The sequence below is a fragment of the Phyllobates terribilis genome, unplaced genomic scaffold (genome assembly GCF_046119375.1).
Source record: "Phyllobates terribilis strain yellow unplaced genomic scaffold, ASM4611937v1 Scaffold_5__5_contigs__length_657084704, whole genome shotgun sequence".
In the NCBI taxonomy this organism is placed as follows: domain Eukaryota; kingdom Metazoa; phylum Chordata; class Amphibia; order Anura; family Dendrobatidae; genus Phyllobates; species Phyllobates terribilis.
This window is the reverse complement of record NW_027362765.1, coordinates 293,680,776-293,824,954: the sequence shown is the minus strand read 5'-3', so window position 1 is coordinate 293,824,954 and position 144,179 is coordinate 293,680,776. Positions and strand designations below refer to the sequence as shown.

The 144,179-nt window shown below is 48.3% G+C and overlaps 3 protein-coding genes across 6 annotated transcripts; all 3 read left to right on the top strand.

Annotated features, from left to right (window-relative positions):
- The first annotated feature begins 6,984 nt into the window (after positions 1-6,984).
- On the top strand, positions 6,985-14,391 carry LOC141271138 (glutathione S-transferase P 1-like). The gene is made up of 6 exons (XM_073681241.1): positions 6,985-7,067; positions 10,418-10,530; positions 12,853-12,940; positions 13,051-13,154; positions 13,598-13,705; positions 14,168-14,391. Exons 2-6 carry the CDS (start codon positions 10,480-10,482, stop codon positions 14,351-14,353), a joined length of 537 nt encoding a protein of 178 aa, XP_073537342.1. The 5' UTR covers positions 6,985-7,067; positions 10,418-10,479; the 3' UTR covers positions 14,354-14,391.
- A 19,099-nt stretch (positions 14,392-33,490) lies between these two features.
- On the top strand, positions 33,491-38,338 carry LOC141271137 (glutathione S-transferase P 1-like). Its single transcript, XM_073681240.1, has 7 exons — positions 33,491-33,600; positions 34,270-34,305; positions 36,120-36,232; positions 36,809-36,896; positions 37,009-37,112; positions 37,543-37,650; positions 38,113-38,338. Coding segments are annotated over exons 1-7 (636 nt in total). The 5' UTR covers positions 33,491-33,599; the 3' UTR covers positions 38,299-38,338.
- Positions 38,339-55,212: 16,874 nt separating this feature from the next.
- On the top strand, positions 55,213-140,498 carry LOC141273015 (glutathione S-transferase P 1-like). Of its 4 annotated transcripts, none has more exons than XM_073684316.1 (7): positions 55,213-55,375; positions 56,048-56,083; positions 63,201-63,313; positions 126,053-126,140; positions 126,251-126,354; positions 126,788-126,895; positions 140,272-140,498. In XM_073684316.1, coding segments are annotated over exons 1-7 (675 nt in total). In that variant the 5' UTR covers positions 55,213-55,374; the 3' UTR covers positions 140,497-140,498. The 4 variants fall into 4 exon arrangements, with proteins under 4 accessions (XP_073540417.1, XP_073540414.1, XP_073540418.1 ...); XM_073684317.1 differs by lacking the exons at positions 55,213-55,375; positions 56,048-56,083; positions 63,201-63,313 and adding exons at positions 65,264-65,322; positions 100,451-100,486; positions 102,135-102,247; XM_073684315.1 differs by lacking the exons at positions 55,213-55,375; positions 56,048-56,083; positions 63,201-63,313 and adding exons at positions 99,469-99,667; positions 100,451-100,486; positions 102,135-102,247.
- Positions 140,499-144,179: the final 3,681 nt, after the last annotated feature.

Genomic DNA, 144,179 nt, shown 5'->3' with positions numbered 1-144,179 from the left:
ACGCTACTGGAGCTGGAATTACCGCGGCTGCTGGCATGAGACTTGCCCTCCAATAGATCCTTGTAAATGGATTTAAAGTGTATTCATTCAAATTAGAGAGACAATTTAAATTAAAAAGCTTAGAGCTGCCTCCACCACAGGGGGGCTCGCTCGACCCACCAGCGGACAGGCACCAGTATTGGGAGAGGGGGGCTGGCCGTCAGGGTTCACCGCGGCTCTGGCACAAACCCGGCGACACGGAGGTGGCACGGGCAGGAGCGGACTGGCCGTGTCGGCTTCTCACTTTTTGGATTTTAGAAGGGCATGACATGCCTATATCTGTGTCTCCCCCTCCTTTTACTCCTCCACCTCTTTTATTTTCGCATGACTATATGTACTTGTCACTTTTCCATGTGTTAGTTATGTCTTCTGAGCAGTTTGTCAGCTTTTGGACACCTTTGAAGGTGTTTTCTATGTGTTTCTATGTGTTTTTGTTTGCCTGCCATTGGTTTTAACGGTGTTTGAAGGTGTTCGACGAACAGTTCGACGAACAGTTCGGCGAACACACGGGTGTTCGACGAACCGAACCGAACTCGAACACTACGGGGGTGGCTCAACACTAGAATTCAGCTCTGCTTGCAGGTTCCAGCCACTTAACTCGTATGCGAATTTCATACTTAGGGCCACGTGACAACGAGCTTCTCTCCCTGCTTCTCTCAGTTTTTCACTGAACATTGAGAGAATTAGGGAGACCAGCTTGTCGGCACGTGACTAAGTGTGCAAACCGCATATGTGCTTTGGGCGGAGATAGGGGGTGGGTGTTTGGGCACCAATCTGAATTCTTGCTCGACCCGGGTGCCAGAAAACCTAGGTACACCTCTAGCTGCATGCACACCAATTTATATTCCAGTTCATCTCTTTAGGTTTAACAAAACTTTATTGAAATATTCATGTTTGGATTACAAGTGTTCTTAGTGGGTTTCCACAGTGGAAACATACTAAATCTACATACTGTATTAGATTTTTACCTGCAGATTTTCCATATCTAAGTCAAGTCTACAGGTCAGGTTGCGCGGAGTGCAAAAAAAAAAAATCACAGTAGGCTTGAGATTTCTATAAATCCAATCCACTTTGCTAGAACTGTAAGACAATGCATTTTTTTGAGCAGTCAACTCCGCAGCGTCAAAAACGCACCAAAAACTTATCGTGGGAATTTATCCTAAAATGGACAGTATAGACCAAAATGTGTACGGCTGTGTTGGCTTTACCATTGTTCCCATTGTTCATTAAATAATCTTTCAATATGTTATTTGAATGTAAAAAGTTTGTTAAATGGCCACAGTGTGAATGTATACCTACACATTGCACTTATACCACCAGGCATGCTGGCTCATTTCTTTGGTTTTGCTAATGTAAATAGTGTAAATTTCACTAAGTGGCATTTACATTTACCAATTGTGACACAGATAATATTTATTTTTAAGACATTACAAATTAAAATTGCTGATCAATGAAAACTGATAGCTTTATTGCTGATCTTCTGCTTTGTTAACAATGATCAATTATTACAATGGCTCAGAAATAAGTGAACAATAATTAGCAAGTGTAAATGGATCTCTAATAAGGGCAATATTCAGGCCATGTGTCTAGGGCGGTGTGCGATGTAAATACGGTCCTGTTGGTTACATGGGCCCTCAAGAATGTCCTGTTTCCCTGGAATGCTCAAACTTCCAGATTTTCTTGCTGAAGCGGTAATTATAGCAATATTACAAGCTCCAAGCTCTGTTACTGATAATATATCTAGACACCAGAGGTGTATCTAGGAGAAGGCAGCCGGGGCATATATGGCGGTCTGAAGTGTCTCCCCTGGCGGCTGCATTCTGCCGCCCCTCGAACTGGGAGTCGGTAGTTCTCTGAGCTGGCTGTCAACCTGACAGCTGACTCACAGAACATGCAGCGCGCAGACTCCCAGTGAGGATTTGTACTCTAGTCTCGCGAGTACAATTGAAGCTCTTACCACCGGGTCAGTGCAACATCAGCAGCGTGATCGGCTCATGTGATCACGCTGCTGACGTCACTCGCCGGCGCGGAGAGCATTTGTGCTAAGTGCTCCACGTTAATGGAGCTGAAGACACCGAAGATGGGGGGGGGGTTAGTGTAAGGGAGCTGGGGGTATTTACTGTGTGTGAGGGGGTATTTACTGTTTGGGGGGTGCATTTACTGTGTGTGGGGGGGATTTCCTGTAACGGGGCTGGGGGAGAGTTACTGTGGTGGGGGTATTTAGTGTAATGGGGGGATGACTTGAGGACACAAGTTTAGAGAGCAAAGAAGGGACCAGAGCAGATGTAATATGGGGAGCGGGAGAAATTTGAAGACATAATATGAGGGGAAAGGGGTGAGTTGGGTGGCATGTATGGGGAAGATGGGTACAGACACAGTATGGTGAGTGGGGGGGTGGGTGTGGACACAGTATGGAGGAGCAAGGGGAAAATGTATGGGGATCAAGGGTGATGGGATTGGTGTGGACACAGTATAGGGGATCGGAGGGATGTGTGAGGAGGCAGTATGGAAAGTGAGAGGGTAAATGTTTGAGGAGGGAGTTGTAAACGTGTGAGGAGACTATTGAGGCGAATAGTTCAAGGAGAGAAAAGTGGGCACAGAATAGAGATTGAGTAGTGTGGCGGGTAGCATAGGGGAACAGTGTACGGGCACAGCCAGGAGGGGACAGTATACCAAGGAGGGGGGAGTGTGGTGAGGGGGCATAGTATAGAAACTGGGCCCTATAGGAGGGACCCAGTGTGAGAGGACAGTGTGAAGAGGGGGCCCAGTATGGAAAGGACGGGGCAGTGTGGAGAGCATGTACCATAGGAGGGCCAGTGTGTGGGTCATATGTTGGCATGGAATATAGTGAGGGGCAACTATTTATTCAGTGGATCAGTGTTGGGCAGATATTTTTTATTCATGAGCATTAAAATGACACTGCTAGCTTTAAGGGCACCGTATGGGCATGATCTGCAGAAGACCGGAGAAGATGGAAGTCTGCAGAGATGAGCTGTGGATAAGAAAGCTCATCATGGAGTCTGGACAAGATGAAGAAGAAAAGAAAGAGAACGACTGCTGAGACAACGTCATCTATCAGGTACCGGGATGTAAAAATTTTTTGTGATACTGACTAATTCTCATATTTTTATTTACGTTAGGAGCATTAAAGGAGTTGTCCACTTTTGTGATGAGTCTGCAGTCATTCTATGAGACTGCAGGCTTCTGACTTCTCACAGTGCGCACTGCACACTGTCAGGATTTTCTGGAGCCGTTGATTTGCGTACATGTGGTCATGTTCCGACTAGACATGCGTGGCCGCACTCAATGAAAATGAATTGAATGAGACCGGACACGTCTAGTCGGAATGTGGCAATAAGTATACAAATTGTATACTTGTGCAAGGGAGAATCCTAAAAATGTGCAATGCATGCACTATGAGAATTCAGAAACTTGTGGTCACAGAGTGACTGCAGACTTTCATCTCAAACCTGGATGAGCCCTTTAATTAAAAAATGAAGCCCTGTAGCATGCCAATCCTAACAGCGTGTAATATCCTCACTGTCAGGATTCAGCTCTGCTTGCAGGTTCTAGCAGTCATCACATGGCCACTTCACTCATATGCGATTTTCATATTTACGGTCACATGACAACTAGCAGCTTCTCTTCCAGCTTCTCTGTTTTTCACTAAACATTGGGCGATTTAGGATGAGCAGCTCATTGGCATGTGTCTAAGGCCACGGCCCCACTATCAGTATTTGGTCAGTATTCGGTCAGTATTTTTTTCTCAGGAGTGGGAGCCAAAACCAGGTGAGGAACAATCCGAGAAAAGGTATAATAGAAACAAGTCACCAATTCTGCATTTTTCACCAACTCCTGGTCTTGGCTCCCACTCCTGAGAAAAAATACTGACCGAATACTGACCAAATACTGATAGTGGGGCCATGGCATTAGTGTGCAAATTGGCTATGTGCTGGGGTGGGGTGGGGGCAGCCAACTGAATTCTTGCCCCGGGTGCCAGAAAACCTAAATACACCTCTTCTAGACACACTATGCCTTCTTCTAAAGATGGATAACCTAGAAGCAATGCTAGACAATGAAGAAATGGTAAAACATTTTTCTGAAACATGAGAGGGCTTTTTTGTGATTTTTCACAAAGGATCAAATGATGTAGTCTTGGGTAACCTCCCATTATAAGTATACCTCACTTGGGAATTTGAAGTGACGAGGGTTCAATCTAACGATCTTTTCTTTTTTTCTGCTCTTGTTCTGAAGTTATTCTTCTTCTGGCATGGTGCCATCACGGTAGTAGTAGTCTTATGGGCCGAAAGAGGATATCTATCTTTGATGCCTCCTGCTCAGATACATGCCATGTGGATGAAGGAGTTAGAAATACAGTAGACTACATGTTTTATGGTATTGCACAAAGCTTAATATACAGTTAATGGTCGTTTTATCGTTTTCCTGCATGGGGATATCAAATAACCTCATTTTCTTCCTAGGTACATGAACTTTGCGGACTATAACAGATGATTATATAGGACAATAGGACTTGTTACCTGTCTCTCATACCTACAGCTGGAATGCCCCCTCCCCTATATGTTATGTTGCTATCAATTTGACTCAGCAGACCTCCCTTCCTATATAAACCAGCAGCTCCGGGGGACAGAGCAGACAGTTCAAGAAGCTCTGTGAGAAGATACACTCACCATAACAAGTGAGAGCAGAAATGGTCTTTATGTTGTCAACGCCTTTTTATTCTCTAGCATTTCTGAGTACAGATCCAGTAGAAACACAGTGCACATTGGCATGCAATGTTCTGCATGCAGATGGGAAACCAGGATCTGAAAAAAGGGTCTGAATTTTCCCAGGAACAGTGCCACTTACCTTTTAAAGGCTGTGTCTGGTATTGCAGATTAGTCCTACTCACTGTAGCTGCAATGCAATGTACAGAGCATGGCTTTGGAAAACTAATTTCTAGAGCTGTGATCATTGCCTATATTGCTTCTATGATATGGTTTCCATTGGAGACAGATTTTTAATATCTTCCTCTACGCCCAGTTTTCAGCTGGCATCCTAGTCAATTAATTAATTGATACTGATATCAATTGTATGATGCTAGGAAGGTGACATAGTATAGCTCACACTGATCACTAGAAGTTGTTCCTTCGGTTTCTGTATATACAGTACAGACAAAGTTTGGACACACCTTCTCATTTAAAGATTTTTCAGTATTTTCGTGACTATGAAAATTGTACATTCACACTGAAGGCATCAAAACTATGAATTAACACATGTGGAATTATATACTTAACAAAAAAGTGTGAAACAACTGAAAATATGTCTTATATTCTAGGTTCTTCAAAGTAGCCACCTTTTGCTTTGATGACTGCTTTGCACACTCTTGGCACTCTCTTGATGAGCTTCAAGAGGTAGTCATCGGAAATGGTCTTCCAACAATTTTGAAGGAGTTCCCAGAGATGCTTAGCACTTGTTGGCCCTTTTGCCTTCACTCTGCGGTCCAGCTCACCCCAAACCATCTCGATTGGGTTCAGGTCTGGTGACTGTGGAGGCCAGGTCATCTGGCGTAGCACCCCATCACTCTCCTTCTTGGTCAAATAGCCCTTACACAGCCTGGAGGTGTGTTTGGGGTCATTGTCCTGTTAAAAAATTAATGATGATCCAACTAAACGCAAACCGGATGGAATAGCATGCCGCTGCAAGATGCTGTGATAGCTATGCTGGTTCAGTATGCCTTAAATTTTGAATAAATCCCCAACAGTGTCACCAGCAAAGCACCCCCACACCATCACACCTCCTCCTCCATGCTTCTCGGTGGGAACCAGGCATGTAGAGTCCATCCGTTCACCTTTTCTGCATCGCACAAAGACACGGTGGTTGGAACCAAAGATCTCAAATTTGGACTCATCAGACCAAAGCACAGATTTCCACTGGTCTAATGTCCATTCCTTGTGTTCTTTAGCCCAAACAAGTCTCTTCTGCTTGTTGCCTGTCCTTAGCTGTGGTTTCCTAGCAGCTATTTTACCATGAAGGCCTGCTGCACAAAGTCTCCTCTTAACAGTTGTTGTAAAGATGTGTCTGCTGCTAGAACTCTGTGTGGCATTGATCTGGTCTCTAATCTGAGCTGCTGTTAACCTGCGATTTCTGAGGCTGGTGACTCGGATAAACTTATCCTCAGAAGCAGACGTGACTAATGGTCTTCCTTTTCTGGGGCGGTCCTCATGTGAGCCAGTTTCTTTGTAGCGCTTGATGGTTTTTGCAACTGCACTTGGGGACACTTTCAAAGTTTTTCCAATTTTTCGCACTGACTGACCTTCATTTCTTAAAGTAATGATGGCCACTTGTTTTTCTTTACTTAGAATTTGTATTATGGCAAGAAAAAAGCAGCTAACAGTCTATTCAGTAGGACTATCAGCTGTGTATCCACCAGACTTCTGCACAACACAACTGATGGTCCCAACCCCATTTATAAGGCAAGAAATCCCACTTATTAAACCTGACAGGGCACACCTGTGAAGTGAAAACCATTTCCGGTGACTACCTCTTGAAGCTCATCAAGAGAATGCCAAGAGTGTGCAAAGCAGTCATCAAAGCAAAATGTGGCTACTTTGAAGAACCTAGAATATAAGACATATTTTCAGTTGTTTCACACTTTTTTGTTAAGTATATAATTCCACATGTGTTAATTCATAGTTTTGATGCCTTCAGTGTGAATGTACAATTTTCATAGTCATGAAAATACATTAAAATCTTTAAATGAGAAGGTGTGTCCAAACTTTTGGTCTGTACTGTATATTTTTTCTTCATTTGTATTTTGTATTTGTTATTTGATGTAAGATTAATTTCTATAAAGTCTGATAATCTAAGATATAAAGGAATCTCCACATGGGCAGTGTTTGGTATTATGACTCATGCTTGTCTGCAAATCCTGCACAATAAATGTCATGCTTTGATAGCAATATAACTTATTTTCTTATTTTTTTTCCTTGTAGTGTCTGGATATACACTGACCTATTTCCCTGTTAGAGGTGAGTACAACTTTAATGTTATAATTAAAAAAAAAACAATTTAACAAACTTCTAATAGGAACATTTTCAATCATGGACAAGGGAGATTCCATAATAATTATACATGATGTTCTAATCTTCCAAGGGGTGGGCTCTGACTATCTCTGACTGCACCATTGATTGACAGCTTTCTATCTACAATAAATAGACAGAAATGTGACAAGCCATGGTGGGTTTGCTGGAATAGACCGAGGTCATGGAAACCAAGGACTGTATAGCAGGAGCTCATACTTGAAAGAAATAGAACTGCAGTAGAAAAAAAGTCATATTATCAAAACTACAGCAAAAAGTCTAATAAGTGACTCAGCCCTGTAATCAGATGTCCTAACTTTCCATTGCTCTCAGAGCAACCTGGTAACCACAAATGTTTGATCATAAGGCGTTATACTCCTAGCACCCCATGAACTAAAAGGAACAAGGCAGGAGTGTTGGCCTTCATTATTTAATCAGTCACAGGTGATTGTGACTGTTTCATAATGCAGCTTGGTCCCATTGAGTTTCTTGTCAGGGATGCGGGGAGTTAGACCGTCACTGGTCAAATTGATACTCATCATCAAAGTACCTCCATAAAGTCGTCCCATTATTTGTGGAAAGTTAGGGAGGTCAAGCCACTACTCTCTGGATATCTGAGGCATGAACATTAAATGCTACCATATTGTGTCATGCCTCATAGGCAGATTATAATGAGGGCAATATGGGCTACCGCCCGGGGCCCTGAGGCTCCAGGGGGCCCATGAATTGCTCCCATTATAATGCGCATTTTTTTCGGTCACCGCCGCGCTGGCCGAAGGTTTAGATGATCACCGCTGCGGGCCCGCAGCTGTAGGCGGTTTGAATCATACTGTGTCGCCCCGCCCTGCCAGTGCCACATGACGCTTCCATCTGGCCGCCGCGGCTGTATATTCACTAGCACGGGCGTGCAGTTTAAATGCTGTTGATACCGCCCTGTCTGACTTCATGTGGCAGGGCGGTCCCAACATATTTAAATTTCCCGCCGGCGCTAGTGCATATACAGGGCTGCGTCATGCAGCCAGCGTGTCTGTGAGTGGCTGCTTTGAACTTTGGGACCGCCCTGCCACATGACATCAAGCAGGGCGGTCCCAGTGTTCAAAGCAGCCACTCACAGACACGCTGCATCACGCAGCCGCTCCCATCCGGCCAGCTGCAGATCCACCGGGGCGGGCAGTTTGAATGATGCTGGCACCGCCCTGCCGCATGACGTCAGGCAGGGCCCAGCATACACAGGGGCGCAGCATACAGGCAGACAGTGGCAGGGGGCCCCCGGACCGCTCCCCCAGCAGCGGCGCACGGCCGCTACTTCTTATTCGACCGGGCCAGCACTGCAGCTGTTAACTTCCTAGCTGTGACATCACGCAGTGCACGCCCGGCCTGCACTGCTGCAGCCTGCATCGGAGAGGAGCAGGAGGACTGGAGCCGAGCCGGGGGATTGTGTGTGTGTGTGTGTGTGTGCAGGCAGACATAATTGTGTGATGTCTGTTTATATGTATTTTTGTGTTTCAAATGTGTTTATGCGTGTATGTATATGTCTGTATATGTTTGTGTGTGTGTGCGTGACTGCGTGCAGCCTCCTGCTGAGTATAGATGGCGCCGTGCGGCCTCCTGCTGTCTCTGGGGGGGGCGCCGTGCGGCCTCCCGCTGTGTATAGTTGGCGCCGTGCGGCCTCCCGCTGTGTATAGATGGCGCCGTGCGGCTTCCCGCTGTGTATAGATGGCGCCGTGCGGCCTCCCGCTGTGTATAGATGGCGCCGTGCGGCCTCCCGCTGTGTATAGATGGCACCGTGCGGCCTCCTGCTGTGTATAGATGGCACCGTGCGGCCTCCCGCTGTGTATAGATGGCTATATGTGCTCCATATTGAGTCATACAATTAATGTAAAGCTATGTGCCCACGATGCAGAAATGCTCCGGATTTTTTTTGAGCGTTTCTGCATCTCCCTGGCAGAAAAAAACGCATGCGGATTGTACATGCGTTTTTCCTGCCAGGGACAAGCGGAAGTGAAGCGTTCTTCACATGCATTTCCGCATGCGGGTTGATAAGCGCTTTCCAAGCGATTTTAGCATCACTTGGAAAGTGCTTGACAACTTGGTCACACTATATAAATCCATGCAACCAGCATGGATTTATATAGTGTGACCGTAAAAGAATGTTAAAAAATATATACTTACCTTCTGATGGCCTGCCGACGTCGGCGGTCGCGTGACCCGTCACATGACTAAATGGCGTCACGGCAGGTCCTTTTCAGACCATCGCGAGCTGCCGGCAAGCCAGGACACATCGGATAAAGACACCGGGGGCCATCAGAAGGTAAGTATAATATTTATTTTTTATTTTATTCTTTTTTTATAGGTTCTATGGTACCCGGGTCCGGAGGAGAGTCTCCTCTTCTCCAAACCCGGGTACCATCCGCACATTGAAACGCATGGATTCTGCATGTACAGATGCAGTGATGCGGATTCCATGCGTTCCAATGCAAGTCAATGGCGGCGAAAACGCTGCGCTTCCGCAATATAATTGGTAATGCTGCGGATTTTTCCGCAATGATGATCCGCAGCGGAAATTTCCGCAGCATGTGCACAGCACATGCGGATTATCATTGGGGAACATGGCAGACCTTTTACCAAGCGTTTTTTAAGTGTTTCTGCAGCGGAATTGCCGCTGCGGAAGCGCTTAAAAAAAACGCATAATGGGGACACAGCCTAAAAAAACTTATTATTAATATTGTGCCAAATTAATTTCACGTGAACTATCACAGGGGATCATGTGACATGTGATACATCAGGTGTGTGTGTTTGGGCCCGCACCTTCTAAACTGCCCAGGGCCCTTGCTACTCTTAATCCACCCCTGTGTCATGGTCTGTATGGCGTTTTATTATGGGGGAAGTGGTTCTAAGGAACAACACTGTCAAAACTGTGCAATTTGATTTTATTTATGTCCTGTGTCTATATGAAATCACAGGCATATGAAAAATAGTACGGACTCTGCTTTCACCTCATTACAGTCCAGTGGAGGACTTGACAAGTGGCTATAGATGGCCAGCCTGTTTCAATAAGCTCCATGTAATGCTTCATTTACCATCTTGTGGCACTGTAGAAACTTGAGCTTATTCAGAAATCATGGCTGATCTGAGATCCCAGAATGAAAAACCCTCTGTGAACAGTTTATTTAGTTGGTCTCTTTTAATAGAATGGGATTGCAAAGACTGGAGAACATGTCCTTACTCAGATACTTTACTAATGAATGGACTAAGTATGGCTGAGCACAATTATCATTTAATGCTTTGCTTTTTTCCAGGAAGGGTTGAGCCTATCAGACTCTTGCTAGCTGATCAGGGGGCTTCATGGACTGACGATGAAATGCAGATCGCAGACTGGTTCTCTAGAAAAAGTGACATAAAGAAGAAAGCGGTGAGATTCTCTCTTATCACCTGTCAAACTGTTTCTTTCATATGTTGTAGTTTAATTCTTGGGACTGAGTCAACATTTTCAATTGGTTATAAGACTAATCTAATTGGATTTAAAATGCATAAACATATTAGTACATTTTGTTCTGTCCAGATGGTATGTATAGAACTGAGTTTCAATCGCATTTAAAGAGGACCTTTTATTGGATTTTTTATTTTCAACAGAGTACTACCTCCACCAATTCATGCTGTGCCACTGATTCTGGAACAGTTTCTCTTTTTCTTCTGTGCCCCTCCGTTACAGAGTTATACATCCCAGAAATTATGTACATTTTCCACTACAAACTGGGCGTATACCCCAGAACTTCTCTGTGGGTATTTGCTTGTTCTTCTGTGATGTTACGTAGGTTGAATAAAGACCTAGGTCCATCAAGTTCAACTTTCCACCACGAACTGTACATTTAGTCACAAATTTAACTATAACCCACAATGTTATGTGTATCGACAAAATCATCGAGGCCTTTTTTTGACAGCTGTTATAGTGTCTGCCATTACTACCTCTTGAGGTAGGGCATTCCACAGTCTGACTGCTCTGACTGTAAAGAACCCTTTCTTATTTAGCTGCTGGAATCGCTTTTCTTTCACTTCTAATGAGTGCCCCCTGGTCCTTAGTATGGTCTTTGGAAGGAATAAGTCATGAGCTAGTCCTTTGTACTGACCACACATATATTTATATATGTAAATGAGATCTCCTCTGAGGTGTCAATGCTCCTCATTGCGGCTTAAAGTCTCCTTACCTTGACATGCTTAACATGTCTCTCTCCGCAAGGAGAAACATTACCCCTTGGATACTGGTCTGACGCCTCTCACCCAGCCAACCCAGAACTCACACTTTGCACTGATAAGGAGCAGTACCCAGAAACACAGTGTCAGCAAATTGAGTTTCTGGTTCTGCCTTTTATCCTAAGTCATGTGACAAGGCTCGTTAAAGGTCGCTGTTGACTTTTAGGATTGCTACTTCCTATAGGTGGCCCTAGAGTTCTAGTTCTCTTCCTCTCTGAAGAGACAATTTGCATATTTCCCAGAGGAGCATTGCGTCTTAGTCTCCTCACCTTGACATGCTTAACCTGTCACTCTCCGCAAGGAGAAACGTTACCTCTTTGTTTCCTATCATTTAGCCAATTCCTTACCCATATGCATATAGTTCCCCCAAGTCCATGCTTCTGTAGCTTCAGCATAAGGCTGTTATGTGGTACAGTATCAAATGCCTTTGCAAAGTCCAGATAAATCAAATCAGCTGCATAACCAACATCCAGATTTGCACTTACCTCTTCATAGAACCCCAACATGTTGGTTAGACACGACCTATCTTTCATGAATCCGTGCTGGTTATCATTTATTATATTATTCTCTGTGATATAACTCTGCAGGTCATCTCTTATGATGCTCTCAAAAACTTTGCACACTACCGATATCAGAACTGGAAGGTGGATCCAGGTAGCTACCGTCTAAGTTACCTGGATCCACCTTCTTACCTTTCTTAAATATAGGTACCAAATCAGCCATCCTCCAATCCTGTGGCACCACCCCTATTACCAGGTAGTCTAATAATATGAGATACAGCGGTCAGTCAATTACTGAGCTCAATTCCCTCAGTGTCCGTGGATGAATGCCACCTGGTCCTGGGGATTTGTCAATGTTTAATTTGCTCAGACGCAGGTGTACTTCTTTTTGTGTTAAACTAGTTATATCAGGTGGTGAACTTTGATTTTTGTCTTGTTGAAAGAAAAGTGCCTTTTTAATATCTCAGACTTTTCTTTGTCCTCTATAATTATCTTGTTTTTATCATCCTTTAAGGGGCTGATACCTTCTGTTTTTTTTTCTTTTTGGCATTGATGTATTTATACATTTTTTTGGGATTTATTTTAACGTTGCTGGTGGTTTGTTTCTGTGTAGATAGCTTGATTTCTTTTTTACATTTCTTATGTAGGAATTTATACTCCTGAAATGCTATTTCTGTATTCTCGCATTCAAGATTTTGAATGCCCAAAACACAGACCTGCCCACAAAGTACTGTGTTATACGCTTACACCTAACTGGTTTGAAAGAAACATTTACACCTGTTTTACTTTAGGGCATAACTTTGGAACAGAAGGGCACAGAGGAAAAATACAAACGGTTTCAGAATCAGTAGAAGGTTCACTTTAAGTGAATGATGAGGAGTTGTACTGGTAGTATAAAGGATACTTTAGGTTGTTATTTCTATTGTAGCTGTGGTTACTTACCCTGTTTAGTTTATTTATAAAATGCTCAATGTGCCCTTCAGGTTTTTGGACAGCTACCTCAATTTCAACATGGAGACTTTGTTCTGTATCAGAGCAATGCCATCCTGAGATATCTTGGCCGCTTATATGGTGAGACTTCAGTGCCGTACTTTGGGTTCTTTACACATTGTATTTCAGTATTATATCTGTTATATGATGCTGGATGTAAATTATCTAACATGCTCTTATTGTTCACAAAGACATCAGCGGCAGCAGCAATCAGGAGAGTGCACTTATCGACATGGTGAATGATGGCGTGGGGGACTTGAGACTTAAATACTTCCGTCTGATATTCTTTGAATATGTACGTGCAACATAGGATTTATGTAAAATTAAATGTCTGTCCTAGCAATCAGCAGGGTTTCCAGCAGCCAAGCCTTCTCCCACCTAACATTGGTGGCATATTGCTAGGGTAATAAGCAATGTCTATCCCAAGACAACATCTGAAAAAAGTAGAAACCTAAAATATTATCTCACTGGCTACAAGAGTCTCCATAACGGTGATACTTGTTTAGTTGCAGACTTTACACTCAGGATTGTCACATTGACAAAATCACAAGGGAGATTACGCTGAATGCCGCATACTGCTACCGTTGTCATGTTCTGGTACTTCTCTTGGGGCTGTATATGGCTATGGGACCCCCAATAGTGCATGTACTGCAGCGGCTATAAAGTCCTCATATCCTGCTGAACACGTATTCATGTATTTCATATGTACAAAAACCAATGATCTTTACTTTACAGGAGACGACGGGTAAGGAGAAATACATATGTGATCTGCCCAATCATCTGTCAGCTTTCGAAAGGATACTTTCTAACAATTCCAATGGAACCAAATTTGTGGTTGGAGATAAAGTAAATACATTAAAAGGAGGTGATGAACTTGGCAAGGTTCCAATAAGAAGCTGTATTTACTGGGGAACAAGGATTTATTGAAGGGAAAATTAAATAGATAAGGAATAAAATGGTGTCAGTCACAAGGATAGCAATGCTGGACAGTCAGAGGGGGATTAGTGAAGGTGCAATAGTTGGTATTGGTGGAATAATTAGGCTTTCAGTGATTGGAGGGTCTCAGTAGAGATAATGTTTAGGGTCAGTGTGAAACCAGATTCTTACCTACCCACTGTTTTTCTGTTTGTGCATGTAAAGTGACCCTGCCTTATAAACATAGTGAAGACAGGAGGGTATGCGGGGTATAAGTTTACTAATGTTACCTTATAGCTTAGCAGTCAAGGTGTAAAGACTAAGATAGCTAAGAAGCTAAAGGTCTCAGCCTGTAACAACCAGAATTAATGTTACCACTCCTTTTTATTACAGATCTCGTATGCTGACTACAACTTGTTAGACACGCTTCACTGTCATCTTGACCTTGACCCAAAATGTTTAGCCTCATTCCCTCTGCTCTCCGCCTATGTAGAGCGAGTTGCTGCCCGGCCAAAACTCAGCCAGTACTTGAAATCTGAGAAGCGCAATAAGCGACCCATCACCCCGAAACACAAATAGACCTCACTTATTAGTGCTGTAAAATACACATTCCTGTAAACGTGGCTGTAATGTTTTTGTATTAATAAACCTAAATTAAAATGTTTTATGTTTTCAAGTTGAAAAAAGTGTTGTCTGTTCTTTAACGAGAAATCAACCAATCTTCCAACATTAAGTAATCATATGCAGGCACCTATGATGCAAAACTCAGAAGTGGTGCAGGACAAAAAGTATTGATAATAATTAGTGATGACTTGAGCGAGCATGCTCCGCACTGCTTGTTACTCGATCGAGCATTAGGGTACTCGGGCACGTTTGGTACTCCGCCAAGTATAGGGGGTGTTCGAGCTTAATGCTCAAGTCTCTGTCTCGCATGTTTTGTGGCTGTTAGACAGCCAGGCAATATGCGGGGATTGCCTGCCATGCACCGTAATGCAGTAGCCATGTTGGCTACTGGTATTACTGGGACTGGCGGCCGGCCGCATTTTGTCATTGAGTCTATCTGAGACTCGGAGACCCGATGCTCAGCTCACTGACCTCTGAAATCAGAGGATAAAATTAATATTCACTGCTTCCTCCGGCCATCTCTTGGCGCCGAAAGCTGAGCGAGGGGAAGCAGTGAATATTCATTAAGCATTTACATCAGCTTAACTGGCAGATGAGTTATTTAAAAACAAATAAACACACATAAGTCCTTTAAGAAACACATTCACACAATTCCCCTCATTTACCCATTTATTAGAAAGTAAAGGTCCTGCACATATCTGACATAGACCACGGCACCACGATTACAACTCCGACGTCTGCAGCATATGAAGCATCGTTCACAGAACAAAGCTTGATATACTGTAGCAGCCGCTGCTGGTTCTCATGCTGAGGGTAGCGCGAGAGCTGTCCGCTGTGACGAGCGGTGACATCAGGAAGGTCACTGCCGGTCACAGACACTGTGTGACCGCATGGGAAACAACATCTGTGACCAGCGGTAACCTTACTGACGTCGATTACAGACCATGCTGGCTATCGCGGAGCATTGCGATATCCAGCAATGTGTGGTGGTGTGACAGTCTATGAAGCCCTGTTCTCTGAACGGGGATCCATATACTGCAATTTTAGATTGGGCTTATCGTGGGACATCGATGTGGATTAGGGCGGATCCATTGGACTACAGCAGAGTGGCCTGGGATTTTTTGGGGGGAAATAAATTGGTGAAAGAAGGTATCCTAGGATTTTTTTTATTAAAATAAAAGACTTTTTGTGTGTTTATTGATTTTTACTTACAGGGTTAGTAATGGAGGTGTCTGAATGACACCTCTCCATTACTAACCCCAGGGCATTGTGTCAGCGCCAGCTGCTGACATCAACCCCTAATCTCATTTCTTGTGCGCTGGCAATAGGAGTAATGAGACAGGGAATTAGAGTTGGCACATCTAATGTAATATGCCAGTTCTGGGGCGGCTGAGGACTGGTATTTTTAGGCTGGGAAGGGGCCAATAACCATGCCCTTCCCAGCCTGATAATATCAGCCAGCATCTGTCTGCTTTGCCTTAGGTGGTCATTAAAAATAGGGGGACCCCACGCCATTTTTTTATTTATTTATTCCTAGAAAGCTGCTGGATATTTCTCTATATATCTAAAAATAAGAAAAGCAGGCAGCAATCCAAATAATTAAAGGTGAAAAAAGTGGACTTTTATTAGCCCATATGGTGTGGTAACATTTCGCCTGTGACCAGCCTTTATCAAGCTTGATCAATGGCTTGATAAAGGCTGTTCACAGCCGAAATGTTGCCACACGATATGGGCTAATAAAAGTTCATATTTTCACCTTTAATTATTTGGAGTGCTGCCTGCTTTTCTTATTTTTCCCTACTTTACAAATCGGATATTTGTTTCGGAGGCTTGCCCCCACAATCTCTTTAACAGTGCTGTTCCAGTTTTTCCTATCTATCCCTCTATCTATACATCCCTCTATTTATTTATCTATCTCTTTAACTAAACCTTTTCTCCTTTCATTGCAGTACAAAAACGCAATGAAAAATGCAGTAAAATTGCGAAGTGTGCACATACAACCCCTGGCAAAAATTATGTAATCGCTGGGCTCGGAGGATGTTCATTCAGTTGTTTAATGTTGTTGAAGAAAAGCAGATCACAGACATGGCACAAAACTAAAGTCATTTCAAATGGCAACTTTAGGGCTTTAAGAAACACTAAAAGAAATCAAGATTAAAAATGTGGTACTCAGTAAGGGTAATTTTTTTCAGACCAAGCAGAGGGAAAAAATTGTAATCACTCAATTCTGAGGAAAAAAATATGAAATCACCCTGTAAATTTTCATTTCCAAAACTAACACCTGCCTCAAATTAGATCTGCTCGTTAGTCTGCATCTAAAAAGGAGTGATCACACCTTGGAGAGCTGTTGCACCAAATGGACTGACATGAATTATGGCTCCAACACAAGAGATGTCAATTGAAACAAAGGAGAGGATTATCAAACTCTTAAAAGAAGGTACTCATCACGCAATGTTGCGAAAGATGTTAGTTGTTCACAGTCAGCTGTGTCTAAAATCTGGACCAAATACAAACAACATGGGAAGGTTATTAAAGGCAAACATACTGGTAGACCAAGGAAGACATCAAAGCGTCAAGACCGGAAACTTAAAGCAATATGTCTCCAAAACAGGAAATGCACAACAAAACAAATGAGGAACGAATGGGAGGAAACTGGAGTCAATGTCTGTGACCGAACTGTAAGAAACCGCCTAAAGGAAATGGGATTTCCATACAGAAAAGCTAAACATAAGCCATCATTAACACGTAAATAGAAAAAAACAAGGTTACAATGGGCTAAGGAAAAGCAATCGTGGACTGTGGATGACTGGATGAAAGTCATATTCAGTGATGAATCGCGAATCTGCATTGGGCAAGGTGATGATGCTGGAACTTTTGTTTGGTGCCGTTCCAATGAGATTTATAAAGAGGACTGCATGAAGAGAACATGCAAATTTCCACAGTCATTGATGATATGAGGCTGCATGTCAGGTAAAGGCACTGGGGAGATGGCTGTCATTACATCTTCAATAAATGCCCAAGTTTACATTGATATTTTGGACAGTTTTCTTATCCCATCAATTGAAAGGATGTTTGGGGATGATGACATAATTTTTCAAGATGATAATGCATCCTGCCATAGAGCAAAAACTGTGCAAACATTCCTTGAAAGAAGACACATAAGGTCAATGTCATGGCCTGCAAATAGTCCGGATCTCAATCCAATTGAAAATCTTTGGTGGAAGTTGAAGAAAATGGTCCATGACAAGGCTCCAACCTGCAAAGCTGATCTGGCAACAGCAATCAGAGAAAGTTGGAGCCAGATTGATGAAGAGTACTGTTTGTCACTCATTAAGTCCATGCCTCCGAGACTGCAAGCTGTTATTAAAGCCAGAGGCGGTGCAACAAAATACTAGTGATGTATTGGAGTATTCTTTTGTGTGTTTGTTTTTCATGATTCCAGATTTTTTTCCTCAGAATTGAGTGATTCCATAATTTTTTCCCTCTGCTTGGTCTGAAAAAAAATTACCCTTACGGAGTACCACATTTTTAATCTTGATTTCTTTTAGTGTTTCTTAAAGCCGTAAAGTTGCTATTTGAAATGACTTTAGTTTTGTGCCATGTCTGTGATCTGTTTTTTTTTTCATAAACATTAAACAACTGAATGAACATCCTCTGAGCCCGGTGATCCCATAATTTTTGCCAGGGGTTGCAGTTGGGAGACTTTAATGTTACTGGAGTGACCAGCTGCTGGGACACCTGAAGGCAGTGAACTAAGGTTACAAGAGGATGTGCGTGCGATCGCCACCCGGTGTAAGCTGATTTTGACAGCTGACACCCAGCACTAATTGCCAGGACTTTAACCTGCTAAATGCTGTGATCGCAACATTTAGCGTACAGGCAGAGGGAAGAAAGCCCCTATGCCTTTGGATCGGGGACCCCACAACGTCATCGTGGGGTACCAATCGTTGCCATGATGACCATGGTGACAGTGCATGATCTGTCAACTTTCTGTCAGGGCTTCCGTGTAAATCTCTGAAATATGTGATTCAGACAGAACTCCCGGAGGAAGATTCCCTATAATGAGGCAGATGGAGGCACTGTGGACACCGTCTGGCTTATGATCTGTCGGCGTTCGTCTTTTTATTAGGCGTGCATAAAAGTGCTGTTGCCAACAGTTTTGTGCACTTCTGAAAAGGACAACGCTGAACAGAGGCCAGACGGAGTCCAGAGTAATTCTGCTGCCTCACTATAGTAAATGGATCCCTCGGGGATTAATCTGAATCATGTCCCTCTGAGATTTCGATGGAAACCCCAATATAAGTTCTCAGTGTAAAGCGCAGGATAAATATGATCCTAAATGTTATGTAAAATGTTCCCAACAAAAGCAAGTCCCCACTCAGGTCTGTATCAGAATTTCTGTTGCCCTTCTACAGTTTGACCACTAGAGGCCGCTATTGTTCACTTTAATAATTGTGCTGCCGTTTCACTCCTTACTACTGGAGGCTGCTGTTGTGTCCTGCAGTTGCCCTTTACCAAGATGGTGGATTCTGAATCTATGGAATCCATCTTGTTTCCTGTTTGGGCCTACTTAAAGCAACATGGAACTCTCACATTGCTTGAGTATTGTGTCTAGCTATTTGCCTAGTTTCAGTCTCCAGCTCCTGGACATTCTTACCCAGGCTGCTCTAATTCATCTACGGATTGCTTCCTACAACTCGTTGCAAACTTCAAGAACTTCTACTACCACTTGCTGTTCCTGGTTGTGCTCCTTTGGCCACTGTTTCCAGCAGTACTATGCCAGTATCGTAACAGTCCATCATCTGTTATCAGAAATATAGGGGCTTCCACATTACTGGTAGCACACAGGCACTGGAAAAGCACCATGGCTTATCCCCCCCCAAAAGAAATTGAGCAAATTCTGCACTACCAAATCCAACTGCCCCCCTCCCTTCTGAGCACCACTGTGTGCCTAAACGACAGTTATCATCCACATGTTTGGCATTTCTGTAGTGATGAGAGCCTGCCTAATTTATTTACAGGTGTGTGTCTCCAGAAGCATGAGCTGGGCACAACATACTGGTCACTACAATGTACTGTTCACTACAATGTACTGGTCCCTATAATGGCAGTTTGCAATTTTTATTGAGCAACATCCGCTGCTGCTTGTTTCTGGAAAAGGCCCATGGAGTCAAAATCGTCACTACACCGGTAGTTAAATTCCCAAAGGGGTATAATTTCCATAATGGGGTCATTTGAGGGGGAATTCTGCTATTCTAACACTTAGGTCTGTATATGGAGTGTGCAAAATCTGCACTCTAGGTGGCAAATAGCTCTTCATCCCTCCTGAGTCTAGCCATATGGCTAACTAATACTGTACAGCCACATATGGGGTATTTCTACATTCAGCAGAAATTGGGGAACAAATTTTGGTGCCATTTTTACCCATTTCCCAGTGTGAAAATGTAAAATCTGGGGCTAAAACAAAATTTTGGTGGTAAAAATGTAATTATTTTTTTCTTTACTGCCCAATGGTATAAAATTCTGTGATCCACCTGTGGTGTCAATATGCTCAGTGCACCCCTAGATGAATTCATTGAGAGGTGTAGTTTGTAAAATGGGGTCTCTTATGGGTGGTCTGCTGTTCTGGAACCTCAGGGGCCCTCAAACCTGTCCAGCAAAATCTGAACTCCAATATGGTGCTTCTTCACTTCTGAGCTTTGAAATGTGCATCAAAAGTAGTTTTTGACCACATATGGAGTGTTGACGTACTCAGGAGAAATTGCACAACAAATTGTATTGTCCATTTTCTCCTGCTATCCTTGTGAAGATTAAAAAATTTGGGGCTAATACAACATTTTTGTGGGAAAAATATATATGTTTCATTTTTACAGATCCACGTTGTAAAATTCTGTGAAGCACCTGTCGGTTCAAGGCGCTCAGCACATTTCTAAATAAATTCCTTGAGGGGTCTAGTTTTGAAAATGGGGTCACTTGTGGGGGTTTTCCACTGTATACGCACATCAGGGGCTCTCCAAATGCGGCATGGCGTCCACTAATTATTCAAGCAAATTTTACATTCAGAAAGTTAAATGGCGCTCCTTCCCTTCTGAGCCCTGCCGTGCGCCCAAACAGTAGTTTTCCCCCACATATGGGGTATCGGCTTACTCAGGAGAAATTGCACAACAAATGGTATGGTGCAATTTCTCCTGTGACCTGTCACGTACAGTGTAGGAAAGTCAAAGTGTGTCATTAAGGGATGAAGGGAAGGGAGCCCAGACACTAGGGAAAGGGGGAAGTGGAGACCTCCTAGGCTGATCTGCAATCACCCTGTCTACCCCTACCGTCCCTATATTGTTTTCTCACCAATTGCTGCACAGGAACCTATCCCTGTATTTCCTTAGCGCTTGGTCCTAGATAGGGAAGGGGGGTGAGCGATAGTCGATCCTCACTGACAACAACAGCAAGGGGAGACAGACACAGGGAAGTAGCTTAACTTGAGTTGACGTCAGAGAGATGGCACACATGTCCTCTTTGCACCAGAGAGGAAGTAAGAACTGCACTTGCTCAAAGCCTTCACAAGGGGTCATGTGAATATCACCGGCGTCTCCCTATTGCAAAGTGAAAGTATTTATACACCCAGACCAGTGAGTTAATTAGCAAGAGGAAGGTAGCCGCTGGGTCCTAGAGTGAGACAGATCTAAGAAGGTGTCTGCAATGCCAAACAAAGAGATCTTCTGCAACCAACTGCAGGACGACTGTCACATCTGACACACCCGTGACATTACCCTTATGAAAATACAAAATTTGGGGCTGAAAAACATTTTTTGGGGAAAAATGTGAAAATGTTATTTTTACAGCTCAATGTTATAAACTTCTGTGAAGCACTTGGGGGTTCAAGGTGCTCACCACTTATCTAAATAAGTTCCCTGAGGGGGTCTAGTTTCCAAAATGGTATCACTTGTTTCCACTGTTTAGGCACATCAGGGGCTCTCCAAACACGACATGGCGTCTGCTAATTATTCAAGCAAATTTTACATTAAAAAAGTCAAATGGCACTCCTTCCCTTCCGAGCCATGCCATGCACTCAAACAGTGGTTTTCCCCCACATATGGGGTATCGACGTGTTCAGAAGAAATTGCACAACAAATTTTGGGGTCTATTTTTTCCTGTTACCTTTGGGAAAATAAAAAATTTGGGTCTAACTTAAAATTTTTGTAAAAAAAAGTTAAATGTTCATTGTTTTCTTCCACATTCCAAAAATTCCTGTGAAGAATCTGAAGGGTTAATAAACTTCTTGAATGTGGTTTTGAGCACCTTGAGGGGTGCAGTTTTTTGAATGGTATCACTTTTGGGTATTTTCTGTCATAAAGGCCCCTCAAAGTAACTTCAAATGTTATGTGGTCCCTAAAAAATTGGTTTTGTAAATTTTGTTGGAAAAATTAGAAATCGTCAAATTTTAACCCTTTTAACTTCCATACAAAAAAAAATTCTGGTTCCAAAATTGTGGTGATGTAAAGTAGACATGTGGGAAATGTTATTTGTTAACTATATTGTGTGACATATCTCTCTGATTTAAGGGCATGAAAAGTCAAAGTTTGAAAATTGCAAAATTTTCTACATTTTCACCAAATTTTAGATTTTTTCACAAATAAGCGCCAGTCATATCAAATACATTTTACCACTATCATGAAGTACAATATGTCACAAAAAGACAATCTCTGAATCAGTGAAATTCAGTGGGATCCGTTGAAGAGTTCCAGAGTTATTACATCATAAAGTGACACTGATCAGAATTGTAAAAATTCGGGGGTTAAGGGGTTAAAGGCTCACTTAAGTTTTCCGGGCCTCATAGCTGCCGGGAGACCGAGTGGCTGTGAACTCTGTTAACCTTAAGATTAAAAGAGTTCACAGCCACTGGGTCTCCCGGCAGCTGTGAGGCTTGGAAACCTTAAGGGAGACTTTAAGATTACTGGTGTTCCAGCAGCTGGGAACTCTAGTAACCTTAAAGTCTCTCTTAAGGTTACGGGCCTCTCAGTCTTTGGGTCACGCAGAGTGCACTTTGGCAGTCCGAGTGATCCAGTGGAATTGCTGTAGTATGTCGGACTTCCGGACTGCGCTCTGCATGACACGGCAGCGCAGTCCAGCAGTCCAACATACTACAGCAATTCCGCCAGGTCACGTGAATTGCCGGACTGCCAGTCACAGTGCTCCATGAGACCAAGGCAGTTGTGAACTGATGTAACCTCACTGACGTCACTGAGGCTACATCAGTTCATAGCCGACCAGTCTTGTGGAGCAGCATGCCCAGCAGTGGCGGCTACGAAAGTCTATGGAGCGCCGTCAGGACGCTTCAGACGACATGGGATCGTTGGACTAGTTCGGAACGCCAGGGGATATGTTTTTTTTTAATAAATGGGAAAATAAGGGCATTTGTCAGGGACTGTTTTGAGTTTTTTTTCTTTTTCATGAAACATCAAACTGCACTCGAATTTTATCAGAGTTCAGTCCAATATACGGAGACAATGGAGAAATTAAGTTTTCCGTCTTCTCTGCACCTGTGATGTGATTCTCGGCCCGATTCTCTTGCATGAGAGAATTAACACCAGTGTGAGCGTACCCTTAGAATGAAGAAATCACAGCAGGATTTCTGGAGCCAAGTGCTGCACTCAGCTATGTCCAGCAGTGCCATAGACAATGTATGGAGCAGGTACTTGGGCTTTGTATGCTTTAGATGTGGACAAGCAAAACTGGAGGTGACATGGTTTTAAGTATGTACATATTGCAGAGCTGGATTTATGGACAGCAAGAAGTGTCACCAGATCATAAAGCCAAACTACTGGGCACAAATTGCAACCAAAAATAATTACTCCCAAAGTACCAGTCTGGTGGCATAGTATAAGGGCTGAACTCCACACCCATGCATTGCTTGAAAAAAGATGACAGTGTTATCAGGTGGTGTTTAGCAGTCATGTTATAATTATATTATGTATAGTGCTATTGTAGCGTCGGCGTCCCTGCCCTCTGCTAGGCAGGGACGCTGTTCCCCTCACCTCTCTGCTCCGAGCCCGGCGTCCTCCTCCCGCTCTGCTGGCAGCGCGCGCTCCTTCCCGGCCACTGTGCTTAGGGCGCGCGCGCGCGCGCTCCCTCCCTCTTAAAGGGGCCGCGCGCGCCGTCCTAAGGAGTCCCCGGCCAATGGCCGGAGGACTTCACCATATATAAGGCACCTCCTCCAAAATGGAGGTGCCCGAGCAATGTTGTTGCACTGTTCACTACTCTGCTTCAGCCCTCAGGTCCCGTTGCCAGTTACCTGTCAGTTACCTGCCTGATTCCTGCCAGAGTCCTGCCAGTTTGCTGTCTGTTTCCTGCCTGATATTCCTGCTACCTGCTTGCTAGCCTGAGGTCCGACGGTCTGCCTTCCTACTCCTGTCAGTCTGTCTATGGACCAGCTTGGCCGCTCACCTGGGAGCGCACATCTGCTACCTGCCTGCTAGCCTACCTGGAGGCTCCGCCGTCACGTGCTGTGACCACCTGCTATTCCAGAGACTCCTGCCCGCTAACCTGGGAGCGCTCCCCCACTACCTGCCTGCTTGCCTACCTGGAGGCTCCGCCGTCACGTGCTGTGACCACCTGCTATTCCAGAGACTCTTGTCCGCTCACCTGGGAGCGCTCCTCTGCTACCTGCCTGTTTGCCTACCTGGAAGATCCGCCGTCACATGCTGTGACCACCCGTTCATCCAGAGACTCTCGCTTGCTCACCTGGGAGCATACATCTTCCATCTGCCTGCTAGCCTACCTGGAGGTTCAGCCATCACAGGTCGTACCTACCCTTTACCCAGAGACTGCCCCGGTCACTTGCCGTGACCTCCAGCCCGTTCATCCAGAGACTGCCCCGGTCACTTGCCGTGACCTCCAGCCCGTTCTTCCAGAGACTGCCCCGGTCACTTGCCGTGACCTCCAGCCCGTTCATCCAGAGACTGCCCCGGTCATTTGCCGTGACCTCCTGCCCGTTCACCCAGAGACTGTCCCGGTCACCTGCTGTGACTGCCTGCCCGTCTTCCCTGGTCGCCACCCGCTCCCTTACAAGGACCGCCCCCTTGTATAGTAGCTCTGAGGTTCCGCCTCCCAGACCCGTTACAGTTTGCTCGGGCCATGGAACCCGGTGGCACCCAAGCTCCCTCGCTCTCGGACCTCTGTCATGAACTGTCCCGTCAGAGGTCCCAACAGGAGTCCATCCTGGGTCATCTGCGGAATGTCAATTCTCGCCTGGACACTCTGACTGCTCCACCAGCAACCACCGCCAGTGCCATGACTCGCAACCCGGCAGCTCCGCTGCCCACCAATACCATGGTATCCTACCCCGGCTTTCTGCACCTCCTCGCTTCGGAGGCGACTCCGCTCAGGCTCGGGGCTTCATAAATCAGTGCACTCTGCACTTTGAACTCCTGTCCCACCAGTTTAACTCCGACCGGGCCAAAATTGCCTTCATCATGTCCCATCTCACCGGGGAGGCCCTGGCCTGGCTAAATCCTCTATGGGAGAGAGGAGACCCCCTGGTGTCCGACTTGCCTGCCTTTCTCACGGCTTTCCGGAAAGTCTTCGACGAACCCGGACGGAAGACCTCATCCGCATCATCTCTGCTACGCCTCCACCAGGGAAATCTCACCGTGGGCCAATATGCCATACGGTTCCGTACCCTTGCCTCGGAGCTGGCTTGGGATAACGACGCTCTGGTGTCTGTCTTCTGGGAGGGTCTGTCCGGCCGTATTAAAGATGAACTTGCCGGTCGAGACATTCCTACCACTCTCGATGACCTAATAACTCTTGCCACCCGGATTGACCTACGGTTCCAGGAGCGTGCCAAAGAGGTCACCCGTGAGAGGAGGTTTCCACGTCTAGCTCCTACTTTTCAGAAACCCGTCACTCCCTCCGTTTCTCCCCAGGTACACTCTCCTGAGCCTATGCAGGTCGACCAGACCAAGATGGTCAAAACCCGTAAGGACTTACGCTGTGCCGAAGGGAGCCGCTTCTACTGTGGCAGTAAGGAGCACCGGATCCGTACCTGCCCGGAGAGGTCGGGAAACGCCTGTGTCTAGGTTCGCTCAGAGAGGTCGACCTAGACAAGAATAAATCCTCTCCATCTCTGCTACTGTCAGTCTCTATTATCTGCGGGGAGAATCGTTATTTCGAACTAGCCCAACTTGACTCTGGAGCGGCCGGGAATCTTATTTCACAGTCCCTGGTAGAAAAATACCGCATTCCCACCAAACCTCTGGCTGTACCATTATCTGTCGCTGCTGTGGATGGGGGCCTCTTACCACGTCCCATCCAACTCATCACTGAATCCATAACTCTGCAGGTGGGAATGCTGCATTCTGAGAGCATCTCCTTTCATGTTCTGCCTGGACTCTCTCACGCCCTCTTACTAGGTCTACCTTGGCTCCAGAGACATGCACCCGTGCTTGACTGGCAGACCGGAGAAGTCCTTCGCTGGGGACAGGACTGTCATAAGACTTGTTTGGTTCCTGTTCATCCCGTCCGTCCTTCTCCTACCCCATCTAATCTACCTGGACTTCCGATTCCCTATTGGTCATTTGCTGATGTCTTTAATAAAAAGGAGGCAGAGACATTACCCCCTCATAGACCATACGACTGTCCTATCGACCTGTTAACTGGTACTACTCCTCCCCGTGGGCGTATTTACCCATTGTCCGCTGCTGAGACCCGGTCGATGTCCGAATATATTGAGGAGAATTTGGCCAGGGGATTCATCCGGAAATCTACCTCCCCGGCGGGAGCAGGCTTCTTCTTCGTAAAAAAGAAGGACGGCTCTCTCCGTCCCTGTATAGACTATAGAGGTCTTAACCAGATCACGGTGAAGAATAAGTACCCCCTTCCGCTCATTCCAGAATTATTTGATCGCCTGAGGGGGGCTAGAGTCTTCACCAAACTGGACCTCCGTGGGGCGTACAACCTGGTCCGTATCCGTCAAGGGGATGAATGGAAGACTGCATTCAACACCCGGGACGGCCACTATGAATATCTGGTAATGCCCTTTGGTCTCTGTAACGCTCCTGCCGTCTTTCAAGAGTTGGTCAATGACATCTTCCGGGACCTTCTCTACTCCTGCGTTGTGGTGTACCTGGACGACATCTTGGTCTTCTCTCCGGATCTCCAGACTCACCGGAGGGACGTTCGTCAGGTCCTGCTCAGGCTCAGGCAGAACCACCTCTTCGCTAAATATGAGAAGTGCCTCTTTGAGCAGACCTCGCTTCCGTTTTTGGGCTACATTATTTCTCAGACCGGCCTACGAATGGATCCAGAGAAACTGTCTGCCATCGAGAAATGGCCCCGACCGGAGGGGTTGAAGGCCATTCAGCGGTTCCTGGGCTTCGCCAACTACTACCGCCTCTTCATACCACACTTCTCTTCCCGGACTGCCCCAATTTCCGCGCTCACCCGTAAGGGTACTAATCCCAAGGAGTGGCCGTCCGAAGCAGAGGAGGCCTTTCTTTCCTTAAAACAGGCCTTCTCTTCCGCCCCGGTGCTGCATCGTCCGGACGGCAACAAGCAGTTCTTTCTGGAGGTTGACGCCTCCTCCTCTGGAGCCGGAGCTGTACTTACTCAAAAATCTTCTTCTGGGAGGATGGTAACTTGCGGCTTCTTCTCCAAACTCTTCTCCTCTTCTGAGCGCAATTATTCCATAGGAGACCGAGAGTTATTGGCCATCAAGCTGGCATTGGAGGAGTGGCGTTACCTACTCGAGGGGGCTCTTCATCCGGTAATAATTTACACTGACCACAAGAACTTGGCTTATCTCCAGCATGCCCAGAGACTTAATCCGCGCCAAGCCCGGTGGTCCTTGTTTTTTGCTCGCTTTGATTTTGTTCTACATTTTCGCCCGGCTGACAAGAACATCAAAGCGGACGCCTTGTCCCGATCCTTTCTGGTATCTGACCTCGAGGAAGAACCTAAACATATCATCGATCCCGCCAGAGTAATGCAGGTGGCTCCCGTGAGTCTAAATAGTCTCCCTCCCGGTAAGACGTTCGTATCGGTACCTGATCGGGAGAAGGTCCTACACTGGGGTCATTCGTCTAAACTAGCTGGCCACGCCGGTCAGAAAAAGACCCTCCAGCTTATTACCCGGCACTACTGGTGGCCTAACCTGCACAAGGATGTAATAGACTTTGTTTCTGCCTGTGTGTCCTGCGCCCGCAACAAAGTTCCGAGACACCTGCCAGCCGGTCGCCTCCTTCCTCTGCCAGTACCTGCTGCCCCCTGGCAGCATATAGCGATGGACTTCATAACTGATCTTCCCGTCTCTGCCGGTTGTACGGTCATTTGGGTGGTCGCTGACCGCTTTTCCAAGATGGCTCACTTCATTCCCCTGCCAGGCCTCCCGTCTGCACCCGAGCTGGCTAAAGACTTTATCCGCCACATCTTCCGTCTTCATGGCCTGCCCCGTCACATCGTGTCGGATCGTGGGGTACAGTTCACTTCTCGTTTCTGGGGAGCCACTTGTAAATTGCTAGACGTCACCCTGGACTTCTCCTCCGCTTACCACCCACAGTCTAATGGTCAAGTGGAGCGGATCAATCAGATCCTGACCAGTTACCTCCGGCACTTCGTTAATGCCCACCATTCTGACTGAGTGGATTTCCTGCCACGGGCCGAATTCTCGTACAACAATCACGAGAGCGAATCTTCCTCCAAATCCCCGTTTTTTGTAGTCTTCGGTCAGCATCCTCGGATCCCGTTTCCCGTCTCCACCTCGGTGGACAATCCGGCTGCAGAATCTCTTGTTAACAAATTTTCCTCCATATGGGAGAGTACCCGGTCCGCACTCCTTCTGTCATCCGAGCGTATGAAAAGACATGCTGACAAAAAACGTCTGGATCCTCCTCAATTCCGTCCAGGGGATAAGGTCTGGCTCTCGTCCAAGTATGTCCGGCTCAAGATTCCTTCCTATAAGTTAGGGCCTCGGTTCATCGGTCCTCTGGAGGTCATCAGTCAGATCAACCCGGTGGCCTATAAATTGAAACTCCCGGCCAACTTGCGGATCCCTAACTCCTTCCATGTATCTCTCCTCAAACCTGTGGTACTTAACTCTTTTTCCAAGTCTACAGGCACGCCTCCTGCTCCGGTTTCCGCTGAAAACGAATTTGAGGTAGAGAACATTCTGGCCACCAAAAGGGTAAGAGGGAAGACCTTTTTTCTAGTAGATTGGAAGGGGTTTGGTCCTGAAGAGAGAACGTGGGAGCCCCGGGAGAACATCCATGCCCCTCTCATCCTTGCTAAATTTCTGTCTGGCCTAAAAAAGGGGGGGCCTAAAGGGGGGGTACTGTAGCGTCGGCGTCCCTGCCCTCTGCTAGGCAGGGACGCTGTTCCCCTCACCTCTCTGCTCCGAGCCCGGCGTCCTCCTCCCGCTCTGCTGGCAGCGCGCGCTCCTTTCTGGCCACTGTGCTTAGGGCGCGCGTGCGCGCGCTCCCTCCCTCTTAAAGGGGCCGCGCGCGCCGTCCTAAGGAGTCCCCGGCCAATGGCCGGAGGACTTCACGATATATAAGGCACCTCCTCCAAAATTGAGGTGCCCGAGCAATGTTGTTGCACTGTTCACTACTCTGCTTCAGCCCTCAGGTCCCGTTGCCAGTTACCTGTCAGTTACCTGCCTGATTCCTGCCAGAGTCCTGCCAGTTTGCTGTCTGTTTCCTGCCTGATATTCCTGCTACCTGCTTGCTAGCCTGAGGTCCGACGGTCTGCCTTCCTACTCCTGTCAGTCTGTCTATGGACCAGCTTGGCCGCTCACCTGGGAGCGCACATCTGCTACCTGCCTGCTAGCCTACCTGGAGGCTCCGCCGTCACGTGCTGTGACCACCTGCTATTCCAGAGACTCCTGCCCGCTCACCTGGGAGCGCTACCCCGCTACCTGCCTGCTTGCCTACCTGGAGGCTCCGCCGTCACGTGCTGTGACCACCTGCTATTCCAGAGACTCTTGCCCGCTCACCTGGGAGCGCTCCTCCGCTACCTGCCTGTTTGCCTACCTGGAAGATCCGCCGTCACATGCTGTGACCACCCGTTCATCCAGAGACTCTCGCTTGCTCACCTGGGAGCATACATCTTCCATCTGCCTGCTAGCCTACCTGGAGGTTCAGCCATCACAGGTCGTACCTACCCTTTACCCAGAGACTGCCCCGGTCACTTGCCGTGACCTCCAGCCCGTTCATCCAGAGACTGCCCCGGTCACTTGCCGTGACCTCCAGCCCGTTCATCCAGAGACTGCCCCGGTCACTTGCCGTGACCTCCAGCCCGTTCATCCAGAGACTGCCCCGGTCATTTGCCGTGACCTCCTGCCCGTTCACCCAGAGACTGTCCCGGTCACCTGCTGTGACTGCCTGCCCGTCTTCCCTGGTCGCCACCCGCTCCCTTACAAGGACCGCCCCCTTGTATAGTAGCTCTGAGGTTCCGCCTCCCAGACCCGTTACAGCTATTATCGAGTCTCAGTAAGTGATATTATTCAGTCACGGTATGGTGGTATTATTCGGTTATGGTCGTATTTTTCAGTTATGATACGATAGGAGGGGGCTGGAAACAGCAGAGCTAGGTGGAAGCCACCCATGACCGGGGTTGGCCTGGAGGTTTCATTCCCCTCCCAGGTCTGGTAGTTTAAATAGAGCAGGTTGGGGATTGGGTAATGTGAAGCGGGGGGGGCGAGAAGTGGAAAAGGGGGTATATATAAAGAAAAGTGCGGGAAAACCGCCATTCCCTTAGGAACAACGGAGAGAGTTACCCACCCTCCCTCCCTCTTGTTGAATATGGGTTTTTTTAGGGGAGTCAAAAAAAAAAAAAAAATGGGGCGTATGCATACGTTTTTCCATTTTGTTTCCATTTGTCACAGTGGTGGTGGGGGTGGGGTTCTTTGAGTTGGTTAAAATTGAGTGGGGGTGATCTCGCAGTCGGTTATGGGCTCTGGACGGGGTTTTTACCTCGGGAGCAATTTGTTGGTTGGGCTTCCACGGAATGTGGAAGTTTTGGTGCCCTCGAGCTGGTGCTGAACGGCTGAGGGTAAAATGGCGGGTTAATTTTGAGTTATTTAAAGCCAGATTTATTAGCTCCAAGAACCCTCCCTCCATTTATTCATATATATACATATATATATATATATATATATATATATATATATATATATATATATTTATGTTATTGTTATTTGTTGTTTGTTAATAAACGGCCGCTGTGGCCAAAATATTTCCAACAGATAACTTGTGGTGGAGTTTTTATTTCAGGGAAGGGATCAGGGGGATCTCTGGTTACGTTGGATTGAGAAAAAAAGGTATCAGTTAAGAAACCGTATTGGCCGTAACAGGTCAAGTATTATTCAGTTATGTTATGGTGGTATTTTTCAGTTAGTTATAATGATAGTGTTATTCAGTCACAGAATATGGTATTATTAACTTATAGTATGGTGATATTATTCAGTTACAGGAGGATGAAGGAGGGAATCTGGCACAACCATCCAATGTAAAATCCAGTTTATTCACAAACCATTAAAAACAGAGGCCCAAGGAAACCATATTAAAACCTAGGGTTTAGTATGGCTTCCTTGGACCTCTGTTCTTAATGGTTTGTGAATAAACTGGATTTTACGTTGGATGGTTGTGCCGGATTCCTTCCTTCTTCCTTCTCCTACGGCTGTGCGTCACCAGCAGAAGCAGCATCCTCCACGTACATTTCCATGTCGGACATCAATTACTTTGTATCGTGGTGAGTTCCATCCATTTCCCTTGTCCATTTCTATTATTCAGTTACACTATTGCAGCATTTTTCAGCTATGATATGATGGTGTTTTCCAGTAATTGTATGGGGGTGTTACAAACCATCTGTATGATGCTATTTTGTAGGTGGCATATTTATTATTATTTGAGGGTAAGCTTAACCTACTGTATGTATACAGATTCTGGTGCTGTATAGTGTACCTTCTATTTTCCATTAGAGCACATGAGTCTTGAGGAGCACAGTCCACACCGCTGAACTCCAAAATCAGACACTGAGCTAGGCAGCAAAGTCTTAAAGCCCCATACACATTACATTCACCAGATTCCGGACCGCCAATAGACTTTAAACGTCAGAGCAGTCCGCAATTTATTTTGCACTGACGTTTTGAAGCGTAAGCTGCTTGCACGAGATTGCACAGCTACCTTAGTGAGGAGCCAGCTGTCAGACACAGCCAGACTTCCCATAGAAGTTTAACACCTTTATTATGTTAGGCGTAATAGTACGCTTCACATCGTAACCCCCAGTTTAGCGCGGGCTTCGGTGCCGAGCACACATTTTTCTGGGCACATGTCAGCTGATCTATACAGCTGACATGTGCCCGCAACAGCCTCGGGTGGAATCGCAATCCATCCGCAGCTGTTAACTAGTTAACTGCCACTGTCAATCTCTGACAGTGGCATTTAACTAGCGCAAACCAGATGCGCGTCATTGGCCCCGTCTATCGGTGACCCTGTCACATGATCGCGGGTCACCGTTGGGTTGGCATGACAACCCGGGGTCTGCAGGAGACCCCTGTGATTGTCACTGCCAGATTGCTGCAAGCGCCACCCAGTGGTCAACGCTCATAGCAAGTGAGCAAATCTGCTACACACTTATGATCTGCTCATCGCCTGTGTGTAGCACAGGGGATCAGACAGCTGCTGCTTCTGGTTTCCTATGGAGACCATGGAAGCAAGCAAAAAGTGTAAAAAAAAAAGTTTTTTTTTAAAAAATATAAAAGTTTAAATCACCCCCCTTTTGCCCCATTCAAAATAAAACAATGATAAAAAAAATGCACATACACATATCTGGTATTGCCACGTTCAGAATCGCCCGATCTATCAACATAAAAAAAGAATCCGATCGGTAAACAGCGTAACGAGAAAAAAATTCTAAATGCCAGAATTACGTAATGCAATAACGGACGATCAAAACATTGTATCTACCCCAAAATGGTATCAATAAAAACGTCCAGATCATGAAAAGTGGAGACACTACGGGTCTTGGAAAATGGCGCAATTTTTTATTTTTTTTAGAAAACTTTGGCTTTTTTTCACCACTTAAATAAAAAAGAACCTATACATGTTTGGTGTCTATGAACTCGTAATGACCTGGAGAATAATAACGCAAGGTCAGTTTTAGCATTCAGTGAACGTGGTAAAAAAACAAACAAAAAACAACTGTGGAATTGCACTTTATTTGCAATTTCACCATACTTGGAATTTTTTTCCCATTTTCTAGTACACGATATAGTAAAACCAGTGATGACATTCAAAATTACAACTTGTCCCGCAAAAAATAAGCCTTGTCACGGCCACATTGACAGAAAACTAAAAAAGTTATGGCTCTGGGAAGAAAGGGAGCAAAAAAAGAAAAAGAAAATGCAAAAATAGAAAATGCTCCAGTCATGAAGGGGTTAATACCATCTCTGCCATCCTGATTGCTATATACATAGTGATGAACAGGAACTGAACATGAAATGAAACTCTAGTATATGAAAATCAGCCGCACTCGTGGATATTACGCAAAGTGAAAAAAAATGTATTCCAATTTATATGTATATTCACCACATGGTGGATTAATATACATGATGGCGTATAAAGCGATATGTCGTGACGTTTCGACATACTTCGAAGGTCTTTTTCAAACATCACTATGGAGGCTCCTCAGTGGGGGTTTTGTTTAGGGTGAAGGGCAAACCCTTCCTTCAAATGGTAAGGCCTTTCTGGGCAATGGTGTGAGGATCCTGGTCCATTTTAACACTCTGGGCGCTCAGTTGTACTTCTTCTGGCATGGTGCCATCATGGTAGTAGTAGTCTGATGGGCTGAGAGGCGGATGTCTATCTTTGATGCCTCCTGCTCAGACACATGCCATGTACAGTAGACTACGTTTGATGGTAAGGCACAAAGCTTAATACACAGTTAATGGTGTTTTTTTTTGTTGGGGATATCATATAACCTAATTTTCTTTCGAGCTCTGCAGACTATAACAGACGATTATATAGGACAATAGGACTTGTTACCTGTCTCTCATACCTACAGCTGGAATGCCCCCTCCCCTATATGTTGTGTTGCTATCATGGTGACTCAGCAGACCTCCCTTCCTATATAAACCAGCAGCTCAAGGGCACAGAGCAGACAGTTCAAGTGATTCAAGAAGCCCTGTGAGAAGAAGACACTCACCATAACAAGTAAGAGCAGATTTGGTTTTCTAACATTTCTGAGTACAGATCCAGAAGAAGCACAAAACAGCTAAGTGCACATTGGCATGTAATTTTCTGCATGCAGATGGGAAAACAGGTTCTGAAAAAAGGGTCTGAATTTTCCCAGGAACAGTGCCCCTTGCCTTTTAAAGGCTCTGTCTGGTATTGCAGATTAGTCCTACTCACTGTCGCTGCAATGCAATTTACAGAGCATGGACAAAAGTAGCGCTGTCTTTGGAAAAACTAATTTCTAGAGCTGTGATCATTGCCTATATTGCTTCTATGATATGGTTTCCATTGGAGACAGATTTTTAATATATTCTCCTCCACGCCTGGTTTTCAGCTGGCATCCTAGTCAATTAATTGGTGCTGATATCAATTGAATGGTGCTAGGAAGGTGACATAGTATAGCTCACACTGATCACCGGAAGTTCTTCCTTCGGTTTCTGTGTATATATATTTTTTCATTTGTATTTTGTATTTGTTATTTGATGTAAGATTAATCTCTATAAAGTCTGATAATCTAAGATATAAAGGAATCTCCACATGGGCAGTGTTTGGTATTATGGCTCATGCTTGTCTGCAAATCCTGCACAATAAATGTCTTGCTTTGATAACAATATAACTAACTTATTTTCTTATTTTTTTCCCTTGTAGTGTCTGGATACACACTGACCTATTTCCCTGTTAGAGGTAAGTACCGTTTTAATTGAGGCTTGTTTTTTTGTTTCATAATAATGTTACAGATTTGTAATAGAATAATATTCAATCATTATATTACACCCTATTCATCTTGTCAATGCTTTCACTACCATACAAAGTTGTGTTGTAGGAAATCCAAATATTGCTGCTCTATTTCCATGGGCTGTGCTTAGTACTGCAGATCAGCCCTATTTAAGTTAAAACTAAAGTACTAGAACCAGACCATGGACGAGAGATTCCATAGTAATTATACATGAGGTTCTAGTCTTCCGAGGGGTGGGCTCTGACTGCACCATTGGTTGACCGCTTTCTATCTACAATAAATAGACAGAAAGCCGACATTCCATGGTCATGGTCATGGTCGTGGTGGGGGTGGGGCTGGAATAGACTGAAGTATTGGAAATCATGGACTATTCCGCGGGAGGTCATGATTGAGAGAAATATGACTCTTTCTACTGCAGTTCTATTACCAAAACTACAGCAAAAAGCCTAATAAGTGACCCAGCCCTGTAATCAGATGTCCTAACTTTCCATTGCTCTCAGAGCAACCTGGTAACATGGTCTCTTACTGATAGTGATCCGAATAGACCACAAATGTTTGATCATAAGGAGTTCTACTCCTAGCACCCCATATGATGAACTAAAGGAACAGGGCAGGAGTGTTGGCCTTCATTATTTACTCAGGCGATTGTGAGTGTGACTCCTAGTCAGCTTGGTCCCATTGAGTTTCTTGTCAGGGATGCGGGGAGTTAGACCGTCACTGGTCAAATTGATACTCCTCAACAAAGTACCTCCATAAGTCCCATTATTTGTGGAAAGTTAGGGAGGTCTAGCCACTACTCTCTCGATATCTGAGGCATGAACATTAAATGCTACCATATTGTGTCATGGTCTGTATGGCGTTTTATTATGGAGGAAGTGGTTCTAAGGAAGAACACTGTCAAAACTGTGCAATTTGGTTTTATTTACGTCCTGTGTCTCTATATGAAATTACAGGCATATGGAAAAATAGTACGGACTCTGCTTTCACCTCATTACAGTCCAGTGGAGGACTAGTCAAGTGGCTTTAGATGGCCAGCCTGCTGGTTTCAACAAGCTCCATGTATCTAAGGGGTAACATTTCTCCTTGCAGAGAGTGACATGTTAAGCATGTCACGGAGAGGAGACTGTTAAAGCTGCAATGCTCCTCTGGGAAATATGCAAATTATCTCTTCAGTGGCACTAGAGTTCTGGTCCTCTTCCTCTCTGAAGAGACAATTTGCATATTTCCCAGAGGAGCATTGCGGTTTTCAGTCTCCTCACCGTGACATACTTAACCTGTTGCTTTCTGCAAGGAGAAATCCTACCCCTTAGATACCGTCTGACTCCTCACACCCAGCCAAACCAGCATCACACATTGCACTGACAAGGGGCGGAAACCTGAAACAGTGTCTGCAAATTGAGTTTCTGGTTCTGGCTTATATCCTAAGTCATGTGATAAGGCCACTATTGACTTTTAGGATTGCTACTTCCTGTAGGTGGCACTAGAGTTCTGGTCATCTTTCTCTCTGAAGAAACCATTTGCATTAAGCTCCATGTAATACTTCATTTGCCCTCTTGTGGCACTGTAGGAACTTGAACTTTTCAGAAATTCTGGCTGATCTCCTGAGATCCGAACAACAAGACCCCTCTGTGAACAGTTTATTTAGTTGGTCTCTTTTAATAGAATGGCATTGTAAAGCGCGGAGAACATGTCTTTGCTCAGATAATACTTCACTAATGAATATACTAAGTATGGCTGAAAAATTATCATTTGTTTTTTCCAGGAAGGGCTGAGCCTATCAGACTCTTGCTAGCTGATCAGGGGGCTTCATGGACTGATGATGAAATACAGATGGCAGACTGGTTCTCTGGAAAAAGTGACATAAAGAAGAAAGCGGTAACATGCTTTCTATCAGCTGTCAAACAGTTTTTCATATGTTGTAGTTTAATTCTTGGGACAGAGTCAACATTTTTAATTGGTTATAAGACTAATCTAATTGGATTTAAAATGCATAAACATATTAGTACATTTTGTTCTGTCCAGATGGCAGGTATAGAACTGAATTTCAATCGCATTTAAAGTGGACCTTTTACTGAATTTTTTTTATATTCAACAGAGTACTACCTCCACCAATTCATGCTGTGCCACTGATTCTGGAACAGTTTCTCTTTTTCTTCTGTGCCCCTCCGTTCCAAAGTTAGACATCCCAGAAATTTAAGATTTTCCACTCGACCGACTGGGCGTATACTGTTCTGTGGGCATTCACTTGTTCTTCTGCGATGCTAACAATCCAAAACACAGACCCGCCCACAAGGTACTGTGCTATATCAGAATCAGTAGAAGGTCCACTTTAAGTGAATGATGATGAGTTGTACTAGTAGTATAAAGGATACTTTAGGTTGTTATTTCTATTGTAGCTGTGGTTACTTACCCTGTTTAGTTTATTTATAAAATGCTCAATGTGCCCTTCAGGTTTTTGGACAGCTACCTCAATTTCAACATGGAGACTTTGTTCTGTATCAGAGCAATGCCATCCTGAGATATCTTGGCCGCTTATATGGTGAGACTTCAGTGCCGTACTCTGGGATTTTTACAAATTGTATTTCAGAGCATTATATCTGTTATATGATGCTGGATGTAAATTATCTAACATGCTCTTATTGTTCACAAAGACATCAGCGGCAGCAGCAATCAGGAGAGTGCACTTATCGACATGGTGAATGATGGCGTGGGGGACTTGAGACTTAAATACGGCCGTCTGATATTCTTTGAATATGTACGTGCAACATAGGATTTATGTAAAATGAAATGTCTGTTCTAGCAATCAGCAGGGTTTCCAGCAGCCAAGCCTTCTCCCACCTAACATTGCTTATTACCCTAGCAATATGCCACCAATGTCTATCCAAGACAACATCTGAAAAAAGTAGAATAAAATATTATCTCGCTGGCTACTAGAGTCTCCATAACGGTGATACCTGTTTAGACTTAATACTCGTGATTTTGTCAATATGGCAATCCGAAGGGAGATTACGCTGAATGCCGCATACTGCTACCGTTGTCATGTTCTGGTACTTCTCTTGGGGCTGTATACAGCAATGGGACTCCCAATAGTGCTTGTTCTGCAGCTGCTATAAAGTCCTCATATCCTGCTGAACACATATTCATGTATTTCATATGTACAAAACTGATTGCTTTTTACTTTACAGGAGACGGGTAAGGAGAAATACATAGGTGATCTGCCCAATCATCTGTCAGCTTTCGAAAGGATACTTTCTAACAATTCCAATGGAACCAAATTTGTGGTTGGAGATAAGGTAAATACATTAAAAGGAGGTGATTAACTTGGCAAGGTTCCAATAAGAAGCTGTATTTACTGGGGAACAAGGATTTATTGAAGAGAAAATGAAGTAGATAAGGAGTAAAATGGTGTCAGTCACAAGGATAGCAATGCTGGACAGTCAGAGGGGGATTAGTGAAGGAGCAATAGTTGGTATTGGTGGAATAATTAGGCTTTCAGTGATTGGAGGGTCTCAGTAGAGATAATGTTTAGGGTCAGTGTGAATCCAGATTCTTACCTACCCACTGTTTTTCTGTTTGTGCATGTAAAGTGACCCTGCCTTATAAACATAGTGAAGACAGGAGGGTCTGCGGGGTATAAGTTTACTAAGGTTACCTTATAGCTTAGCAGTCAAGGTGTGAAGACTAAGATAGCTAAGAAGCTAAAGGTCTCAGCCTGTAACAACCAGAATTAATGTTACCACTCCTTTTTATTACAGATCTCGTATGCTGACTACAACCTGTTTGATACCCTTCAGTGTCATCTTGACCTTGACCCAAAATGTTTAGCCTCATTCCCTCTGCTCTCCGCCTATGTAGAGCGAGTTGCTGCCCGGCCAAAACTCAGCCAGTACTTGAAATCTGAGAAGCGCAATAAGCGACCCATCACCCCGAAACACAAATAGACCTCACTTATTAGTGCTGTAAAATACACATTCCTGTAAACGTGACTGTAACGTTTTGTATTAATAAAACTAAATTAAAATGTTTTCAAGTTGAAAAAGTGTTGCCTGTTCTTTATAATAAGACATCAACCCATCCAACATTAATCATATGCACTTATGCAAAACTCAGAAGTGGTGCAGGACAAAAATATTGATAATAAACTGCATCAAGATTTATTGTATATAAATAAAGTAAAAAAGAGAGAATTGTAGAAAAGGGGTAAAAATGGGAAACCAGGAAAAAGGGAGGCTACCTAGACTCAGATTCAAGTACAATGTAATAAATAGTAAAGGCTATAGTATGATATATATAATTTAGTAATAATTTGACGTAAGCCATATTTGCGGAAAGGAAAATGGGATCGCCATTAGTTATTTTGTTAAAGATCTATACTAATAACGGGGAAACCTCTTCCCTTAAGGATTTAAAGAAATCAGAAGTGTATCCATCAGGTCCAGGGGCTTTGTTTGGTTTCTAATTGTATTAGAAATCTCTTCCAATGAGATAGGTTTATTTAATATCGATTTGTGTTCTTCTGAAAATAAAGGTAATTTGAGTGTATCAGAGAGGGGCAAGGCTTGTTTTGGATTTTTATGTAATTCCTTATAAAATGAGCCTAGGATCTCATTAATTGATTTAGGATTCGTGTGAATTACTCCGTTGGTATTTCTTTTTCAGACCAATTGGCCATCATCCTCCCTGATTTGTTGCCAAACCTATAAAAATATGCTTCTGTTTGGGATAAGTGGAACTTTTCTCTCATATCTGCGTATTGGTTGAATTCAGACTGTTTTTGAGACCATTGTGTTTTATTTAAAGGGGAAGGGTCCAGAATGAATGTAGTGTAGACTTGCTTCAGTTCAGAGGATAGTTCACTATATCTTCTCATAACTTTTTTTTTTTTGTGAGAAAACGTATACGCCAAAATTTTCCCCCTAAGTACCGCCTTGGCCGATTCCCATAGTAATGTGGGATCGTTTTGGTGTGCCCAGTTGTCCGACAAGAATTCCTGCCACCATAATTTGAGAGAGGAAATAAATGAATCGTCTTTGCAAAAATAATCTGGAAATCTCCATAAGAAATCAGAGCCCCGAGGGAATTTCTTTGATAGTTTCAAATTTACTGGAGCATGGTCTGAAATAACAATATTATCAATGTGTACAGTTATCAATTTAGCCAACAGAGAAGGAGAGACAAGAATATAGTCGATTCGAGACCAAGAGTCGTTGGTGTGTGAGAAATGCGTGAATTCTCTATTACTAGCGTTCAGGAACCTCCACAAGTCGATTAAATGGCAGGTAGACATAAGAGGTGCTAGTACTTTGTCATGCGAGGTTGTTGATTGCGGAGTATCAGAAGTGTTTTTCCTATCCTCGTGTACTAAAACCACCAAATTAAAATCTCCACCTACTATTTTGTTAGGATTGGAGTCGAGCAAAAGTCTAGTGTCCAATTGTTTGAAAAAAGGATTTGTTTCCTATATTAGAGGCATATACATTATAGATGGAGAAGGTTCCACAAAATGTGGTTAATGTTAATTGTACCAATCTCCCCTCTCCATCTTGTTGCTGGCTTATGATCTGGTGTATAAATTGTTTATTGATAAGGATTAAGACCCCAGCTTTTCTATCTACGGACGATGAGCAATAGACACCACCCACCCATCATATTTTCATCCGGGGGAAATCTGCCGCCGGTAAATGTGTTTCTTGTAGGAGGGCTATATCGGGCTTTAAACGTTTTAAATGTCTAAGGACTTTCATTCGTTTTTGGGGAGACCTCAAACCTTTAACATTCCATGACACGATAAATGTTACGGATCCGGGTGGTGGAACCTCTGTGCTGCGGTGCAAGGAGGGACCAGAGGGGCGTAACTAGGTATCAACTCGGACCGACCAAGGTCGTACGGCGGCTCAATCGACTCCGTGACCAGGGAGGGACCAGGTGCTACTCTGGGGACTGACTTTGTATGAGAGCAGGTAACTCCCACGGGTCAGAAGGCAGGGACTGACCGCTACAGCAGATGAGCACGGCAGGTAACAGGCAGGAGCCTCCAGGTAGGCTGGCTGTTAGGCACGGCAGGTAACAGGCAGGAGCCTCCAGGTAGGCTGGCTGGTAGGCACGGCAGGTAACAGGCAGGTGCTTCTAGGTAAGCAGGCTGGCAAAGCCCATAGACAGACTGGCGGACTGGCAGTAGGCATACTGTCGGGCTGGAGAATAGTCAAGCAGACGGACTGGACTAGTAGTCCGGATGGCGGACTGGACTTGTAGTCTGGCTGGTGGGCTGGACTTGTAGTCAGGCTAGCAGCGGGACCTGAGGGCTGAAGCAGAGTATCACACACAAAGCTACAACCTTGCACGGGCACCTCCATATTGGAGGAGGTGCCTATTATAGGGGAAGTCCTCCGGCCATTGGCTGGGGACTTTTTAGGATGGCGCGCGTGGCCCTTTTTAGAGGGCGGGAGCGCGCGCCCTAAGCATGGGGCCAGGGAAGCTGCGTGCACCAGCAGCAGCTGCAGGGAGGCCAGAAGACGCCGGAGCAGAATGTTCTCTACCTCATAGACGTCCTCAGCGGAGACCGGGGTTGGGGAGGTACCTGGATAGTTGGAAAAAGAATTAAGCACAACTGGTTTGAGGAGAGATACGTGGAAGGAGTTGGGAATCCGTAAGATGGCCAGGAGTTTTAACTTGTAGGCTACTGGGTTGATTTGCTTGAGAACTTCAAATGGGCCGATGAACCGTGGACCCAAATTATAGGAGGGTATTTTGAGACGAACATGTTTGGAGGAGAGCCAAACCTTGTCTCCCGGATGGAATTGAGGTGGATCCAGACATCTCTTATCAGCATGCTTCTTCATCCGCTCGGAGGATTGGAGAAGTGCGGATCTAGTGTCCTCCCAAATAGTGGAAAATTCGCTGACCAGAGATTCTGCGGCCGGATTGTTCACCGAAGCGGAAACGGGAAATGGAATCCGGGGATGTTGACCGTAGAGCACAAAGAACGGGGACTTGGAAGAAGATTCTCTCTCATGGTTGTTGTAGGAGAACTCGGCCCAAGGTAGGAGCTCCACCCAATCGGTATGGTGAGCGTTGACGAAGTGCCGAAGGTAGCTGGTAAGGATCTGGTTGATACACTCCACTTGGCCATTGGATTGCGGATGGTAAGCGGAAGAGAAATCCAGGGTGACATCCAGCAGCTTACACGTAGCTCTCCAGAAGCAGCATACACGTAGCTCTCCAGACACAATGTGGAGGAGTAGGCCGTGGAGACGAAAGATGTGATAGATGAAGTCCTTAGCCAGCACAGATGCAGATGGGAGACCAAGCAGAGGAATGAAGTGGGCCATTTTAGAAAAGCGGTCAGCGACCACCCAAATGATCGTACAACTGGCAGAAACGGAGATCCGTAATAAAGTCCATAGCAATGTGTTGCCATGGGGCAGCAGGTACGGGAAGAGGCAGGAGACGGCCGGCAGGAAGATGTCTGGGAACCTTGTTGCGGGCACAGGACGAACAGGCCGTGACGAAGTCTACCACATCCTGGCGCAGGGTAGGCCACCAGTAATGCCGGGTAATGAGCAGGAAGGTCTTCTTCTGGCCAGCATGGCCGGCTAGTTTGGATGAATGACCCCAGTGAAGAACCTTCTTACGATCCGGGACCGCTACAAACGTCTTACCGGGTGGGAGACGAGATAGATCCAAGGGGGCCACATTCATCACTTTGGAGGGATCGATGATATGCATAGGCTCCTCCTCTTGATCGGAAGACAGGAGGGATCGAGACAAGGCGTCTGCTTTAACGTTCTTGTCCACCGGGCGGTAATGTAGGGTAAAGTTAAAGCGGGCGAAGAACAAAGACTACTGGGCCTGACGCGGATTGAGTCTTTGGGCGTTCTGAAGATAAGCCAAGTTTTTGTGGTCAGTATAGATGACCACCGGGTGCAGAGTCCCCTCGAGCAGATAACACCACTCCTCCAGCGCCAATTTGATGGCTAGCCGTTCTCGGTCTCCTATGGAGTAGTTGCGCTCAGACGAGGAGAAGAGCTTGGAGAAGAAACCGCAGGTTACCATTCTCCCGGATGGAGCTTTCTGGGTGAGCACCGCTCCGGCTCCGTAAGAGGAAGCATCAACCTCCAGAAAGAATTGTTTGTTGTTATTCGGACGGTGCAGCACAGGGGCAGAAGACAAGGCTTGTTTTAAAGAGAGGAAGGCCTCTTCCGCTTCGGACGGCCATTCCTTAGGATTTGCTCTCTTTCAGGTGAGCGCAGAGATGGGAGCAGTCCGGGAAGAGTAATGTGGGATGAAGAGACGGTAATAGTTGGCAAAGCCCAGGAATCGCTGAATCGCCTTCAACCCCTCCGGACGGGGCCACTTTAAGACGGCAGAGACCTTCTCGGGGTCCATCCGTAGACCGGTCTTAGAGATAATATAGCCCAGGAACGGAAGAGAGGACTGCTCGAAGAGGCATTTCTCAAATTTTGCATATAGGTGATTCTGCCTGAGCCTAAGCAGGACCTGACGAACATCCCTCCGATGTGAGGGAAGATCCGGAGAGAAGACCAAGATGTCGTCCAGGTACACCACCACGCAAGAATATAAGCGGTTACGGAAGATGTCATTAATTCTTGGAAGATGTCGGGAGCATTACAGAGACCGAAGGGCATCAAACGGTATTCATAGTGACCGTCCCGGGTATTGAATGCCATCTTCCACTCGTCTCCTCCGCGGATCCGGACCAGGTTATACGCCCCACGAAGATCGAGCTTGGTGAAGAGCTTCGCGCCTTTAAGGCGGTCGAACAGCTCAGAGATGAGCGGCAGGGGGTATTTATTTTTGACAGTGATTTGGTTGAGTCCTCTATAGTCGATACATGGGCGTAGTGAACCGTCTTTCTTTTTAACGAAGAAGAATCCGGCTCCAGCCGGGGAGGAAGATTTCCGGATGAATCCACTAGCCAGATTTTCTTCGATGTACTCAGACATGGCCCGGGTTTTGGCCAACGACAACGGGTAGATTCGCCCACGGGGTGGAGTGGCACCGGGTATCAGGTCGATAGGGCAGTCATATGGCCTATGGGGTGGTAGAGTCTCTGCCTCCTTATCAAAGACATCAGCATAGGACCAGATAGGGTGCCGGTAGACCTGGTAAATTAGTCGGAGTATATGGGGGTCGAGCCGGGCAAATCGGAACCAGGCAGGTCTCATGGCAATCCTGCCCCCAACGGAGCACCTCACCGGATTGCCAATTCAGAACGGGTTCATGTTTCTATAGCCAGGGCAGACCTAGCAAAAGGGGGTGAGAGAGACCGGAAAGCACATGGAAGGAGATCCTCTCTGAGTGCAGCATTCCCACCTGCAGGATTACGGGCTCTGTGACGAGCAAGATGGTCACCGGAAGGAGTCTTCCATCCACGGAAGCGACTGCCAATGGTTCGGCTAGAGGTTTGGTAGGAATCTGATACTTCTCTACAAGGGACTGGGATATGAGATTCCCAGTGGCTCCGGAATCCAGATGTGCGGTTTCAAAGAAGCGGTTCTCTCCACAGGAAATAGAGACGGATAAAGTCAAGGACGGAGAGGATTTACTTTTGCCTAGGACGACCTCTCCGAGCGGTCCTAGACACTGGAGTTTCTCGGCTTCACCGGGCAGGAACTAATCAGGTGCTCCTTACTGCCGCAGTAGAAACAGCTCCCCTCTGCTCGGCGTATCTCTTGGCGAGATTTGACCATCTTGGTCTGGTCGATCTGCATAGGTTCGGGCGAGTGTGCCCGGGGAGTTGCAGGTTGGGAAGCAGGTCTCTGGAAAGCAGGAGCAAGACGAGGAAATCTTCTCTCCCAGGTAGTCTCCTTAGCATGTTCCAGGAAACGGATGTCAATCCGGGTTGCTAGTGATACCACGTCATCCAGGGTGGTAGGAACGTCCCGGCTGGCTAACTCGTCCTTAATCCGACCGGAAAGGCCCTCCCAGAAGGTGGACACCAGGGACTCATTGTCCCAGGCAAGCTCAGAAGCGAGGGTACGAAACCGTATGGCATACTGTGCCACGGTGAGACTCCCTTGGCGGAGACGGAGCAATGAGGAGGCAGTAGAAATCCTTCGACCGGGTTCATCGAAGACCTTCCGGAAGGCAGTGAGGAAAGCCGGAAGATCGGACACCAGGGAATCCCCTTTCTCCCATAGAGGGTTAAGCCATGCCAATGCCTCCCCAGTGAGGTGAGACATGACGAACGCCACCTTGGCCCGATCGGAAGGAAACAGATGTGGCAGAAGTTCAAAGTGCAGCGTGCACTGGTTCATAAAGCCCTGACATAGGACGGGGTCACATCCAGGGGGCCTAGGCTGGATGCCGTGGTGCTGGTAGGCAGCGGCGCTGCCGGAGCGGGTGTCGCTCGACTTGGGGCGGACACAGGTGGAACAGACAGCGTGTCCAGGCGAGAGTTCACAGACCGCAGGTAGGTCTGGATGGTTTCCTGTTGGGATTTCTGACGAGAAACCTCCTGGTACAGGTCAGCAAGCGAAGGGGGCTGGGAGCTACCGGGTTCCATGGCCGGTGCAAACTGTTACGGATCCGGGTGGTGGAACCTCTGTGCTGCGGTGCAAGGAGGGACCAGAGGGGTGTAACTAGGTATCAACTCGGACTGACCAAGGTTGTACGGCGGCTCAATCGACTCCGTGACCAGGGAGGGACCGAGCAGAGGGACCAGGTGCTTCTCTGGGGACCGACCTTGTATGAGAGTTGGTGACTCCCATAGGTCAGAAGGCTGGGACTGACCGGTACAGCAGATGAGCACGGCAGGTAACAGGCAGGAGCCTCCAGGTAGGCTGGCTGGTAGGCACGGCAGGTAACAGGCAGGTGCTTCTAGGTAAGTGGTCTGGTAGGCACGGCAGGTAACAGGCAGGAGCCTCCAGGTAGGCTGGCTGGTAGGCACGGCAGGTAACAGGCAGGTGCTTCTAGGTAAGCTGGCTGGTAGGCACGGCAGGTAACAGGCAGGAGCCTCCAGGTAGGCTGGCTGGTAGGCACGGCAGGTAACAGGCAGGTGCTTCTAGGTAAGCGGGCTGGTAGGCACGGCGGGTAACAGGCAGGAGCCTCCAGGTAGGCTGGCTGGTAGGCACGGCAGGTAACAGGCAGGTGCTTTTAGGTAAGCAGGCGGGCAGAGCCCATAGACAGACTGGCGGACTGGCAGTAGGCAGACTGTCGGGCTGGAGAGTAGTCAAGCAGACGGACTGGACTTGTAGTCTGGCTGGCGGGCTGGACTTGTAGTCTGGCTGGCGGGCTGGACTTGTAGTCTGGCTGGCGGGCTGGACTTGTAGTCTGGCTGGCGGGCTGGACTTGTAGTCTGGCTAGCAGCGGGACCTGAGGGCTGAAGCAGAGTATCACACACAAAACTACAACCTTGCACGTTCACCTCCATATTGGAGGAGGTGCCTTTTATAGGGGAAGTCCTCCGGCCATTGGTCGGGGACTTTTTAGGACAGCGCGCGTGGCCCCTTTAAGAGGGCGGGAGCGCGCGCGCTTCCTAAGCACAGGGCCAGGGAAGCTGCGTGCACCAGCAGCAGCTGCAGGGAGGCCAGAGGACGCCGGAGCAGGACAGCGGCGGTAAGGGGGACGGCGTCTCTGAGGGGCAGGAGGCAGAGACGCCGATGCTACAATAAACATATTCAGGGACTGTAAGAATAAACATGACTGGTGAAATACTTACAAGACAATGATGACATGTAACTGGATTATATAATAAGGAGCAATTCTCGAACATGTGTAACAAATTTAAGCAACAATAAACCAAAATTTTAGAAAACTGACCTAGCAAGAGCATAGACACTTTGTATCTGCTCGCTAGGAAAAAACTTCCCCTGGGCTTCACTTCTGCCCGACCATGTGTGTAACATTACAAATTACAATTTAACCCCCTTTTACTATGTTGTTTTTCATCAAAATTTTCTTCCATTTTGATCCCTTATTGATTCCATTCCCCCCCCCCCACAACAATTATGTAAAAAAATAACTTTAGTCAAAGTTGTAAAAGTCTGAGAGGGGAGACAGTCGGAAGCAATTGCCTCCATAATACCTTTACTCCGGAGTCTCCAGGTGTATAAAAGGAGAAACTCATTGAATCAACGGTTGTTATAGCTCTGGTCTCCTATGTCTCCTCGCCTCGTAGATCCCTTAGGGGACCGTGAGCTAGAAGGAGTTACCTCTTGGTGGATCTGTTCAGGGCTGGCCCTTGGGCACAGGAGTCTGCTGACAAATGTATCTGCTTTAACAGGTGAAATAAACTCCCAGAAAGAGGCATCTGTGTCCTTCAAGCGTAGAGTAGCCGGGTAGCGGAGTTGAAAGCAAATTTTTTCTTTGTGCAGTCTGGTGCATATAGAGCTGAAGGACTTCCTTTTCCTGGTTACTTCAATGGAGTAGTCTTCGAAAAGCAAGATTTTATGGCCTTGAATGATCAATGGGTGGTTTAGTTGTTTGTATGCTCGGATAATGTCCGCTTTATCATTGAAGTCCAGAAATTTCATGATGACCTGTCTTAGCCTGATTGTACTTTGGGCCCCAGAGATAGCAGGTGGAGAACCGATTCTGTGAACCCTTTCCATCTTTTTAACTTCAGGTAGTTTTAGGGCTTTTGGGACTTCATTTTCGCATATGGGTTTCAGGTGTTCTGAAGATACGATTCAGGTAGACCCACCAAACGCAGACTGCGATTCTCAAGGTCATCTATACGGTCTCTCAAAATTATGTTTTCACGAACGATAGCAGATATTTTGGAATGGTCCTCTTTTAAATCATCCTCGATGTTTGATATTCGTGATTCTAATTCGGTAAGCTGTTCGGCTTGTTCATCCTGTCTGGTTTGTAGATCCAGCAGGGCATAGTTTAGTGTGGATTGTATTATGGTTTTGATTTCAGATAATAGCCTAGAAGTGACCTCAGCCGCTAGTTCTAAAGGGTCCATTTGTGTCTTCCCTTTCCTTGAAGTAGAATTGCGGAGCATTTTGGGGGGTTGATGCAAATCCTCTCCACCCTCAGATTGGGCAGGATGTTTCTCCTGGTCAAAAGTAGGAGCCATATTATGAAGATTGGAGAAGTCAGAGTGGTCGACATCTTGGTCTTCTCTCCGGATCTTCCCACACACCGGAGGGACAGGTTCGTCAGGTCCTGCTCAGGCTCAAGCAGAACCAACTCTACGCAAAATTTGAGAAGTGCCTCTTTGAGCAGTCCTCGCTTCCATTTCTGGGCTACGTCATCTACCAGACCGGCCTACGAATGGATCCTGAGAAACTTTCTGCCATCCTGAAGTGGCCCTGACCGGAGGGGTTGAAGGCTATTCAGCGGTTCCTGGGCTTCGCCAATTACTACCGCCTCTTCATTCCGCACTTCTCTTCCCGGACTGCCCCTATCTCCGCGGTCACCCGTAAGGGCGCTAGTCCCAAAGAATGGCCGCCCGAGGCTGAAGAGGCCTTCCTTTCTTTGAAACAAGCTTTCTCCTCCGCTTCTGTGCTGCACCGTCCGGACTGCAACAAACAATTCTTCTTAGAAGTAGAAGCTTCCTCCTCCGGAGCCGGAGCGGTGCTCACCCAAAAGTCGCCATCCTGGAGAATGGTAACCTGCGGCTTCTTCTCTAAACTCTTCTCCTCGTCTGAGCGCAATTATTCTATAGGAGACCGAGAATTGTTAGCCGTTAAATTGGCACTGGAGGAGTGGCGTTACCTGCTCGAGGGGGCTCTTCACCCGGTAATAATTTATACGGACCACAAAAACTTGGCTTACCTCCAGAGTGCCCAAAGACTTAACCCGCGCCAGGCCCGGTGGTCCTTGTTCTTCGCCCGCTTTGATTTCATTCTTCATTTCCGCCCGGCAGACAAAAATATCAAAGCCGATGCCTTGTCCCGATCCTTTCTGTTCTCCGATCTAGAGGAGGAGCCTAAGCACATCATCGACACCGCCAAGGTAATGCAAGTGGCTCCCTTGGATCTGAATCGTCTTCCACCCAGTAAGACGTTCGTGACAGTACCTGATCGTGAGAAGGTTCTGCACTGGGGACATTCGTCTAAGCTAGCCGGCCATGCTGGCCAAATGAAGACCCTCCAGCTTATTGCCCGGCATTACTGGTGGCCTTCCCTGCGCAAGGAGGTAATAGACTTTGTCTCGGCCTGTGCGTCCTGCGCCCGCAACAAGATTCCTAGACATCTGCCAGCCGGCCGCCTTCTGCCTCTTCCCATACCTGCTGCCCCGTGGCAGCATATAGCCATGGACTTTATAACGGATCTCCCTGTCTCTGCTGGTTGTACGGTCATTTGGGTGGTCGCTGATCGCTTCTCTAAAGTGGCCCACTTCATTCCCCTGCCGGAATGGCTAAGGACTTTATTCATCATATTTTCCGTCTCCATGGTCTTCCTCTCCACATCGTGTCCGATCGAGGGGTTCAGTTCACCTCTCGCTTCTGGAGAGCCACTTGTAAACTGCTGGCCGTTACCTTGGACTTCTCTTCTGCTTATCACCCACAGTCCAATGGTCAAGTAGAGCGGATCAACCAAATCTTAACCAGTTACTTACGGCACTTTTTTAATGCCCACCATTCCGATAGGGTGGATCTTTTACCGTGGGCCGAATTCTCCTACAATGATCACGAGAGCGTATCCTCTTCCAAATCCCCGTTTTTTACAGTCTACGGCCAACATCCCCGGATCCCGTTTCCCGTCTCCGCCTCAGTGGACAACCCGGCCGCGGAATCTCTGGTTAGCGAATTCTCCACCATTTGGGAGAGTACCAGATCCGCACTTCTTCAGTCCTCCGAGCGCATGAAGAGACGTCTGGATCCGCTCCAATTCCGTCCTGGAGATAAGGTCTGGCTCTCGTCCAAATATGTCCGGCTCAAGATTCCTTCCTACAAGTTAGGGCCCCGGTTCATCGGCCCACTGGAAGTTATCAAGCAAATCAACCCGGTGGCCTATAAATTGAAACTCCCGGCCAACTTGCGGATCCTCAACTCCTTCCATGTATCTCTCCTCAAACATGTGGTACTTAACTCTTTTTCCAAGTCTTCAGGTACGCCTCCTGCTCCGGTTTCCGCTGAAAACGAGTTTGAGGTAGAGAGCATTCTGGCCACCAAGAGGGTAAGAGGAAAAACCTTTTTTCTAGTGGATTGGAAGGGGTTTGGTCCTGAGGAGAGAACGTGGGAGCCCCGGGAGAACATCCATGCCCCGCTCATCCTTGATAAATTTCTTTCTGGCCTAAAGAAGAGGGGGCATAAAGGGGGGGGGTACTGTAGCATCGGCGTCCCTGCCCTCTGCTAGGCAGGGACGCCGTCCCTCTAACCTCCGTGCTCCTCACGTGGGTCCCTCCAGCGCTCCTCTCTTTCGTCGCAGCGGCGTCTCTGCCCCATGTCAGACAGGGACACCGTCTCTCTCGCCCCCCGGCTCCTGGCGCAGCTTCTCCCTGCGCTCCATTCCCTGCTGTGGCCGGCTCGCGTTCCTCCTCCAGCAGAGTGCTTAGGACGCGCGCGCACTCCCCCCCCCTTAAAGGGACTGCGCGCGTCTTCCTAAAAAGTCCCCGGCCAATGGCCAGAGGACTTCCGACATTTAAGGCACCTCTTCCAAAATGGAGGTGCCCGAGCAACAGTTGTCGCACTGTGTCTTCACCTCTGCTTCAGCCCTCAGGTCCCTCCGCTAGGTTGTCTAGTCCAGCCTGATTCCTGCCTGTCACATGTCTGCTACCTGCCGCACCTGCTGTATCTCTCTACCTGCTTACCTGGAAGCACCTGCCAGCACCCGCTGAGTTTATCTACCTGCTTATCCGGAAGCACCCGCCAGCACCTGCCGCGGCTACCCACCTGCTTTCCCGGAAGCACCTGCCAGTACCTGCCGTGTCTATCTGCCCGCTGGGTTGAAGGTACCTGCTGTCTACCCAGAGACTGTCCCCGTCACTTGCCGTGACCTCCTGCCTGTCTACCCAGAGACTGTCCCCATCACTTGCCGTGACCACCTGCCTGTCTACCCTGAGACTGTCCCCGTCACTTGCCGTGACCACCTGCCTGCTTACCCAGAGACTGTCCCCGTCACTTGCCGTGGCTTCCTGCTTGCCTTGGGCGATGTTTCTTTTTAAATCCCTCAATAGGTAACTGTCCAGGACAAATCACAAAGGTTCCACAATGTTTCAAACTATGGTTCTAAACACACCAGGCATCCGCTTTTCCAATCCCTCAAAGAAGTATATAGCCATCAGCAAAGAACAAAAGTCCCAACGCGTTTCACCCCCTCCTCAATATGGGGCTCATCAGGGGACAGGGAAATGTTAGAGGAGAGAGACCATAATAGGTGCACCCAGGATAAGTGCTTCCATACCGGAGTCCAGCCGTAACTATAAGCAAGCAAATCTCTCCCTGACACAGCAGCACCTCTCCCTACTCTGCCTGATTCTGGGGTACACTGTGATGAGCATAGCGGCACCAGGTCTTAAATAGACCTGATGATGCTGTGCGGCCAGCCAATCACTGTAATGGCCACAACCAACATGGCTATGGCATTACAGTGCATGGCAGGCAATCCCTGCATATTCATTGGCTCTTTAAAGAGTGTAAAACATGCAGCGAGGGAACCCGACTTCCCGCCCGAGCAACCTGGAAATACCAAGCGCCGAGCAACCCAGGAATACTCGCCGAGCGCGTCAAGCACAGTGATGCTCGAGTGAGTACCGAGCAGTGGCGAAGACGTTCGCTCATCACTAGTAGTTACTTTCCGGTAAGGGATTTTTCAAGCCCATGACAGCACCACGGAGAGGGGATCCGCCCTTCAAGGACAGGAAACCTACAGAATAAAAGGGTGGTACCTCTCCCTCGCATCAGTTGGAGTACAGAGCACGAGAGGACCTCCAATGGTTACCTACAACAATGAAAACATCAAAATCATAATGCCTTTTAAACACCCTGTGACATACAAACAAAACAAAGTGTGCTCACCCAGACAACATGGGAGGGATTATAAGGGTGCTGTCATGGGCTCCGAGAATCCCTGTTAGTAATTATGTCTTTCTCTCTCACCTATGACAGCACCATGGAAAGAATTATTGAGAACTAAAATTCAGGGAGGGACCACAGCCTGCAGAACCCTTCTCCCAAAGGTGAGATCAGAAGAAGAGGCCAGATCCAACCAATAGTGCTTTTAGAAAGTTGAGGGAGAAGACCATGTTGCAGCTTTTCGCTCTATGGAAACCTCTAATTTCTTCACCCAGGAGGTTACCACTGCCCTTGTGAAGTGAGCTTTTAATTCTTCTGGAACAACATTCCCACTCAACAAGTAGGCTAGAGTGATGGCCTGATCCATCTTGCTAACGTTCATTTTGAGGTCTTGAGCCCCTTTTTAGGTCCCTGAAAACAAAAAAATAGAGACCTATGTGGCACCCTGCTGTTCACAGGTACCACAGGACCCAGGATGCATGGATGGACTTCTCCACAAGAGGCCCTCACTACATACAAACACCTCCACCCTTCCACAGCATACCACCAGAGGGAGCCCGTTAGGGATATATATATGGAGGGTGGAGCTAGGCAGTTCAGTTTAGAGTCAGTCAGACAGAGTCAGAGAGTCTGCTGCGGTGTTCTGAGGGCCCCGAGTGTGGCCGACGGCGAGGAGGAGAGGAGAGAGGAGTTGAGCGGGCAGAGGAGCATCATAGGCTCACCCCGAATATACAAACCGGACACCGGGTCCGCGCCTGCAGGGTCCTTTATACCCAGTAGGGATCACCGGCATACCAGGAGGACTACAAGTCCCTGGCCGACCTGAAGCTAAACCCTTAACAGGACCAGGAACCACGAAGGCCCCAGCGTTACCAGGGATAGTGGTTGCCAGCAGAAGGTCCTACTACCAAGCGACAGGTGAAGGAACAGCACGACACATAAGCTAGGCCCAGTTGCAGGCTGGCCAGGAGCATACAGAGAGGCAGACATGGACCAGGAGGCCTTATACCCGCTCACTGGGGAGAAGTCCTGAAGTGCACCCATCCTACTGAGTACCCTGGACCGTACCTGACATCCGCACCAGTAAAGGTATTGAAGCGAATCCCCTCTCTCTGTCAGTTACTCCTGCTGCGCCATTCCGCCTGCACTACAGGTCCCAGCATCACCACCACCATCAAACTCCACACTGCCCTGGGGGCCCGCTCCACCTGTGGGGAGCAGAAACATCTCAGCTGCCATCCCATCACCCCCTGGAGGTCTGCAGCAGCGCTGGTAAACCTTACCAGGTACCACAGGTGGCGTCACAAACTATTTACATTATTTTTATCTCTATCCAAGTTACAATCCCATTTTTCAAGAGTGACCCCAGGGTACGGGCCCGGGAGCCGACCACCGCGACATCTCCAAACCAAGTAAAGGCCCGGGTATAGAGTCGTCCCCATCCCCTGGGCGTGTCACCTATCCTTCCTCCAAATCTGGGTGGCTGACAGGTACTGAACTAGATACCTCTTTACTTCTAATGTATGAAGTTTCCCTTCAATACGATTTTTTGGGTTGGAACAAAACACGGAAGGACTACTTCCTAAGACCTATGAAAACGGGACGGAACTTTAGGCAGACAGGCCGGATCTGGCTTAAGAATGACCCTATTATCTAGGATTTGTGTTAAGGGAGGGCCTACAGAAAGGGCCTGAATGTCACTAACCCTGTGGGCTGATGTTATAGCCACTAATAGACTCATAAGTGAGAGGATCTTAAGAGATGTTTTATCTAAGGGCGCAAATGGAGAGTTGGTCAAAGCTGTCAGAACTAGTGATGAGCGAGCATACTCGCCACTGCTCGGTACTCGCCCGAGCATCTCACTGCTCGAGATACTCGGTGCTCGCCGAGTATTTCCCGGGTTGCTCGGCTGGAGCTCAGGTCAACCTCCCTGCATGTTTGGCGCTCTTTACAGAGCCAATGAACATTCAGGGATTGCCTGCCACTCACTGTAATGCCGTAGCCATGTTGGTTGTGGGCATTACAGTGATTGGCTGGCTGCACAGCGTCATCAGGTCTATATCAGACCTGGTGCCGCCATGCTCGTCACAGTCACTCTGGAATCAGACAGTGTAGGGAGAGGTGCTGCTGCATCAGGGAGAGATTTGCTTGTGTATTAGGTAGTGTAGGGAGAAAAAACGTACATTACACATTTCCATCTTAACAAACAGTCCTTTTGAGGACTAACTAATCCATCTGCAGAGATATCAGGCAGGCAGTGTATATAGGCAGGCAGGGTATATAGCAGACTGCAGTGCATATAGCACAAGAGGCTCCATTCCAATTCAGCCTTCTGCTGCTGTTAGATATTTCTATACAAAGGCCCAGGTCTCAGGGGCCAGGAATACTTTTTTTGGATCTTAATCCTCATTATTTGCTTAAAAAGCAACCAGAGAACACCGTTTTTCTGCGTCATTTGCTTGTTGACACTGCAGAATACAGCCAGGTCCTTTCCATATTACAGCGCTAGAAATCCAGCTTTTTAAAACTGTGTTTTCTCCGTCACACAGATCACTTATACGTTGTCAGAAAATACTGCCATTTCTGGCCCCCCATTAAAAATTTCTTTCAGTGTGTCAGTGAAGCAATTCACAGCAGTTTGCTGTTCAAACTACTTACCTACAGGCCAGGTATTTGAAACTCTGTTTTCTCCGTCACACGGATCACATATAAGTTCGCTCCAGACTCAGTCATTTGTAGTGAGCGTGGAAGAAACTGTCCTCCATTTAAAATTGGCAAGGCACGTGGCAAGGGACGGGGAACTGGACGTGATGGTAATGGTGCATGCAGAGGCCAAGGACAAGGCCGTGGGCAAGCTGAAATTGTGCCACAACAAACACCCACATCTTCTCGCCTGACCTTCCTGTCCCAATTTCTAGGGTACCGCAGCACACCACTATTGAACCCAGAGAATTGTCAAAAGGTAGTTGGCTGGATAGCGGATAATGCTTCCAGTCACTTAGCCACCACCACCACCACCACCCTGTCTTCCACACGGTCAAGTCTCAGTAGCCGTGAGTCTAGACCGCATATTCCTCACCCTGATCCTCCTTCCTCCCACCATGCCGAGTACCCAGAGATAACTGATCCCACACTTGGACACTCTGAAGAGCTGTTCACTTTTCCATTTATAGATTCGGGCCTCTCGCCCGGTACACTTGAAGCGGGGCAAGAGGAGATCGCGTGTAGCGATGCCCAAATATTTGAGCAGCCACGGTCACACGAAGGCGACGGTGGGAAAGTGTCACAAAAGGTGGACGATGATGAGACACAATTGCCAGAAAGTCAGGAGGAGGACCAGGGTGCGGAAGTGAAGACGAGGTGGTGGATGATATAGTAACTGACCCAACCTGGCAGGAGGACATGCAGAGCGAGGACAGCAGCACACAGGGGGAGGGAGGAAGAGCACCCAAACAGGCAGGAAGAAGCAGTGTGGTGGCCGCAGACAGAAGGCAGGCAACCGTTCCCTGTAACACCAACACGAAGAAAGTTGCCAGTGCAACTGTTAGGTCTTCCCGAGTTTGGTTGTTTTTTAAAGACTCTGCCGATAACCCCAGAAAGGCCATTTGCACCACCTGCCAGGCCAGCATCAGCAGGGGTGGCAAAACAACCAGCCTGACCACCACCAGCATGATCAGGCACATGACAGCAAAGCACCCGACTTTGTGGGCTGAACCTCAGGGTCCAGGAACAGTGTCTGCAGGTGGCACCATTGCTTCTTCCGCTGTTGTGCATGCAAGCCAATCCCCTGTCCATGGTGCATGGAAAGATGCCTCCTGCCCTGCACCTGTTGTTGCGCATTCTCAAGTAGCAGCATCAGGAAGAACGTCCATGAGCTCACAGCTGCTCAGCACAGCTCACTGCAGGCTCCACCTCCACCACTTCCTGTAGGGAACTGCAACAGTCTGAACTGGAATGCCCCCTCCCCTATATGTTGTGTTGCTATCATGGTGACTTAGCTGACGTCCCTTCCTATATAAACCAGCAGCTCCGGGGGACAGAGCAGACAGTGATTTAAGCTCTGTGAGAAGATACACTCACCATAACAAGTAAGAGCAGAAATGGTCTTTATGCTGTCAATACCGTTTTGTTTTCTAGCATGTCTGAGTACAGATCCAGTAGAAACACAGTAAGTGCACATTGGCATGCAATGTTCTGCATGCAGATGGGAAACCAGGATCTGAAAAAAAAAGGATCTGAATTTTCCCAGGAACAGTGCCACTTACCTTTTAAAGGCTGTGTCTGGTATTGCAGATTAGTCCTACTCACTGTAGCTGCAGTGCAATTTACAGAGCATGTCTTTGGAAAAACTAATTTCTAGAGCTGTGATCATTGCCTATATTGCTTCTATGATATGGTTTCCATTGGAGACAGATTTTTAATATCTTCCTCCACGCCCAGTTTTCAGCTGGCATCCTAGTCAATTAATTAATTGATACTGATATCAATTGAATGGTGCTAGGAAGGTGACATAGTATAGCTCACACTGATCACTAGAAGTTGTTCCTTCGGTTTCTGTATATATATTTTTTCATTTGTATTTTGTATTTGTTATTTGATGTAAGATTAATTTCTATAAAGTCTGATAATCTAACATATAAAGGAATCTCCAGATGGGCAGTGTTTGGTATTATGGCTCATGCTTGTCTGCAAATCCTGCACAATAAATGTCATGCTTTGATAGCAATATAACTTATTTTCTTTTTTTTTTTTCCTTGTAGTGTCTGGATACACACTGACCTATTTCCCTGTTAGAGGTGAGTACAACTTTAATTAATGTTATAATTAAAAAAAAACAATTTAACAAACTTCTAATAGGAACATTTTCAATCATGGACAAGGGAGATTCCATAATAATTATACATGATGTTCTAATCTTCCAAGGGGTGGGCTCTGACTATCTCTGACTGCACCATTGATTGACAGCTTTCTATCTACAATAAATAGACAGAAAGGTGACATAGAAACCAAGGACTGTGCAGCAGGAGCTCATACTTGAGAGAAATAGAACTGCAGTAAAAAAAAGTCCTATTACCGAAACTACAGCAAAAAGCCTAATAAGTGACCCAGCCCTGTAATCAGATGTCCTAACTTTCCATTGCTCTCAGAGCAACCTGGTAACATGGTCTCTTACTGATAGTGATCCGAATAGACCAGAAATGTTTGATCATAAGGAGTTATACTCCTGGCACCCCATGAACTAAAGGAACAAGGCAGGAGTGTTGTCCTTCATTATTTACTCAGGCACAAGTGATTGTGACTGTCTCATAATGCAGCTTGGTCCCGTTGAGTTTCTTGACAGGGATGCGGGGAGTTAGACCGTCACTGGTCAAATTCATACTCATCATCAAAGTACCTCCATAAAGTCGTCCCATTATTTGTGGAAAGTTAGGGAGGTCAAGCCACTACTCTCAGGATATCTGAGGTGTGGCGCCCCTGAGGGTTCAGTCGCCACAGGGGTACTGCACCTCAGATCGAGGTGTGGTATTTCCTCTCCGAGGTAAGGAAGGAGCACCTTTCAGGACCCAACCTCAGCATCCAACACTACACCTCTCCCACCTGAGGGGGGCTTATATGCACCAGGGTGCTGCCCCAGCCAGGATAAGAGGAGATGGGGGGAACCAAAAGATAGGGGGAACCATGTAGTGGGTGAGGGTGGAGGACGCACTTTAGGTTACACTTAGTATTTCATATTTAATAAACGGCCATCTTGGGCTTATGGTCTTTGATTGTGATCTTCATCTCTGAACGTGGCTTTCTGTGTGAACCTGCAGCTGATAGAAGATACACGGTCCTCGTCCTCTGGCCTTGAGGCGAGGAGCGGGCTAGAGTTAACGGCTGTCTCTACCCGGTCAAGGTCCCTACCTAAGAAGGCCTGGAGGGGAGCGGAGGAGACAAGCTCCACAGGCAAAAGGATCCCAGGGGGATGCAGACGGAGCGGCATACGCCACTTGTCCTCACTATTCTGGCCTAGTCAGAGGGATTCCTGCTGCAAAAGGGGTACCGGCCCCCAAAATCTGGCTTTGCTACTTCATGTCCTAGTCAGAAAAGCCCGGAGGCTTAGAGGATCCCACTGGGTAACGGACGGAGCGGAGTCGCCACCCGTACCCTTGTTCTGTGTATAGCCAGAGGGAGACCTAGCCTTGTAACACGCACCACATACGGACAGGAGAGGACCTAGTGGGAAAGTCTAGGAACACTCTGGTGCAGGGGGTTCTGATTGATGCACCCGAACTACCCGGAGTGTGCTGAACCCCTTCCTGGTGGCCGCAGCGTGCCGTGAGGAGCAAGGAGAAGCCTTGCAGCTGACACCTAACATCGTGAGTAAAGCTTGGAAGACTGCATCCACTGCCTCCATGTCCTTATTACAGCGCGGCACCACACTTCACCACACCACCCACTACTACTCCCCTGATCCGTCTTCTCTGCCCTGAGGCCCTGCTCCGCCTGTGGGGAGTAGTATCATCTTCTGCTGCCACTACATCCCGCCTCAGAGGACTGCCGCAGCGCTGGTGGAAGATCACCAGAAACCACAGGTGGCGTAGTCATTTAATCCACTCGATTAACACCGTCCCTCCTAGCCCTTATTTTTTTGACTGTGACAATGTAAGGTGCCCCAGCGAGGTAGTCGTGGGCGAGCTGTAGCTCCCTCTCGCTATGGCACCCTACAGACAATACGTGTCCTCCCTCTGAAGTGTGGCTGTGTATGTAGTGCTCTTCACTTACTTCAAGCCATCCGATCGCGGCTGTCTCCAGGCATTTTTCTTCTGGGACCAGGGCAGCAATAATTTCAGAGGACACGAGGTTCTTAACCAGAACTTGGACTTTACTTGGGGAAGAGGAATATGTACAATATTTACAGGCAGATATAATGGATAAGGCCCGACAGGTTATCATCTCTCTCACAGGCACTGACAACATCTTCAGCCCTGGTTCCCTCTGTAAGTGAAGCATCTCTTGTGACTCTATCTCTAGTCCACGAGACTCTTCTGTAACACCAACAGTGATCTGGATCTGATATCTCCCCCACGTCTTAGCCTGGAGTCCTATCTAACTTCCTCTGCTTCCTGCAGACTAGAAGTGCCCCGGGTCCTCAATACTTCTCTGTTGAGTTTCTCCGGCCAGCTAACAGGACTCTTGCTCTTGCATAGGGAGGCTTTCACACTGGTGATCCCACTGTCTGAGGGTATGGAGCTCCCGTCTACCCTAGCAGCCACTTATATTCAGGCTGCCCGCACGATTCCCCGTACTGTCTCTTAAAGGCCCCTGGACACTAAAACCGAGGCTTTTTGTCAATGTGCCCACCCCCTGTGAGCTGTCATCACACAGCATTAACTCACCACTGCCTGCAACCCTGCTAGCAGACTCAACCTGACATCTGCACTCAGAACAGTGGCATCTTGTGGCCGTTTACAGGTACTGCAGCCCACAACGAATTATGCCAGGAACAAGCTCTATATCACTCAAGGCTTGATCCGGGCACTAAGTTCCCCCTTTACTCTACTGACTGGACCAGTAAAGCTAACCCCTTAACTTGGTCTACCAACAGTTCAGAGAGGTCTGACTTCAGGAACACTCCCTTTAACTATCTCAGTACCAAGGGAAGGCTAAGCCCTTCCCCACTATTACATTCCCCGACACTTTAATGTTGGTCGTCCCCGACCACACTAAACAATAAACACAAATCAGCAGCTATGACATTATATCACATTACTAAATTTTACTAAAACATTTTAGCATATGACTGGTCCTGAAGTCTTCTTCTTGAGTAGGAGACCGGCCCTTCTCGGTTAAGGGCCCCAGAACTGCAATTCAGGACAGTCCATTATCAAGTTTCAAACTTCTCAAAGATACCGGTCCTTCTTGGTAAGGACCCTGGAAGCACAATGTCAATGTCCTTATCTTTAAGACAAGTTACACACCATTAGCCCTCAATCTTCTTCAAGGGCTGCATTCTGAGGCACACAGTCACAGGTAACACCCTGTGAGTCTCTTTCTTCTTGGCCCTAGCGGGGGTCACCGGTTCTTTCCGCTAGGCCGCAAGTCTCTTAGATTTGGAGGATATCCACCCCCAAGGTGTGCCTTAGCATTTTAAATTCTAGCAGAAAAAAGGCACAACAAGCGCAACAAAAGAAAAAATAAAAAGTAAAAACAAAAAGAGCAGCTCTCCTGGGCACACAACTTTGGTGGTGCTTAAGGCCTTCCTGGCCAGGGAGGTAGGGGAACGGTCCTCCATTTTTTTTCAACTTAATTCAACATGGGGCACTCCGCCCCCATTGGGAAAAAGTCCCATGAACAGGACCACATTCCGGTGGGTCCTAGTAGGAGAAGAGGTGAAAGGTCAACGGACCTTTTAGCCTACTCACTTCTTCCGGGCCTCCCGTCGCTCCTTCATGAAGGCGGCCCATGCTGCATTCGAAGGTGGCTTCCTCCATTTCCACGGCTGATCGGGGTATCTGCTAGGCCCGGGGTCCTCGTCCGAGGACGTAGCACTGCCACAGCCGACCTGGGTAGGGCCGTAGCTGGTAACAGAAAAATGATGGACCTCCTGACTGGCACCAGCCTGAGTCTCTCTGGCAGTCCCTTGCTCAACTGCCTCAGCCCCTCCTGGGTGTTGTGGTGCCGACCCCTTCTCTGGCACCTCACTAAGGAAATCAGCTTCCTTGTCGCTTGCGACATCCTCCTCCTCGTCGCTCACAATATCTCCCCACTGCCGCCTCCTAGGCTCCTCTGTTGGCGGAGTACTGGCCTTAGGTGGGGACAGAAAGCCTTTAGGGGCTTCCCTAGCCCAGCGCTGCTTAGCCTCCCTTTTGGCCCTCCTCTTGAAGACCTCCTCGTCCTTTTCCAGGACATCTTCCCACTTGCACGGTCGGGTGAGCGCAGCCGCGTACCACCCCCTAGAACATTCACACTTGACGAAGTGGACAATGTCCCCCACACGTAGGTTGTGGAGACGGTCGGGCAGGTAGTCACGCTTGATGACCTCACGGGTGACAAATACCTCGTCCCCGGTCCACTCTTCCTCCAGGAACCCATACCCCTCACGGATGTGGAACTCGAGGACTCGCCCCCGAGTCTGGGACGCCTCCACCGACTCTCTCCACGCCGCGTTGGACCCTTCCAGCCAGCCTCTGAGGAAAGTGTCGGTCCATCGCCGCTGCTCTCGTGGCGTCATCGGGGGGTTGCGGGTAGTCCACTTTAGACTCCCGAGCTCGGCGTAACGCTTCGCCGAGGGGGTGTTGATGGCCTCCACTGCCAGCTGCCAAAAACTCTCTTGTGGGGCCCTCTTCCTGGGAGGCCTCGCCTCCGCCTCCGTACCACCCCCTGTCGCCGTGGAAGCTGTCGCGGCAGGCGCTGCAGGCGAAACCGGCCGCTGGGGTATAGGCTGCTCACCTCCGTCAGGCTCCGCTGCAGCTGGTGCTCCGGCCCCACCAGAATGTTCTCCACCCTCGGCCGAGGGGGACGGGTCTCCCGGCATCCGGCTCCAGCACCACACGCGGAACTCATGGATAAGCAGGCCCAGCTCCGGTTCGGGCCTAGTGGACCACTGGACAGCCACTGGGGGTAAAAACTCACGGGCGGCATCCGCGAGTGAGCGACTCTCGTCTGCAGCCCCTGGGGTACTCAGCTCCAGCATCTCTTCCTCAGCGCGCACTCCGGACAGGTCGTCCGATCCTCCGTTTGCCATTCTCTCGGAGCGTCCACCGCAGCACCTCCTTCCTCTCACGTGCCGGACAGAAAATGGCGCCGGTCGCTTACTAGTGACGCGCGTCCTGCGCGTCCAACTCCGCCTCTTCCTGGGCCGGCCTTCTGACGCGACTGCTGCGTCACTCGTCACTCTCGACCGCTCCGCCTTCAGCCGCGCCCCCTCTCTGTGCGCGCTGATACTCACGGGGCCGGGCTTCACTTTACGCCGCGCCCTCTTCCTCTCTGGACGTCCCATCCTGGGACGCATCTTCACCGCTGGGCCCATCCTTCTTTGGGCCGGAACTCGTAGGGCCTGGACATCTTTTCGCGCTCTCCAGCGCCGTCCACTCCCAAGATAGGCGGTTCTTCTTCCAGACTTTACCGCCATCGTCACCATCTTGGAATCCATACTTCGGGCCGCCATCTTGGGCCGCATGCCTTCCAACACTTTCTACTCAGTGTTCTGTGTCGGCTCTTCCCCGCTTTCTTCATGCGAGGAGCTCGCATCCTGCCGACTACGCCAAATGTAAGGTGCCCCAGCGAGGTAGTCATGGGCGAGCTGTAGCTCCCTCTCGCTATGGCACCCTACAGACAATACGTGTCCTCCCTCTGAAGTGTGGCTGTGTATGTAGTGCACTTCACTTACTTCAAGCCATCCGATCGCGGCTGTCTCCAGGCATTTTTCTTCTGGGACCAGGGCAGCAATAATTTCAGAGGACACGAGGTTCTTAACCAGAACTTGGACTTTACTTGGGGAAGAGGAATATGTACAATATTTACAGGCAGATATAATGGATAAGGCCCGACAGGTTATCATCTCTCTCACAGGCACTGACAACATCTTCAGCCCTGGTTCCCTCTGTAAGTGAAGCATCTCTTGTGACTCTATCTCTAGTCCACGAGACTCTTCTGTAACACCAACAGTGATCTGGATCTGATATCTCCCCCACGTCTTAGCCTGGAGTCCTATCTAACTTCCTCTGCTTCCTGCAGACTAGAAGTGCCCCGGGTCCTCAATACTTCTCTGTTGAGTTTCTCCGGCCAGCTAACAGGACTCTTGCTCTTGCATAGGGAGGCTTTCACACTGGTGATCCCACTGTCTGAGGGTATGGAGCTCCCGTCTACCCTAGCAGCCACTTATATTCAGGCTGCCCGCACGATTCCCCGTACTGTCTCTTAAAGGCCCCTGGACACTAAAACCGAGGCTTTTTGTCAATGTGCCCACCCCCTGTGAGCTGTCATCACACAGCATTAACTCACCACTGCCTGCAACCCTGCTAGCAGACTCAACCTGACATCTGCACTCAGAACAGTGGCATCTTGTGGCCGTTTACAGGTACTGCAGCCCACAACGAATTATGCCAGGAACAAGCTCTATATCACTCAAGGCTTGATCCGGGCACTAAGTTCCCCCTTTACTCTACTGACTGGACCAGTAAAGCTAACCCCTTAACTTGGTCTACCAACAGTTCAGAGAGGTCTGACTTCAGGAACACTCCCTTTAACTATCTCAGTACCAAGGGAAGGCTAAGCCCTTCCCCACTATTACAACAACCCTGGGCACGGACCGGGCCTAGGCCACGACTGCATCCACACTACACCGGAAGCCCAGTTCCGAGTTCCCTTCATCTCTCAGGGTGGGCTAGCGAGCGGGGAAGGAGAGGCGTCCCCCTTCTGACGTCGTCTCTCCTCCACCCGGGCGTCACAGAGGCATGAACATTAATTACTACCATATTTTGTCATGGTCTGTATGGCGTTGTATTATGGAGGAAGTGGTTCTAAGGAAGAACACTGTCAAAACTGTGCAATTTGGTTTTATTTATGTCCTGTGTCTCTATATGAAATCAGAAGCATATGGAAAAATAGTATGGACTATGTGTTGACCTAATTACAATTCAGTGGAGGACTTGACAAGTGGCTATAGATGGCCAGCCTGTTTCAATAAGCTCCATGTAATGCTTCATTTACCATCTTGTGGCACTGTAGAAACTTGAGCTTATTCAGAAATCATGGTTGATCTGAGATCCCAGAATGAAAGACCCTCTGTGAACAGTTTATTTAGTTGGTCTCTTTTAATAGAATGGGATTGTAAAGACTGGAGAACATGTCCTTACTCAGATACTTTACTAATGAATGGACTAAGTATGGCTGAGCACAATTATCATTTAATGCTTTGCTTTTTTCCAGGAAGGGTTGAGACTATCAGACTCTTGCTAGCTGATCAGGGGGCTTCATGGACTGACGATGAAATGCAGATGGCAGACTGGTTCTCTAGAAAAAGTGACATAAAGAAGAAAGCGGTGAGATTCTTTCTTATCACCTGTCAAACTGCTTCTTTCATATGTTGTAGTTTAATTCTTGGGACTGAGTCAACATTTTCAATTGGTTAAAAGACTAATCTATTTGGATTTAAAATGCATAAACATATTAGTACATTTTGTTCTGTCCAGATGGTATGTATAGAACTGAGTTTCGATCGCATTTAAAGAGGACCTTTTATTGGATTTTTTATATTCAACAGAGTACTACCTCCACCAATTCATGCTGTGCCACTGATTCTGGAACAGTTTCTCTTTTTCTTCTGTGCCCCTCCGTTACAGAGTTATACAGTACAGACCAAAAGTTTGGACACACCTTCTCATTTAAAGATTTTTCTGTATTTCATATGACTATGAAAATTGTACATTCACACTGAAGGCATCAAAACTATAAAGTAACACATGTGGAATTATATACTTAACATAAAAGTGTGAAACAACTGAAAATATGTCTTATATTCTAGGTTCTTCAAAGTAGCCACCTTTTGCTTTGATGACTGCTTTGCACACTCTTGGCATTCTCTTGATGAGCTTCAAGTGGTAGTCACCTGAAATGGTCTTCCAACAATCTTGAAGGAATTCCCAGAGATGCTTAGCACTTGTTGGCACTTTTGCCTTCACTCTGCGGTCCAGCTCACCCCAAACCATCTCGATTGGGTTCAGGTTTGGCGACTGTGGAGGCCAGGTCATCTGGCGTAGCACCCCATCACTCTCTTTCTTGGTCAAATAGCCCTTACACAGTAAGGTGTGACGCGATGGGGGATAACCCCGCCCACAACCCGTCACTCACCGTGGAACACGGAACAGGAGACCCCTGGCTGCAGCCGCAAATAGTCGTGACGTAAGCGGAAGCAAGAGCCGGCTGCAGCCGGGGATCACGTGCTGCCTGTGTGCGGTCAGCGATAGCGACCTTCTCATTTAAAGATTTTTCTGTAGTTTCTTGACTATGAAAATTGTACATTCACACTGAAGGCATCAAAACTATGAATTAACACATGTGGAATTATATACTTAACAAAAAAGTGTGAAACAACTGAAAATATGTCTTAAATTCTAGGTTCTTCAAAGTAGCCACCTTTTGCTTTGATGACGGCTTTGCACACTCTTGGTATTCTCTTGATGAGCTTCAAGAGGTGGTCACCGGAAATGTTCTTCCAACAATCACCATCCCTGTTACCAGAGAGTCTAAGAATATGAGATACAGCGGTCTGTCAATTACTGAGCTCAATTCCCTCAGTATCCGTGGATGAATGCCATCTGGGCCTGGGGATTTGTCAATGTTTAATTTGCTCAGACGCAGGTGTACTTCTTTTTGTGTTAAACTAGTTATATCAGGTGGTGAACTTTGATTTTTGTCTTGTTGAAAGAAAAGTGCCTGTTTAATATCTCAGCCTTTTCTTTGTCCTCGTTTTTATCATCTTTTAAGTGGCTGATACCTTCTGTTTTTTTTCCCTTTTTGGCATTGATGTATTTATAATTTTTTGGGGATTTTCTTTAACGTCGCTGGTGGTTTGTTTCTGTGTAGATAACTTTGATAGCTTGATTTCTTTTTTACATTTCTTATGTAGGAATTTATACTCCTGAAATGCTATTTCTGTATTCTCGCATTCAAAATTTTAAATGCCCAAAACACAGACCTGCCCACAAAGTACTGTGTTATACGCTTACACCTAACTGGTTTGAAAGAAACATTTACACTTGTTTTACTTTAGGGCATAACTTTGGAACAGAAGGGCACAGAGGAAAAATACAAACGGTTTCAGAATCAGTAGAAGGTTCACTTTAAGTGAATGATGAGGAGTTGTACTGGTAGTATAAAGGATACTTTAGGTTGTTATTTCTATTGTAGCTGTGGTTACTTACCCTGTTTAGTTTATTTATAAATGCTCAATGTGCCCTTCAGATTTTTGGACAACTGCCTCAATTTCAACATGGAGACTTTGTTCTGTACCAGAGCAATGCCATCCTGAGATACCTTGGCCGCTTATATGGTGAGACTTCAGTGCCGTACTCTGGGATTTTTACAAATTGTATTTCAGAGCATTATATCTGTCATTTTTTTACTAGTGTTGAGCGAACACTAAAATGCTCGGGTGCTCGAAGCTCGGGCCGAGCTCACCGTGATACTCGGGTGCTCGACCCGAGCAACGAGCCCAATGTTAGTCTATGGGAGACCGAAGCATTTTTGCGGCAGCACCCCCGGCAGTCTGTAGAAAGCCTAAAAAGTGCCCAAAACGATAGTGACAGTGCTCAAATGACATGGGGACAGCATGGGGATCGCCCCAGTTAGCATTTCTGACCCCCAGGTCACTGCTGTCAACAACGTGGTCAGAGGTATTAAGCCACTTTTACTGGCTCACAAGAAAATGTTCAAAAACGAAACTGAAAGTGCTTTCCTGTGAAATATGTTAAGGAACTTCTTTTCCAGGGTAAAGACTTGTGTATAAGGTAAAATAAATAACAAAAATGCTCCTCCACACCTTGGGCTATGTTCACAAGTAGCATTTTTTATGCGTTTTTGCACTTTTGTATTGCTTTCAACAGTGACAAATGCATTCACTGGGAGATGTCAGTTTAACATTTTACAACCTTATCTGGCCATGTGCTGTGTGACACATGCATACAGTGCTGAAAAGACATGGGAACAGCATGGGGAAGACCCCTGGAAGCATCTCTGACACCCAGGTCACTGCCTAAAAGTGTGCCCATCAGAAGTGATCCTTGCCGCATCAGAAGATGCAGACTTACAACTATCCCCTTGCAAGTCCTTGTCCCAGGGCAGTGTTCAATTGTAGCTCTCCATTCCTTGAAATGCAAGCGCAAGTATGCAGCCTGCCACCCACCCACCCCCAGGCTGTAATACCATACTGCTTGCTTGCACTTGAAATTGGGCCTTTTAGGCATGTGGAGGCGGAATCTGGCCACCACGTCATGGCTGTGTCGGCGGCCTGGTATCCATACTCAGTCCCAAGCTGCCCGGCATCCACGCTTGGTCCCCAGACTCCAGGGGGCCGCCGAGTGTCCCTACTCGGTCCCCAGCCGCCCTGCAGCCGGGTGCCCACACACGGTCCCCAGCCGCCCCTATTTGAAGGACAGCCTAACCACAAACACGTGGACAAGTGAATGTGGCCAGGGATGGTTCATCTGACTGACGCCTTCACACTGGGTTAATATTGTGGAAACCCGGACACAGTTGGACACTGGGATGCAACACGTCCTCCAGACATAGAGGATTGCGGGTCCTGGGTCAATCAGGCTTCAACACAAAGTTCAGAAGGTAGACAGCAGCAGTGGTTGGCCTCCTACACAACGAGTGAATTATTCATGATCATGAGGCCATCCATCTCCTTAGCTTTCTGTTCCTTGGAATGCAAGCGCATGTATGTAGTAGCGGCTAGGCCTGAGGTGGTCAGCGTTTTGGCGCATATCCTACCCCCTCCGAGGATTGCTGGATGTTTTCCTGCTACTATCCCAGTTCTATGACTCCCGTTAAAACAAAGCTTCAGGTGATGAATGATGGATGAGGTGGTGGCAAAGGAGAAAGAGCAGGAGGAACAGGGACCATTCACATCAATATCAGGCCAGTCAACCACACATGTCTTGTAGGATATGTTTCTGTACCAAAAGGAGCGGTTCGGCTACACAGTTATAGGGCATACAGTGAGTGCAATGCCTACCTTGGAAGTGACATGGAGGTCAGAGGGCCTCAAGTGGGTCTCCTGTACACTGTTGACCTAATCAGTGAATGGAAGGCTTTCCAAAAATTATGAGGAACTGCAATGCCTCTTAAAACAGACGTGGATTACAGCGTACTAAAAACCTTCTACCCGTTATTGGGGAGTGGGTCTCCCTTAGTGTTCGCCTATGCATTGAAAAGCAACAGCTGACTAAAATTAGGAGGAAATGCAATGCCCGTTGGAATAGTCGTGGAGGTCAGAGTGGTTTAACAAGACAGTTTAATGCCCCTTGGAAGAGACGTGGAGGTCAGAGTGGTTTAACAAGACGGTTTTAATGCCCCTTGGAAGAGACGTGGAGGTCATAGTAGCTTAACAAGACGGTTTTAATGCCTCTTGGAAGAGTGGTGGAGGTTACAGTGGAATAAAAAGACAATATCAATGCCCCGTGGAAGAGACGTGGAGGTCACAGTAGCATAACAAGACGGTTTTAATGCCCCTTGGAAGAGTGGTGGATGTCGCAGTGGAATAAAAAGACAATATCAATGCCCCTTGGAAGAGTGGTGGAGGTCGCAGTAGCTTAACAAGACGGTTTTAATGCCCCTTGGAAGATACGTGGAGGTCACAGTAGCTTAACAAGATGGTTTTAATGCCCCTTGGAAGAGTGGTGGAGGTTACAGTGGAATAAAAAGACAATATCAATGCCCCTTGGAAGAGTGGTGGAGGTCGCAGTAGCTTAACAAGACGGTTTTAATGCCCCTTACAAGAGCCATGCAGTACAGCATATTAAAAACATTATTTCCATTATTGGGGAGTGGATCTCCCATAGTCTTTGCCTATGCCTTCCAAGCAAAAGCTGCCAAAAATTAGGACGGAGGAACTTGCAATGCTGGCAACACGGACCACGGTCACCCTGGTGGTATAGTGGTGGTGGAGGCTGAGGATAAGGAGAAGAGCAAAAAAAGCCAAAATGAGGTAGCGTATACCCATGTGTGGGTGTGAAGCGGTGCATGGGAATACACCTCCCGAAACAACACAGTGGATTTGACTTTGTTACTCTGCTGTCATTTGGTGGTGATGAGAAGTCTGGCCCAATCCAGCCCTTGTTCATTTTGATAAGGGTCAGCTTGTCAGCATTGTCAGTTGACAGGCGAGTGCGCTTATCAGTTATAATTCCCCCAACGGCACTAAAAACACTCTCCGATAACACGCTAGCGGCAGGGCAGGCCAGGACCTCCAAGGCGAACAGAGCGAGTTCACTCCAAGTGTCCAGCTTGGATACCCAATAATTAAAAGGCAAAGAGGAATCACGGAGGATGCTGGTATGGTCGGCAAGGTACTCCCTCACCATCTTTTGAAACTTTCCACTCCTTGTGAGAGTACCCCGCGCTTCAGGGCCTGTAAGCTGGGCGGGTCTCAGAAAACTGTCCCAGAACGTTGACAGTGTTCCCCTGCCCCTGCTGGATTGGAGTTGCGTCTCTCTCGCCTGTACGCCTTGGTTGGGCAACGAACTGTGACCTCTGCCGCTAGCGTGTTCAGATGGGAATTTTTTTTAACAGTTCTGCAGCAAGGGCCTTCTGGTACTGCCCCATTTTTGTAGACCTCTACACCTCAGGAATAAGAGAGTAAAAGTTCTCCTTGTAGCGGGGGTCTAAAAGTGTCACCAACCAGTAATGACTGTCACCCAACATTTTGACAACGCGAGGGTCACGGTTAAGGCAGCGTAACATAAAGTCAGCCATGCATACCAGACTGGTAACGGGAAAGACTTCCGTGTCCTCACCAAGATGACGACTGACCATGCTCTCCTCCTCCTCCTCCTCCCCCCTGTCCTCAGGCCACCCACGCTGAACCGACGGTATGACAGTTGTACAGGTACTTTCTACAGCGCATGATACCAGCTCCACTTCTTCCTCCTCCTCCTCTCCCTCATTGTCCCCCAATGGACGTTGGGATGAGATGAGGCTGGGCTGTGTGTAATTGCCCACTACGGCTTCTTGATCCATCTCATCATACTCTGGCTGCAATGCCTCCTTTTTAATTCTCTGCAGAGAGCGTTGCAAAAGACAGACAAGTGGGATGCTGACGCTAATGACGGCATCATCACCACTCACCATCTTGGTGGACTCCTCAAAGTTTGTCAGGATGGTACATATGTCAGACATCCAGGTCCACTCCTGAGGTCTTATGTGTGGAGTCTGACCTGAATATTGATGGCCTTGTTGCAGCTGGTACTCCACAACTGCTCTCTTCTGCTCACAAATCCTTTGCAACATGTGGAGGGTAGAGTTCCAACATGTGGGGACATCACACACCAGTCGGTGTGCTGGAAGCTGCAAACACTGCTGCAACACAGCAAGGGCGGCGTAAGCTGTAGCCGGCTTCCGAAAATGAGCTGACAGGCGGCGTACTTTGACGAGCAGATCTGGCAACTCTGGGTACGATTTAAGAAACCGCTGAACCACGAGGTTAAGCACATGAGCCAGGCATGGTATGTGTGTGATCTCGCCTCGCCTCAGAGCCGCCACCATGTTACGGCCATTATCACACACGACCATGCCTAAATGTAGGTTCAGCGGTCTCAGCCACAGATCTGCCTGCTCTTTCACAGCTGTCCACAACTCACAAGCAGTGTGAGGTTTATCACCTAAGCTTATGAGTTTCAGCACAGCCTGTTGCCGCTTGGCTGAGGCAGTACTGCAGTGCTTCCAGCTTGTAACTGATGTGGTGATATCTGAGATGGAGGCTGAACATGAGGAGGAGGAGGAGGATGATGCGCAGGAGCTGTACACTGTGGGGGCAACTCTGACTGACATAGGGCCCGCAATTCTCGGTGTGGGGAGGATGTGTTCCGTCCCAAGGTCTGACTGGGTCCCGGCTTCCACTATGTTTACCCAGTGTGCCGTCAGGGAGATGTACCATCCCTGGACACAAGCACTTGTCAACGTGTCCGTTGTCAGGTGGACTCTCTCAGTAACTGCGTTGTTGAGGACACAGCAGATGTTTTGGGACACGTGCTTGTGTAGTGTGGGGATGGCACACCGGGCAAAATAGTGTCGGCTGGGGACCGAGTACCGAGGGACGGCCACCACCATAAGGTTGCGGAAGGATTCCGTCTCCACCAGCCTAAAATGCAGCATTTCCAATGCAAGGAGTCGTGAAATGTGCGAATTTAGGACTGTGGCCTGTGGGCCGTTGGCTGCGAATTTGCACTTTCATTCAAAGCTCTGGGATATGGACAATTGAACGCTGTGGTGGGACGTGGACGTTGATGCTGTTTCTTGAAAAACTGCCATAACAAGTGAAGACTGAGAGGAGGGGGCATCTTTGCATGCAGTATGGACAGGGGATAGCCTTGCACGCACAGCAGGGGGTTCTCTTACACGCACAACAGCAGAAGAAGCAGTGGGGACACCCGCTGACACTGGTCGTGGACCCTGGGGTTCGCCCCACAAAGTCGGGTGCTTTGCTGTCATATGCCTGATCATGCTGGTGGTGGTCAGGCTGGTAGTTTTGTCACCCCTGCTGATGCTGGCCTGGCAGGTGGTACAAATGGCCTTTTTGGGGTTATCAGCAGAGTCTTTAAAAAAATTCCAGACTCTGGAAGACCTACCTGTTGTACTGGCAACGTCCCTCGTGTTGGTGTTACGGGGAACGGTTGCCCGCCTTCTGTCTGCGTCCACCACACTGCTTCTTCCTGCCTGTTGGGATACTCTGCCTCCCTCCCCCTGTGTGCTGCTGGCCTCACTCTGCGTGTCCTCCTGCCACGTTGGGTCAGTTACTAGATCATCCACCACCTCCTCCTCTTCCACTTCCTCACCAAGGTCCTCCTCCTCACTTCATGGCAATTGTGTCTCGTCATCGTCCACCTCTTGTGACAAATTACCTGCGTCGCCTTCCTGTGGCCGTGGCTGTTCAAATATTTGGCCATCGCTACATGGGATCTCCTCTTCCACCACTTCAAGCGGAGCAGGCAAGGGGCACAAATATGGAAATGGACCAGTGAACAGCTCTTCAGAGTGTCCAACTGTGGGATCAGTTGCTGTCTGACGACACTCGGCATGGTGGGAGGAAGGAGCATCAGGGTGAGGAGGAATATGCAGTCGAAACTCACGGCTACTAAGACTTGACCGTGTGGTAGACAGACCAGAGGTGGTGGTGCCCAGGTGACTGGAAGTATTATGTGCTATCCAACTAATAACCTGTTCACACTGATCAGTTCGCAATAGTGGTGTTGTTGTGTGCTTCCCTAGTAATTCGGTTAAGAACTGGGAGCGGGAAGATGTGGCTGTTGGTTGTGGCACATTTTCACCTTGGCCACGGCTCCATCCACTGCACGCACCATCACCAGAGCGTCCCGTTCCACGTACCTTGCCCATTGTAAATGAAGTAAAATAGCTTACACTCGCACTATCAATGGCAAAAGGGTAATAAAAAGGAGATTTGAACCGTGGAAGAGGAAAACCACAGTTCTAGTTATCTGGCCTACACCAGACTCTTTTAAACAGATATATTGGTGTCTGAACAGTCAGCGAGACAATGAAAATGTTTTTTTTTATGCAAAAAAGACAAAACAGTGGATAATATAGAGATTTGAACCGTGGAACTGCAAAACCACAGTTATAATTTCCTGGTGTATACCAGACTTGTTAAAATAGATATATTTGTGTCTGAACAGTCAGCGACACACTGAAACTGTTTTTTTTATGGAAAAATGGCAAGCAGGTTGATAACACCCAGATTTGAACCGTGGAAGAGGAAAACCACAGTTCTAGTTCTCTGGCCTTCACCAGACTCTTTTAAACAGATATATTGGTGTCTGAACAGTCAGCGAGACACTAAATTTTTTTTTTTTTTGGGGGGGGGAGGGGACTAAAAGGTTAATAAGATGGGTATTTGTACAGTCTGACTGAGGAAAACAAAACAAAACAGGATTTAGATGAAAAAAAAAAAGGATTTTTCCTGGCCCCTGAGACCTGGGGATAAGTTTAGCAATTTGACCAGCAGGAGCACACAGGACTGTAATTCAGTGTTTGCTGGTATAACCACTGCGTCTCCTATACAGCCTGCCTGCCTAATATCTGGGATGGATATTAGTCCTGAGAAGGACTGTTTTTTTGATTTGGCCAGCGTTAGAGACCCTACACTAACTATTTCGCAGTATAAATCTCTCCCTAGCTCTGCAGCACTGACCCTACACTGTCTGATCCGGAGCGACTGTGTCCAAGATGGCAGCGCCCGGTTTTAAATACTCGAGGTGACGCTGTGCGGCCAGCCAATCACTGTAATGCCCACAATAACATGGCTGCGGCATTACAGTGACTGGCTGGAAATCCCTGCATGTTCATTGGGTCTGTAAAGAGCTCCAAACGTGCAGGGCGGAGACCCGAGCTCCCGCCCGAGTAACCCGGAAATGCTCGGTGCTCGCCAAGCATCCCGAGTAGTGAGATGCTTGGGCAAGTACTGAGCAGTGTCGAGCATGGTCGCTCAACACTATTTTTTACCTTTAATTATTTGGAGTGCTGTCTGCTTTTCTTATTTTTCCCTACTTTACAAATCGGATATTTGTTTGGGAGGCTTGCACCCACAACGTGCTGTTCCAGTTTTTCCTATTAATTATCTATCTATCCCTTTATCTATACATCCCTCTATCTATCTCTTTAACTAAACCTTTTTCCTTTCGTTGCAGTACAAAAACGCAATAAAAAATGCAGTAAAATGCTTTTGGATCGGAGACCCCACAACGTCATCGCGGGGTACCGATCGTTGCCATGATGACCATGGTGACAGTGCATGATCTGGCAACTTTCTGTCAGTGCAGAACTGACAGCTTGTATAGTATAGAAATGCTGCTGCATCCCTATACTATATAAGCGATCAGACTGCAATTAGTGATAGTCTCATAGTGGGACAAAGTGTAAAAGGAAAAAAATTTCACTAATTTAACAATGTCACATGCCCAAAAATGGTATTAATAAAAACATCAAATCGTCCCGCAAAAAAACAAGCACTCACACGACTCTGTTGGTAGAAATAAGGAAAAATTATAGCTCTCAAAATATGGCGATGCACAATGAAAAGTGTCTTTTAGTGTGTGACAGCTGGCAAACATAAAAATCCGATATAAATCTGGTATCGCTGTAATCGCACCAACCCGAAAAATAAAGTTGCCTAATCAATTATACTGCACGAGGAACAGCGTAAAAAATAAATAAAACAAATTCTTCACCTGCTGTTGATTTGTTCATTCTGCCTCCCAAAGATCTCAGTAAGACTAGGCTCACATTTATCCTATGCTCTGCACTGAGCGCTTACACTGGGGCTTCCGTGTAAATCTCTGAAATATGTGATTCAGACAGAGCTCCAGGAGGAAGATTCCCTATAATGAGGCAGATGGAGGCTCTGTGGACACCATCTGACTTATGATCTGTTGGCGTCCGTCTTTTTATTAGGCGTGGATAAAAGTGCCGTCGCCCACAGTTTTGTGCACTTCTGAAAAGGACAACGCTGAACAGAGGCCAGATGGAGTCCAGAGTAATTCTGCTGCCTCATTATAGTGAATGGATCCCTCGGGGGTTTATCTGAATCATGTCCCTCTGAGATTTCGATGGAAACCCCAATATAAGTTCTCAGCGTAAAGCGCAGGATAAATATGATTCTAAATGTTATGTAAAATGTTCCCAACAAAAGCTTCAACTCAATCCACAAAAAAAAGCAAGTCCCCACTTAGGTCCGTATCAGAATTTCTGTTGCCCTTTTACAGTTTGACCACTAGAGGCCGCTATTGTTCACTTTAATAATTGTGCTGCAGTTTCTCTCCTTACTACTGGAGGCTGCTGTTGTGTCCTGCAGTTGCCCTTTATCAAGATGGCGGATACTGAATCTATGGAATCCATCTTGTTTCCTGTTTGGGCCTACTTAAAGCAACATGGAACTCTCACATGGCTTGAGTATTGTGTCTAGCTATTTGCCTAGTTTCAGTCTCCAGCTCCTGAACATTCTTACCCAGGCTGTTCTAATTCATCTACGGATTGTTTCCTACAACTCGTTGCTAACTTCAAGAACTTCTACTACCACTTGCTATCCCTGGTTGTGCTCCTTCGGCCACTGGTTTCCAGCAGTACTATGCCAGTATCGTATCAGTCCTTCATCTGTTATCAGAAATATAGGGGCTTCCACATTACTGGTAGCACAAAGGCTCTGGAAAAGCGCCATGGCTTATCGCCCCCCAAAAGAAATTGAGCAAATTCTGCACTACCAAATCGAACTGCCCCCCCCCCCCCCCCTCTTCTGAGCTCCACTGTGTGCCTAAACAGCATCCACATGTTTGGCATTTCTGTAGCGATGAGAGCCTGTCTAGTTTATTTACAGGTGTGTGTCTCCAGAAGTATGAGCTGGGCACAACATACTGGTCACTACAACGTACTGTTCACTACAATGTAGTCGTCCCTACAACGGCAGGTTGCAATTTTTATTCAGCAACATCCGCTGCTGCTTGTTTCTGGAAAAGGCCCATGAAGTCAAAATCATCACTACACCTGTAGTTAAATTCTCAAAGGGGTATAATTTCCAAAATGGGGTCAATTGAGTGGGAATTCTGCTATTCTAGCACTTAGGTCTGTATAAGGAGTACGCATACTACTCTAGGAAAATCTACACCTTAGGTGGCTAATAGCTCTCCGTCCCTCCTGAGTCTAGCCGTATGGCTAACCAACACTGTAGAGCCACATATGGGGTATTTCTACATTCAGCAGAAATTGGGGGACACATTTTGGTGCCATTTATACCCATTTCCCAGTGTGAAAATGTAAACTCTGGGGCTAAAACAAAATTTTGGTGGTAAAAATGTAATTATTTTTTTCTTTACTGCCCAATGATATAAAATTCTGTGATCCACCTGTGGTGTCAATATGCTCAGTGCACCCCTAGATGAATTCATTGAGAGGTGGTTTGTAAAATGGGGTCTCTTATGGGTGGTCTGCTGTTCTGGAACCTCAGGGGCCCTCAAACCTGTCCAGCAAAATCTGAACTCCAATATGGTGCTTCTTCCCTTCTGAGCTCTGCATTGTGCATCAAAAGTAGTTTTTGACCACATATGGGGTATCTGCGTACTCAGGAGAAATTGTACAACAAATTCTATGGTCCAATTTCTCCTGCTATCCTTGTGAAGATGAAAAAATTTGGGGCTAATACAACATTTTTGTGGGAAAAATATATATGTTTCATTTTTACAGATCCACGTTGTAAAATTCTGTGAAGCACCTGTGGGTTCAAGGTGCTCAGCACATTTCTAAATAAATTCCTTGAGGGGTCTAGTTTCGAAAATGGGGTCACTTGTGGGGGTTTTCCACTGTACATCAGGGGCTCTCCAAATGCGACATGGCGTCCGCTAATTATTCAAGCAAATTTTACATTCAAAAAGAGCGCCCAAACAGTGGTTTTCCTCACATTTGGGGTATCGACTTACTCAGGAGAAATTGCACAACAAATGGTATGGTGCAATTTCTCCTGTGACCTGTCATGCACAGTGTAGGAAAGTCAAAGTGCGTCACGAAGGGATGAGGGGAAGGGAGCCCAGACACTAGGGGAAGGGAGCCCAGACACTAGGGAAAGGGGGAAGTGGAGACCTCATAGGCTGATCTGCAATCACCCTGTCTACCCCTACCGTCCCTATATTGTTTTCTCACCAATTGCTGCACAGGAACCTATCCCTGTATTTCCTTAGCGCTTGGTCCTAGATAGGGAAGGGGGGTGAGCGATAGTCGATCCCCACTAACAACTAAAACAGCAAGGGGAGACAGACACAGGGAAGTAGCTTAACTTGAGTTGACGTCAGAGAGATGGCACACATGTCCTCTTAGCACCAGAGAGGAAGTAAGAACTGCACTTGCTCAAAGCCTTCACAAGGGGTCATGTGAATATCACCGGCGCCTCCCTATTGCAAAGTGAAAGTATTTATACACTCAGGCCAGGGTGTTAATTAGCAAGATGAAGGTAGCCGCTGGGTCTTAGAGTGAGACAGATCTAAGAAGGTTCTGCAATGCCAAACGAAGAGATCTTCTGCAATTAACTGCAGGGTGACTGTCTGTCACATCTGACACACCTGTGACATTACCCTTATGAAAATGCAAAATTTGGGGCTGATAAACATTTTTTAGGAAAAATGTCAAAATTTTATTTTTACAGCTCAATGTTATAAACTTCCGTGAAGCACCTGGGGGTTCAAGGTGCTCACTACATATCTAAATAAGTTCCCTGAGGGATCTAGTTTTCAAAATGGTGTCACTTGTTTCCACTGTTTAGGCACATCAGGGGCTCTCCAAATGCGACATGGCGTCTGCTAATTATTCAAGCAAATTTTTCATTCAAAATGTCAAATGGCACTCCTTCCCTTCCGAGCCATGCCATGCGCTCAAACAGTGGTTTTCCCCCACATATGGGGTATCGACGTGTTCAGAAGAAATTGCACAACAAATTTTGGGGTCCATTTTTTCCTGTTACCTTTGTGAAAATAAAAAATTTGGGTCTAACTTAAAATTTTTGTAAAAAAAAGTTAAATGTTCATTGTTTTCTTCCACATTCCAAAAATTCCTGTGAAGAATCTGAAGGGTTAATAAACTTCTTGAATGTGGTTTTGAGCACCTTTAGGGGTGCAGTTTTTTGAATGGTGTCAATTTTGGGTATTTTCTGTCATAAAGGCACCTCAAAGTCACTTCAAATGTGATGTGGTCCCCAAAAAAATGGTTTTGTAAATTTTGTTGGAAAAATTAGAAATCGTCAAATTTTAATCCTTTTAACTTACAGTACAGACCAAAAGTTTAGACACACCTTCTCATTTAAAGATTTTTCTGTATTTTCATGACTATGAAAATTGTACATTCACACTGAAGGCATCAAAACTATGAATTAAGACATGTGGAATTATATACTTAACAAAAAAGTGTGAAACAACTGAAAATATGTCTTATATTCTAGGTTCTTCAAAGTAGCCACCTTTTGCTTTGATGACTTCTTTGCACACTCTTGGCATTCTCTTGATGAGCTTCAAGAGGTAGTCACCGGAAATGGTTTTCACTTCACAGGTGTGCCCTGTCAGGTTTAATAAGTGGGATTTCTTGCCTTATAAATGGGATCTGTACTGTACATACAAAAAAAATTTTTTAGCTCCAAAACTGTGCTGATGCAAAGTAGACATGTGGGAAATGTTATTTATTAACTATATTGTGTGATGTATCTCTCTGATTTAAGGGCATGAAAATTCAAAGTTTGAAAATTGCAAAATTTTCTAAATTTTCACCAAATTTTTGATTTTTTCACAAATAAACGCCAGTCATATCAAATACATTTTACCACTATCATGAAGTACAATATGTCACACAAAACAATCTCAGAATCAGTGAAATTCAGTGGGATCCGTTGAAGAGTTCCAGAGTTATTACCTCATAAAGTGACACTTTCAGAATTGTAAAAATTGGCCTGGTCATTAATGTTCAAACAGCCTTCGTGGGTAAAGGGGTTAAAGGCTCACCTAAGTTTTTCTGGGCCTCATAGCTGCCGGGAGACCCAGTGGCTGAACTCTGTTAAGATAACCGGCATCTGTGAGGCTCAGAAACTTTAAGGGAGACTTTAAGGTTACTGGTGTTCCAGCAGCTGGGAACTCTAGTAACCTTAAAGTCTCCCTTAAGGTTACCGGGCTCGCAGTCTTTGGGTCACGCAGAGTGCACTTTGGCAGTCCGAGTGATCCAGCGGAATTGCTGTAGTATGTCGGACGTCCGGACTGCGTTCAGCAATTCCGCCAGGTCACGTGGATTGCCGGACTGCCAGTCACAGGGCTCCATGAGACCAAGGCAGTTGTGAACTGATGTAACCTCACTGATGTCACTGAGGTTACATCAGTTCATAGCCGACCAGTCTTGTGGAGCAACATGCAGTGGCGGCTACGAAAGTCTATGGAGCGCCGTCAGGACGCTTCAGACGACATGGGCTCGTTGGACTAGTTCGGAACGCCAGGGGATATGTTTTTTTTTAATAAATGGGAAAATGAAGGCATTTGTCAGGGACTGTTTGAGTTGTTTTCCTTTTTCATGAAACATCGTACTGCACACGAATGTTATCAGAGTGCAGTCCGATATACGCTCACAGACACAATGGAGAAATTAAGTTTTCCGTCTTCTCTGCACCTATGATGTGATTCTCAGCCCGATTCTCTTGCATGAGAGAATCAACACCAGTGTGAGCGTACCCTTAGAATGAAGAAATCACAGCGGGATTGCTGGAGCTAAATGCTGCACTCAGCTATGTTCAGCAGTGCCATAGACAATGTATGGAAACAAGGAAAAAGAAAAAAAGGGCGGTTTGGAAGGAGCGCCAAATAGTTAGGATGAGGAAAACAAGTGGGATTAAAAATTTTTATTTATTAATCACAACGCATTTCGGAGGAAAAAAAACGCCTTAATCAGGGGTGCACAACCTAGTAAGGTGAGCCCCACCAGTTTCTTTTAACCCCTTCACATCTAGGTTTCACCCATTTGCGCCCCTTTGTCCTTTCTTCTTTTCTATAGACAATGTATGGAGCAGGTACTTTAGATGAGAACAAGCAAAATTGGAGGTGACAGATTTCAGTATGAACATATTGCGGAGCTGGATTTATGGACAGCAAGAAGTGTCACCAGATCATAAAGCCAAACTACTGGGCACAAATTGCAACCAAAAATAATTACTCCCAATGTACCATAGTATAAGGGCTGAACTCCACACCCATGCATTGCTTGAAAAAAGATGGCGGTGTTATCAGGTCACAGTATGGTGGTGTTTTACAGTCATGTTATAGTTATATTATATATAGTGCTATTATCCAGTCTCAGTAAGTGATATTATTCAGTCACGGTATGGTGGTATTATTCAGTTATGTTATGATGGTATTTTTCAGTTATGATATGATATTCTGTGACTGAATAATACTATGGTATTATTAACTTATAGTATGGTGATATTATTCAGTTACAGGAGGATGAAGGAAGGAATCCGGCACAACCATCCAATGTAAAATCCAGTTTATTCACAAACCATTAAAAACAGAGGTCCAAGGAAACCATATTAAAACCTAGGGTTTAGTATGGCTTCCTTGGACCTCTGTTCTTAATGGTTTGTGAATAAACTGGATTTTACGTTGGATGGTTGTGCCGGATTCCTTCCTTCTTCCTTCTCCTACGGCTGTGCGTCACCAGCAGAAGCAGCATCCTCCACGTACATTTCCATGTCGGACATCAATTACTTTGTATCGTGGTGAGTTCCATCCATTTCCCTTGTCCTTTTCTATTATTCAGTTACACTATTGCAGCATTTTTCAGCTATGATATGATGGTGTTTTCCAGTAATTGTATGGGGGTGTTACAAACCATCTGTATGATGCTATTTTGTAGGTGGCATATTTATTATTATTTGAGGGTAAGCTTAACCTACTGTATGTATACAGATTCTGGTACTGTATAGTGTACCTTCTATTTTCCATTAGAGCACATGAGTCTTGAGGAGCACAGTCCACACCGCTGAACTCCAAAATCAGACACTGAGCTAGGCAGCAAAGTCTTAAAGCCCCATACACATTACATTCACCAGATTCCGGACCGCCAATAGACTTTAAACGTCAGAGCAGTCCGCAATTTATTTTGCACTGACGTTTTGAAGCGTAAGCTGCTTGCACAGCTACCTTAGTGAGGAGCCAGCTGTCAGACACAGCCAGACTTCCCATAGAAGTTTAACACCTTTATTATGTTAGGCGTAATAGTACGCTTCACATCGTAACCCTCTGTTTATCGCGGGCTTCGGTGCCAAGCCCACACTTTTCCGGGCACATGTCAGCTGACATGTGCCTTCAACAGCCGCGGGTGGAATCGCAATCCACCTGCGGCTGTTAACTAGTTAACTGCCGCTGTCAATCTCTGACAGTGGCATTTAACTAGCGCAAACCGGATGCGCGTCATTGGCCCCGTCCATCGGTGACCCCGTCACATGATCGCGGGTCACCGTTGTGTTGGCATGACAACCCGGGGTCTGCAGGAGACCTCTGTGATTGTCACGGTCAGATTGATGTAAGCGCCACCCAGTGGTCGTACCTCATAGCAAGTGAGCAAATCTGCTACACACTGGTGATCTGCTCATCGCCTGTGTGTAGTACAGGGGATCAGACAAGTGCTGCTTCTAGTCTCCTATGGAGACTATAGAAGCAAGCAAAAAGTGAAAAAAATATTAAAAAAAAAGTTTAAATTACCCCCCTTTCGCCCCATTCAAAATAAAACAATGATAAAAAAAAAAATGCACATGCACATATTTGGTATCACCACGTTCAGAATCGCCCGATCTATCAACATAAAAAAATAATTAATCCGATCGATAAACAGAATAACGAGTAAAAATTCTAAACGTCAGAATTACGTATTTTGGTCTCCGCAGCATTGCAATAAAATGCAATAACGGATGATCAAAACATTGTATCTACCCCAAAATGGTATCAATAAAAATGTCAGCTCGGCGTGAAAAAAATAAGCCCTCACCTGGCTCCAGATCACGAAAAATGGAGTCACTATGGGTCTTGGAAAATGGCGCAATTTTTTTTTTTTTTTTTTTTAGCAAACTTTGGATTTTTTTTCACCACTTAAATAAAAAAAAACCTATACATGTTTGGTGTCTACGCACTCGTAATGACCTGGAGAATAATAACGCAAGGTCAGTTTTAGCATTCATTGAACGTTGTTAAAAAAAAACAAAAAAAAACAACTGTGGAATTGCACTTTATTTGCAATTTCACCGTACTTGGATTTTTTTTCCCGTTTTCTAGTACACGATATAGTAAAACCAGTGATGACATTCAAAATTACAACTTGTCCCACAAAAAATAAGCCTTGTCACGGCCACATTGACAGAAAACTAAAAAAGTTATGGCTCTGGGAAGAAAGGGAGCAAAATACATAGTGATGACCAAGAACTGAACATGAAATGAAACTCTAGTATATGAAAATCAGCCGCACTCGTGGATATTACGCAAAGTGAAAAAAATGTATTCCAATTTATATGTATATTCACCACATGGTTGATTAATATACATGATGGCGTATAAAGCGATATGTCGTGACGTTTCGACATACTTCGAAGGTCTTTTTCAAACATCACTATGGAGGCTCCTCAGTGGGGGTTTTGTTTAGGGTGAAGGGCAAACCCTTCCTTCAAATGGTAAGGCCTTTCTGGGCAATGGTGTGAGGATCCTGGTCCATTTTAACACTCTACGCGCTCAGTTGTACTTCTTCTGGCATGGTGCCATCATGGTAGTAGTAGTCTGATGGGCTGAAAGGCGGATGTCTATCTTTGATGCCTCCTGCTCAGATACATGTCATGTGGATGAAAGAGGGAGAAATACTGTAGACTAAGTTTGATGGTAAGGCACAAAGCTTAATACACAGTTAATGGTGTTTTTTTTTGTTGGGGATATCATATAACCTAATTTTCTTTCGAGCTCTGCAGACTATAACAGACGATTATATAGGACAATAGGACTTGTTACCTGTCTCTCATACCTACAGCTGGAGCTCTTTTATTATAAAAATATAAAACAAACCATAAAAACACACTACACAAAGAACCAAGACACAAACCCCAACGAAACACAAACAAGTCCAAAATTATAATGTCCAGTATAAATTATAAAGCAAAGCAAAAATGTCCTACAATGTTCATAGAACATAAAGTCCATTTCCCAAAATCCCCCCAGCAAGGGAAGACCTTAACCTTTTTTTAAACAAGCAAAATATCCCCTTCCAACATTCACTCACATTCATACCCATACATTTATACTTAACCCTCAAAAAAAAAACAAAAAACAAACAAAAAAAAAAAAAAACTGGCCCACTGCCATAAACTAAAGAAATAGGCCACCTGGCCGAAAACGTAATACACAGCAAACTATTTTTTTTTTTTTTTTCCCAAAATATTTTTAATTTTTTTTTTTTTTTTCCTTTTTCCTTCCTTTTTCCCCTTTTTTTCCCCTTTTTCCTTTTTTCCCTTTCCTTCTTCCCCTTTTTTCCCCTTTCCTTTCCCACCACCATTTTAACACCCAAGGTCCCACGAAAGTCTGTGGCCTTATCACAACAAGGTCCCACTAAAGTTTGTGGCCTTTTCACACATCAAAAAGGTCCTTTTGCCTTTACTGGCATCCCGCAGGACGTCCAAAATTTCATACAAAAAGAAACCACCACAACCCCTCCCCCCTCCCCCCTAAAGCCCCCCACCCAACCTAAACTAACCCCCCCACACACACATCATAATACACATACCACATAATATACATACAATAAACGAAATGCATTTTTTTTTACATAACAGTACAATACACAACATAATATATCTACGCAACATAACAATCTTAAACCAAAATCAGACCCAAGTTTGGTGCTTTCAAGCCCCATACTCCGGTTTCCAATATCTCAAAAACAAAAAACTACACGTGAGGGTAACAGCCCACCACCAGGAAACTGGAGACTACAGAGGCTCTCACCCTAATCTAACACACAACATCCTGTCCCTCCCTATTAAAGAAAAAGAAAAACCTGTCCCTACCACCCTACCAATCTTTCCCTACCTGTCCCTCTCTGACCCTCACTACCAACCTAATACTAACTACCTGTCCCTAAGACTGTCCCTATCTGTCCCTCCCTGTCCCTACACATCTTTATATAAATATAAATATAAAATATAGAAAGGGACTAAACTAACCCTATCACAGACACACATACCCTAACTCTCCCTAGGGCACATTAAATGAGAACCCCCTCCATAGAAGGGAAGCCCTCCCTGCACCCAGCCTCTCATACTCCAGCGAGCGCACTTTTGCCAGGTCACCCAGGATGTTCCTAATCACCTCTTCCCGGGGGAGGACTTTCTGCTGGGTGGACACTAAACACCGTGCATTCCACGTGTAAAACCTAGTCACTAAACTAACTAAGAAGACAGTGCCCCGATCTCGGCCACCAAGGGACCTGAATGCCCCATAGGCCCACTCCGCATAGGAAAGGCCTGCCAGCCTAGGCCAGCCAATGGAAGCACCCACCCTACTGTAGACCTCTGTATTAAAGGGACATTGAAGCAGGAAGTGCTCCATGCTTTCAAGCATGCCGCCACACTCCTCGCGGGGACAATCCCGGTCATCAGAGTTCCTGTACTTCCTGTACTTCAGGTTGCCCCTCACATACAGTCTCCCATGGAAGCAGCGCCAAGCCAAGTCCCAAAACTTCAAGGGGATCCGCTTAGAGTTTAATAACCCGAGCCCCACCTCCAGATCCCGGCTTGGGCAATCCTTGAGGGCCAGGGGCTTCTGGAAGTGGGTCAACAGAACCCTATTGTCAAGTAACCTCCTTGACAAGGTCCTGATCTCCCACACTCCCAGACCCCACCGGCGGATCGCCTTCACAACCAGGGTAGCATAAGCCGGAAGATGCCCATGAGGCGTGCGAAGGTCCTTCACCCGCCCTCCTGTCTCCCATTCCTGGAAGAAAGGCCGAAACCACCCCCTACAGGAGAATACCCACGGAGGAGCCCTCTCTAACCAGAGGTTGGCGATGTTTGCCTTAAGAAAGGTGTTTACTAGAAACACCACCGGGTTGACCATACCCAACCCTCCTAGTCTCCTCGTGCGGTACGTGACCTCCCTCTTGATCAGGTTCAGCCTATTCCCCCATAATAGTTGGAAGAACAGGCTGTAGATCCGTGTCCAAAGAGGTTCTGGCAAGATGCAGACGCTGCCCAGGTATATTAATAAAGGGAGCAAATACCCCTTGGCCAGGTTAACCCTTTCCCTCAGGGTCAAGGACCAACCCTTCCACTGATCCACCTTCTGGGCGGCAATCTTAAGTCTGCCCTCCCAGTTTTGCTGGGGATAGTCCCCCGGGCCGAAACTGATGCCTAAAATTTTTGCTGTGGCCTGAGGCCCTGGAAGGGTGTCCGGGAGATCGAAACTTGGATCTCCCCCTCCCAGCCAGAGACTCTCACACTTATCCCGGTTGATCATGGACCCAGAAGCCACCGAGTAGCGCTCAACTTCAGACATGACCCAGTCCGCCTCCTCTCTCGAGGATACAAAGAGGGAAACGTCGTCGGCGTACGCCACTACCCTCAAGGTGGCCTCTGGCTCCGCCTGGTCCATCCCGACTCCCACCAACGGTCCGCGCTCCACTCTCCTTAAAAAGGGGTCGATCGCGAACACGTATAACAGTGGGCTCAGAGGACAGCCCTGGCGGACACCAGACCTCACCTCAAAAGGGGGTCCGACCCAACCGTTCACAAGCGGAAAAGTCTCTGCCCCATTGTATAATACTCTCAACCAATCAACAAACCTCCCGGGCAGACCGTACCTCAGAAGGACGGACCAGAGGTACTCATGGTCAACCCGGTCAAAGGCCTTCGCCTGGTCTAAGGACAGCAAGTACCCCTTCCAGTGACCTGCCCTGCCCTGCTCCACTGCCTCTCGGACACCGAGCACAGCACTAAAAGTACTGCGGCCTGGAACAGAGCAGTGCTGGGCCCCCGAAAGGAGCCGGGGTCCAAACTTCACCAACCGATTAAAAAGCACCTTTGCCAGAACCTTTCGGTCCGTATTGAGAAGCGCTATGGGACGCCAATTCTCAATACGGGACGAGTCTTTACCCTTTGACAGGATAATCAGGGCGGACTTCCTCATTGAACCGGGCAGAAAGTCCGAGGAGAGACATTCATTAAAAACCTCAGTCATGAGGGGGACCAAAGAGTCCCTAAAAGTCCTGTAAAACTCGGATGTTAAGCCATCCGGACCGGGCGATTTTTTGGGCCGGAGCCCATCAATGGCCCGTCTCACTTCCTCTTCCCTGATTGCTTCTGCCAAAACATGAAGAGAGGGGTCATCCCCTGGCTCAGGGATGGTTTCAGCCAGGAAAGCCGACATCTCATCCCGATCTGGATCCCTCCTTCCCAAGAGGTGCGAGTAGAAGGATCTGACCACCTCCAGGATCCCCGATTTGGATCTGTTCAGGGAACCCGTACTGTCGATCAGTCCTGTTACCATCTTGCAACTCACTGACATCCTGCAGTTCCTGTAGGGGTCGGGCGAGCGGTACCTCCCGAAATCCCTCTCAAAAACTAAGGATGTGTGCCTATCATACTGGCACCCCTTGAGCAAGGCCTTCACCCTGGAGATTTCCTCACGGTCCCCTCCAGTCGAGACGAGCTGCTCGAGTTTCCTCCCCAGCTGCCGGTACAGGCGGTACCTGTTCAGGCCTCTGAGGCTCGAAAGCTGACCGAAGAACCCCGCAACCCTTGTTTTGAAGATCTCCCACCACTCAGACTTACTGCTACAGAGACCCAAGAGAGGTACCTGGCTCTGAAGAAATTCCTCAAAGGATTGTCTCACATCCGCTTCTTCCAACAGGGACGAATTCAGCTTACATAGGCCTCTCCCTATCCGGGGAGTCTCTGCAACATTCAAGGAAAAGGAAATGAAACAGTGATCGGAGAATTCCACCTCAACAGCGGACACTGCAGAAGAGACGGCTTCCTCCTTTAAAAAAAACCTATCTATCCTAGACCTACAACTACCCCTATGAAAGGTGAAACCCCCGTGACCTGGGGTGTGCCGGATGTGGACATCCACCAGGCGAGCTTCGCTTGCTATGCTGTTAAGGGTATTACTATCAAAAGCCAGCCTTCGGTCTCCGGGGCCTCCCCTATCACGGGATCTAGTTATAGTATTAAAGTCCCCACCGAAGACCACCTGCCGGCTGGTAAAAAGATAGGGCTTGATCTTCAGGAAGAGACATTTACGGTCCCACTTTGACTGTGGACCATAGATGTTAATGAGCCGGAGCTCCTGTCCCCCCATGAAGACGTCAAGGACCAAGCACCTCCCCATTTCTACCTCGATCACCCGTCTGCATTCCACCGAAGCGGCCTTAAAAAGGACCGCTACCCCGCTATACGGCTCGGCCGCAAGAGACCAGTATGAGGGCCCGCACCTCCACTCCCTCCTTGCTTTGTAAATGGCCCCCATGTCCGTTAGTCTGGTCTCCTGCAAAAATAAAATGTCAGCCTCAACTCGGTTGAAAAAATCAAAGGCCATAAATCTGGCCGCATCTGACTTTATACTGGCGACATTAATCGACGCCAGAGTCAACGGGGTAGGTTCCGCCATCATGGGTGATTGAGTTAGACAGCCTTCTTTTTCACCACACCCCTCGATTTACTTTTTTCACCCTCAGAGGAGGAGCCAGACTCTCCCCTCCTCTTTAGTGACACCGAGGTGTCCATGGTTGTTGTCACCTCCTTCCCAGTACTGGGTTCCTCACCTCTGGACCCCGGGGCAGTCCCCCCCCCAGAGGAAAGTGAGCCCCCCGGAGGATGGACCCCGCCGCTCCCTGAAGGCACCTCAGATGTTACCACCGGTCCCTCGCCCCCGACCTCCGACACAGCAGAGTCATCGAGGGCATGGAACCGGTTGGAGAGGGGGATCAGAGGGGAGCCGGTGAGCCCCTCCGTAGGCACCTTAGTGGCCAGGGGGGGGCTTTAGATGTTTCTGCCCCTTTTCGGTTCCTCCTCCTCCGACTCTTACTGGCCTTACTGTCACCTGATTTTTTAGGCTGCTCCACCACCTCCTCGTCCAGACTTTCATACTGGGAGGAATCATCAGAAGCAGCCACCTCCTCCCTCTCCATCCTCCTGATCTCCTCGTTCACCGCCTCCTCCCCAAGGGCCTCAGGGGCTCCGGCTGCCGCTTCTGGGGTGGGGACAGACATCACTCCAGTTGCCCGAGGCTGCCCCCTACCCCCACGGCGCCTCACCTGTTGCCACTGGTGGGCAGATGAACTGGCCTCGCCTTCCCTCACTGGCCCCTCAGCTCCTCTCCCGCCCCCATCTCCAGCTCCAGCAGAGGATGCACCACCGGGGACCCCCCCACGGCTCTCCCCTGCCCGAGCAGAGACGGCGTTAGAAACGGAGCGGGGGCAGCGGCTATACGGGTGACCTAGGTCACCACACAGATGACACCTAATGTCACCACAGGCCGCGGCAAGATGACCTACCCCGCCACACAAGGCACATTTCTGCACCTTGCAGCCCGCGCTGAAGTGACGGGGATCACCGCACCTGTGGCAGACCTTCGGTTGCCCCTGGTAGAAGATCAGGATCCTGTCCCTCCCCAGAAATGCTGAGGAAGGGATGTGGGTGACAGTACCACCTGAGACCTTCAACCTCATCATGAAGGTCCAGCCCCCTGACCAAATACCAAACTCGTCCCTGTTTTTCTTTGGGACGTCCGTGACCTCCCCATAGCGAGAAAGCCACGTCACGATGTCAATACCAGAGAGTGACTCGTTATTGGTTAGAACGGTCACTCTCTTTACTCCGTTCTGGCGAGACACCGCCTGCACGGCAAAGTCTCGCCAGCCGGGCTCCCCCTTCACCAGTTCAAAATTCGACCAGAAAAGCTCTAGGCCCTCCGGTCGAACAAAGCTGATGTCGAAGATGGGGGTACCAAAAGGATGGATCAGGGCAAAGATGTCAGTTGCCCTGAAGTTCATCTTCAGGAGGAGCTCCACGACCCTCGCTCTTGGCGGGCACGCTTCACTGCCCCTCCATCGAAGACTGACTACATTCCTCCTGGCCACCCCCTGCCCGGCTGTCGGGAGGGACCACGCTGTCTCCCCCTCCCTTTTATCTTGGAAGGCGGCCAGGCCGTGTCTATCCAGCCAAAAGGCCAGGTCCACCTCTCTTCCCTCTACCTGGATCGTCCGTTCTCCCTTTTTGAGGGCCTCCAGGAAACGGCGCCGCAAGTCACCATCCCTGAGGTCCAGAGGTGAGGAAGCCCCCCTAGAAGACCCCGAGGCCCCAGCTACTACCCCCGCAAAACTCCGGGGACCAGCAGCCGGGGGGGCAGATGGACCAGCCCCGTCCCCACTCCCCCCAGACATACCATTCTTACCCCCTGCCACAGACACACCAGCACTCGTATCCTCAACCACAGCCACATTCATACCCACGCCATCCGCATCCATGTCAGTCACCCCACTCCCACTCACATGCACACTGGGGTCACAATTTTTCATTTTCTGCAAACGTTTTTTTCCTGCAGTTTTTTCACTGCTGCCACCTGCTGGCAGCACCTTCCCTGCCGGGGGGTTTTGGGAGCCAGTTGCTGCTGGCAGTTTTGCCGGCGCCCCTGCCCCAGATAAGCCCACGGGCACAGGGAACACCAACAGGCAGGCACCATCTCTGCTGTCTGTTGCAGCCGTGGCACTACTGCTCCCAGCAGCTTCCAGCGCTAAGCCCCGCACCTTTTTTGGCGGAGCCACGCCCACTTTGGTGGGGTTTGCCTGCGAGGCCACGCCCCCCGCACCAGGCAGCACGGTGGGGGCCCCAGAGGCCACTCCCACCGGTGCCGTGGGTGACAGGGAGACCAAGCCCCCCGCACCAGGCAGCACAGTGGGGGCCTCAGAGGCCACTCCCACCGGTGCCTTGGATGACAGGGAGGCTACGCCCCCCACACCAGGCAGCACAGTAGGGGCCCCAGAGGCCACTCCCACCAGTGCCGTGGGTGACAGGGAGGCCACGCCCCCCACACCAGGCAGCACGGTGGGGGCCCCAGAGGCCACTCCCACTGGCACCGTGGACGGCTGGGAGGCCACGCCCCCCGAAGCCGGCCGCGCCGGGACCCCCGAAGCCGACCCAGAACCGGGTCTACTCACAGGGGCCCCTGGACCAGCGGCACCAGCTCTCAGGGGCATAGCACCCCCTACCGTCACACCTTTCACCACAAATAGCCTGGCCACCCCAGCTCCGACGGCCGGCCCCAGGCTAGGCCACTCCCCCTCGGCACCCAGCGGTGGTAGAGCCCCCCGCGCTTACCCATTACTGGGCCCCTGCGCAGGGGGCCCCGACCTCGCCGCGGATTTTGCCAGGGGAGCAAGCCCCACCTTACGCTTATGAGCCGGCTCTGCCAGAGCCGCAGGCCCCGTGCCCTTCACCTTAACAGGTCTCTGGGTCCCTAAAAGTGATCCAGATTTTTTAGTGGATCCGTGTGTGAGGGACCCAGACACCCCAGCACACGCCGCCGGAGATGCGGCCCCGGCTCTCGGTGCGCCGCCGGCAGCGCAGGAGGCAGTGGCAGATGTACACGCCGCCCCCTGCACGCCAGCAGGCGCACCAGGTGCCAGGCCAGACCCCCCTCTTACAGGGGATCCAGCACGAGCACCACCACTGATAACACCCACCGTCGGGCCGCCCTCCGTGCCATGCTCCATATCAGACACCTCTGATCCACTGCCTCTATTACCACAAACAGAGGCAGCGCTCTGCGTGCAATGGCCTATATTCTCCCCGCTCCCTCGCTGTGGACCCACAACAGAGTCCAAGCCGGGGTGGGTGGCGGGTGCCGCACAACGGGACAGGGGGGCCCCAGAGAGGGGGACATACACAAATTTATGTGCAATAGATGTTTTCTTCTTTTTTTTTTTTGCTTTTCTCTTCGTCCCCCTCCCGGGTGCCTCATCATCGCAGATCTCATCCCCGAACATAAGTTGACCAAAACGTACCGGGGACTCGATCTGCTGGATCTGCTGCATGATAAGGCAGCCCCCCTCACTGCTGCTACTCCCATCCTCCTCATCCTCCCCCTCGCTCCCGCTGCCCTCTGAAGGGCTAGAATCAGACGGGAGAGCCATCTGCTCAGGGGCTATCCCGCTATGCGATGCCTGGAGATCATTTTCCAGGCCATCAGGCGGTGGGTAGGGTGCAACCTCCTCCACGCATGCCTCTTCCTCCTCCACCGCCTGGCCGGGGCCCTGCGACCCCTCCAGAGCCCGACCGGTCATGGCTCTGAACCGGTCATCGTTCATCAGCTTCTCCCGAAAGGGTCCACTGCCCGCCAATATGGTGCCTCTGCGGTCCTCTAGCTCTTCAATGGCCCGTTTGATTTTCCGGACCGCGGCGGATTGCTCAGGCTTCTTGCTGCCAGAGGCCCTCTCGGACCTCTCCTGAGCTACCCTCAACTCCCCCCAGAGGGAACTCAGCTTTTTAGAGGTGTCCTCATACTCGCAGAGGTGCGCATGGACACGGGAGGCATAGGTGACGGTTGCCTCCCTCGACACCTTGGTACCCCAATCAGGGGGCACCGCTGCAGCACCTCTGCTGGCACTCGACCTACCTCTGGAGGGAGGAGCCGCCGTGGTCATAGCCTCGGGGGTCCTCCGGGTCTTCATGCTGGAACCCTTGCTTGTATGGCCACATTTTGCAGCCTTAGCCGTGTTGTTGTTCCTCCCACCCCCCGCCGGCTTAGACCGGGAGGTGGGAGCCGGGGGCCCAGCCCCGGAGGCCAGTCCCACTATGAGCCTTGTTTCCTGGGAAGGGGGCAGACAAAAAGTCCCAGATGGAAAAAAAAAAAACCTCCCTTCCCAGGAGCTCTCTCCACAGCAGCACACAGTCCAGGAAGCACACTGCACTCAGCTCGCTGCAGGCTCCACCTCCACCACTTCCTGAAAGAAGATGCAGCAGGCTGAACTGGAACTCTATTTTATTATAAAAGTACAAAAACACATATACAAAACACAAAAACCAAACCACAGATACAATTATACAACAAACAAACAACTAACAACCAACAAAACCCCAGCAAGACATAACCTAAAATCTGAAATTATATAGAGTCCAACAAAGAAATATATGACGACACAAAGTCCAAGTCCTCCAGCAGACTCTCTAGGAGGCCCCCCCCAGCAAGGGAAGACCCTACCATACCTCCAGGGTGCGCCCTAAAACGCACCCGACCCCCAGCATACACAACATCCATACCTGCACATTCATACCTAACCCCCTAACAAAAAAGGAAAACTAAATAACTGGCCCATCGCCAATAATAAAGAAATAGGCCCCCTGGCCGAAAGTTTAATGCACAGCAACCCTATTTTTTTTTTTTTTTTATATTTTATATATATATATATATATATATATATATATATATATATATATATATATATATTTTTTTTTTTTTTTTCTCCCCACCACCATTTTTAAAACACCCAAGGTCCCACGAAAGTTTGTGGCCTTATCACAGCAAGCCACGAAAGTTTGTGGCAATCAAAATCACAAATAACGGGTCCTTTTTCCCGCATCCCGTAGGACGTCCATTTTCCCAAAACCCCTCCCCCCCCCCTGAAACCCCCCACCCAACCTACACTAAACCCCCCACCCATACAATACACAAAACTATACACGTATATACATTCCACAACATAACCAAAGCAAACACAACATAACAATAGCACAATATAAACAACTGACCATAAACATGAACCAAAAGTCAGACCCAAGTTCAGTGCTTCCAAGCCCTATATTCGGGTTTCCAATACCGTAAAACAAAAAACTATAATGTGAGGGGAGCAGCCCACCACCAGGAAACTGGAGACTACCGAGGCTCTCACCCTAATCTAACACACAAACAGCCTGTCCCTCCCTATTAAAGAAAAAGAAAAACCTGTCCCTACCGCCCTACCAATCTTTCCCTACCTGTCCCTACCTGTCCCTCTCTGACCCTCACTACCAACCTAATGCTAACTACCTATCCCTAAAGACTGTCCCTGTCTGTCCCTCCCTGACCCTACACATCCATCTGACCCTACAAATAAATATAAAATATAGAAAGGGACTAAACTAACCCTATCACAGACACACATACCCTAACTCTCCCTAGGGCACATTAAATGAGAACCCCCTCCATAGAAGGGAAGCCCTCCCTGCACCCAGCCTCTCATACTCCAGCGAGCGCACTTTTGCCAGGTCACCCAGGATGTTCCTAATCACCTCTTCCCGGGGGAGGACTTTCTGCTGGGTGGACACTAAACACCGTGCGTTCCACGTGTAAAACCTAGTCACTAAGCTAACTAAGAAAACAGTGCCCCGATCTCGGCCACCAAGGGATCTGAATGCCCCATAGGCCCACTCCGCATAGGAAAGGCCTGCCAGCCTGGGCCAGCCAATGGAAGCACCCACCCTCTTGTAGACCTCTGTATTAAAAGGACACCGAAGCAGGAAGTGCTCCATGCTTTCAAGCATGCCGCCACACTCCTCGCGGGGACAATCCCGGTCATCAGAGTTCCTGTACTTCAGGTTGTCCCTCACATACAGTCTCCCATGGAAGCAGCACCAAGCCAAGTCCCAAAACTTCAAGGGGATCCGCTTAGAGTTTAATAACCCGAGCCCCACCTCCAGATCCCGGCTTGGGCAATCCTTGAGGGCCAGGGGCTTCTGGAAGTGGGTCAACAGAACCCTATTGTCAAGTAACCTCCTTGACAAGGTCCTGATCTCCCACACTCCCAGACCCCACCGGCGGATCGCCTTCACAACCAGGGTAGCATAAGCCGGAAGATGCCCATGAGGCGTGCGAAGGTCCTTCACCCGCCCTCCTGTCTCCCATTGCTGGAAGAAAGGCCGAAACCACCCCCTACAGGAGAATACCCACGGAGGAGCCCTCTCTAACCAGAGGTTGGCGATGTTTGCCTTAAGAAAGGTGTTTACTAGAAACACCACTGGGTTGACCATACCCAACCCTCCTAGTCTCCTCGTGCGATACGTGACCTCCCTCTTTATTAGGTTCAGCCTATTCCCCCATAATAGTTGGAAGAACAGGCTGTAGACCCGTGTCCAAAGAGGTTCTGGCAAGATGCAGACGCTGCCCAGGTATATTAATAAAGGGAGCAAATACCCCTTGGCCAGGTTAACCCTTTCCCTCAGGGTCAAGGACCAACCCTTCCACTGATCCACCTTCTGGGCGGCAATCTTAAGTCTGCCCTCCCAGTTTTGCTGGGGATAGTCCCCCGGGCCAAAACTGATGCCTAAAATTTTTGCTGTGGCCTGAGGCCCTGGAAGGGTGTCCGGGAGATCAAAACTAGGATCTCCCCCTCCCAGCCAGAGACTCTCACACTTATCCCGGTTGATCATGGACCCAGATGCCACAGAATAGCGCTCAACCTCAGACATGACCCAGTCTGCCTCCTCTCTCGAGGATTCAAAAAGGGAAACGTCGTCGGCGTACGCCACTACCCTCAAGGTGGTCTCTGGCTCCGCCCGGTCCATCCCGACTCCCACCAACGGTCCGCGTTCCACTCTCCTTAAAAAGGGGTCGATCGCAAACACGTATAACAGTGGGCTCAGAGGACAGCCCTGGCGGACACCAGACCTCACCTCAAAAGGGGGTCCGACCCAACCGTTCACAAGCGGAAAAGTCTCTGCCCCATTGTATAATACTCTCAACCAATCAACAAACCTCCCGGGCAGACCGTACCTCAGAAGGACGGACCAGAGGTACTCATGGTTAACCCGGTCAAAGGCCTTCGCCTGGTCTAAGGACAGCAAGTACCCCTTCCAGTGACCTGCCCTGCTCTGCTCCACTGCCTCCCGGACACCGAGCACAGCACTAAAAGTACTGCGGCCTGGAACAGAGCAGTGCCGGGCCCCTGAAAGGAGCCGGGGTGCAAACTTCACCAACCGATTGAAAAGCACCTTTGCCAGAACCTTTCGGTCCGTATTGAGAAGCGCTATGGGACGCCAATTCTCAATACGGGACGAGTCTTTACCCTTTGACAGGATAATCAGGGCGGACTTCCTCATTGAACCGGGAAGAATGTCCGAGGAGAGACATTCATTAAAAACCTCAGTCATGAGGGGGACCAAAGAGTCCCTAAAAGTCCTGTAAAACTCGGATGTTAAGCCATCCGGACCGGGCGATTTTTTGGGCCGGAGCCCATCAATGGCCCGTCTCACTTCCTCTTCCCTGATTGCTTCTGCCAAAACATGAAGAGAGGGGTCATCCCCTGGCTCAGGGATGGTTTCAGCCAGGAAAGCCGACATCTCATCCCGATCTGGATCCCTCCTTCCCAAGAGATGCGAGTAGAAGGATCTGACCACCTCCAGGATCCCTGATTTGGATCTGTTCAGGGAACCCGTACTGTCGATCAGTCCTGTTACCATCTTGCAACTCACTGACATCCTGCAGTTCCTGTAGGGGTCGGGCGAGCGGTACCTCCCGAAATCCCTCTCAAAAACTAAGGATGTGTGCCTATCATACTGGCACCCCTTCAGCAAGGCCTTCACCCTGGAGATTTCCTCACGGTCCCCTCCAGTCGAGACGAGCTGCTCGAGTTTCCTCCCCAGCTCCCGATACAGGCGGTACCTGTTCAGGCCTCTGAGGCTCGAGAGCTGACGGAAGAACCCCGCAACCCTACTTTTGAAGATCTCCCACCACTCAGACTTACTGCTACAGAGACCCAAGAGAGGTACCTGGCTCTGAAGAGAATCCTCAAAGGATTGTCTTACATCCGCTTCTTCCAACAGGGACGAATTCAGCTTCCATAGGCCTCTCCCTATCCGGGGAGTCTCTGTAACATTCAAGGAAAAGAAAATGAAACAGTGATCGGAGAATTCCACCTCAACAGCGGACACTGCAGAAGAGACGGCTTCCTCCTTTAAAAAAAACCTATCTATCCTAGACCTACAACTACCCCTATGAAAGGTGAAACCCCCGTGACCTGGGGTGTGCCGGATGTGGACATCCACCAGGCGAGCTTCGCTTGCTATGCTATTAAAAGTATTACTATCAAAAGCCAGCCTTCGGTCTCCGGGGCCTCCCCTATCACGGGATCTAGTTATAGTATTAAAGTCCCCACCGAAGACCACCTGCCGGCTGGTAAAAAGATAGGGCTTGATCTTCAGGAAGAGACATTTACGGTCCCACCTTGACTGTGGACCATAGATGTTAATGAGCCGGAGCTCCTGTCCCCCCATGAAGACGTCAAGGACCAAGCACCTCCCCATTTCTACCTCGATCACCCGTCTGCATTCCACCAAAGCGGCCTTAAAAAGGACCGCTACCCCGCTATACGGCTCGGCCGCAAGAGACCAGTATGAGGGCCCGCACCTCCACTCCCTCCTTGCTTTGTAAATGGCCCCCATGTCCGTTAGTCTGGTCTCCTGCAAAAATAAAATGTCAGCCTCAACTCGGTTGAAAAAATCAAAGGCCATAAATCTGGCCGTATCTGACTTTATACTGGCGACATTAATCGACGCCAGAGTCAACGGGGTAGGTTCCGCCATCATGGGTGATTGAGTTAGACGGCCTTCTTTTTGACCGTACCCCCAGATTTTTTGTGCTCACCTTCAGAGGAGGAGCCAGACTCTCCCCTCCTCTTTAGTGACACAGAGGTGTCCATAGTACTAGACACCTGCTTCCCAGTACTGGTTTCCTCACCTCTGGACCCCGGGGCAGTCCCCCCCCCAGAGGAAAGAGAGCCCCCCGGAGGACGGACCCCGCCGCTCCCTGAAGGCACCTCAGATGTTACCACCGGTCCCTCGCCCCCGACCTCCGACACAGCAGAGTCATCGAGGGCATGGAACCGGTTGGAGAGGGGGATCAGAGGGGAGCCGGTGAGCCCTTCCGTAGGCACCCTAGCGGCCAAGGGGGGGGCTTTAGATGTTTTTGCCCCTTTTCGGTTCTTCCTCCTCCGACTCTTACTGGCCTTACTGTCACCTGATTTTTTAGGCTGTTCCACCACCTCCTCGTCCAGACTTTCATACTGGGAGGAATCATCAGAAGCAGCCACCTCCTCCCTCTCCATCCTCCTGATCTCCTCGTTCACCGCCTCCTCCTCCAGGGCCTCAGGGGGTCCGGCTGCCGCTTCTGGGGTGGGGACAGACATCACCCCAGCCGCCTGAGGCTTATCCTGCCCCTTACCCCCACGGCGCCTCACCTGTTGCCACTGGTGGGCAGATGAACTGGCCTCGCCTTCCCTCACTGGCCCCTCAGCCCCTCTCCCGCCCCCACCTCCAGCTCCAGCAGAGGATGCACCGCTGGGGACCCCCCCACGGCTCTCCCCCGCCTGACCAGAGATGGTGTTAGAAACAGAGCGGAGGCAGCGGCTATACGGGTGACCTAGGTCACCACACAGATGACACCTAATGTCACCATAGGCCGCGGCAAGATGACCTACCCCGCCACACAAGGCACATTTCTGCACCTTGCAGCCCGCGCTGAAGTGACGGGGATCACCGCACCTGTGGCAGACCTTCGGTTGCCCCTGGTAGAAGATCAGGATCCTGTCTCTCCCCAGAAATGCTGAGGAAGGGATGTGGGTGACAGTACCGCCTGAGACCTTCAACCTCATCATGAAGGTCCAGCCCCCTGACCAAATGCCAAACTCGTCCCTGTTCTTTTTTGGGACGTCCGTGACCTCCCCATAGCGAGAAAGCCACGTCAAGATATCGACCCCAGAGAGTGACTCGTTATTGGTTAGAACGGTCACCCTCTTTACGCCATTTTGGCGAGACACCGCCTGAACGGCAAAGTCTCGCCAGCCGGGCTCCCCCTTCACCAGTTCAAAATTTGACCAGAAAAGCTCTAGGCCCTCCGGTCGAACAAAACTGATGTCGAAGATGGGGGTACCAAAAGGATGGATCAGGGCAAAGATGTCAGTCGCCCTGAAGTCCATCTTCAGGAGGAGCTCCACGACCCTCGCTCTTGGCGGGCACGCTTCACTGCCCCTCCACCGAAGACGGACTACATTCCTCCTGGCCACCCCCTGCCCGGCTGTCGGGAGGGACCACACTGTCTCCCCCTCCCTTTTATCTTGGAAGGCGGCCTGGCCGTGTCTATCCAGCCAAAAGGCCAGGTCCACCTCTCTTCCCTCTACCTGGATCGTCCGTTCTCCCTTCTTGAGGGCCTCCAGAAAACGGCGCCGCAAGTCACCATCCCTGAGGTCCAGAGGTGAGGAAGCCCCCCGAGAAGACCCCGAGGCCCCGGCTACTACCCCCGCAAAACTCCGAGGACCAGCAGCCGGGGGGGCAGATGGACCAGCCCTGTCCCCACTCCCCCCACTACCAACAGACATACCATTCTTACCCCCGGCCACCGACACGCCAACATTCGTATCCTCAACCACAGCCACATTCATACCCACGCCATCCCCATCCATGTCAAAAGTCACCCCACCTGGGCTACTCTCACTCACATGCACACTGGGGTCACAGTTCTTCATTTTTTTCAAGCATTTTTTGCCAGCAGTTTTTCCACTGCTGCCACCTGCTGGCAGCACCTTCCCTGCTGGGGGGATTTGGGAGCCAGGTGCTGAGACTTTTGCCGGTGCCCCTGCCCCAGATAAGCCCACGAGCAAAGGGGACACCGACAGGCAGGCACCACCTTTGCTGCCTGTTACAGCTGTGGCACCACTGCTCCCAGCAGCTGCCAACGCTAAGCCCCGCCCATTTTTGGACGAAGCCACGCCCACTTGGGGGGCGGGTTTTGACTGCGAGGCCACGCCCCCCGCACCAGGCAGCACGGTGGGGGCCCCGGAGGCCACTCCCACCGGTGCCGTGGGTGACAGGGAGGCCATGCCCCCCGCACCAGGCAGCACAGTGGGGGCCCCAGAGGCCACTCCCACCGGTGCCGTGGATGACAGGGAGGCCACGCCCCCCACACCAGGCAGCACGGTGGGGGCCCCAGAGGCCACTCCCACCGGTGCCTTTGGTGACAGGGAGGCCACGCCCCCCGCACCAGGCAGCACGGTGGGGGCCCCAGAGGCCACTCCCACTGGCGCCGTGGACGGCTGGGAGGCCACGCCCCCCGAAGCCGGCCGCGCCGGGACCCCCGAAGCCGACCCGGAACCGGGTCTACTCACAGGGACCCCTGGACCAGCGGCACCAGCTCTCAGGGGCATAGCACCCCCTACCGTCACACCCGTTGCCACAAAAAGCCTGGCCACCCCAGCTCCGGTGGCCGGCCCCAGGCTAGGCCACTCCCCCTCGGCACCCAGCGGCGGTGGAGCCCCCCGCGCTGACCCATTACTGGGCCCCTGCGCAGGGGTCCCCGACCTCGCCACGGATTTTGCCAGGGGAGCAAGCCCCACCTTACGCTTATGAGCCGGCTCTGCCGGAGCCGCAGGCCCCGCGCCACTTATCTTAACAGGTTTCTGGGTCCCTAAAAGTGATCCAGATTTTTTAGTGGATCCGTGTGTGAGGGACCCAGACACCCCAGCACACGCCGCCGGAGATGCGGCCCCGGCTGTCGGTGCACCGCCGGCAGCGCAGGAGGCAGCGGCAGAAGTACACGCCGCCCCCCGCACGCCAGCAGGCGCACCAGGTGCCAGGCCAGACCCCCCTTTTACAGGGGCTCCAGCCCGAAAACCACCACTGATGACTCCCACCATCGGGCCGCCCTCCGCGCCATGCTCCATATCAGACACCTCGGACCCACTGCCTCCATTACCACAAACAGAGGCAGCGCTCTGCGTGCCATGGCCTATGTTCTCCCCGCTCCCTCGCTGTGGACCCACAACAGAGTCCAAGCCGGGGTGGGTGGCGGGTGCCGCACAACGGGACAGGGGGGCCCCAGAGAGGGGGACATACACAAATTTATGTGCAATAGATGTTTTCTTTTTTTTTTTTGCTTTTCTCTTCGTCCCCCTCCCGGGTGCCTCATCCTCGCAGATCTCATCCCCGAACGTAAGCTGACCAAAACGTACCGGGGACTCGATCTGCTGGATCTGCTGCATGATAAGGCAGCCCCCCTCACTGCTGCTACTCACATCCTCCTCATCCTCCCCCTCGCTCCCGCTGCCCTCTGAAGGGCTAGAATCAGACGGGAGAGTCATCTGCTCAGGGGCTATCCCGCTATGCGATGCCTGGAGATCACTTACCAGGCCACCAGGCGGTGGGTAGGGTGCGACCTCCTCCACGCATACCTCTTCTTCCTCCTCCTCCACCGCCTGGCCGGGGCCCTGCGACCCCTCCAGAGCCCCACCGGTCATGGCTCTGAACCGGTCATCATTAAGCAGCTTCTCCATGAAGGGTCCACTGCCTGCCAATATGGTGCTCCTGCGGTCCTCCAGTTCTTGTATGGCCTGCTTGATCTTCCAGACCGCGGCGGATAGCTCAGGCTTCTTACTGCCAGAGGCCCTCACGGACCTCTCCTGAGCCACCCTCAACTCCCCCCAGAGGGAACTTAGCTTCTTTGTGACGTCCTCATACTCGCAGAGGTGCGCATGTATACGGGAGGCATAGGTGACGGTTGCCTCCCTCGACGCCTTGGTACCCCAATCAGGGGGCACCGCTGCAGCACCTCCGCTCGTACTCGACCTACCTCCAGAGGGAGGAGCCGCCGCGGTCGTAGCCTCGGGGGTCCTCCGGGTCCTCATGCTGGAACCCCTGCTGTCTTGGCCAGATCTTGTAGCCTTAGCCGGCTTGGTGTTCCTCCCACCCCCCGCCAGCTTGGACCGGGAGGTGGGAGCCGGGGACCCAGCCCCGGAGGCCAGTCCCACTATGAGCCTTCTTTCCTGGGAAGGGGGCAGACAAAAAGTCCCAGATGGAAAAGATTACCTCCCTTCCCAGGAGCTCTCTCCAAACACACAGCACTCAGCACAGCTCACTGCAGGCTCCACCTCCACCACTTCCTGTAGGGAACTGCAACAGTCTGAACTGGAATGCCCCCTCCCCTATATGTTGTGTTGCTATCAATTTGACTCAGCAGACCTCCCTTCCTATATAAACCAGCAGCTCCGGGGGACAGAGCAGACAGTGATTTAAGCTCTGTGAGAAGATACACTCACCATAACAAGTAAGAGCAGAAATGGTCTTTATGCTGTCAATACCGTTTTGTTTTCTAGCATGTCTGAGTACAGATCCAGTAGAAACACAGTAAGTGCACATTGGCATGCAATGTTCTGCATGCAGATGGGAAACCAGGATCTGAAAAAAAAAGGATCTGAATTTTCCCAGGAACAGTGCCACTTACCTTTTAAAGGCTGTGTCTGGTATTGCAGATTAGTCCTACTCACTGTCGCTGCAGTGCAATTTACAGAGCATGGACAAAAGTAGCGCTGTCTTTGGAAAAACTAATTTCTAGAGCTGTGATCATTGCCTATATTGTTTCTATGATATGGTTTACATTGCAGACAGTTTTTTAATATATTCTCCTCCACGCCCGGTTTTCAGCTGGCATCCTAGTCAATTAATTGGTGCTGATATCAATTGAATGGTGCTAGGAAGGTGACACAGTATAGCTCACACTGATCACCAGAAGTTCTCCCTTCAGTTTCTGTGTGTATATATATATATATATATATATAATATATATATATATATATATATATATATATATATATATATATATATATATATATATATATATATATATATAATATATTTTTATTCAATTGTTTATTGTATTTGTTATTTGATGTAAGATTAATCTCTATAAAGTCTGATAATCTAAGATATAAAGGAATCTCCAGATGGGCAGTGTTTGGTATTATGGCTCATGCTTGTCTGCAAATCCTGCACAATAAATGTCTTGCTTTGATAACAATATAACTTATTTTCTTATTTTTTTCCCTTGTAGTGTCTGGATACACACTGACCTATTTCCCTGTTAGAGGTAAGTACCGTTTTAATTGAGGCTTGGTTTTTTGTTTCATAATAATGTTACAGATTTGTAATAGAATAATATTCAATCATTATATTACACCCTATTCATCTTGTCAATGCTTTCACTACCATACAAAGTTGTGTTGTAGGAAATCCAAATATTGCTGCTCTATTTCCATGGGCTGTGCTTAGTACTGCAGATCAGCCCTATTTAAGTTAAAACTAAAGTACTAGAACCAGACCATGGACGAGAGATTCCATAGTAATTATACATGAGGTTCTAGTCTTCCGAGGGGTGGGCTCTGACTGCACCATTGGTTGACCGCCTTCTATCCACAATAAATAGACAGAAAGCTGACATTCCATGGTCATGGTCATGGTCGTGGTGGGGGTGGGGCTGGAATAGACTGAAGTATTGGAAATCATGGACTATACCGCGGGAGGTCATGATTGAGAGAAATAGAACTTCAGTAGAAAGAGTCATATTACCAAAACTACAGCAAAAAGCCTAATAAGTGACCCAGCCCTGTAATCAGATGTCCTAACTTTCCTTTGCTCTCAGAGCAACCTGGTAACATGGTCTCTTACTGATAGTGATCCGAATAGACCACAAATGTTTGATCATAAGGAGTTCTACTCCTAGCACCCCATATGATGAACTAAAGGAACAGGGCAGGAGTGTTGGCCTTCATTATTTACTCAGGCGATTGTGAGTGTGACTCCTAGTCAGCTTGGTCCCATTGAGTTTCTTGTCAGGGATGCGGGGAGTTAGACCGTCACTGGTCAAATTGATACTCCTCAACAAAGTACTTCCATAAGTCCCATTATTTGTGGAAAGTTAGGGAGGTCTAGCCACTACTCTCTCGATATCTGAGGCATGAACATTAAATGCTACCATATTGTGTCATGGTCTGTATGGCGTTTTATTATGGAGGAAGTGGTTCTAAGGAAGAACACCGTCAAAACTGTGCAATTTGGTTTTATTTACGTCCTGTGTCTCTATATGAAATTACAGGCATATGGAAAAATAGTACGGACTCTGCTTTCACCTCATTACAGTCCAGTGGAGGACTAGTCAAGTGGCTTTAGATGGCCAGCCTGCTGGTTTCAACAAGCTCCATGTATCTAAGGGGTAACATTTCTCCTTGCAGAGAGTGACATGTTAAGCATGTCACGGTGAGGAGACTGTTAAAGCTGCAATGCTCCTCTGGGAAATATGCAAATTATCTCTTCAGTGGCACTAGAGTTCTGGTCCTCTTCCTCTCTGAAGAGACAATTTGCATATTTCCCAGAGGAGCATTGCGGTTTTCAGTCTCCTCACCGTGACATACTTAACCTGTTGCTTTCTGCAAGGAGAAATCCTACCCCTTAGATACCGTCTGACTCCTCACACCCAGCCAAACCAGCATCACACATTGCACTGACAAGGGGCGGAAACCTGAAACAGTGTCTGCAAATTGAGTTTCTGGTTCTGGCTTATATCCTAAGTCATGTGATAAGGCCACTATTGACTTTTAGGATTGCTACTTCCTGTAGGTGGCACTAGAGTCATCTTCCTCTCGGAAGAAACCATTTGCAACAAGCTCCATGTAATACTTCACTAATGAATATACTAAGTATGGCTGAAAAATTATCATTTTATGTTATGTTTTTTCCAGGAAAGGCTGAGGCTATCAGACTCTTGCTAGCTGATCAGGGGGCTTCATGGACTGATGATGAAATGTTGCTGGAAGACTGGTTCTCTGGAAAAAGTGACATAAAGAAGAAAACAGTAACATGCTTTCTATCACCTGTCAAACTGTTTCTTTCATATGTTGTAGTTTAATTCTTGGGACTGAGTCAACATTTTTAATTGGTTATAAGACTAATATAATTGGATTTAAAATGCATATGACTCGCCCCCTCTGCCGTGGGGCACTCGGAGCCTGGCAACTGGGCAATAATGGGGGTATGAGAAAAACACAGGCCAAGTGTAACATACTGAACAGAACATGGTGCCAAGACCAAATGTCAGGCACCATGTCCGTAATGCCTTCTCAATTAGATACATACAAAAACAGGAGGACACTTGAGTATAGTGGCAAACAATTAATACAATTTTATTTAAATACATCATACAAAATTCTTGTAGAAAAAAGTTTAAAATAGCAGAAGGGGGTAAGGTGCAAGGTGCCCAAAGCTGGGGGGTACCCTGGGAGGAAGGGCGGTATAGAATAGTCAATTAGTCCATATAGTTATGAGAGGCAGCGGTGAGTACATATAACATGGAACAAAATCATGTTCAGTAAACATCAAAGTTGATACAATAAAGTGTACAAAGAGGCCAAGGCCTCATACAGAGAGACCAGATCCTGATATAAAAAAGTATCCTAGCACTAACTCAGAAAGTGTGAGTCAGGTCAATGGTCCCTATGATATAGATAAATATAGACTCACCACAAGCCAAAGGTATGGAAGGAGCCCAAAACCCCACAAGAGAGTCCCCAGCAGTGCAACAGGTAAAGTCACGCCCTGACGCGCGTTTTGGCGTTCTTTTTCAAGAGGCAACGCTAACCTGCACGCATCCAGGACCTGTAGAAATACCTCCCATTCAAGTCATGTGACTGAGGGGAGGGAGGAAGCTGATTGGGCTGCCGCGGCGCGTGTATCCGGAGCCACGCCCCCCATCGCGCACGCCAAGGCCGTCAAGTCACAGGGCCGCGTCCGGGAGCGCGCTGCAGACACGCCCCCTGGAGGCAAGCCAGGGACATATAGACAGCCCAGCGCGAGCGCAGGGAGGGTATGTATCAGAACACACGCATACCAACCCAGCAGCATAAAGGCTCCCATAGGAGGAGAAAATGTGATGAGGGTGGAAATACCATCCAATGTCCCAAGAGTATGTGAGGGTACCCGGGGGTCATATAATATATGTCCAGTCCTGAGAAGAAAGGAAGGAAAGGAAATGGGGGACCCCCCCCCCTCACAGATACAAACAAACCTCCCATGTGACAGCAAACTTGATAGCATATATCATTTAAATGTAAGCAATTTTAGAGGTATAAACAAAGTACACATAATTTTCATCACATGAAGGGGGATGGCAGCAATATCTTTCAGGGATTCTTCACTTCAATTGCAGAAAGTCCTTGTGGTAACACTGGTCCATAAGGATGATGCAGAGCTTGACAAGGAAATAGGATAGGGTCTGGAAGTATAGGGAGAAAATAAATTAAAACCAGAAACTAATTTAAAATCAAGCTAAGACCCGGAAGCACAGACTAGAGGATCAAAAAAGCTGAGGGAGAGCGCCAGAGAAAGGAGGGCATCCGATCACAGGAAAGATGACAAAGTCAGGCTTTCATTGAGGCCACGCGGGGCCAGGGTGTCGAGGACCATGATCCACCTGGCCTCTTTCTGTGCAAGACAGAGTTTGGAATTACCCCCCCGAGAGCCCAGGCGCACCACATCTATACCACGCACCATGAGTGTGCGTGGATCACTGCTATGAGCTGTTTTGAAGTGTCGCGGTAGCGTCCTGAGCTCCCGGGGATGTGCAACAGACTTGGCCGCGCCAATGTCCCTTATATGCTCCCGCACACGAACCCTCATCTCTCTTGTAGTAAGACCTACATAGATTTTATTACAGCCACATGTGGCATAGTAGACCACATGTGTAGTGCTGCAGGAGATATATTTTGAGATTTGGAATGTGCGGGAGCCGTCAGACGATGCAAATGATGAACAACGAAGGACATTAGCGCAAGCCAAGCAGTGGCCACATGGAAAAGATCCCACCCTGGGTCCGCGTGACCCAAATGGATTGGGTGCAGGTGGGACATAGTGGCTAGAGGTGATAAAATCACCCAAATTCCTAGCCCGTTTAGCTGTCATAAGTGGGTAATGTCCCACCGCATCCCTCAGGGAGGGCTCCGTGCCGAGAACACTCCAGTGGCGTGAGAGGACCCGCCTCATAGTCCCCCACTCGTGATTGTAGGTGGAGATGAAGCGGGTCCTCCCAGGGAGAGATGGGCGGGGTAAGCGAGCGGGGCATAAGAGACGACTGCGGGGGATACCTCGTGCCCTACCATAACCACGGCCGATGCAGCGGTTGCTACAACCTCTCTGTTTAAAGAGACCCCCAGTAATGGGGGTAGTAGTGGCAACCTGGTCCATGGCTCAGGGTGGTCAGACCAGGAGCAGTCTTCTATATGTTTTGCAATGTCCGACTACGCCACCCGTGGATTGCGGTCAGGGCTAACTGCCGCTGCAGTGCAGACCGCTGGGGCAGATGTAAATGTGCAGCACTGAATAGTACAACTCCCCACGGGAGGAGTATGGCCCCAGGGCAGTATATAATGAATGATGGAGGGGATGATTCCGACAGCAATAGCCAGGAAACGGAGGCCTCTTAAACAGTTCAGGGTCTTTATTAGAACAGGTGAAACGACCCAAAAACAGGCCCGGCTAGGAGGGGGCCTGGATGTCTGAGAACAAGTGGGAAGCTGGCCCTGATCAGGGTGAGGGTGTAGGCCTACCGTGCTCTCTGCGCTCTCTCTGGCTATTTCCCTCCTCGTGGTGTAATAGCCCACGTTCCTGAGCTCACCGTGTCTTCTCGCCCGTATAGCTGGCGACTTGGGTCCCTTTTTACTCTTGGCCTGGTGTGGCTTCACCGGTCCCTTCTGCTGTGGCGGAACCTCCGGGCTTCTTAAGCCAAAGGACATACAATCCCCTGCGGACTGGTTATTTGCTGTAGGACTTGGAATCGTAACAGCCTCGGACACCAAAGTCCGGTAGATTAGTTTCTCTATCTGCCAGGACAGGCTTGCTTCGCCTCTTTCCCCTGGCTCGTGGCTCTCCTACTGCCACACGGCCTCTTAGGCTGCAACACAACTGTCTGTCCCTGCTCTGGGACACCTCTCAATCCAGAGACAGGTTGTCCAGTTCTCCCTAACCCTGCCCCCAGTTCCAGCTTTTATAGGGGCAGTCTGCTCCCCCTACTGGCCTGGGACAGGAGGTATTGCATGCTAATGGTGCCTGACCAAAGAACCTCCCCCTTGCTCTCAGACACAGCTTTATTATACACTTGTGGCATCCAGGCCAGAGTGACACATTCCCCCCTAGTAAAATTTAGTACTCCGGGACTAAACAAGAACCAAGTAATATGCATGACCATAAAAAACATTATAAGGCAAGTGACGCACAGGTTGAGTTCTTAAGGTCACAGTGTGGTCTGTGACCGGGTGTCCATATCACCAACACAACGGGGAGCCTTAACCAGGTGGGGGTCTGTCCTAGCCCCAAGTCCTTTACAGTCTTAGTTCATTCCTTGATTAGGCTCCGAACGCAGTCCATACAAAGTCCCGGTTATTCAAAGTTCATAACCTTTGAGTCCGTACGGCAACTGTAAGAAACTGAAATACACAATTACTAATCATGCATGTAACTTTGCAAACATTTCAACACTTGGCAACAGGGTTATTTACAGTTTTAGTGCACCCTATATCCTCCAGTGAGCGGGTATCTGCCCTTTTGTGCTCCTGGTTGACCTGCGTAACCCACTGTCTGGTGGTGGTCTAACCTGGTTTTCTTCACTACCATTTAGGGTACAGTCACTGGCTAGACTTACAGGCAGGGCAGGCAGCTGTCTGCGGGTCCTCTGGCTTACCGCAGGCATGGCAGGCTCACTGTCAGCAGAGGGTTGATTCTCCTGGGCTGCTGGTACAGGTTCTTCTGCCTCTGGAACTGCTTGTTCTTCTTCACTTCCTGCTCTGGTGTAGGTTGCTGCTGCTTGGGTTGCAGGAAATGCAGGACGGGTACCACTATGGCATCGTTTATTCGAGTCCAGGACTGAGGGAACTCTCCGAGAACGGTGCTGATCATTTCTTCCTTGTCCTCTGCGGGTTCAAGGTCACTTTGATCCTCTTCTGCATTCCGTAGTTGCTCGGGGCACCTTTCTAGGTGGTCTCTGGAGACGGTACTAGTGGTTTCTCCTACATCCTTGGTGATCACGCACACCTTTCGGGTTGTCGTGATCAGACTGCAGTACTGTGTAGGGTTCCCTTTCCCACTGGTCGTCCAGCTTGTGTAGCCTTCTCTTTTGCTTCAGGACCTGCTCACCAGGTTCTAGGCGACCAGCAGGGGCGTGTTGGTTGAAGAGTCTCTCTTGCCTTTCTCTCACTTGGGCCAGGCTCTTCTCCACACTTTCCTGTACCTTCTTGTACTGCAGTCGCCTTTCCGTATCCCAGTCCGCATCTGGGGAGGTGTCCTCGGGTGTTAGGACTCCCATCTCCAGGTCTATGGGCAGCTTACCTGGTCTGGCTCGCATCAGGTAAGCCGAGGTGCAGTTTGTAGCATTCACCGGGATATGGTTGTATAAGTCTATCAGGTCCGGTAGTTTTTCTGGCCACAGGCTGCGTTCCTCCAGGGGCAACGTCTTCAGGAGATCAATGACTATATTGTTCATTTTCTCACACATCCCGTTGGTTTGTGGGTGGTAAGTTGTTGTCCGAATCTTCTTACAGCCATAGAGGTTGCAGAACTCTTGGAAGATTTCGGCCTCGAACGCTGGACCCTGGTCTGTCACGACTCTGGCCGCCGTTTGAGCTGTCAAGTCTTTTACAGGGACCACCACTAGAAATCGGGAATAGTGGTCCACGATTGTCAGGGCATAAACGTATCCCGACCGGCTTGGAGCCAATTTGACGTGGTTCAGAGCTACCAGCTCAAGAGGCTGCGTGGTGACGATGGGTCTCAAGGGTGTCTTCTGGCTGGTGCGGTCCTTCCTCCTTAGGTTACAAGGGCCACAGTCTCTGCACCACTTTTCTACAGCCCCTCTCATGCCGACCCAAAAGAACCGTCCTCTTAGCAGGAACTCCAGTTTCTTCCAGCCGAAGTGCCCCGCTCTGTCATGGTAAGCCCCCAGGACCATAGCTGCATCCCGCCTTGGGACCACGACTTGCCAGGTCAGCTCGTGTGTCCGGTGGTTGACAAGTCTTCTGCACAGCTTGCCTTCATAGAGGAACAGCTTGCTCTTCTCTTTCCATAGCTGCTTGGCTTCCTCTCGAGCATCTGGATCTAAGCGGGCGTCTTCCTGGGTCAGCAGATCTTTCACCATGCGGATTGCAGGGTTACTATCTTGGGTCTCGGCCCAGTTGTGGTGAGGTAGGGGATTGATCATAACGGTTGTTAAATCTTCCTCCTTCACGCGGTGGGAGTATTGAGTGGCTCCATATCAGTGAAACGCAGGGAGTTCTACCTCCCTCCTCCAGCTCTTCTGGGTTTTATTCACCTTCAGGTAAGTGAGGCATTCTCGATAGGACATCAGCGTTAGCATTGGTTTGCCTGCCCGGTACTTGATCACGAAGTCATAATTCGAGAATCGCACCATCCACCGCTGTTCTAGGGCACCCAGTCTTGCATTGTCCAGGTGTGTCAACGGGTTGTTGTCCGTGTACACGGTGAACTTTGCGGAGGCCAGGTAATGCTTAAACCGTTCTGTGACGGCCCACACCACTGCCAAGAATTCTAGCTTGAAGGAGCTGTAATTCTCCGGGTTCCTTTCAGTGGGCCTCAGCTTCCGGCTGGCATATGCAATCACCCTTTCTTTGCTCTGTTGGTTTTGCGACAGTACGGCTCCCAGCCCCACATTACTGGCGTCTGTGTGGAGGATAAAAGGCTGGCCATAATCGGGGTAGGCCAGGATCTCATCCCCTGTGAGGGCCATCTTCAACTGGCGGAAGGACTCCTCTTCCGGCTTGTCCCACTAGAAGGGTGGCTTTTGGCTTCTGGACTTAGACTGTCCGATAAGTAGGTCCTGCATAGGGGCTGCCATCTTAGTGAACCTGGGGATGAACCTTCGGTATTAGCCTACCAACCCGAGATATTGCCTTACTACTTTGATGTTTGAGGGGCTTGGCCACTCTTGATTACCGTGACCTTGTCAGGGTCGGGGGCTACTCCTTCTGCACTTACAACGTGCCCTAGGCACTGGACCTTCGGTTTCAACAGGTGACACTTTGATGGTTTCACCTTCAGGCCATAGCCTGCCAGGGCTTCGAACACCTCTGCCAGGTGTTTTAGATGGTCCTCGTAGGTCTTCGAATAAACGATCACGTCGTCCAGGTAAAGTAGGACCGTCTCGAAGTTTCGGTGCCCTAGACAGCATTCCATCAGCCTCTGGAAGGTCCCTGGTGCGTTGCAGAGCCCGAAGGGCATACAGTTGAACTCACTCAGTCCCATCGGGGTGGTGAAGGCGGTCTTCTCCTTGTCAGCCTCTGTCACAGGAACCTGCCAGTACCCGCTAGTAAGGTCCAAAGTAGAAAAGAAGTTAGCTGATTTTAGTGCGGCTAAAGACTCCTCTATTCTAGGCAGCGGATATGCTTCTTTGTGGGTGATACTGTTGATTTGTCTATAGTCCACGCACATTCTCATGGTGCCGTCTTTCTTTTTTACCAGAACCAGGGGGGCTGCCCAGGGGCTACAGCTATCTCTAATGACCCCAGCTTCTTTCATTTCTCTTAGCATGCCCTTTGCGTTCTGATAATGTGCAGGGGGTACAGGTCTGTGCCTCTCTTTTATTGGTGGGTGGCTCCCCGTGGGGATGTGGTGTTCTACTCCCTTTACTCGGCCGAAGTTTAGCGGGTGCTTACTAAAGATTCTTTCGTACTCCTGAACCACCCGGTAGACTCCTTGTTTTTGGTGCAGGGGAGTGGAGTCAGCACCCACATGGAGTTTCTGGCACCAGTCCTCCTTTTGTTTTTGGGAGCCATTACCCTCCACCTGTGGAGATGGAGGCAAAGGCTCCACGGCCCTGATAGCTTTGCGTTCGACAGCAAACAGTTTGGCAAGTGTAGCGTACCTGGGTAAGTGTACCTCCCTCTCCCCAATGTTGAGAATGCAAACGGGCACCCTCCCATGACGGACATCAACCACCCCCCAGGCCTGTCAAAATGGTGGGCCTGCTGTCTGAGTACACGGGTTCTACCATGGCTTGGTAGTCTCTACCTCTCAACCCGATTGCAGTCCGACACCAGATCATCATTTCACTTTTGGGAGGCATGGAAATGGGGAATGGGACACTCATTCTTGCGCTACCGATCTCACCACCAGACAGTTCTACCTGCTGCCGTCTCATCAGGGCTTTTATCTCTTTGTTGAGGACTCTCTGTTGGCTGGAACTAGCATTCACCGCCACCTGTTGTAGAATTACAATTACCTCTGAAAGACAATTTTCAATCACGTTAGTACCCACAGTTATTTTAGGGTGACTTTCACGACGGTCAATGTCCACAATAATCACTCCCTGTGCCGGTAGTTCAACTTTACCAATCTTAATGGTCATCTCCTTGAACCCCATCTGCGGCACGGGCAAGCCATTACTGGCGATGATGCTCAAGTCACTGTCTGGATACCGTGTTATATCAGCATCAGTCCAATACTGCTTAAAAAGTACATAAGGAATAGTAGTTACTTGCGACCCGGTATCCAGCAAGGCGCTCATGGGGATACCGTCCAGCACCACGGATAAAACCGGGCACCCCCCAACATACTTATCATGCCAATTGTAAGGGCCTGGTGTTCTTATGCCTGGGGGTTGGCCCTCTGCCCCAAGTTGAACCCGTTTAAATTACAGTACCTGGAAATGTGTCCGGGCTGGTTGCATCGATGGCAAATGGGCTGTCCATCCTCTGCGTAGCGGTCTGTGGGCCTCCCTCGGAATGACTGGGTCCTCCTCTGTTGACGCCACAGGACATCCTCCGGACTTGAAGCCAACTCGATGGGTCTTGACGGGTCCACTTGTAACGCCTGGACGGTCCTGGTCAATGCCGCGACGCTCCTGGACTTGGTGGTGCAGATCTTTCGACGGGGCTTGGTTCAGGGCCTGAGCATCGGCCCCCACAGAGTCCATAGAGGAGGGCGCTGCCTCCTGGTGATAGGTGAGAGCAGGGCGCCGGGGGTTTATAGCTCCACTTGTTGCGGGTTCACGGAGCACCGTTATGGCCCTGTCCTTGAATTGGGCAAAGGTCAGATCAGGGTTCTGAAAGAACATGAGGCGCAGCTGGGTCCTGTGGGCGCTAGACAGCAGACCTTTTATGAACTGTTCTGTTAATAGTTTATCCGTATCCTGCACGCTGCCAGGGTCAGCTTGTTTGATGGCCCTCAAGGCTTCCTGCAAATTTAGGGCATAGTCTCTGATGCTGTCCTGTGCCCGCTGCTTACATCCGTAGAACCGCATTTTAATTTCAGCGGAGGTACGTGTATCAAAGGTACCCCGCAGCCGGGTCCTTTACAGTTCTTTTCTCCTCAGCGGGCCATGACTTTACCTCCCGCTGGGCTGCGCCAGTTAACTGCCCTGTCAGTATGCTGATCTTCTGTTCCTCTGTCAGGGGGTAAACTTGGAATAAACTGTACAGCCTTTCCTTAAAGTCAGTTAGTGCATGGGGCTCCCCTGAATACTTGGGCAGCCAAGCCGCTCCAGGGATGTAAGGCAGGGAGAATGGCATCACCGCTGCTGCAGCTGCGCTGGTGGTAGTGGGCGCCTCCGCGTCCGACATCTCCCCCCCCTAGTTAAGCGTGGCCTACCTTCCGACGATCCTCTTCTGTAGGCCGCGGCTCCGCTGGTGCTGCTCCGGACGAGGACCTTGCGTCGCGTCCTGGTGACTTCAGTGTCGCTCTCTCTCCCTTCCAGGACCTTGCGCAGCGTCGGTGCGTAGGGCGGAGCTTCAGGTCTTGCACGGTTTGGATGACCACGCCCCTATTCTTCCCGCGTGGCGTCCTGCAGATGGCGTCCGATGGCGGGAAAACGGCTGAAGATGGCGGGAAGCTGCTGAAAATGGCGGGAAACCTCTTGTTAAGGTACGTGTACAGTCTTTTTCAGGCGCGCAATACCCATTTGTGGCGGGTTGGTCACAATCCTGCTGACTCGCCCCCTGGGCCGTGGGGCACTCGGATCCGGGCAACAGGGCAATAATGGGGGTAGTAGTGGCAACCCGGTCCGTGGCTCAGGGTGGTCAGACCAGGGGCAGTCTTCTATATGTTTTGCAATGTCAGACTACGCCACCCGTGGATTGCAGTCAGGGCTAACCGCCGCTGCAGTGCAGACTGCTGGGGCAGATGTAAATGTGCAGCACTGAATAGTACAACTCCCCACGGGAGGAGTATGGCCCCAGGGCAGTATATAATGAATGATGGAGGGGATGATTCCCGACAGCAATAGCTAGGAAACGGAGGCCTCTTAAACAGTTCAGGGTCTTTATTAGAACAGGTGAAATGACCCAAAAAACAGGCCCGGCTAGGAGGGGGCCTGGATGTCTGAGAACAAGTGGGAAGCTGGCCCTGATCAGGGTGAGGGTGTAGGCCTACCATGCTCTCTGCGCTCTCTCTGGCTATTTCCCTCCTCGTGGTGTAATAGCCCACGTTCCTGAGCTCACCGTGTCTTCTCGCCCGTATGGCTGGCGACTTGGGTCCCTTTTTACTCTTGGCATGGTGTGGCTTCACCGGTCCCTTCTGCTGTGGCGGAACCTCCGGGCTTCTTAGGCCAAAGGACATACAATCCCCTGCGGACTGGTTATTTGCTGTAGGACTTGGAATCCTAACAGCCTCGGACACCAAAGTCCGGTAGATTAGTTTCTCTATCTGCCAGGACAGGCTTGCTTCGCCTCTTTCCCCTGGCTCGTGGCTCTCCTACTGCCACATGGCCTCTTAGGCTGCAGCACAACTGTCTGTCCCTGCTCTGGGACACCTCTCAATCCAGAGACAGGTTGTCCAGTTCTCCCTAACCCTGCCCCCAGTTCCAGCTTCTATAGGGGCAGCCTGCTCCCCCTACTGGCCTGGGACAGGAGGTATTGCATGCTAATGGTCCCTGACCAAAGAACCTCCCCCTTGCTCTCAGACACAGCTATACACTTGTGGCATCCAGGCCAGGGTGACACACATATACATATTAGTACATTTTGTTCTGTCCAGATGGTGGGTATAGAACTGAACTTCAATTGCATTTAAAGTGGACCTTTTACTGATTTTTTTTATTTTCAACAGAGTACTACCTCCTCAAATTGGTGCTGCTCCACTAATTCTGGAACAGTTTCTCTTTTTCTTCTTTACTCCTCCATTCCAAAGTTGGACATCCCAGAAATTAAGATTTTTCTGTCACCCATGACTGCACAACGAGAGAAGGGATCCGTCCTTCAAGGACAGGAAACCTTCAAGATAAAAGGGTGGCGCTTCTCTCCGCATCAGTGGTTTCCTGTCCTTGATGGGGGACCTTCCTTCTCGTCGGCGGCGACAGCAAGTCATCTTGCTGGGGCCGGTCGGTTCTGGCCAGGGACAGTCTCTGCTGCAGCCGGTCCCGTGGTTCCTGGAAGCGCCGCGGGGGGCGCCGACATTTCATCTCCGTGCGGGCGGGTGTTTGCGGCATCTACACAGCATGGTAGCCAGCAAACCCCGTGTTCCGGATGTGACGTCACTGGGCGCGACCGGAAGTGATGAAACCGGAAGTCGCGCAACGATGACGCGCTCCGGGACCTCTGACCCCCTGATGTAATTTTCGGGGGAGGTACCGGAAGCTGCAGGGATGCCGGCCGGTGATCTCCCTGGCACAATAAGGGTACTTAAGGGTAGATCACCGGCCAGGCAGGGGCACAGTGCAAATGGCTTCACAGCAGCCCTACCCACTGCATCTGACGCGCCCCCTGGGCCGTGTGTGGGGGAATACCCGGAGCCGGGTCTCCGTGTAATGTCAGGAGTTGTAGTCTCCGTGGCGGCGACCCGGTTCCGTGGCTCAGGGTGGTCAAACCAGTGGCTGATCTGTTTATTTGGTTTTTAATGTTTAAATGTCCGACTACGCCACCCATGGATTGCGGTCACTGAGAACCGCCGCTGCAGGGCAGACCGGTGAGGCTGATGTTGTGTGCGCAGCAGAGGGTAGTATAACTCCCCACGGGAGGAGTATAGCCTCAGGGCAGTGTGGGTAGATGGTGAGGGTTGTGGTGCATGGGCGCAGCAGAAATGACTCAGAGTCCATGCAGTGCAGTTCAGGGTCTTTACTGTTGGTAATGAAGAAGGCCCTGCCAGGAGTACTGGCTAACATTAGAGGCCTGGTCAGTCTGTGAGCGAACAAGAGTCCCCCTGGCCAGGTGGAGGTGTAGGCCTTCCCATCTGACTGCACTCTTCCTGGCTACCCTGCTGTAGTCGTGTAGTAGCCCACGTCCCTGAATGTATCGTGTGGTGCTCACCCGTATGGCTGGTGACTTGGGGCCTTTGGTGCTTTCCGCTCCTCAATGGCGGTGCCGGTCCCTTGCGTGTGACTGAGCCTCCGGGCTTTCTATGGCCAGAGGACCTGAAATCCCCTGCCAGGTGGTTTTTGCTGCTGGATGTAGATATCCTCACAGCCTCGGACTCCGGTGTCCGGTTCTCTGCATCTTCTGCCAGGATGAGCTCTATCAGCTCCAATCTCTGGTCTTCAGCTCCTGTCTCCTACAGAGCTCCTTGCTGCTCCTCTGTCCCTTCCTCTGGAACTAACTCGACTCTACTCTCTAACCCCACCCCAGATCCAGTTTATAAAGGGCAGGTTCCTCCCCTCCCTGGACTGGGACAGGAGGTGTTGCATGCAAAAGTGATCCTGACCAGGAAAGCCCATGCTCGCTCTCAGACATGGTATTTCTACCACTGTGGCAACCAGACCCCTGGGGTGCCACATTCCCCCCTGGTAAATTTTAGTACTCCGGGACTAAACACATTTTATGAAAACATACATAACAGGATATAAGCAATAACACATCAACATATGTACAAGGAGTTCAGTCTTTATAGGTCACGGCGCTTCCATAACCAGGTGTCCATGTCACTCAAGATGTATTTTGAGGGACCCGTCCCAAACCCTCAACGTAGGACCTGGGGTGGCTACAGGGCATAGATGATCCGGCGTTGGACCACGTCTTCAGCCACCTCCATGGGTTTTTGTTCTGTGGTCTGGCACAAAAGGGGCACTTAACAGGTGCAACTATTTACAAGGTACAGTTCCGGTTATTCATTGTCCATAACCTGTCAGTCCATAAACCCTGTCGGGTAACTTGAGAAACATAAATATTATTCATGCAACAAACATAAAACATTTCAACATTTGCAATATACAGGTATATATCATTTTTCTCTAGATTCTCCAGTGAGCGGGCTTCTGACCTCTAGTGCTCCTGGTGGACCTACGTAACACACTATCTGGTGGTGTTCTTTCTGGGTCCCTTGTTTCCACCCCTTGTGTAGTGGGCTCGCTAGTGTCTGCACTACTGGTGTTTGGAGATGTTACGGGTAGGTTGGGCAGCTTTCTGTGTACTCTTTGGCTTACCACGGGCATGGCAGGCTCACTACTAGTAGAGGGTTGATTCTCCTGGGCTGCTGGAATGGAATCTTCTGCCTCCGGGGCCGGTTGCTCTTCCAACACTACTTGCTCTTCTGTAGGCCATTGAGGGGCTGGCTGGAGAAAGGTAAGGACGGGTACCACAATAGCGTTGTTAATTTGTGTCCAGGACCGGGGAAATTCTCCGAGTACTGTACTGACCATTTCTTCCCTTTCCTCTGCGGGTTGAGGGCTATCTTGGTCTTAATCAGTGCTTTGCAGCTGCTCGGGACACTTCTTCAGGTGGTCTCTGGAGACAGTGGCTGTGGTCTCTCCTCCATCTTTACTGATAATGCATACTTTCGGATTTTCATGACTTGAGGGCTGTCCTGTGTACGAGTCTTTCTCCCACTGGTCATCCAACTTATGGAGCAACCTCTTCCTCTTCAAGACCTGCTCTCCAGGTACCAGGGCAACAGCGGGAGCATGCTGGTTGTAAATCCTCTCTTGCCTTTCTCTTGCTTGAGACAGACTTCTCTCAACACTCTCCTGCACTTTCTGGTACTGCTGCTGCCGTTCTGTAGCCCAGTCTGCCTCTGGCGAGGTGTCCTCGGGTGTCAGGACTCCCATATCCAGGTCAATAGGCAGCTTACCAGGTCTTGCTCTCATTAGGTAAGCCGGGGTGCAGTTGGTGGAATTTACTGGGATGTGGTTATACAAGTCCACCAGATCAGGCAGTTTTTCAGGCCACAGACTGCTTTCTTCCAGGGGCAACGTTTTCAGCAAGTCTATCACCACCTGGTTCATCTTCTCGCACAATCCGTTGGTTTGGGGGTGATAGGGCGTTGTCCTTATCTTCTTGCAGCCATACAGGTTGCCGAACTCCTGGAAGACCTCCGCTTCGAAGGCTGGACCTTGGTCAGTCAACACTTGCTCCGGATACCCGTGTTTGCGGCAGAAGTGCTGCTGGAAGGCTCTAGCTGCTGTCTGAGCTGTTAAGTCCTTGACAGGGACCACCACCAGGAACCGGGAGTAGTGGTCTACGATGGTGAGGGCGTAGACTTACCCGGACCTACTTGGAGCCGGCTTCACATGGTCCAGGGCTACCAGTTCTAGTGGCTGCTTGGTGATGATGGGCTGCAGGTAAGTCTTCTGGCTGGCACGGTCCTTTCTTCTCAGGTTGCACGGGCCGCAGTCTCTGCACCTTCTCTCAATGGCCCCTCTCATGCCTACCCAGAAGAACCGTTCATTCAACAGGAACTCCAACTTCTTCCATCTAAAGTGCCCTGCTCCGTCGTGGTATGCCTCCAGGACCATAGCCGCGTCTCGTCTCGGGACCACTACCTGCCAGGTCAGCTCATGTGTCCGGGAGTTGACAATCCTCTGGCACAGCTTCCCCTTGTAGAGAAATAGTTTACTCTTCTCCTTCCACAGCTGTTTGGTCTCTTCCGGAGCATCTGGGTCAAGGCGGGCATCAGCCTGTGTCAGCATCTCTTTTACCAGGCGGACGGCTGGGTCACTGTCTTGCGTCTCCGCCCAGCTGTAGTGGGGTAAGTGATTGAACGTGGCAGAGTGCTTGTCCCTTACTCAGTGGGAACACTGGGTAATCCCATGACGGTGGAACGCAGGGAGTTCAATCTCTTCCAGTTCTTCTGGATCTTCCCCTCCGTTCGGCATCCTGGACAGGTCGTCTGCGTTGGCATTTGTGCGTCCCGCCCGGTATTTGATGGTAAACTCATAGTTGGACAGCCGGGCCATCCATCTTTGCTCCAGGGCACCAAGTCTTGCATTGTCCAGGTGTGTCAACGGGTTGTTGTCCGTGTACACAGTGAACTTGGTAGAGGCAAGGTAATGTTTGAAACGTTCCGTCACTGCCCACATCACTGCCAGGAACTCTAACTTGAAGGAGCTATAATTCTCAGGGTTTCTCTCTGTGGGCCGTAGTTTTCGGCTGGCGTAAGCAATTACTCGCTCTCTGCCCTGCTGGATCTGGGATAGTACGGCTCCCAGCCCCACGTTACTGGCGTCTGTGTGGAGGATGAAAGGCTGGCTGTAATCAGGGTAAGTCAGGATCTCATCCCCTGTGAGGGCCATCTTCAGCTGGCGGAAAGACTCCTCTTCCAGCTTGTCCCACCTGAAGGGCGGCTTCTGATTCTTGGTCTTTGACTGACCTAACAGGAGGTCTTGCATAGGGGCAGCCATTTTGGTGAACCCGGGGATCAATCTTCGGTAGTAGCCTACCAACCCGGGGAACTGCTGCACTTCCTTTATGCTGGACGGTCTTGGCCAGTCCTTAATCACTGTGATCTTATCAGGGTCTGGAGCTACTCCGTCAGCACTCACCACGTGTCCCAGGTACTGTACCTTTGGTTTCAGTAGATGACACTTGGAGGGTTTCACCTTTAGGCCGTAGCCTGCCAGGGCGTCAAACACCTCTGCTAGATGTTTCAGATGGTCCTCATATGTTTTGGAATACACGATGATATCGTCCAGGTATAGCAGGACCGTCTCGAAATTCCTGTGCCCCAGGCAGCACTCCATCAACCGCTGGAAGGTTCCTGGTGCATTGCAGAGCCCGAACGGCATACAGTTGAATTCGCTGAGACCCATCGGGGTGGTGAACACGGTCTTCTCCTTGTCTCCGCTAGTAAGATCCAAAGTGGAGAAGAAGTTAGCAGACTTTAATGTAGCTAAAGATTCCTCTACCCTAGGTAACGGGTACGCATCTTTGTGTGTGATACGATTTATCTTTCTGTAATCTACACACATTCTCATGGTGCCATCTTTCTTTTTCACAAGAACTAGTGGAGCTGCCCAGGGGCTACAGCTGTCCCTGATTACCCTAGCCTCCTTCATTTCTTGCAACATTCCCTTGGCATTCTGATAGTGTGCAGGGGGTACAGGTCGGTATCTTTCCTTTATGGGTGGATGGTCTCCTGTGGGGATGTGGTGTTCTACCCACTTTACTTACCCAAAGTCTAGCGGGTGTTTGCTAAAGACTCTTTCGTACTCCTGCACCACCCGGTAGACTCCCTGTTTTTGGTGTGAAGGAATGGAGTCGGTGCCCACATGCAGCTTCTGACACCAGTCCTCCATTTGTTTCTTGGAGCCGTTACCCTCCTCTGGTTGAGATGGAGGCAAGGGTTCCACGGCCTTTACAGAGTTCTGGTTAACGGTGAACAATTTGGCTAGAGTGGCATACCGGGGCAAGTATACTTCTCTTTCCCCAATGTTTAGGATGCGGACGGGTACCCTCCCATGGCGTACATCGACCACCCCCCAAGCTGTCAAAATGGTGGACCTACTGTCTGAGTAGACGGGTTCTACCTTGGCTTGGTAGTCCCTTCCTCTTAACCCGATTGCAGTCCGGCACCAGATCATCATCTCACTTTTTGGGGGCATGGCGATGGGGAACGGATCACTCATCCTAACACTACCAATCTCACGACCAGACAGTTCTATCTGTTGCCTTTTCATCAGGGCTCTGATCTCTTTTTGTAGGACACGCTGCTGGCTGGAACTGGCGTTCATCGCAACCTGCTGTAATATGACCATTATCTCTGCAAGACAATTTTCAATAACATTAGTACCCAAGGTTATCTTAGGGTGGCTTTCACGACGGTCAATGTCCACAATCAGTCCTTGCGCTGGCAGTTCAACTTTACCAATTTTGATGGTCACCTCCTTGAATCCCACCTGCGGCACGGGCTGACCATTGCTTGCGATGATGCTCAAATCGTCATCTGGGTTTCGGGTAATATCTGAGTCATTCCAGTACCGCTTAAAGAGCACATAGGGGATGGTGGTTACCTGTGACCCGGTGTCCAGTAGTGCACTCATAGGAATGCCATCCAGCACCACAGGCAAGACCGGTCGTCCCCCTACGTAGTTATCACGCCAGCTTGATGGGCCTGATGGTCTTATGCCTGGGGGTTGGCCCTCTGCCCCAGGTTGGGCCCGTTTAAATGACAGTACCTTGCCATATGTCCTGGTTGGTTGCAGCGGCGGCAGATGGGTTGTCCGTCCTGATCGTAGTGGTCGTTGGGCCTTCCTCTGGACGATGGGATCCTCCTCTGTCGGCGCCAAGGGACGTCCTCCGGACTGGAAGCCAGCTGGATCTTTCCTAGAGGTGACACCTGTAAAGACTGCACAGTTCTGGTTAGCGCGGCAACGCTTTTGGTCAGCTCTTGGACCTGATGGTGCAGGTCTGCAGCCGGGGCTTTGTCCAAAGCCTGTGCATCAGCTCCCACAGGCTCTGCAGACAAGGGCGCGCCTCCTGGTGATAGGTGATAGTTGGGCGCCTGTGGATTACAGCGCCACTTGGTGCCTGTTCTCGGAGCACCCGGATGGCTCTGTCTTTAAACTGCGCAAAGTCTAAATCAGGGTTCTGCAAGGCCATTACACGCAACTGGGTTCGGTAAGTGCTGGACAGTAGACCCTCAATGAACTGTTCAGTCAACCGCTTATCCTCATTCCGCACGCTGTCAGGGTCTGCCTGCTTAATGGCTCTCAGGGCCTCCTACAAATTCAAAGCATAGTCCCGTATACTGTCTTGTGCCCGCTGTTTGCATCCATAAAATTTTAGCTTGATCTCTGCTGAGGTGCGGATATCAAAAGTGTCCTTTAGACGGGCCAGTATTTCCTTTACAGTCCCCTTTTCCCTGGCTGACCAGGACTTCACTTCTCTTTGGGCTGCTCCGATTAACTGGCCTATTTGGATGCTCACTTTTTGTTCCTCGGACAGGGGGTATACTTTGAATAGGCTATACAGTTTCTCTTTAAAGTCGCTCAGGGTATGCGACTCCCCTGAGTACTGGGGTAACCATGCCGCTCCGGGGATATACGGCATCACTGCGGCAGCAGCCGCGCTGGCAGTGGGAGCTCCCTCCATTCCTGGTGTCTTCCTCCCCCCCCCCCCCCAGTTAACCGTGGCCTACCTTCCGTTGCTTCTTCTCCGTAGGCCGCGGCTCCGCAGGCGATCGTCTGGGTCGAGGACCTTGTGTCGTTCGCTGGTGACGTCGGCGTCCACTGGGCTCCTTCCAGGACCTTGCGCAGCGTCAGTACGTAAGGCGGGGCTTCAGCTTTCGCGCGTTTTTGGCGTCCACGCCCCTCTTCTTCCCGCGCGGCGTCCCAAAAATGGCGCCCAATGGCGGGAAAATGGCTGCGGATGGCGGGAAACTTCACTACGGTAAGTATCACAGTCTTTCTTAAGGCACGCAGTACCCGGTGGTTGCGGGCACGAAATCCTGCCGACTACGCCAAAGTTGACGCGCCCCCTGGGCCGTGTATGGGGGAATACCCGGAGCCGGGTCTCTGTGTAATGTCAGGGGTTGTAGTCTCTGTGGCGGCGACCCGGTCCCGTGGCTCAGGGTGGTCAAACCAGTGGTGGATCTGTTTATTTGGTTTTTAATGTTTAAATGTCCGACTGCGCCACCCATGGATTGCAGTCACTGCGAACCGCCGCTGCGGGGCAGACCGCTGAGGCTGATGTTGTGTGCGTAACAGAGGGTAGTATACTGTAACTCCCCACGGGAGGAGTATAGCCTCAGGGCAGCGTGTGTAGATGGTGAGGGTTGTGGTGCATGGGCGCAGCAGAAATGACTCAGAGTCCATGCAGTGCAGTTCAGGGTCTTTACTGTTGGTAATGAAGAAGGCCCTGCCGGGAGTACTGGCTAACATTAGAGGCCTGGTCAGTTTGTGAGCGAACAAGAGTCCCCCTGGCCAGGTGGAGGTGTAGGCCTTCCCGTATGACTGCACTCTTCCTGGCTACCCTGCTGTAGTCGTGTAGTAGCCCACGTCCCTGAGTGTACAGTGTGGTGCTCACCTGTATGGCTGGTGACTTGGGGCCTTTGGTGCCCTCCGTTCTTCGATGGCGGTGCCGGTCCCTTGCGTGTGACTGAGCCTCCGGGCTTTCTATGGCCAGAGGACCTGAAATCCCCTGCCAGGTGGTTTCTGCTGCTGGATGTAGATATCCTCACAGCCTCGGACTCCGGTGTCCGGTTCTCAGCTTCTTCTGCCAGGATGAGCTCTATCAGCTCCAATCTCTGGTCTTCAGCTCCTGTCTCCTACAGAGCTCCTTGCTGCTCCTCTGTCCCTTCCTCTGGAACTAACTCGACTCGACTCTCTAACCCCACCCCAGATCCAGTTTATAAAGGGCAGGTTCCTCCCCTCCCTGGACTGGGACAGGAGGCGTTGCATGCAAAAGTGCTCCTGACCAGGAAAGCCCATGCTCGCTCTCAGACATGGTATTTCTACCACTGTGGCAACCAGACCCCTGGGGTGCCACACATCCGCAGCAAGAGCAGCAGTCCATGCTGCAGCAACCCGAGGAGATGGAGCAGCCGCGGCAGCCTCAGCGCCAGAAGCGCACCCAGGAGCAGCGTCCACCGCAGAGCAAGAGCAGTGGGCGTTCTGGGACTCGTAGCACCAGGGATTCAAGATCCAGCCGGCATAGCTCCTGCAGGATTGACGATTCCGCGGTCTCCCGAGGAGAAGTATCGGATACTGTCCTGCCTCCCGTTCCGGTACCCTGCTTTTATCTACTGGGTGGTGAGTGAGCTATGTGAAAGTCGACGTATTAATGTAGACTTTTTTTCTGTTTGTCTCTCCCTCTCCTTCCTCCCTTTATATGGTCAGGATGTCCCTAAAAAATGTATGGAGAAATCCAAGTGCAGAGTATGTGCCCTGTGTGAACGGGGTCTGACTAAAGACTGGCCCAAAAGATTATGCCAGCCATGTATTGAGGAAACCATTTCGGAGGGAACCCCGGATTTTTCTTCAAATCTAAAAACCCTTATTCGGTCTGAGGTGGAAAAATCATTTAAGTCATTTTCCCAAGCATCCCAGGCCCATAGGGCAAAAACCCCACCCACTCTTTCAGACTCTGAATGCTGGATGACTCCACTGACTCTTCCTCTTCAGATAGCGAGGCAGGCACAGGTCCTTGTCTTCCCCTGGAAAGTGTGGATAGCTTAGTAAAAGCCGTCAGGTCCACAATGGGGTTAGTTGACCAGAAGTAAAAAAAAAATCGGTACTGGATATTATGTTCGGCACCTTGGATTGGAAAAAACATAGTTTTCCCGATGAATGATAAGGTGCAGGGACTTATCAAGAAAGAGTGGGATAGGCCGGAGAAAAAGGGTCCTCTTCCATCCTCCTTCAAAAGGAAATATCCCTTTAGTGAGGAAGAGACCGCTTCCTGGAATAAAGCCCCAAAGCTGGATGTTGCGGTATCCAAAGCTTCTAAAAAAACTTCTCTCCCTTTTGAAGATACAGGGATGCTGAAGGACCTACTAGACCGAAAGGTAGATACCTTCCTTAAGGGTACTTGGGAGTCACCGGTAGGGGCATTGAAACCAGCCATAGCAGCAACCTGTTACGCAAGATCCCTTATGATTTGGTTAGACTGGTTAGAAGACCAGGTTAAGAACAACGAGCCACAGGACTCCATTCTGGCCTCTTTACCTGTATTCAAAGGAGCAGCGGCCTTCTTATCGGACACCTCTGCAGATTCTGCCAGATTAGCAGCAAGATCTGCGGCCCTGTCTAATGCCAGCCGTAGAGCAGGCTGGTTGAAATGTTGCCCGGGGGACATACAAACGAAAGGAAAGCTATGTTCTCTTCCGTGTGAGGGAGATTTTCTTTTCGGTGCCTCTCTTGACACAATTCTGGAGAAAGCAGTTGACAACAAAAAAGGATTTCCTAAATCTTCCTTCTCAACTTTTAAGCAGTCCTTTCGGAGGAAGAAATTTGGCCGCAGAAGGATGTCCACAGAACAATCTAGATGGGAGGATCGTTACAGGAAAGGGAAAGGGTTTTTAAAACTGGAATTTCTGAGGATCCCATCAGAGAAATTTATCCCGACTGCCTTAAGATCCCCTCTACCAGAACAGCGGGCACTGGAGGAAGAGATTTCAGGTCTCCTGCAAAAGAACGTCTTGCTGGAGGTATCACCACAAGAAGAAAGAAGAGGGTTCTATTCCCCCTTGTTCCTTATAAAGAAGCCAGACAATTCATACAGAGTCATCCTCAACTTGAAAGGCCTAAACAAATTCCTGAACATTCCATCATTCAAGATGGAAACGATAAAATCAACGATAAGCCTTCTGTTCCCCGGCTACTACATGGTAGTGTTGGACCTAAAGGATGCATACTACCATGTGTCAATCCATCACGACTTTCAAAAATACCTCAGTAATTGTATCAGCAGTAATTGTACAGGGAATCGTCAAGCATTTCCAGTACAGAGCTCTTCCCTTCGGTCTTGCAGTAGCGCCCCGCATATTCACAAAACTTATAGCGGAGGTTACGGCTCATCTCAGGGAGGAAAACAGATTGATCATTCCGTACCTGGACGACTTCCTAATAGTGGGCAAAACTTACGATCACTGCCTGGCCCAAGTGGATCAGGTGTGCACCATCTTAAAAAAAAACAAAAAAAAAAACAATAAAAAAAAACTTCGGATGGGGTTTAAACCTAGAAAATTCAAAACTAATCCCGCATACAACTCAAATCTTTTAGGCCTTACTCTGGATTCGATTCGACAGGAATGCCGCCTACCTGAGCAGAAAAGAGAAAAAATAAAAAATTTAGTCTCTATAGCCAGAACAGACCCAGTAATTAGTCTCAGGTGGTCCATGTCTCTGTTGTCCCTCACCTCCTGCATCCCAGCGGTATGCTGGGCCCAATTTCATTCAAGAGAATTGCAGTGGAACGTCCTAAAGAACCAAATCATCCTCAGGGGACATCTGGAGGGCAGGTTAACACTCCCAGAAAATAATATTCAGTCTCTGTACTGTTGGCTAGAAACAAACACATTCCAGACAGGCGTCCCCTGGGTTCCCCAATTTACCAGAGTGATTACTACGGACGCCAGCCCCAGGGGGTGGGGGGCACACCTAGACAACCACCCGATACAGGGGACTTGGTCAGAGGAGGAGAGTCTGGAGTCTTCCAACATGTGGGAATTACGAGCAGTAGAGAAGGAACTAATCCGCTTCTTACCCCTTCTACGAGGACATCACATAAAAATTCTGTCCGACAACCAGGTCACGGTGGCATATGTAAACCACCAGGGGGGGAACTCACTCAAAATCACTAATGCAGATTGCGGGGAGGATATTTTCTCTAGTGGAAGGAAAAATTCTCTCTTTAAAGGCCCTTCATATCAGAGGAGAGGACAACACGAAGGCAGACTTTCTAAGTCGCAGGCCATTATTGCAGGGAGAATGGGCTCTAAATCACTCAGTCTTCCGTCAGCTAGTTTCAATGTGGGGGTCTCCAGAGGTCGTCGACCTGTTTGCGACCCGTCAGAACAGCAAGTTAAAGTTCTGCTCCCTGAATCCCACGGAAAACCCTTTGGTAGTAGACGCCTTCCAGTGCCGATGGGATTTCAGTCTGGCCTATGCCTTTCCCCCAACGTGCCTAATTCCAGCAGTGTTGAGGGACATCCGGGAGGATCAGGCTTGAGTGGTCCTCATAACCCCCCTTCTGGCCCAAGAGACCGTGGTTCTTTTGGCTAAGGAGCATTTCAGTCACGAACCCCTGCATTCTTCCAGAGATTCCCGACCTTCTTGCTCAAGGTCCTATATTTCATCCTCAGGTGAAAGGATTGCACTTAGCGGCCTGGAACTTGAGAGGTCGTTGCTAGAGGGTTGGGGTTTCTCATCGAATCTAGTTACTACTCTTTTAGGTAGTAGGAAACCAATCACTACTAAAATCTACAGTAGAGTCTGGAAGAAGTTCTTGTCATCTCAGGGATTCTCCCTGGGGGAGGGGGTTCCCATAACGGCCATTTTGGAATTTCTTCAAAAGGGCTGGAGAAAGTCCTAGCGGTTAGCACCTTAAAAGTCTAAATCTCTGCCTTAGGGGCCCTTGTATAATTATAATCTGGCCGGTAACAAATGGATTTCCAGGTTTGTGAGGGCATGCAGTAGAGCCAATCCAGCCCCTATAATAAGGGTCCCTTCTTTGGATTTAAACTTAGTGCTAAACGCGTTAACAGGTTCTCCCTTTGAGCCCCTTAGCTCCGGGTCCATAAAATCACTCACCCTACAAACAATACTTCTGGTGGCCTTAACATCAGCACGGAGGGCTAGTGAGTTATTGGCTTTATGTGCAGATCCACCTTTTACCTTAGTGCTAGGCGATAGGGTAGTTTTGAGACCAGACCCTGCTTTCCTTCCTAAAATTGTTTCTAAATTTCATATGTCTCAGGAGATAGCCCTACCTTCCTTCTGTTCTGAACTAAAAAATAGCAAGGAGGAAAGATTTCATACCTTGGATGTCAGGAGATGCCTTATACATTATTTAGCATCCACAAGCTCATGGAGGAAGGATTAGGCTCTATTTGTCTCCTTTCAGGGCTCCCGAAAGGGATCAAAGGTCTCAAAAGGCACTCTATCAAGGTGGATCTGGGAAGCCATCATGATGGCCTATACAGGATCAGGCAAAGATCCTCCTAACAATCTGAAGGCCCAGTCTACGCGGGGAATGGCTGCTTCCTGGCCAGAAAGAGCGGACGTGCCCATTGAGCAAATGTGGAAGGCGGCCACATGGTCATCTCCGTCCACTTTCTATAATCACTATAGACTTGACCTTTTCTGCCTCCTCGGATCTCACATTTGGGAGAAGGGTTCTGCAGGCCCTGGTCCCACCCTTACATACTTAGTTCTCTGTAATTCTCTCGTTGTGCCGTCATGGGTGACAGAAAAAAAGGTAATGTGTTTTTTCGGAACCCATGACGGCACCTTTACATTCCCTCCCTATCACTATGGTGTTCACCTTCCGGTTGGTGGGTGTTTAGTATTCACATGGGTGAAGTTCGTCTATGGTTAATAAAATGATGTGCTCTAACCAGAGAGTCCTCTCATGCTCTGTAATCCACTGATGCGGAGAGAGGCGCCGCCCTTTTTATCTTGAAGGTTTCCTGTCCTTGAAGGGCGGATCCCCTCTCTCGTTGTGCCATCATGGGTTCCGAAAAAACACATTTCCGGTAAGTAATATACGCGTTTTCAACTCGACCAACTGGGCGTATACCGTTCTGTGGGCATTCACTTGTTCTTCTGCGATGCTAACAAACCAAAACACAGACCCGCCCACAAGGTACTGTGCTATATCAGAATCAGTAGAAGGTCCACTTTAAGTGAATGATGATGAGTTGTACTAGTAGTATAAAGGATACTTTAGGTTGTTATTTCTATTGTAGCTGTGGTTACTTACCCTGTTTAGTTTATTTATAAAATGCTCAATGTGCCCTTCAGGTTTTTGGACAGCTACCTCAATTTCAACATGGAGACTTTGTTCTGTATCAGAGCAACGCCATCCTGAGATATCTTGGCCGCTTATATGGTGAGACTTCAGTGCCGTACTTTGGGTTCTTTACACATTGTATTGCAGTATTATATCTGTTGTATGATGCTGGATGTAAATTATCTAACATGCTCTTATTATTCACAAAGAGATCAGCGGCCGCAGCAATCAGGAGAGTGCACTTATCGACATGGTGAATGATGGTGTGGAGGACTTGAGACTGAAATACTTCCGTCTGATATTCTTTGAATATGTACGTGCAACATAGGATTTATGTAAAATGAAATGTCTGTTCTAGCAATCAGCAGGGTTTCCAGCAGCCAAGCCTTCTCCCACCTAACATTGCTTATTACCCTAGCAATATGCCACCAATGTCTATCCAAGACAACATCTTAAAAAAGGAGAAGAATAAAATATTATCTCACTGGCTACTAGAGTCTCCATAACGGTGATACCTGTTTAGACTTAATACTCGTGATTTTGTCAATATGGCAATCCGAAGGGAGATTACGCTGAATGCCGCATACTGCTACCGTTGTCATGTTCTGGTACTTCTCTTGGGGCTGTATACAGCAATGGGACTCCCAATAGTGCTTGTTCTGCAGCTGCTATAAAGTCCTCATATCCTGCTGAACACATATTCATGTATTTCATATGTACAAAACTGATTGCTTTTTACTTTACAGGAGACGGGTAAGGAGAAATACATAGGTGATCTGCCCAATCATCTGTCAGCTTTCGAAAGGATACTTTCTAACAATTCCAATGGAACCAAATTTGTGGTTGGAAATAAGGTAAATACATTAAAAGGAGGTGATGAACTTGGCAAGGTTCCAATAAGAAGCTGTATTTACTGGGGAACAAGGATTTATTGAAGGGAAAATTAAATAGATAAGGAATAAAATGGTGTCCGTCACAAAGATAGCAATGCTGGACAGTCAGAGGGGGATTAGTGAAGGAGCAGTGGTAGGGTACTGGTGGCATAATTGGGCTCAGTGATTGGAGGGTCTCAGTAGAGCTAATTTTTAGGGTTGGTGTGAAAAAAGATTCTTGCCTACCCACTGTTTTTCTGTTTGTGCATGTAAAGTGACCCTGCCTTATAAACATAGTGAAGACAGGAGGGTCTGCGGGGTATAAGTTTACTAAGGTTACCTTATAGCTTAGCAGTCAAGGTGTGAAGACTAAGATAGCTAAGAAGCTAAAGATCTCAGCTTGTAACAACCAGAATTAATATTTAGAGATGAGCGGTGTTCGACTCGAACTGTTCGCCAATCTCAAATTCGAGCTGTTTTGGGCGGTGTTCGAGCTGTTCGACGAACCCGAACAGTTTGAAAAAAATTCGGCTGTTCGAGGTTATGTTCGATAACTGTTCGTGCACCAAAATCATAGCTGGATTTTTTTCTCAGTAATGATGAAAATTAATGTTAATACGCAGTTTGAGTGTACAGCGGGGCGGGGGGGGGGGCAGGGGATGGATCTCTGCAGAAATAATGAAGATCTCCATTTTTTTTTCTCTTTCCCGCATTTACAGTGGGGAGGTGCAATCTGTCAGCCTATCAGCAGCGCACACATGGAGTGAAGTGCTTTTTTTCACACAAGCAAGGGCATGTGTCATTGGCAGTGTATGTCACCTGTCCTTGCCCTATAAGACCCAGCCATTTTCCCCGTCGCCACCTTTTTCTCACTGCTGCTGCTGAGTGTTAGACGGCACCGCTGCTGCTGTTAGCACGCTATACAGTATAACTGTGTGAATTGCAAGCGAATTTTCTCTTAAATAGACAGATAGGTTGGCAGTAGTGACTAGTTTGTAATTGCCGCCCTTTTGAGGGCTAGGTTACATCAGTTCCTATCACTTTTTGCCAGGCAGGTCTGTTTTAGTGCTGTGTAAGTGTTTTTCACAGCGTTTGGCTAAATCTAGCTAAGCAAATCCTTTTGGACCTCTTGCAGTGTGTGTTAGTCAGTGGAGTAGCGTATCTGTGTTGCAAGCTACACCACCTGTGGTTGTAATACAAAGTTTTTACTGCACCTAGCCAAGTGAAACCTTTTGGGCATAGTAGCAGTGTGTGGTACTCATTGTATTGGGCCATCTATACCAAGCTCCACCAGCTTTCAAATTACTAATAATTTTTAGCTGCATCTTGCCTGTAAAATAATTTTGGGCCTGTAGCAGTGTTTGGTACTCATTCTATTAGGCCATCTATACTAAGCTCCACCAGCTTTCAAATTACTAATAATTTTTAGCTGCATCTTGCCTGGAAAATAATTTTGGGCCTGTAGCAGTGTTTGGTACTCATTCTATTAGGCCATCTATACCAAGCTCCACCACCTGTGTATCTAATAAAATTGTTTCACTGCTTCTAACCCAGCCAATACTTTTGGGCTAGTACCACAATTTGGCCACTCAGCTCTGCTCGGTTTCCATCCATCGTTTTTTGTGCAAACAACTCCAGAGTTGTCAATTAGTTAACCACCAAAATGAGTGGCAAAAGGCCTGCTGCTGGTGGAAAGGGGAGTAGGCGTGTTGGGAAGGGAAAAAAAGGTTGTGTTCATGGGGTAGGTGTTAAAGCAACAGTAACATCTGCAGAAGAAAGACCATCTTCCAGCCAAACTAAGATGTCTACTTCTTTTAGTGGCCAATGTGATACGATCCCTTTCTTATGGCCACGCCCATCGCTACAAATTCCAGATGAGGCACAAAAACAGCAGGTGCTTCAACGGATATCAAGTGCTCCTTTAAGTGGGCTCTCCTCCACCTCAACTTCAACATCACAAATACTCCAGTCCTCAGAGGTGTCACCACAATCGCACTTGCTTCCTCACAGCTCCCAAGTCTCCAGCTGCCCGTCTGAGTATGAGGTAGAACAGATGGTTGAGTCTGCAGAGCTGTTTACTCATACTATAGCCTGGGAATCAGAGGTCGACTCCAGCGCTTCTGTGAATCCAGACGAGGAAATGATCTGCACTGATGCCCAGAATCTTTATGAGTCGGATCCAGGACCAGATGAAGAAGGTTCTGAGCATAATGTAGACCCTTGTTCCCAAACTGTAACTTCTGTTGGTGGAGACAATGAGGAACACTATGATGAGACTCAAATACCTGATTGGAGGGACAACTTGACTTTTCGGTCAGGGCAGGAAGAGGTTGGCTCTGAGGACAATGGGTGTGAGAACACACAGGGTGATGATGATGAGGTTGCAGATCCCACTTACTGTCAACCCACAGTCAGCCAGTCGATGAGGTCAGCAGAGGTGGTGGAGGAGGATGCTAGTGACGACGAGGTCAGGTTGCGCCTTCCTGGACAGACGTAGTACTGGAAGCACGTCAACAACTGCATCCTCAAACACAACTCTGCCTCTGACCACAAGTCGTGGTGGTTCTTCAGGTCGCATGGGTTCTAAGCCTTGCATAGCCTGGGCATTTTTTCAGATCGATAAGGATGACCCAACTCATGTTATCTGTAACATTTGTCACCAAAAGCTAAGTAGAGGCCAAAAAATCCATAGTTTGAGTACTTAATGCATGAACCGTCACATGGATATGAAGCATAAGTTGCAGTGGGAAGCTCACTGTGCTACAATGCGGCCTAGCGGGCCGGGCCAACCACCGTCTGCCCCATCTTGTGCATCCGTGGCCTCTTCATCCTCTGTGACTGGTGGGACAGCAGTCACACCTGTTTTGAGACGCAGACCTGCCACCTCTTTACCTGCAACAGCCAGTCTGATTGGCAGGTCATCATTTCATTTGGAAGTGGAAACACCAGCTGGTGTTGAGCGCTCTCAGACATCAAGAGCACCACCTTTGGATCAAGGCAACCTAACTTTTCCGCCTGCATCTTCCTCACAGACCGGCAGTTTGCCGGGGACACCCTACTCCACCCCATCTAAGCACAACAGCCAGCCCTCGGTCCCTCAGATGTGGACAAGTAAAAGACCATTTCCTCCTAGCCATGAGAAAGCTAAGAGGTTGAATTTCACCATATGCAAGCTCTTGGCTACAGAAATGCTGCCTTTCCGCCTGGTGGACACAGAGGATTTTCGAGACCTTATGTCCGTCACAGTGCCCCAGTACCAGATGCCCAGTCGGCACTACTTCTCAAAGAAAGGTGTGCCTGCGCTCCATCAGCATGTCGCACACAACATCACTGCTTCTTTGAGAAACTGTGTGTGACAGAGTGCATTTCACCACAGACACTTGGACGAGTAGGCATGGACAGGGGCGTTGCATGTCACTGACTGGGCACTGGGTAACTATGGTGACAGCAGGACAAGGGGCTGCTGTCCAAGTCTTGCCGTCCCCACGAGTTGTGCGTCAATCCTCTTTATCTCGAAGTTCCTCCACTGCTTCTGCCTCCTCAGCCTCCTCTCGGTCCTCCACCTGCACCCAAAGCCTGTCTGGTCATGCCACCTGCTTTCTAACTGCGCAGAAGGGATCCTGCACACCTCCTTACTATGCTGGCAGCAGGGCTCAATGTAATCAGGCGGTTTTTACTTTGAAATGTCTGGGAAATGTGAGTCACACAGCTGAGGAGTTGTGGTCAGCTCTGGAGAACCAGTTTCATGAATGGTTGTCTCCACTGGACCTGCAACCAGGGAAGGCCGTGTGCGACAATGCTGCAAACCTGGGTGCGGCCCTTCGCCGGGGCAATGTCGCACATGTGCCTCGTATGGCTCACGTGTTGATTTTTAGCCCACTATCCCGGACTAGATGGCCTTCTGCAGAGGGCACGGTCGCTGTGTGCTCACTTCCGCCATTCGCTTCCCGCCGCTCAGCGACTTACATCTCTACAGAAGTCGTTGGGCCTGCCACTTCACCGGCTAAAATGCGATGTGCCAACACGGTGGAATTCAACTCTGCACATGTTGCAGAGACTGTGGCAGCACCGACAAGCCCTGGTGCAATACGTTCTGACTTATAGCCTGGGCCAACGAGATCCAGAGGTGGGGCAAATCACGCTGGAGGAGTGGTCTCAGATCAGGGACCTATGCACCCTTCTGCACAGTTTTGAAATGGCGACGAAGATGTTTAGTGCTGACAATGCCATTATCAGCATGACTATTCCGGTGATTTACATGCTGGAGCACATGTTAAACAGAATTCGGAGTCAGGTGGTGGGACAAGAGGAGGTGGAGGAAGTAGAGGAGGAGGAGTTGTTGTATGCGGAAGGGCTAACATCTGCAAGGTCCAGACGGTCAGCAGCACCAAGGCGGCAGGCATGGGAGGGTGGGGGAGAGGGATTAACCAGGGCATATGGTAGCAGCCAAACTAGTGAGGAAGGTGCAGGAGCCCAGGAAGAAGTGGAGGACGAACTGGTGATGGGCATCGAAGACTCATCAGATGAGGGAGACCTTGATCACATTTCTGTTGTGTGAGGTTGGGGGGAGAGGGCAGAGGAAGGAAGCATGATTCTTACCTCGCCACCAACACAACAGGGACTTGGTGCTCCTGGATGCGCAAGACACATGAGTGCCTTCTTGCTGCACTACCTGTAACATGACCCTCGAATTGTCAGAATTCGAAATAATCCTGACTACTGGGTTGCCACACTCTTAGATCCCCGGTACAAAAGTAAATTTGCCGAAATAATTCCTACCATAGAAAGGGATTCATGCATGCAGGAGTATCAGCAGAGGACTGTTGCAGAATCTTACATGTGCTTTTCCACAAAACACCAGTGGTGCATGTAGTGAATCTCACAGTTCTAACTTGCCAACCGTGGGACTGTCGAGTCTTCAGCACTCAAACCGTAACAGAAACACAGTATCTGCTGGTAACAGAAATTTTGCAGAATCCTATCACAACTTTTTTAGCCCATCATTTGCAAGGCCACAGGAGACAAGAAGTCTGACACATAGTCGACGCCTAGAGACGATGGTACAGGAGTATCTCCAAGTAAACATCGAAGCCATGACTGTGTCACTAGACCCTTGCTCTTTTTGGGCTTCCAATCTGGATAAATGGCCGGAGCTCGCCACTCACGCCTTGGAGATCTTGTCATGCCACGCTGCCAGCATTCTCTCTGAACGTGTGTTCAGCGCTGCTGGTGGTGTGCTGACAGATAAGCACACGCGGCTGTCCACTGACAATGTAGACAGACTCGCGTTCATAAAGATGAACAAGTTATGGATCCGCAAAGACTTTTCTACCCCTGTGTCATCCTGGGGAGAGTAAAAGCTTGAGGATTTGTTAAAATCACCTCACCAACCGTTTTAAGCTTTCAAATTAATAATAATTTTTAGCTGCATCTAGCCCGGAAAATAATTTTGGGCCTGTAGCAGTGTGTGGTACTCATTCTATTAGGCCATCTATACTAAGCTCCACCAGCTTTCAAATTAATAATTTTGTTCTCTCTGAACGTGTGTTCAGCGCTGCTGGTGGTGTGCTGACAGATAAGCACACGCGACTGTCCACTGACAATGTAGACAGACTCGCGTTCATAAAGATGAACAAATTATGGATCCGCAAGGACTTTTCTACCCCTGTGTCATCCTGGGGAGAGTAAAAGCTTGAGGATTTGTTAAAATCACCTCACCAAACATTTTAAGCAACTCTGGGGCAATTGATGCCACTTAAGTGATGTTTGTGCCCCAAATTTTGGGCAAAAATTGAGACTCTTTTTGGAGTCCCCTTGCTGTGTTTTATGTGACGTTGGCATCGTCAATTACAGGTGGGTTGGGTCTCCCCCGTTTTACCCGTAAGAAACTACATACACTATGGCTTGGGGTAACACAGATGGTTGAGTCTGAAGAGCTGTTTACTCAGAGGTCTGCTCCAAAGCTTCAGTGTCTGCTAGTCAGCATAGCAACCCAGCTGCGAAGCAAGCTGCACCGCCTGTGTATCTAATAATGATTTTTAACTGCATCTAGCCTAGGCAGACTGTGGTGACCCCCCAACCAAACCAAGACGCTCAGCCCCCTACCGCCCCCCTTTCATTGACAATACAATCATGTAACTCTTACAACTGGATGGGTGAGGATCGGTCACAGCTTTATTAACGGTTTATACTCATTACATTAGAAAGACATTTTATTTCTAAAATTCAGCTTGTTGCAGCATGCCCTGTGTCTCCAGTCTCCACAACGGCAAGTTGGCCAACAAGTGTAACTCTCCAACATGTCCTTTCTATTTCCTGGCCACGGAGGATCCTGCGTACTCGTATGTAGGACTCTGACCCCCATCCATCACTCTTAACGCTTGTTCCACTCCGTCCTGGAGTCCTGGCAGGAATATGTCCAGTCCAATATCCATTAAGTGAACACAGTCGGGCCGTATTAGGCCTGCTTTCTCCTTCCAGTTGTCCGCCTCTGTCTCTTATAAATTTTGTCATCCAAATATTTATTAGCCGCCTTGTCTGTTCGATGGCCATGATGTCTCGGGCACTTTGCCATACTGCGCTCTGCACAATCTCTGACTATTTTTGTGAAAAATTCTCTGAAGCGCTCAGTGTCTAGTTTCATTATTGCCATTAGTTATGCGCTCTTGTGATAACCGAGGTCGTTTCCCCCGGCCTGTATAACTAAGATGACCGGACCTCTTGCCTCTCTTCCTACCTTGATTACCTCCATTAGTACCTGTGGCCATAGCAGGCCTCTAATACCTCTCCAGTTGAAATATGTGTTATGAAACTCTAATTTCCTCCCGCCTGGGCGGACTTTCGCCCTTTTTTCTGCCCAATATATATACGAGTGGCCTATCACCCACACTGTTGGCTTAGTGTCACCTGTAAAAGAAAAAAACCACGTTAGGATAACAAGTCCGGTCTTATGTATCTCGCCAAACACGTGGATCGCCATCTCCCTATCCTCTGAACTTCCGTTTGTGAGAGTCCTGCTCTTGCTGGTTCCGTGGCCGCGCCTATGCGGAATGAGTGTGTCCCATAATCTTTGGGGTGGTTCCCTGCTGATGTTAGGCATTTACTAAATATAGCTTGGAACTGGTATCTTGATAATGGCGTTCCATCAATGTGTGATAGGAAGAAATTACTTTGTGATCTGATGGTTATATATGTTTTTACTATTGTTACCCGACTCAGCGTACCAATTGTGGGTTTTAGAAGTACCCAAGTGCCCCTGCCCGCTTCAACCGTTTTCGATTTGCGTATGCGTAGACTTATTGCATTATTGGCTATGACTTCGTCCTGGTGTAATAAGCCTCCACTGGTGGTAATTTTGGATTGAGGGACTAATTCTCTTATGCATAGCGCCCCGAAGAAGGCGTTCGCAAATACAGTAGACAGTAGTGTTGCTTCGAATTGTGAGTATCATGTTAATGGTGTTAGGGATATGATGTGAGAAATCAGTTTTAGTGACACGGGACGGGACGTCTACACTCCTGACTTGGCTGACCCCTTTTCCACCCTTTTATGGATTGTCTGATGATGAATCTCTTTGTCACATCTCCCCAATTCAGTAGTTGGAAGTGAAATGCTACTCCGGTCAGCCACCGCTGCGCTGACGCCCCTGATATGCCCCTCATCATTAGCTGGTGGAGAAATTCTATGGTGACTTGTAATCTGGCTTGTTCACATTGGTCAATCCGTCTGCCTGCTACTAGTCATGTCCACTGTTCCCATGCCTTACCTATTGCTTGCCACATCGACGGGGCAACTGACGCTCTGATTAATGGCGTCAACTATTCTCCACTAGATCCCATAGGGAGGCTGGGCAACTGTTGCCCGATGGGTGGGCGTTGGGGAGGAGCTCTGTGAAAATCTGCCAATTGAATTGTGATAAAGCGTTAGCAACAGCAGCTTTAGACCCCTCAGCATCGTGGCTAGCGCGGACCCATACATTGTGTTTTAGGCACAGGAATGCTAGCCGGCATAGTAGGCCTAGCACTGGGAGAGACGATGATGCCATATTATTAATGAAGTGTGCTAGGCTGGTGTTTTTTGTTATGAAGAGTATATTTTTGTTAGCCAGGCATGCGCCCCATATTTCTATTGCTATCACTATTGGAAACAGTTCCAGGACTGTCTGTTTTTTTGTCAGCACTTGTTCTGCCCAATACGGAGGCCATAAGCTTGTGCACCATTGGTTATTTAGTATTGCTGCATATCCGCCTGATTCTGCCGCCCCGGTGAATAATCTTAGTTCAATGTTGGACTGTTCTCCTGACATAAATAATGTGTGACCGTTGAATGATTATAAGAAGGTTTTCCACACCTCTAAGTCCGCCCGTAGCTGCCTGCATATCTGATTGTATGACTCAGTTTAGATGCCTATTTTTGTTGCGGGCGATAAATGAAGAGAAAAAACCCTTCCGACTGGCATCACCCGGCTCGCAAACACGAGGAGACCTAGTAATACTTGCATCTGCTGTAGTGTTACTTTCCATACTGCGCAAAAAATCTAGATCAGGTGTAATGTTTTGGTATTTTTTTCCATGGGAGGCGGAACAACCTTGCTGTGGTGTCGATTTCGATGCCTAAGAACGATTTTTTTTTTTAGTTGTGGGGCCTATGTTTTTGGTTGGGCATAATGGGACTCCAAACCGACGGGAGATGTTTGTGAATTCGTTGAGTAAGGGGCAGCGACAGTGGATGACCAATCGCCACATGGCAGAAAAAGAAAGGAAAAAATCAGCTCACCCACCTAGAAGATCAACAGCACGGAGCCAGGAGTGCTACCAGACGAACATGAGGAACCAGGAAGATCCAGCTGAACAAATCTTCTAAAATCCACTTTTTATTGGGTCATACAAAAAATATTTTAAAAGTCCACCTTGGAGAAGAACAGCAAACGCGTTTCGAACTAAAGGTTCTTAATCATTGCATAGCAAAAAAACAGCAAGGAAGTGGTATTTGTCATGTCCTGCTATGCACCTGTTCAAGGCTGAGTTAATCAGAAATTTAAGCACACATACCATGTTAAAATCATATAGCATAGAAACAATGCATATAAATGTAAATAATCCAAAAGAAAAAGAAAAGAAGAAAAAAGGAATATATATAATAATAATCTATAAATGATCATTCATAATGATACATCAAATCATGTCTGATGATTAAACCCGCTGGTACACGTGTATTTAAAGTATAAATCCACCAACTTTCTCTATTAAGGAGCTTTCTCCTATAATCATTCACCAAATCTCCACCAATCGCCACGGCCCATGGAGGGGCCACCACAGTCAGTGAATCCTTCCTTATTTAGTATAGAGTCTACCAATACTTTGGGCGTATTAGCCCAGCTGTGAAGCAAGCTGTACCGCCTGAGTATCTAATAATAATTTTTAACTGCATCTAGCCTAGGCAGACTGTGGGGACCCCCAACCAAACCCAGACGCTCTGCATCTAACCCAGCCAATCATTTGATAGTATTGCTAGTAGCAGAGTCGCATGGGCTCTAAACCTTGCATAGCCTGTGCATTTTTTCAGATTGATAAGGATGACACAACTCGTGTTATCTGTAACATTTGTCACCAAAAGCTAAGTAGAGGACAAAAAATCCATAGTTCGAGTACTTCATGCATGAACCGTCACATGAATATGAAGCATAATTTGCAGTGTGAAGCTCACTGTGCTACAATGCGGCCTAGCGGGCCGGGACAACCACCATCTGCCCCACCTGTGTCATTCTGGGGAGACTAAAAGCTTGAGGATTTTTGAAAATCACCTCACCAACCATTTTAAGCAACTCTGGGACAATTGATGCCACTTAAGTGGTGTCTGTGCCACAATTTTGGGAAAAAATGGAGACTCTTTTTGGAGTCCCCTTGCTGTGTTTTACATGACGTTGCCATCGTCAATTCCAGGTGGGTCGGGTCTCTCTAACCCCCCCCCCCCTCCTTTTAACCGTAAGAAACTACATACACTATGGCTTGGGGTAACACAGATGGTTGAGTCTGAAGAGCTGTTCACTCATACTATAGCCTGGGAATCAGAGGTCTGCTCCAAAGCTTCAGTGTCTGCTAGTCAGCGGAGTAGCCACCGCCTGTAGATCTAATTACAATTTTTTTTTTTTCAAATTCAAGGTTTTTTTTATTTTTGTGTTGAAAAAGTACAAGAAAATACAATATATATATATATATATATATATATATATATATATATATATATATATATATATATATATATATATATATATATATATATATATATATATATATATAGTAAAAGGGGTAGTATAACTATAAATGTATGCCTAACGACAGTACATTGGGGGGTACAGGGAGGGTTTTCCATCAATATCCAGATCAAGCATGTATTTTTCCATATGAAAGATGGAGAGAGAGAGGGAGCCGACCACGGCAGACCACCAATCAATAGAGTGCGATTATGATTATTGTTGTGCCGACATCACGGATAACTTTAGTTGGGGGCTAGATGGTAGGAGTCAGAGTTTTGCAAATCAATCCAATCCCTCCAAATCACACAGTATCTATCAACATCAGCCGGTGAAATGGCTATCAGATGCTCCATCCTATTAAGGAGGGAGATCTCCGCAAACCATTCCTCCACAGTGGGTGGGTCTCTGCTTTTCCAGTGTCGTGGATTGACATTCTTAGCCGCCTGTATTAGGTAGCCTATTGATGACCTTTTATAACTACGTTTACTTATTGGTAACATTGATAAAAGGAGGGCTTCTGGCGTATTAGGGATAGTCAAACCAGTTATTTTCTCAATCATGGGAACCACCTTTGCCCAAAATGCATTTATTATAGGGCATGCCCACCATATGTGTGACATTGTCCCTTCCCTCTCCCCACATCTCCAACATCTATCTGAGACCACTGGATACCATCTATGAAGGACTGCTAGTACCCGGTACCATCTAGAGATAATTTTGAAGGAGGTTTCCTGAGCTTTGGACCCTATTGAGGTTTTATGTGTTAGGAAGAAACATTTATCCCATTGTGAGTCAGAGAAGGACTTCCCCAGTTCCCTTTCCCATGCACCGCAGAATCCTGGCCTATTGTCAGTTACCTGGGCAATGAGGAGATTATACAGTAGGGAGATGGAGTGTGTAGGGGGTGACAATGATAGGCTCAATTTTTCAAAGTTTGTGAGATCTCTATGAAGATGTGTGCGCTTCTTCACAGTTGAATAGAAGTGTTGTAACTGGCTATATTCAAAATTAGCCTTCGGGGAAGTGGCTCTTCCCTGTAACAAGTCATTGAGGGGGAGCAGCGAAGTATTGGAGATGACATGAGAAAATAATATCGGATGGGATTCATTTGAACAGCGAAATCTATTTGCAGATAGTCCTGGTGGGTAATCTGGATTATCTGAAATCGGGAGCAAGGGGCCCTGGGGGTCGATTGAGGATAAGCTTTTTTTTTGGGATCTCAAAGCCAAAGCAGTGGCATAAGCACTATATGACATGAGGCCAAGAGAGGGGACAATTAAATGGGCGCACCATGGGAGAGTGGTAAGAGCTTTAGGACAAATGGATTGAGCTATTTTGACCCACAATTTCCCCTCCGAATGATGGAAGAAGTCCAGGATTCTAGCGTGTACTGCTGCCATGTAATACCTTCTACAATCCGGAAGGCTAAGGCCCCCCTTTTGTTTGTGTCTGATCAGAACGTCCCCCCGAATGCGTGGACGCCCACTTACCCTGATAACTCTGCAAAAGCTACTGCGTAGTCTTTTCCAAAAATTTGAGGGAATTACCATGGGAATGGTTTGGAAGAGGTATTAGAGTTTAGGTAGGACGTTCATTTTTAGTATATTTATTCTGCCGAACCAGGAAAAATCCTTCACCGGCCAAGAAGTAAGATCTCTATGGAGTTGTTCAATAAAGGGCCCAAAATTAAGATAAAATAGACGGGAGAGGTCTCTATGAATACGAATTCCTAAGTATTTGATACCCTGTGAGGGCCAGGCAAAGGGAAAGTTGGACTGGATGGAATCCTGTATGGATTTGCGGAGGGAGACATCGAGGGCCTCAGACTTCGCAACATTGATTTTAAAATTTGACCATGTACCAAAGTGATCTATTTCAGCCATAACAGCAGTGATGGATATATGTGGTTGAGTGATATATACTAGGACATCATCAGCTAATGCAGAGCACTTGTGCTCGGTGCCTCCCACCTCAATCCCCCTAATATTGGGGTTATCGTGAATTGATGAGAGCAGGTGCTCCATCACTAGGATGTATAAGAGGGGACAGAGGACATCCCTGCCTTGTCCCATTGGTGATTATGAAAGGTGATGATAATGTAACATTTATCTTCAGCCTAGCTGACGGATTGCGATACAGGGCCATGATTTTGGCTATAAAAGGGTCCCCTACCCCAAGCTTTTTAAGAAAATAATATATGGCGTGCCAGGAGACTCTATGGAATGCTTTCTCAGCATCCAACGAGAGTATCTAATTACAAATTTTTAACTGCATCTAGCCCAAGCAATACTTTGGGCCTAGTAGCAGTGTCTGCTAGTCAGCGGATTAACCCAGCTGTTAAGCAAGCTACACCACCTGTAGTTTGGACACTTAATTTTTTCAAAGGAAATGGTTCGGGCCCCCGGGACACTTAGTGAAGAGCATCGGGGAGGCACCCCAAGGCACAGGGGCTGGGACTGGTGGTAGGACGCCTTGCGGTGGACCGCCAAGCTCGATCCTTATAAAAGCGTTTTAACTGCAGCAGCTTTAGTGGACGCTACTGGAGCTGGAATTACCGCGGCTGCTGGCATGAGACTTGCCCTCCAATAGATCCTTGTATAAGGATTTAAAGTGTACTCATTCAAATTAGAGAGACAATTTAAATTAAAAAGATTAGACCTGCCTCCACCGCAGGGGAGCTCGCTCGACCCACCAGCGGACAGGCACCAGTATTGGGAGAGGGGGGCTGGCCGTCAGGGTCCACCGCGGCTCTGGCACAAACCCAGCGACACGGAGGTCGCACGGGCAGGAACGGACTGGCCGTGTCGGCTTCACACTTTTTTGGTTTTAGAAGGGCATGACATGCCTATATCTGTGTCTCCCCCTCCTTTTACTCCTCCACCTCTTTTTCTTTTCGCATGACTATATGTACTTGTCACTTTTCCATGTGTTAGTTGTGTCTTCTGAGCAGTTTGTCAGCTTTTGGACACCTTTGAAGTGTTTCTATGTGTTTTTGTTTGCCTGCCATTGGTTTTAACGGTGTTCGAAGGTGTTCGACGAACCGAACTCGAACACTACGGGGGTGGCTCAACACTATTAATATTACCACTCCTTTTTATTACAGATCTCATATGCTGACTACAACCTGTTTGATACCCTTCAGTGTCATCTTGACCTTGACCCAAAATGTTTAGCCTCATTCCCTCTGCTCTCCGCCTATGTAGAGCGAGTTGCTGCCCGGCCAAAACTCAGCCAGTACTTGAAATCTGAGAAGCGCAATAAGCGACCCATCACTCCCAAACACAAATGGGCCTCACTTATTAGTGCTGTAAAATACACATTCCTGTAAACGTGACTGTAACATTTTGTATTAATAAAACTAAATTAAAATGTTTTCAAGTTGAAAAAGTGTTGCCTGTTCTTTATAATAAGACATCAACCCATCCAACATTAATCATATGCACTTATGCAAAACTCAGAAGTGGTGCAGGACAAAAATATTGATAATAAACTGCATCAAGATTTATTGTATATAAATAAAGTAAAAAAGAGAGAATTGTAAAAAGGGGTAAAAATGGGAAACCAGGAAAAAGGGAGGCTACCTAGACTCTGATTCAAGTAGAATGTAATAAATAGTAAAGGCTATAGTATGATATATCTATATCTATCTCTCAGAACGTAGTGATATACAGAGATGCATACACCTAAAAATGTAAATAACACAATGTTGAATATCATGGCTGCCACCGGGAATTTCAGGGACCCATACTGGCAAAATTTTCGGGCCCCCCCTTGATGCTCCGCCTCCACTTCAGCTCTGCCCCCACGACAAGCTAGACTCTTCTGGCTGGGCCCTACTCTAACCTATTAAACATTTCTTATACCTAAAAAAGTATTGAATATTTTATTTATTTTTCTTTAAAGGAATGCGTCACATACATATTTTTTTTAAAGTAATCAATCGTACCACATATAAGGAACAAATACCACCACACCACATAGTACCACCACATAGTGACCGAATAATACCACATACAAGGAACAAATACTGCCACACTATGGCCGGACCACATATTCCCACCACAGTGACTGAACACTACAATACTGATCATTAATAAAAAAAAAAAAATCTTGCCATAAGTTTCATTATACACAGGAGCTCTATACTTACCAATATAGTGTACCAGTGACATTATACTCAGGAGCTCTGTATATAGTGTCAATGTACAGGTAATAGTGATCACCAGTGATATTATATACAAGAGCTCTGTACTTAGTATATAATGTGTAGTGTCAGTATAGAGGTTAAGCCATGGCCCCACTATCACTATTTGGTCAGTATTCAGTCACTATTTTTTCTCAGGAGTGGATGCCAAAACCAGGTGAGGAACCATCAGTCCAAATTTATAATAGAAACAAGTGCACCAATTCTGCATTTATCACCCACTCCGGAGATAAAATATAGACCGAATACTGTCCAAATACTGATAGTGGGGCTGTCTCCTTACACACTGACTCACCAGTGACGTCTCTTGTTGAAGTCCTTCATCTTCGCTTTTCTCCTTCGTCCAGCGCAGACCACCATCATTCCTTCCAGCCAGGACTCGTCTCTGCATAAAGTAACACACAATCATCTAGAGCACATTCCCCAACTTCTACACTACACAGTTGAATACAGACATGCACCCACCATTAATATATAATAAGCTATTATGCAACCCACCATTCCAAATATAAATTGTACTCCACCAGTGCTCCCCCACTAACTATAAATAGTCACTTTTCCCACCTAATAAAGACATAAATTAATTAGAACCTGTACTCTTTCCCCCAATTCATTACCAGTCACACTCCTGCATCCTCAACGCCCCCCACTCTGTACCCCACACTCCCCCCAATTCATTATATTTACATGCCCCTTAATGAATTTGGACTCTCATGTCCTCTCTCCCCCACCCACACCCTGTATTCATCATCATTTGTCCCCCCCCCCACTCCCAATTAATCATGTGCCCTCTCACCCCCTCTCCCAATTCATGTGCTCTCCCTACCCCCTACTCCCAGTCCACCATATGCTCCCCCACCCCCAGTTCATCAAGTGCTCTACCTACACCCCACTCACAATTCATCATGTGCCACTTCTGAACTGGCATCCTGGCGCTGGTATATGACGGCCGTACATGATGACGTCATCATGTACACGCCTTCTCCAGCGCGTCAATGAATGGGAGGAGGGACTCCCTTGGAGCTGCACGGCCGTTCAGTTTTGATGGCCGTGAGTTCCAAGACTCCCGTCCCAGTGCAGAGGACATGTACGCCGCCAGCTGCAGCGCGGCGGGTGGGACCCCGGGGCCCTGTGAGCAGTAGCACAAGAGGGAGGGGCCCCGGGCCGGGCCCCTGCTCTTTGCTTAAGGTCACTGGGCCCCATACAGCAGTAAGGGCAGTAATGCCGTGAGGGCGGCCCTGATGAACATTACTGATCAGCAATATGAGTCCGAGAAGCCACCAAAAACCGACGCATGTTTCGCATATATGCTGCATCCTGGGGTGGCTGCATGGCGATCCAAACTCCCTTTTGTTTTAACAACAACAAACATAAGAACATAATTTGATGATATGTCCCCATAGTTCCATAATGTTATTGTGCCAGGACAACTGTCTCCTATGGTGTAAATGTGTCTCAGCCGGGCCCCTGCTCTTTGCTTAAGGTCACTGGGCCCCATACAGCAGTAAGGGCAGTAATGCCGTGAGGGCGGCCCTGATGAACATTACTGATCAGCAATATGAGTCCGAGAAGCCACCAAAAACCGACGCATGTTTCGCATATATGCTGCATCCTGGGGTGGCTGCATGGCGATCCAAACTCCCTTTTGTTTTAACAACAACAAACATAAGAACATAATTTGATGATATGTCCCCATAGTTCCATAATGTTATTGTGCCAGGACAACTGTCTCCTATGGTGTAAATGTGTCTCAACAACGTCATTTCCCAAGCGTTGTAAGAAACTAATCCTGGACAAACTCAGGCTCAGTATGGGAGCTTTGTTTGCTTTTTGGCCAGAGTGCAATTGACAGAGTGCTTGGCCAGAAGTAATACGAATGCGTATAGTACAGCAAGACATCCACGGAAACTCACAAGGAATGTGCGCATGCGTATATTACACCTATTCATAAAAATGAAATGACAAAAAATTGTGATAAAATGAAAGAAAACCGAGAATAACAAATTCAGCTACTGAACGAAGGCAGAATATATACGATACATACAGTATGTTTATAGTTCAATTTATTTTACTTGCTTATATAGATGAATCTTATTCTGCCGTTCTTTACAGACATTAACTTTTATCACTGTCCCCATTGAGGCTCATATTCTAAATTCCCTATAATTATGTCTTTGGAGTGTGGAAGAAAACCAGGTCTAGCTGTTGGACGGATTGATTTATATACAGAGGACAAGATAGAAGAGGAGACAGAGGCTAGGGAACCAAGATTAGGTGAGTTTAAAGTTTTTTTTTTAATTTTTCTTATAGGGACTGGAAGTTGGATCGTGGTGGATATCATGCTGTGTTGGGGTCTGTGGTGGGACATCATACTGTATAAGGGGCTGTGATGACCTTAATGTGTGGTGGATAACATGTGTGGGGGGTGGCTGTGGTGGACATTATATTGTTTGTGGGGCTGTGGTGATCATTATTCTTTATGGACGGTTTGTGGGAGACATTATATGGTGTGGGGGGCATTATACTATATGGGTGGCTGTGGTGGACCATCATACTGTATGGAGGCTGTGGCGACTATACTGTAGAGGGGGCTGTGGTGAATATCATATTGTGTGGGGGCTGTGGTGAATATCATAGTGTGTGGGGGCTATTGTGATTATCATTCTGTATGGGGGACTGTAGTGATCATAATACGGGGGGCTGTGGTGATCATAATACTTCATGGGGGGTTTGTGGGAGACATTATATGGTGTGGGGGGCATTATACTGTATGGGTGGCTGTGGCGAACCATCATACTGTATGGAGG

What these genes read in the sequence shown, in the direction of transcription:
- LOC141273015 (XM_073684313.1), top strand. Translation starts at nt 63,143, where the DNA reads ATGAATGGACTAAGTATGGCTGAGCACAATTATCATTTAATGCTTTGC. An exon ending in GTGACATAAAGAAGAAAGCG is followed by an intron (nt 63,314 to 126,052) that starts GTGAGATTCTTT and finishes TGTGCCCTTCAG; the next exon opens with GTTTTTGGACAGCTACCTCA. An exon ending in GTCTGATATTCTTTGAATAT is followed by an intron (nt 126,355 to 126,787) that starts GTACGTGCAACA and finishes TTTACTTTACAG; the next exon opens with GAGACGGGTAAGGAGAAATA.
- LOC141271138 (XM_073681241.1), top strand. Translation starts at nt 10,480, where the DNA reads ATGCAGATCGCAGACTGGTTCTCTAGAAAAAGTGACATAAAGAAGAAA. An exon ending in GTGACATAAAGAAGAAAGCG is followed by an intron (nt 10,531 to 12,852) that starts GTGAGATTCTCT and finishes TGTGCCCTTCAG; the next exon opens with GTTTTTGGACAGCTACCTCA. An exon ending in AATTTGTGGTTGGAGATAAA is followed by an intron (nt 13,706 to 14,167) that starts GTAAATACATTA and finishes TTTTTATTACAG; the next exon opens with ATCTCGTATGCTGACTACAA.
- LOC141271137 (XM_073681240.1), top strand. An exon ending in ATATCTTGGCCGCTTATATG is followed by an intron (nt 36,897 to 37,008) that starts GTGAGACTTCAG and finishes TTGTTCACAAAG; the next exon opens with ACATCAGCGGCAGCAGCAAT. An exon ending in GTCTGATATTCTTTGAATAT is followed by an intron (nt 37,113 to 37,542) that starts GTACGTGCAACA and finishes TTTACTTTACAG; the next exon opens with GAGACGGGTAAGGAGAAATA.